Source organism: Pleurodeles waltl, chromosome 5 (assembly GCF_031143425.1).
Source record: "Pleurodeles waltl isolate 20211129_DDA chromosome 5, aPleWal1.hap1.20221129, whole genome shotgun sequence".
Classification (NCBI taxonomy): Eukaryota; Metazoa; Chordata; class Amphibia; order Caudata; family Salamandridae; genus Pleurodeles; species Pleurodeles waltl.
In genome coordinates, this window is record NC_090444.1 from 1,707,487,094 (window position 1) to 1,707,631,272 (window position 144,179).

A 144,179-nucleotide genomic window follows, 5' to 3' on the forward strand; every position below is an offset into this window, starting at 1 on the left:
CCTACCTTGCACCTCATTGTCGCAATGAGACGCAAGGTGGGTTGGCCCTTCCTGAAAATGATGCTAACTCAATTATTTTGACGCTAGACAGGTCTAGCGTCAAAATATAAATATGGAGTTAGGTTAGCACTGCTTTAGCTTCATAATAAATAATGCTAAGGTGACACTAACTTTCCATAAATGTGGGCCTGTATATGCAGACAGTTGGTGAGGCCAATGCTGGAATTGGGCAGAGCCAGCAGGGGGAGTGGGTGGTTTCAGTTAGAGAAGTGGGTGTACCAGTGGAGAATTGGGACACATTTTGGCCACATGCACTCTATTAGTCCTTTAGTTGACCGGTGGCTAACAACAACAGACTACCAGGAAACTGTTGATTGACCATGAGAGGCACCTCTAGTAGTCAATCAGCAGTTTGCCACATGTTCACACTATGTCTTGCAATGCAGACAGTCCACGAAATGACCCGCTTTGTCTTGGGTAGAATAAGGATAACCTAGTGGGAGCTGAATGTCAAACTCTCACCTCCCCCAAAATTAATGAGGACAATGTTATTAAACAGGCCAAAAAGAAAGGTGTAAACGCGATACAGAGCAAAAAATCATATCAAATAAAAGCCTTCGACTAACAGCAGATAAAACAAGTTATAGGAAGTTATGAGGCAATCCCTCTAAATCAGCCAGAAAAGAAATGGAGAACATTTTGAAAAGTTAGTTCCCTATAATTGACCAGCTAGTAGCATCTTTTTTTTACTGCGTACCCAAGATATATAGAAACAGGTTTCCATCACCTAGGAGACCAATTGTATTTGGAATAGGGTCTCTCTTAAAAACAATGGCCCAAATCTTTAATTATTTCATTTAACCCATGCTAAGAAACATGCCCTCTTACCTAAAAGATACTAAAGGTACAGTTAATCTCATTAAAGATTTCACGTTTAAGTCTACAGACTAAATTTCTGTGCCCATAGATGAGAAGGATTTACATATGAGTATCTCTGGCAGCTCTGAGAACAGCCCAGAGTACTACAGCTCATCACAGCCATGCTTACACCCATTATGAATACCTCCACCTCATCCGTGACCTTCCCAGGTGTTTGGAAACAGGCAAATGTCCTCCCATTTCTGAAGACATTCTCCACTGACCCATGTACACTTGCCAACCACAGAACAATCTTTATCCCACAATTCCTGACCAAAGTCTTAGAGAAAATCATCAACAGGTGTCTCACTGAATACCACAAGCAGCACTTACTCCTCAACACCACTCAGTCTGATTTTAGATCCAACTACAACACAGAAACTGCCCTCATCATTGACACAGATGACATCTGCATGACTCTGGATGGCGGTGACATGTCCGCCCTCATTCTCATGGACCTTTTCCCAGTGTTTGGCATGGCCTCCCACCCCATCCTCATCCAATTCCTAGATGACATTGGAATTCAAGCACATACATGCCCTTGGATCTGCTTCTTCCTGTCTGAAAGGGCCCTGTCAGTCAGCCTAGCACCACACAACTCAGATGCTTGCATCTTCATATGCGCAGTTCATGATCCATCTAACCAGCATAATTTGCTCTCACAACAATAACGTTCCCTCCAATGCCGACCACACCCAACTAATTTTCTCTCTCATTGACAAGACACTCAGTACCCGGATCAAGTTCAATACCTGCATGACTGAAATCACATACTGGATGAAATCCAACTGTATGAAACTGAACACCAACAAGATCAAAATTCTGATCTTTGGTAAGAGCAATTCACTGTGGTCAACAGAGCTAGGACCGACACCTACACCTGCATCCCACAGCAAGGACCTTAGGATCCTCAACAGAAAACTTGACATGTCCTCCCAAGTCAATGCTGTCAGTGTCTCATACTTCCATACTCTGAATTTTGTCATTGATGCAGTCCATATACTATTGCTAACCTATATCTTAAAAAGCACCTCTAGAATGAAAACGTTTATTTTGCCAGGTCAAAATGGCAGTTTGAAACTGCGCAGACAGGTTGCCATGGTGGGTCTGAGACAGGTTTAAAGTATTACTTAAGTGGGTGGCACAATCAGTGTTGCAGACCCTCTACTAGCATTTAATTTCCCAGTCCCGGACACAGATAGTGACACTTTACTAGGGACTTAGAGGTAAATTGAATATGCCAATTGGGTACAAGCCAATGTTACCATGTTTTAAGCAGCAAGTGTAGTGCCGAGTGAGTTATGAATGACGGAACCATCTTGGCTCCTGAAGGGCATGTAGAACTGTGACATAAGTGTTGGAACATGGTGAAGTGAAAACAGATTTAGAATGTTGTGTTCGCGGTTACACACAAACCAATAAAGATGTGTAACATACAGCTCTGTATGTGGCATAGGAATTGGTGGGTACCCCGACTGGGGAAGACACTACAACTGCCAAGGAGATAGGGGATTAGTAACCCGAAGATCGACAGTGCTCTCCCTGACAGTTTGCTGTGGTCCAAGCAAACTACTTGTGCATGTCACGTGTGCCTCCATTGAAGTGCAGAATCAACATTTGGCTATGTGGAGTCAAAATGCAGCTGCTGAGGCATATGAAGCTAAAGAATGCGTCACTGAGACGTCTAGGCATTATCGACCAAGAACCTGCCTTCCTACAAGGTCATAAAGAGAGGAGCCGTGCTTCTACGGAACATAAAGCTATACAGCATACAGAGTGATAATGCTAAAGGTGGTACAACGAGGTTTTGAAAGAGCAGTAAATAGTGACAGCAAATTGCAGGATAAAGTTGCGATCAGAAGTACTGCAAGGCAGTGATCAATCAGGTGTCAGACAGTACAAAGCGACGCCTAAAAGCAAAGCGATTCAAATGCAAGAAACGATCATCTTTCCAGAACCGATTAAAGAGAGTCCTGGCACCACATAATTGGAAAGTGGCCCAAAGAGAAGCGAACAGGGTTGTGCTTATGGAGCTGTCCATACATGAAGAGGTGATCGGAAAAATCAAAGGCTGTTCTTCCAATGGAGACCAAGAAAGAGGCCATGTTTCCTGCAGTTATGAAGGATGACCCAGAGGCCAGCACCTCAAAAGGCCTCAAAGATGGTGTGCATGAATAAGTTCATCATGGCACCTAGCGGAGTCGGAGAGAAATCCACCTTCAGGATCACCCAATCCTGCAAACAGTTATAATGTTGCCACCTTCCTGAAACCACCATTCGGTACTGCCAAACAGCAGAATATTGGCAATAGATGGACTGCATGGATAGAGACATTTGATGATCTCAAGAATCTTGCTGGTGAACGTGTAAACGAAGTCAGGAAGAAAATGCTGAGAGCTGATGAAATTAGATGCTGTTAAATTATTGACGCCTTGAATCTCAAGTTCAATCCAATACTGAACGTGGGTACGAAAGGTACATTTTCAGTTGAGAACAACAAAGAGTTTGTGAAACCACAGACAAATTTGTACTGCAAGTTTCATGAATTTAATGATGAGGAAGCAATACGTCTTTGAGGTACTGATGGATGTGTGTCATATTCATTCAGATGATGAAAGCTGAGAGAAACAGTCTGGAGAAAGTTCTCATGGCTGCTAGAGCTGAAGAGCATGCTGATTGATAAGCTGCTAACATGAAGGACGAAGGTGCTCAAACTGAGTCAGTCATAAACATAAAAAGTAAGCATAAACATATGGCTGGAAGACACATAGTGATGTCTCCATGGAAAAAGAAGTTGTGTTTCAGGTGTGGATTGTTGTTTCCACACAAAAGTAAATGTCCCACCATTGGACAGCTTTGCAAAGGCTGTCGGAAGAAGAAGCATTTTGTAACGGTTGTCAAGGCAAAGGATAAAGTAAGTGCTTCACAGCGAGAAGCCAAAATGGCCAACCAAATATTCCAGAAGCGACATTTGACGCATGCCCACAAGGCCAAGCAAAAACACCAACTAAGACAAATCAACACCAAACAAAGTCAATAGTGATCTAAATCATCATCTAAAATTTCTTCAGTATCTATATCGAGTGAAAACAGTTGACATAAAAAAGCAGCAAGGTCATTCAAACATCGCCCGAAAATTACACTGAAAGTAAATGGTTGTTCATTACCTTTCATTATCGACAGTGGTGCATCAATAAACATTATGCATGAGAGAAATATAATGAACTATTTCCATTACAGCAACTGAAGACATGGAAAACCATACATATGTGCTGCACTACCACCATTGAAAAGTTAAGGTCTACTCATAGCGACAGTGACAAAAGTGTAAGCACCCATTCATGTGCTTCAAGGTACTGCGTCAACTGCCTTTTTATTCAGTTTCAGCCCAGCTCAATACTTAAACATGATATCATTGAGTGTTCTACTGGTCCAAAGCCAAGGATTTCTCCCTTGGTGGTAGTACTTAAGAAGGACAGTGAAGGAGCTGTATGCATTTGTGTGGATATGCGTCAAGCGAACAAGGCAATTTAAAGAGAATGACAACCAGGTCCGTACATTGCTGACATAACACAATTGAATGGTGCGAAATTCTTCTCTCGTCTTGATTTAAATAAAAGATATCATCAGTCGGAACTCGTGGAGAACTGCAGGTATGTAACAACCTTTTCGACACATGTTGGTCTATTTTCATATTAAAAACTAAGCTTCAGTGTGTCATCAGACTCAGAGATTTTTCAAGATGTCATTTGATGTGTAATACAGTCTGTCATTTAACTATAGTGTTGACATAGTAGTCTTCAGAGCTACACCGAAGGAGCATGAAAATGCTTTCAAGAAAGTGTGTAGTTGATGCAATTTTAACTTTAAATATTAAGAAATGTGAATTCAATAAAATAAAGCTAAAATTATTTGGCAATATCTTTTCTGATGGGGGTATGACACCTGATCCTGCTAAAGTGCAAATGCTGTCAACTACAAGTCCCTCTCAAGAGGTTTTTATGTTACGTTCATTCCTTCGCGTGGGTAGTTACTCTTGCAATTGCATACAAGACTTTGCCCCTGTGAGTGCTTCATTGGGAGAAAAAGAATGTTTCATTTCATTGGTCACAAGAATGCACAAGAGCTTTAAGAGGATCAAACAAGCTATTGAGATTACTACTGAAATGGCATATTGTGATCCAAAGGTCCATACAGAAGCTATTGTTGATCCTAGCCCAGCCAGGTTAGGCACAATCCTTGCACAGAACAGTGAAGACACAAATGCTCAAAGACATATTGGGGCACATGCAAGCAAAGGTTTGTCCCAAACTGAACGTGCTCATTCACAAGCTGAAAAAGAAAGGTTAGCAGTGGTGTGGGCTTGTGAGCATTTACACTTTTTTTTATATCGAAAGCCCTTTACGCTTGTGACAGATCATCCAGCATTGTTGAGCATCTTTGGCAATTCAAACGCAAAGATGCCTCCTTGCATTGAACATTGGGGTCTACGATTACAAGATTACAACTGCACAATTGTGCGTCATTCAGGGAAAGACCAAAACTTTGCCGACTAGTTCCCCAAAGTGCCTATACAGTGTCAGGGTAACCCTTACAAAACAACTGAAGCCTACATAAATGTCATTGTGAAATCAAACAAACCATCTGCCATATTGTTGGAGCAAATTATCTCTGCCATGGGTCAAGATAGTGACATATTGAAACTGAAAGACATTATCACACATCAGTCTTGGAACTAGATACTCAATCTCTTGCCAGTGACAGTGAACACCAGAAGTCCAAGAATCTTAAAGATGAACTGTCTGTGACTTAAGAAGGCAACATCCTGAGAGGTTTGAGAATTGTTCTTCCAGAGAGCCTGCACAACAGATAATTGAAGTGGTCCATGGAGCACATTGTAGAATAGTTGCTAGAAAGCAAGCTCTTCGAGACCGAGTCTGGTTTCCTTATCTCCATGAAAGAAAGGAAAGAGAATTGAAGAACTGTCATTTATGCAACTGTCTGTCATTGAAAACCACTCAACACCACTTAAACAGGTCAGAGTTGCCAAAGCATTGCTCTTGGCTTTTTCGGATTTCTTGACAATTAACATCACCCAAGGGTGATTGTTAATGAATAATCCTGTTTTCCATTTATAGAAGATCTCTCATCTATCCCTCAAGAGATAGTCATTGAGATATTAGACAGCATCTTGCAACATAGTGTATTCCTTCATTCTTAAAATCTGACAATAGCCCATCTTTCAACAGTCAAGAATTCAAAGACTTTCTCAATCATCTCAGTGTGAAGCATTAGAAAAATCACACCTCTTTGGCCACAGGCTAAAGGTATTATTGAACGTTACATGAGTACATTAAAGAAAGCTGTTAAACTTGTACCCTTCGAGTTTACAGTTCAACTCGTCATTCAACCACATGTGAAAACCCTGCAACTTTGATATTCAGGAGAGCAATGGTGGCCAAGTTGCCTCAATGGACCAGCACAAGATCAAGTACTGAGGAAGAAACATGTACTTAAGACTCAGATTGTAAAAAAAAAAAAAATATGAAGGCCTCTGCAGACAATCAACAATGCACAAAATACATTGTTGTTATGAGAGGCTATTGAGTTATTGTTTGCCAACTGAGATAACACAGGTCTGATTCTTAATTTGATCCTAAGTCATTCCATGACAAAACAAGCAAAGGACACATGGTGACTGTCAAAGATCCTGGAAAATCCATCATGCGAGATTCCTCTAATTTCAAGCATGTCAGGAACTGTTTCAATGTAGAGAATGGTTTGGAAAGAACAATTGAAAAACCTCACACTGCTGTTGCATCTGCACCGCCAACGTAGATCATAGACACTGCTATTGCCGGTTCCCAGTTTCTGAAACCTGGTTGAGACAAGCAATCATAGCACCACAAAGGCTCATTGAAGAGCTATGATTGCATAGAAATTTGTAAAAAAAAACTTAATTTTTTATTTAACAGAGGCGGAGATGTAGTGTTGTGTGAGTTCTGTATGATGGAAGCCTCTTGGCTCCTGAAGGACTCCGTAGAACTGTGATGTGTGTGGTGACATAGTGAAGTGAATGTAGGTTATAATGTTGTTTTTGGCTACATACAAACAAATGAAGATGCATAACATACAGCTCACTGTGTGGTGTAGTTATTGGCGGGTACCCCGGTTGGGGAAGAAATTACCAGGAGCACAAGCACTTTAGTACTGGTTAACAGTGGTGAAGTGTGCAGAGTCCTAAAACCAGCAAAAACGAAGTCAACAAACAGGAGGTCTGAAGGCAAAAAGTTAGTGAGTAAGCCACACCAAGGATGCCATGTCTAACGGCCAAATTTTAAGTTCATATAAATAAATAAAATAAAATGTACACTTTGAACGGGGTTTGCCAAAGAAAGAGAAAGGAACTATTGTCAGGGAGAGGCCATCAATGTGCACATGATTCAAGTGAAGGGAGACAAAAAGTAAAGTGGGTTAACCCATTGCCCCATAATTTATGCTGAGAAGGGTGGGAGCAACATATGAATAACAAATAAAAAGATCAATGGATAAAGCCAGCTGACCAAAAGCACCTCTTTGCATGTATAATATGTGTGAATTAATGGAAGGGCAACAGTCTGACGAGACAGCTAAAAGTGTGTTACGGACCAGATAACTACATAGCCAGATAGTAACTCTAAAGAGGATAATTCAGAAGAAAACAAACTCAACAAACAACTAAGAAGGATAGTGTTAGACTTTTCATCCTTGGCATGGTCTCCCTTAACTTTTTGCCTCTGTTTCCCAGGTTGTTGATGTGTGCTGGACTCTGATTTTGCTGTTTTTGTTACTCTGGGCACTTTACCACTGCTAACCAGTGCTAAAGTGCAAGTGCTCCTTTACAAAATGTGTATGTAATTGGCTTTTCCATGGTTGGCAGATTTGATTTATTAGTAAATCCCTAGTACAGTGCACTTGAGGTGCACAGGGCCTGTAAATCAAATGCTACTAGTGGGCCTGCAGCACTGGTTGTGCCACCCACATAAGTAGCTCTGTAATCATGTCTCAGACCTGTCACTGCAGTGTCTGTGTGTGCAGTTTTAACTGTAAATTCGACTTGGCAAGTGTACCCACTTGCCAGGCCTAAACCTCCCCTTTTCTTACATGTAAGGCACCCCTGAGGTAGGCCCTAGGTAGCCCCAAAGGCAGGGTGCAGTGCATGGTCAAGGCAGGACATATAGGGGGTCATTCTGACCCTGGCGGTAAATACCGCCAGGGCGGAGGTTGGCGGTAGCACCGCCAACAGGCTGGCGGTGCTCCGCCGGGCATTCTGACCGCGGCGGTACAGCCCCGGGCATTCTGACCGCGGCGGTACAGCCGCGGCCAGAAGCGGAAAGCCGGCGGTGTACCGCCGACTTTCCACTGCCCAGGGGAATCCGCCATGGCGGCGCATCTTGCTGCGCCGCCATGGGGATTCTGACACCCCATACCGCCATCCTGTTCCTGGCGGTTCGCCCGCCAGGAACAGGATGGCGGTATGGGGTGTCGAGGGGCCCCCGTAAGAGGGCCCCACAAAGATTTTCACTGTCTGCTGTGCAGACAGTGTAAATCGCGACGGGTGCCACTGCACCCGTCGCACCCCTTCAACTCCGCCGGCTCAATTCTGAGCCGGCTTCCTTGTTGACGGGGCTTTCCCGCTGGGCCGGCCGACGGTCTTCTGGCGGTCGCCCGCCGGCCCCGCGGGAAAGCCAGAATGACCGCCGCGGTCTTTCGGCGGGAACCGCTTGGCGGGCGGCGACCGCCGACCGCCGCGGTCAGAATCACCCCCATAGTAATGTGTTTTATATGTCCTGACAGTGAAATACTGCTAAATTTGTTATTCACTGTTGCAAGGCCTGTCCCTCTTATAGGTTAACATGGGGGTTACCTTTAAATATGATTAAAGTGTAGATTCCCTTTGGGAGCAGATGGCCATCTGGAGTTTGGGGTCTCTTAGCTCACAATTTAAAAATACATCTTTTAGTAAAGTTGATTTTGAGATTGTGTGTTTGAAAATACCACTTTCAGAAAGTAAGCATTCTCTTGCTTATACCATTTCTGTGACTCTGCTTGTTTGTGGATTCCCTGTCTGGGTCAGTTTGACAGCTGGGCTGGTTGCACCTCACACTAGACAGTGACACAAAGGGAGCTGGGATGTAGCCTGCATTTCCCGATGTGCCATCTGTGCTAGCGGGGAGGGGAGGAGTGGTCACTCACACATGAAAGGGCTGTGCCTGCCCTCACACAATGCAGTCTCCAACCCCCTGGCGAGTGTCTGGGGCCTGGGGTGGCAAAGGCAGGATTTCACATTCAAAAGAGACTTTGCTTTGAAGTAGGCCTACTTCAAAGGAGAAATTGGGTATAAGAAGGGCACCCAAAACCACAGACTTTAAAACACTTCTGGAAACCAAGAGGAACCTCTGCCTGGAGAAGAGCTGAGGAAGAAGAGCTACCCTGCCTGTGACTGTGCTTTGTGGAGCTATCCTGCAGTTGCTGCTTCTGCCAGAGTAAGAGGGCAAAGACTGGACTTTGTGTGCCTTCCATCTTGTGAAGATCACCAAGGGCTTGATTTAGAGCTTGCCTCCTGTTGTTTGAAGTCTCAGGGACAGCAAAGACTTCTCTCTGCCAGCACCTGGAGTCTCTAGAGACACTCCTACTCTGCCAAGTGGTGCCCATCTATTTCCTGGGACCCTGAAAGGAGAAGATGGCAGCCGAAGCGGAAGAAATCCACGGACAGAACGCCGTGCTGGGAAAAGATCGACACAACTCCGATCTGCGGCTATAAAATCAATGCGCCGCCGGCTTTGCATCTGAAAATCGACACTCGCCTGTAATGCTACCAGAAGCTCAACGCACGGAGCTGGGGAAACGATGCTCAGTATTGCTGGTGGAGGCTGGTGAGATCGCAATCCGTGCTGCGTTGTTTTCGGATCATTGTGCGGCTGGATTTCCGACGCAAGTACCGCTGGGCATGTAAAAACAACACAAGGACTGCTCGGACCAAAGAGTGCTGACCGGATCGACACATTGCTCTCCTGCGGAGAGAAGAACCAACGCGCCCAGACCCAATGAAAGGAGCAACGATGCAAGGTCTCGCTCGTGAGTGAAATCGATGCATCGCAAGCCCTTTTTGACGCACACTCGCCCGTGCGGGGTTATTTTTGATGCACCCAAGGTACATTTTCACACTAACAGTGTTAGTGCGTGTTTAAAACTACATGAAGACTCTTTTTGCTTTTTAATTGATAACTTGACTTGTGTATTGTGGATTTTTGTTGTTTTAGTCTTGTTTTGTTTGGATAAATAATCTCTATTTTTCTAAACCTGTGTTGTGTCATTTTGTAGTGATTTCATTGAATTATTGTGTGTGTTGGTACAAATACTTTACACCTAGCACTCTGAAGTTAAGGCTACTGCTCATGCCAAGCTACCAAGGGGGTAAGCAGGGGTTAGCTGAGGGTGATTCTCTTTTATCCTGACTAGAGTGAGGTCGTTGCTTGGACAGGGGGTTACCTGACTGACAACCAAATACCCCATTTCTAACAGATAGAATAGACATTTATAGACATAGGACATTAACACAGTAAATTGAATAAAGTCTATAAAAAAGTTTAATGGAACACAGTAATAGCTATTTAAATATAAGGAGAAGAAGAATTCAGATACAATGGCATATGTATTGACTTGGTATGTTTAAAGTAGCAGCATTCAAATATATAGTCAAACATTAGAAATTATTAAGAATCGATGAGAAATTGAAACAAATATTTGATGTTTACATGTAGGAAATTGCGTAATTTATGGAATAAATGACCAAACCCAAGTAGAGGCACACAAGAAAACGTTCGAATAAACAACAGTTGCAACAATCATGAAAAGAACGATTCCATGTTTACTGTGTATCAACTATAGCTTTGTCCCAAAGGGTCACATTGTATATCATCTATACACAGGAAACAAAATTCAAATCAAATTGTATTTATAGTAGAAATGTGATTGAAGGATTTGTACATTCTTGTCGAACACGGAATAGACGTATTATGAACCAGAAAACAGAATAATTATGCAATGCAGACTGTAAATTATTTCTGTAGTTGTTTATGCTTGAATTGGTGAAATTAACGTTTGTGTCTGGAGTAAATTAAGGTGTGTATATTTGTTTTCTGTTCAGGATATGTAATGGAACAGTCAGTCACTTTTATGTAGAAGAGTTTTGTAATCTCGAAATGCATTGTTTTAGCATTATATGACACAAATAAAAGATAAACCATGAGAAATTTGAATTGATGATGAAGTAAACAATTCGATTGAAATATAGAATTGTGGAAGAAAGTAGCAAGGGATGCAGGATGCCTTTTGAAATTGGTGCATCAAGCACACTAAATTGGGCATTCCATTACGGTAAATTTTCATGCCATTGCTATATACTTCACCATAAATTAGACCCGAGAAACGGAAGAGATAAACCAATGAAAACTGTAATTTTTTAAAACAATTATGAATAAGCACATACCTAAAACTTCAGTTACATGAACCAAAATAGAAAATGTATTCGCAGTACATGTTGGCACAAGAAGTAAGGCAGATGCGATCAGAATAAACAACTGTAGCAACCTATTACTCTAAGGTCCACAGCTGTTTATTTAAACTTTTCAAGCTTTGCAAAATGGGAGGCTTGCAAAGTATTAAAGGAGGGGGCAGTTTATTGGTCTTTCGAAATGGCGACAAAAACCTGTACAGCTGCAGCTTATGTCCTAATGTGGCACTGGGTGGACTGCTGGCATTCGACACCTGTCCTATGCTTTGAGTCTACCCGACGGCGCTATCTACCTGATGCCTGATGACAACAGCCCGCCCCAGCAACTTACCAGGAAGAGTATTCCCAACACAGGATGCTCTGGTCAATCGCGGGCGGGACTTCTGGTCTGAAGTAAATGTCATCTTGACTCTGGTGCACGGGCTCACCGTAGATGGCACCAGCAAATGTACTATTGTGATATTTTGAGATTTTGTCCAAAGAAAACATATTATGCCCATCCAACTAGGTATTGCAGGGTGCATTGATTTGTCTTGCACTCTGTCTAACATATTCCCACTCTAGAAATAGAACTTGTTTGAAAATATTATCAACTGCAGCATTTTCATTGAAAGCATCCGTGAGGCCCCTTCTTAAACACATGTTTTTTAAAACTGCATTCGAGAGAACGGGTTGCAAAGGACGGATATGCTGTTTCAGGAAACTCATTCAGTCACCTTGACTGCTTTAGGCAGCACCTGTTACCATGGAAACAATTCTTTTCACTTCAAGACTTCTTTTCTCTGAGCGCCCATCAAGCAGATGTAAGGTAACCTACCCCTGAGTTCTTACTTATACCTTCCTGGCGCAGCCCGGTAGAATATGCCAGTGAAGTTTGACATCGCCCTTGAACGCAGTCACACAAAAAAGATCACCAAAGACGCTCAGCATTTTAAAACATTTTTCTACTGCCCTGCACCTCAACGGACCTCATGCTAGGCTTTTATTCCCCCTTTCTCTTGCACGGTTACACTGTTTTTAACCTGATTGTTCCTATTGTACTGTGGATCATTCTGTGCCAACTAGCGAATGTTGTTTTTAAACATTAATACAAACCTTCTCCTGGACTTTACATTTTTAATCTTATCTCCTCCATTGTACTTACCATTTGTTTCCTGCGTCCCTCGGGACTATTTTCAGCCTTAAACCTTGAGCTCGTCCAGGTTATTGAAAGCAGAGGTACAATTTCCAGAAACTATTAGAACATGCACTGGCAAAGCCAATAGGTTTCTGCAATCCGAAAGTTATTGGCATTGTCAATGTCAATGTCTTGCATGCTTAACTGCAGCATGGCTGCTGTTCAGCATGGCAAAAACCATGCAACAGAGTGCTACGACCCATCCTGCACTGTATAACGCAATAACAATGTGATGGTATATTGTGTAGGTCATTCTGTTTTCAGACACTAGAGAGTCACGCCTCACTAAAACAAAGCTCAAATTGAAAAGTATAATGCCACTTCATGCACGTTGCGTTTTTTGTTTTTTTAAATCAGACCAATATTGTTAAAATAGCAATGATCCTTTTACTTTTGTTGGATGCAGTGAAATCAGGCTGTTATGTAAGAAAGAAGACAAAGAAAAAAAATGAGCAGTTCGAAATGAAGCCCGGGTGAGAGGAGACTGAGCTTGTAAAGCCATGAGCACTCGTGTGGAGCGCTCAAACTCAATGAAAAAGATAGCTCCTGTGACGGGAGCAGTGGCTGGACACAGTCACTTGATTTATGCTCTAGGGGACGTCTAAACGCAAGAGGAGGCGTGACGCACGCATGCCAAGGACAAATGGGGACAAAGGATAATAGACAACCATGGAGCAAGCAAATGGTAAGCCTATGGGCGGGCTGAAGCCCCCTGATTAAACACATCACATCTCTTCGAGACAGCACGTGCGCTGTCTAGCCGAGAATAAAAAACTGAGCTCATTAGGCACAACCCATCTGCAGTTAAAATGAGTTCCAGTTTTCTCGAAACGATTTGGATTTTAAAAAAGCCACATACTGCAGAAGTGCCATAATAGGCCGCATACAGATCAGCTGTACTGGAAATGTTATTAGTAATGTGTAGTAAGTGAGCACTTGAGAAATGTCTGTCTCAGGCCAGTAAAAGCTAATAGAGTTTCTAGAGCTTGTTAAAGTTCATAACATTACAAACCCTATCCTGGGTGGTTATTACTAGGCTGGTGGGAAATTGGTTGTTATACGAGCATAATTTGCAAAATCTTATGTGGAGCATATGATGCAAAATGCCAGTCTAAAATCTCATGTGTTTTATACTGTTGCTCAAAGACATTCTTTGCCCTCCTCTTTTAGATGTGAATTCTTCTTTTGCCTCGGTGGTCAATCCTAGACTTCCTGAAAGCCAATACAATTATTCCAAATACCAACCCATCACCTTTCTGTCTACAACTATCAAAAATGTAGAATCCCATGTCTCTCAACAACTATGTTCCTTCCTAGAAAGATGTAACCTGCTTTAAGACACATGCTGGCTTCATCCTCAATAGAAGGGAAGTAGAAATCACCAACTATAGCTGTGTTGCAACAGGTCACAAAGTACACCACGTGACAGTACTGACAGCTTCCTATTCTTACTCGAGCTTCGCAAACCAGGCATTGGCATGTTTTGCTCCTTCCAAAACATTACACTCCAAAAATTCACTTCTCCTCCATTAGACGGGGTTAGTAAGCACTATATAAATACAATTCCACAAGCTCTAATCTTTCTCCAGATTTATGCAATCTTCACATCTGCCTGATCATTTTTTTGTTATTCCCGCACTGATGTTACCATGATTTTATTCAACCTATCAGTCACAACAACAGCAAATTTTCACTACAACTTTGCGTGCTTAAGATCAAGGATTAGATGGATGGACACTTGTTCAAACTCAATACAAACTCTCTACAAACAAAATGGAAATTAATTTGCTTGATTATAACCCTGACGTTAGGAATTCCTCCCTCTGGGACTCTGAGTTGCTTATGCCCAAACCTTCTACTATGGTGAAAGGTCTTGGGTTGATTATTGTAACAGTGTTTGCCTTGAAATCAATGTTTCCATGCTGAATCATCTTCAAGTCATCCAAAAGTAAGCTGTTGCGAAGTCAGGGTACTCGCATGTGAGTGTTTTTAAACTTCGCAAACTTTACAAAGTGTGGCCAGAAACCCTTATTGCTCTTGTTCAGGAGGACAGGTAGCAGCAGATGGAGTGATGTCACTGACAGCCCTCTGTGCTTGGAGAAAGAGTTCCTATTACAGGATTATCTGATCAGTCGTGGGCATGGCATTCTATAGGAACTGTCTGTGACCTGTGGGGGGTTATTCGGGCTAAATTTTGTTTTGGGTGATGTCAGGCAACTTTGCTTCGTCAAGTCTTTGACTTTGACATTTGATGATATTGTCTAAAGAACACCTAAATTGTCATCACTATCCCACTGGTCAATGTGAGTGTATCACACTGTGTCGCACCCAGCTTGAGACCTCCCCGCGCTGAAAAGAGAACTTGCTTGAAAATATTATCAAATACAGCATTTTCATTGCAAGCACTCGAGACGTCCCTTCTTGAACACATTGTTGAAAACTACATTCAAGAGAACTGACTGCGAAACACGGATATGGTGGTCCAAGGACCTTAATTCCCGCATCTGCTGTAAGCAGTACCTGTTACCTTGGAAACGTTTTTCTTCACTTTTAGACTTTGTTATCGAGAACCAATCAAGCATTTTCAAGACAAACTAATCCTGCTTTTCATTACCGGCCTTCCTGTCACCTGCACAATGTAAAAGCCTTGTGAAACCTGCCGTGCCAATGATGCCAATCACACAAAAAATGCCACTAAAGACACTCTTTAAAATATTATTTCACTGCCATGCACCCTGACAGACCTTATGATAGACATGTGTTCTCACTTTCTCTTGCATGACTTCATTAAGGTTTATTCTGATTGCCCCATTGCACTCTGCATCATTTTGTGCTAAATAGCCTGTGTGTTTTTATATTTTGTATTTTATTCTCCTGATCTTACTTTGATTGCTTCTCAACTGTTGCCCATTGTACTTTCTGTTTCATGATTCCCCAGAACTATTTCCAAAGTTAAGCCTTGAGCTCGGGCAACCTATTGAAAGGAGAGCAAAGGGCTTCTTAAGGACGATTCAACTTGCATCCATTCTTGAATCTGAGCTCGCTGGATGAGGTCCTTCTGAAGTATGTTAAATTGATTCCCTGTGTCACCTAAATGATTTTGATCGGAAAAGTCTACATATTAGTGATGACCGGAATGTCTGTCTCTGACTAATAATACTCAGATAGTACTTCAGAACAAAGATGTCTTTAGGGGCTCATAACATTAGAAATTCACGCCTGTGTGGTAGTTAGGCTTGCGTAATTTGCACAATTGGGTTTTACAAATATTTCTGAAAATGTGTAGAAACTATTCCACCATAACATTTTGCTCATTTTTTACTACAGATTATTGGATCGAGTAGATAATGTGTGCAAGGTCGGGCTGGACTATATGGCTATCAGGCAAGGGCAGCTCCTCCGCCATGGCGGAGGAGCGTAGTCCCTCCGGCAGCAGCAGCTGCAAAACTTATACTGTAAAATGATAATAAACAACGTTTTATAATAAAAGAGGCCATGGGGCTGTGGGGGGGACAAGTGGGAGTGCACTGCTCTCCCCCGTCAGTGCACATGTATGTTTGGCAGGCTGTCTAGGGACTGCCAAACACACATGCGCACTGGGCTCTCTCCAACCCAGCAACGCAGGCACTGCATTGCTGGGTTGGAGACAGCAGGCAGAGACTTCCACGCCGGGAGCCGGATGGGAATGAGGAGTAGATGGGAGCAGCGAGGCGCAGCGCAAAAAGGTATGGCATTTTTTTATTATATATTTTTTCATTGTGTACCCCCAAGGCCCCCTGCCACGTCCCTTTTCCCTACGGCGAGCCGCCACTGCAATCAGACAGTTCCCAGTGGGCTGGTGTGACAGATCGGCGTGTGGGCTGTTTTAGCAGCCTAGGGCCAGTTTTATGGCCAGGTGAGCTGTTTTTTTTTGTTGATCTTCCTGATATCACCACTTGTTTGTAGCTATTTACTTCACTAGTGGAGGCCACTTTCATTTTGTTGCCAGGGCTTATTTTTTGTTCCAGCCCGACCCTGAATGTATATGTTGCTGGAGACAAGTTCGAACAGAAAGTGTATTGGGAAAGACATATCGACTCAAGCAGCTTTTGAACATGAGATATGCGTTCTTGTTCAATATTCATTCTTAAATATGGCAAACTGTAATTTTGCTAGCATTTTGCTTATGAAATAAAATAACAATCGTCTTCATGGAAGCATGAAGACATTATTACTAGTATGCACAAGAGAATATATAAGGGATAAAGTACCCCAGGCCATGAATTATAAGGATATTGCAAGTCACCAATAAGTTCCATAACCATATAGAGGAACAAGGCCAAAGGCCGAGTTCCTTTTTAAAGTTATGGAGCACAGAGGTGATTTGCAATATCTTTATCATGTATGCCAGGGGTCACTTTATCCCATATTATACATGAACACACCATCACATTTCCCACAAACCACTTGAAACATTGGTGTGTAGCTCTTTCATAAGAAAGAGTGAACATGGCTGCAAACATGAGGAATAAAAATAAAAGCTCCAGTGTAAAATTAAACACATCAATACCTGTTCTGTATTTTTGCAAACAGATAATAAGCATAGCTTAATACAAGTCATTGTTTAGTTAAAAGAAGCTTCAGTAGTTTGGGATGTGTAGAACCATGCAGAAAGGTTCTAGCTTTTTTCTATCTAAGGAGTGCAAAAAATAAATATGTTTTCCCTGCTTGTCTGCTTGTTGCAGGTAGAAAAATAGAGCATAAAATAGAAAAGCAATGTTTTGTTTTCCTTTCTTTAATTGCTGCTTTAGGTGTGCTACATCACCTAACCTGCTTTTCACCTCACTGCTGGCTCTTGTACTAGGCATAGTAACATCAAAATGTGACTGCAATAACTTATTATAGTCGAGTTCTGATGTCTTTTCTTTATAATCAGTGACTGAGTGTGTTACAAGTCACAGATCATAAAGAAATTAGAGACTGCTGTTTATATAGGGATTACAGATTCCCATGTATTTTAATAATTATTTTGACTTGTCAGGGTGCCAAAAAAGTGTCTTGAGAACAATAAAAGGCCCATTTAGAAGCTGGCAGAATCATAGTTAAAGGCATTTTTTTGAAAACTCAGAGGTTCGAAATGTGCTGTTTAGGAACCCCTTTTAATGTAGGTGCTGAGATTGGTGAATTTGAATCTGCATGAGCCTTGTAAAATCTAAGCAAATGATCTTGAAGAGAGTTGTTTATCGTCTACATTGGTGGTGGACTGCGCATTTTGACCTACAAACAATATTGCTCAAGTCTGTGTTTTAGTTTCCCTCTGAAGTCTCCTGGAATCAGCACTTAGATGGAAGCTGCATGCAACCCCTGACATCCGTATTCCTCTTACTGAAACATTCTGCGTTCATCACAACCCTGAGAAACATGTCATCATTCCAATTCCCTTCAGAATGCTTCTTTAAAATTCATTGAATGATTGTCCAGAAAGTAAGGAGAAACATCAGTCAAGCCAATTGTTATTGGAGGTATGATACAGTTTAACATTTTCAGCCTAACTTAAAGTTTGGGTAGTATTCAATCTGTGACTGTGGTGGCAGGAAAGACCTCTGTCACACTGGGTAAGAATTGTGTGTTGTATTATAACATGGCTGCCTCAGCAACAAGTCATTTTTCTCCATTGTAGCTTCTAACGCCAGGAAGAGAGTGGCATCTACAAACAAAATTCCTAGTACCTAATCCATTTTGCCACTTCTGGGATTTTTCTATTTGGGCTTGTGTATTACAAGTATTAGAGAGCAAACATTATTAATAAAATATGAGTAATTAAAATGATATAATTAATGTGTACTAAAAGGCCTAATTTAAAAAAATCACACACTAGAAATGTTTAAAATGCAGCTGACATTGTGCCCACCACCTTGAGGTCTATGTGAAATAAAAAATGACTGTTAAAATGTATTTTGATGAATTAAAACTACATGTACTGACAAAAGATGATTAGTATTAATATACTACAAAACTACTGTTTGAAAGTATTATGAAATTGTTTTATTGTTCATGTATTAGCATGAGTTAAAAGGCCTAAGTTTTAGTATTTTTCCACAAATGCAGTGTTGAAGCATTATGCTGATTTTACTGAAATACTATTGCAAACATTGTTTATTAGGCATCCCATTGAAAGCTCACAGGGGAAATCTACTTCTTTCTCTGTTCTGACTTACTTGTGATGAATGTTGAAAGTTTTAACAATGGGCCTTAGTTTCTGGTAGAAAATAATGTTAGTTAAACGTCATGTTCTTTGCTGTTTTCTACAATGTTATTATTCTGCAGAAACTGCTAACCAGAGAGGAGCGTCAACATGAGCCTATCTTGGAGAAGGAATGAATAAAGTTGCAAATAAAGAAGAAGCTTAATTCATTTGGTTCATCACTATCACACCTCATAGCTTTGTCCAATAGAAACTTAACTAGTGATTTTTAAGGGCTTTAATTAGGCAAAGTTTAGGTGATACAAGTTCAGTTCAGCTCAGAATTTTCTATCTATGCTCAGATGCAGTTAGTTACTTATGATTTAACACTTCAGATACCTTAGGCCCAAGATTACTGAACTGTTGCCCTTTCCATGTTCCTGATGTTATCTGCTGAAGACTTGCTGTTCCTGTGCTCTGCTGATGAAGACTCCGTTAGCTGCTGTTTCATTTAGGAGAGGTATAACCAACATGCATTTTGTTTTCCTTTGCAGGTTTTACCCTTAGAAATCCAACTGCATATTTTTGTCACATAAACATGTACTAAAAGTAATTCAATGGATACCCAGATTTTACCCCACTTCATATAATACATGTGGATTTTGACCTTTATTAGTTGTTAGCTATGCATTATTGACACTTTTGAATGCATGTACTACACATTCTTCTCCTACTGAGCTGCATTGATTTGTTCTGTGTCTTGCCTTCTCCACCTGCCTTTTGCAGCATTCTATGCCTTTAGATGAGCCAAGTGACTAAACGATGACCTAGAGGAGTACATTATGACAATGTAGTTCAGCACTGACCCTGAATAGCAATGTCCAGGTGCAGTATGAGCTCAGACAATGCTGCTAGTCACTGTAAGACCTTTGCTATGATAATGACTTCGTTAGGAGTGTTATAAACACCAAATTACATAAGCTGTCTGTTTCCGCTCAAAATGTATCACTTTGTCTTTGCCAACGTGATGCAAGATCTCAAGAAACTAGACAGCCTAAAATAAAGTAAGCTATTATTCTGTCTGCAGCAGGCCTTGGAATGTAACTTCATCACGTCACAAACAAGAAAGCAAACCTAACCTGTGTTCAGATATATTTCTATTCAGGAGAAAGATAAAAAATAAATACAAGGAAATGACGTATCATGTACACTAGAAAAAACAGCACTAATTACAACCTTTGTGACCCATCTTCAGAAGCCACTATCCTTCTTTTTGCAAATTGTGCCGTTACAAAAAAGCATTGGCAAAGTCAGTAGATCTCACCTCTATAATAGGATTGCTTTGTTGTTGAGTCATCCAAAAACACATAAATGCCCACACCCACCCACCCAACAGACACCCAGCACACACAAGCAATCCTCACAAACACATGCACCCAAGACATCCACCAAGACACCTCCTACAACCACTCCCTCTACCTCAACTCGCAAACCTTTTTGCCATGACCATTCCCGTATGTCAAAAAAGGTGTTCCTCTCCCCTCTTCCCTTCTCCTCTCCAACCCGTGGTACCCCCAAATGGCCTGTGTCCCTCTCTAAGTCCAACCCTTCCACCTCCAAGTCCTCCCCTGCTCCTCTACTAGTACCCATGCCCCCCCTCTGCCAAGAAGTTGACCCCTCCCAAGTGTCCCCATCCCTCCCTTAAAGCTGGCCCTAGGCCCTCTCCCAAGCCCAAGCCTAATGGTCCCCCTACCAAACCCATGCTGAAAACTCCCCACCTGCCCCCCAATCCATGAGGTGCCTGCTTGCCCTGTGGAGGTCATATAGCAGTCAGGAGTCATGTGGGGGCACACACAAGTGCCATTTGTGCATTTTGCACTTTGAAATTTGGACTGGCCTATGGCCTTTTGTTTTGTACCATTTTGTATATGGATACTTATTTCAATGTTAATAACATTTCTGGGCCAACCAGTTGTTGGTTCCATAGTCACTTATTTGTGCTGCCTTTCTTTCCACATGGCTGTTTCGTCTTGCCTGCTTTGGTTTGTGTGTGAGTGACATGTGTGTGTGTGTTGTTGTGATAGCTGTTGTGTCTGGGCAGCATGGGTGGGTGTAGACCTGGCATTTGTCCAGGTGTCATGACAGCATATTGTGTGAAGGGAACTCTTTGTGTTTGGTACTTGCATGTATGTTGATGTTTTGTGTATTGTTTGTGTTGACATGTATGATGGTGGTGTTGTGTGCCCTTGTGTGGTTGTAGTGTGTGTATGAGTGGTGATGGGTATATCAGAAGCGTTGTGTAGTATGTTAACGTGGAATGATGTCTGCTTCGTTGTATGGCTGTATGACTGTGTGTATTGGTTGTTAGGTATTGTAACGTTTTGTTGTATGTATGTTGTGTCAGGTAAAGGTGTGTATTGTTTGTGCTTGCCGAGGCCTTTATATTGTTGCAGTTGTTGTGTATTTGTGTGAATTGGTGGTGGTGTGTATTATTGTGTTCGACTGCGCCAGTGCTGTGTATCTGCGGGTTGGTGTGTGTATTGCACATGTGTGTTGGCCGTGATGTGTGTAGTATGTATGTGTATGTGGCACTGTGTGAATGTGCGTATCAGTGTGAGGTAACGTGTGTGTGTCATCCTTGCCACCCGTTCTGGATGTGTATGTTGTGTGTGTGCATGAGTACTTTGCCTTTTCCCTACAGTGCCAGGTAGGCGTGTGTACTTACGGTTGTTGTCATCGCAGTCGCTGGTTCTGGAGTTGTTGTGCGAGCTGGAGCAGTGGGAGGATGTACAGGTCCGGTTCCATGGCATCGCCGGAAGGGTATGTGTTCCATAAAGTGAGTGTCTCCTATTGTAGAGTTGGTTTCCGCCAGGGTATCTGTGTTGGTGCGGCTTCAGCGGAAATATTGGCGGTGTGCAGCCTCGTAATCTGTCCTGCTGGAACATGGTGTCTGCCGGCCTAAAGGTGGCTACTGACGTTCGTGGCGGCCTGGCCGCACTGATGGTGCCGGCGGTAGATTGGCTGTATTGTGTTGGGAATCTGCACAATGATTGACGTGTAAAGGATAGAGTCTAAATTAGTACTACTCCAGTCTCCCCACCCTGCAATCTTGAAAGTGTCAGCATTATTTGGTTTCTGGAGTATCCCAGGGGAGAGGCCTATATATCATCTAAAATATGTCCTGTGTTTGTGACATAGGGGGGTTCCTTAGTGTTTTTTTGTGTGGTTGTAAGTTTAGCTTATGGTATAAACATTATTTTATAAAATGTTTACTGCAAACATCAGATCATGTACAAACAGTTATTTCTTTATGATTATCAGCAATGCACCTGTCATTAGATCATCCCTTATGGATCACAAACATTTGTTTCAAAGCAAAGCGATTGCTAGAAAGAAAGGATGTTGCCCATACAAGGCAACAAGGGAAGCCCCATCCCCCAATTCTTCTTCCTTCTTTTTTTGTGTTACATAACCATATGGAGGGAAATCACAGGATTTCCCATGGGAGTAGACCCTTGGAAGTTGTACTTGTCTAGTTAAATCTAGGCATGGTCACTAGAGAAGGCGACACCCACCTGAAAGCCCTCACCTTGTGTACTTGAAAAAAGAGCTTACAGCATCCCCAAACATGGGAAAACCTCTCACCTCTCAAACTATAAAACGTGAGCTTCCCATTGTTTTTATGAATGTGTTGCCACCAGCCAAAAAAAATTGTCTAATCACAGAGGCCTATTATAATTGACTGAACGTTGCCAATAGGAACTGACAAAGCAGACTGCTGTTTCTGTATATTTCAGCATTTCTTGTTGGCTGGTGACAATCCTTCCCATTTGCCCGTGGGAGACCATTCACAAATGCCCTGTCACTGTCGACCCTTCTTAGACCAAAAGTCTAACTTTACTATGGTCTAAACTTAGACTTTTGGACTAAATTTAAACTTTTGGTCTAAATTAACCTTTGTGAATCTGGCCCTGTATTCTTAATCATTCGTTGTAAGTGGATGCAGATCAGTATAATGAGCAAATTTAAAAAGACAATCACTTCTGTTTACTGCAGAATGTAAAATAACAATTACTCTCTCTTAGCGGCCACCACAATACATTCTGGTAGGTAGGAGCTTCAAATTTTAAAGGATGGACAGACACTGGCTGACAGTGGACTGTTGCCCAATTCTCAACACTTGGAAATATGTACTGGAGAGTCCCTCTTGCAAGCTGAACATCATTTTGGAGAAAGACTTGCATGGACATTATTGTTACTGGTGCTTCTAGAAGATAGCGCAGAGAGGCTTCCGTTTCTTGCTGCCAAAAAAACAACTCTGCAAACCTAACTCATACTAGTTGATAGGTTTATATTTCTGGTGACGGTAACTCACTTTCCCAAACTCTGAGCCCCTATCAATCTGCTTTGCATGCATTGATAAATTGCAGTTATATTGTCGATTGCCACTGTGTTTGTTACCTTGTTTCCAATACAAAGGAATCATACATAGTAAATTACAAGCAGTGATTGTTTGTGAATCTGCACAAAGAGGCTCAGTTTTGGGAGGTAGGGAATTGTTACTCGCAGTTCCACAGGATTATGATCATAATTGGTTATCAACTGTGAACAATTTATGCTGGCATAGATTGGTTGAATCATTGCTATTATCTTGTGGTTCTCACTTTTAGGATTGTTCTGGTGTTCACATTCGTTTAGTAGTAGAAAACATGGTATTGTGTTTATAAATGTCAGGGATGGTTTAATTCCCATTTTGTGCAATATAGGGCTTTGGGCAATTTTTCTACCTTATTCATATTGATACTGTAAATATATTTATAGTTTTCCTTATTAAAGAGGAATTTGCCAAACCGACAACTCTGATTTGACCCTCACATCTTTATTGTAACTGTGATAATTGTACTTTACACCGACTAACTCTACAACAACTGAATTGTGCTAGAGCTTGACTACTTGTCTCTGTCTAACGGAAAATGCAGTCTTGAGAGGCCTACTTTCTATCACATACTGAATATCTGGTATCCTGATTAGGCACCTATTACGATTTGACCATAATCAGGAGCAGTGATACCAGGGGTGGAATCTCTGATTCTGACTCATAAGGAGCATCATATTTCACTCATTCAGAGTGGAGAATAACTGCACAGACCCAGAGATAATAGGGGGTAGATTTACTAAGGACTTATGTTGCCCTTGCGTGTCAAAAGTTATCACAAGTCAACACAAGTCTTTTAGTGGGTTTTACTAAGCAATACAAAGCCACCTTGCTTGGCTCTACGTGATTTAGTAAATCTAAAGTAACACAAGGCAGTTTCTATAACAGCCTTGTGTTATCTAATGGCAGGGAAGCATTCTGCGGGTAGAGTATGGACATTCCCATGCATCCACCCATGGATTGTGGCGCATTCTCTGATATACGTGTAAACCTGGAAATGTGTCAAAATGGTGCGCCTCCCTGACTAAGGCATAAAGAGGAGAAAAATTGTATTTCTCTTTGGTACTTTGTCTTTCTATGTGTGCTGCATTCTGCATCACACATAGAAAAGAGAAAAAGCCTTTAACGATTGTTTTTGTGCAGGAAGTAGACCCTTCTTGTGCAAAAACTGCCCTGCCTGTAACGTCGACACCCTTGCACCAGCTGCAATGCACCATACCTTTGTAAATATGATGCATTTCCGGTGTTTTGCTTTCATACAATGCAGCAACAGCAAGTTGCCCTGCTGCGCTGTGTTGCGTGAAATGTTAGTAAATCTGCCCCTAGGTCCATTAGCAAGAAATCAGGGTTACCTCTCCAGCCAACTCATATTGAGGGCCTTAGAGGGTAAAACTAGCACTTGCACCTTTGACAGTGCTTGATTGTTCCTCAGACTGTACAATCTGGGGAAAAGCCTGGCCACCTGCTCTTCACAGTGAACAGTACTGCTGCACTTTTCACCAAAAACTCTGGGGCAGATTTACTTACATTTAAGGCAGTGCAGCAAGGCATATTAGCACCACAGGAATATTTATTGATGCCCATATCTTGAGAACTCAAACTTACATTTTTAAGATTGTGTTTGTGTTTATTTCATATTGGTGAGTACACACAAAGTTGGAAATACAGCAGAGGTAGTAAAGCTTGGTGCTTTTATACCTCCCATAAGGAGATATTGGCACATGTTATCTATGTCTGCCCAGCTTTCATTTTGAAAGAAGGAAATTGCTCATGCCTTTAGTTTGTGAACTAAGCATACATTCTTGCCAGCTTGCGAATCACATTGCTTTCAAGGAACTGACTGTAGGCTAACATATTTATTAGTTACATTTAAGGATAAAGATTTAGAGCAATCCCTAAACAGCAGGACAGCCATCAAAATTATTGTGCCAGACTATTGACTCCAGCCATTTTGATATTGTAAAGATGCGGGCAAAGACTCTCCATATGAATTTGAGTCCTCCAGAGTATATGTTTATTTAACCACACAGTTAGTACAAAGAAACAAACATGAATCCCTTGCCAACCTCTGACCCTTCACTCCGTCCAGCTCCAACTGCCCTCTTTGAATGTGGAATTCACTACACAACATATCCACCTCCATTATAAATGGAAGGCAAGAGAATGAAAGGAATTCTCTGAAACAGGATACAAGCAAAATTCCAGGTTACGCATAAGCACATTTAAAAAAACACTTTGCATGAAACTACAACAATGTGTACATACAGATAACCTGTACATACTTTAGGAAAAAAAAACATCATTCATGGACTACAAACTATATACACACACTAGTTTAATTGATCATCTATTGTTTGGATATCATTTTAAAAAAAAGATGTAGTATAAAGAAAACAGACACTACACAATGCAATCACGTAAATACCCTGGTGGCTTACGAGTCCTCATACCTATTCTTTTTGTTTGAGCATTCTTTGCACTCACATCCATACTCAGAACAACCTCTGTCGCTTGTCCATGTTCAGATTGTGACTGAACACTCTCCTGTCCATCAATCCTTCTATTATCCAATAGGTCCTCATCACTCATGAGTTAAAATTTACTGTTCCCATCTGGATTCAACCCTTCGGAGTCCACCTTTCTTTCCCCCTCTCCATTGCCTATACCAAACAAAGCTACTCTCCTCTTGTTCCACCGGTCCCCATTTTCCAAAACAACATGAAACTCGCGTACATCTTTAGCTACATACGGTCCCCGGAATTTCATAAAACCACCTCCTGTACATCCTGTTCTTATTTTCACCAGATCTTGCCTCTTAATATCCTTCCCCCAAACCAACCGTGATGTTCCTACACTCCTGTTGATCATACCCCCTTCTTCCAACAGTGACGACATCCATGTTGGCTTAACTTTTGTGCGTGCTCTCCTACCTCTCATTTTCTCAAAAGGTATCTTCCCCGTAACACTCTGTGCAGTAGTGTGATAAGCCCACACTAGATCATTTACCATTGTACGAATATTTTTGCCACCCCTTACTGCCATATGAATGACTCCCTTTACCATCCGATTACACCTTTCCACCATGCCATTAGCCTGTGGATTGTACAATGCGGTACAGGAATGGTGTATCCCTGACTGTTTAAGAAATTCTTCCATTTCATGGGACACAACCTGTGTCCCATTGTCCGTAATTAGTTTCACTGGGCAACCCTCCCCGTGAAATATTTCCTGAATTATCCTAATAGTTGCTCTAGTGGTGATCTCCTTCATGAATTTCACCATCAACCACTTTGAATGAACATCAATCATTACTAAACCATACCTCAAATCCCATGGAACACCGTTTAAAGGTCCAATGAAATCCATGCATAAAGTATGCCACACTACACCAGGATCAGGTATAGATCCCATTATGCTCTGTTTGCCCACTTTCAATCTCTTCTCACTCTCCACGCAATCAACACACCTTTCAACCCAAGTATTAACATCATTATCAACCCCTGGCCACCAACAATTTTCCTTCACTCTTTATTTCATTAGGGTTTGCCCTAAATGGCCCTCATGAGCCAATCTAAGAAAGCTTGTATCTTACACCCTCCGGAGGGACAAATTTATCACCCCTCACCACAATGCCCTTTGTTACAAGAGACAACTCCTCCAGAACCTTCACAAATGGTCAAACCTAAACACTCAACGCCCTCTTTCTCCTTTATCCACCCAAAATGATTTTGATGATGCCCTTCATCACCTCATCTTTTTCCATTCCTTCACACCACTCCTCACGCAATACCACTCCTTGAGCACATTCTGGAATATCTTCAAAACTCGCCACCGCTCCCTCATTTTCATACTCCTGTACACATTGTTCATCTACCTCCTGCCAATTCAAAGGCAAACAAGATAAACTATCTGCCTGAATATTACGCCATCCAGGGATGTACTCAATGTTCAACTGATGTTCCTGTAACCTTGAGGCTAATCTGGCCAGACATGGTGACACCTTGTTAGCTCCCCCTAGTGACAGTACCCTCAACAATGGTTTATGATCAGTACGAAGTGTTATTTTACGTCCCCAAATATAAGTTCTGAAATACTCAATACCCCACGAGGCAGCCAATTTCTCTTTCTCAATGACAGAGTAATTCCGCTCTGATTTAGTCAACGATCATGAGGAAAATGCCACAGTCACTTCTCCTTTATCAGAATTTTGTGAAAGGACAGCTCCTAAACCAATTGCACTCACATCCACTGTTACACTGGTTTTTGCTTCAACATTGAATGGTACCAACACTTTGGCCTCACACATTTCTTTTTTTATGTTCTGAAAGGCAATTTCTTGTTCATCTTCCCATTGAAACTTTTGCCCTTTGCGTAAAAGTTTCCTTATTGTTTCAGTCTTATCAGTAAAGTTCTTTATGAATTTGGAGTAATACTCAATGAGTTCCAAAAATGATCTTAGTTGCTCTTTGTCCTGGGGGGATGGAACTTTTGCAATGACTTCTAAAAGATTCCTCTTAGGTTTGACTCCTTGTTCTGAAAGAGTGCACCTCAAATACTCAATTTCGTTAACTAGAAATTTACACTTTTCTTTCTTCAACGTAAGACCTGCTCTTTTAACTCTTTCCAAAGCACACTACAGTACTTGGTTGTGTTTTTCCAAAGTGTCCCCAAAAATTGGGATGTCATCCTGAAAATAAATCACGTTATCAACCCCTTCAAACACATCACTCATCATTCTTTGAAATACACCTGCAGCAGAGGCCAAACCAAATGGCATCCTAGTGAACTGAAATACCCCATCCATTGTGATAAATGCCATCAATTCTTTATTTTCTTCGTGTAACCTGATTTGGTGATACACACTTCTAAGAATTAACTTGGAAATATACTTTCCACCCCTCAGCAGTAAAATTAATTCATTAATGTTAGGTAAAGGGTAATTATCCACCACTATATTTTGGTTGAGTGACCTGAGGTCAACACAGAACCTTAAAGAACCATCGGACTTGCTTGTGATAACTACTGGAGAAATCCAACTCGATGTCTCAATCCGTTTTATGATGCCCTCTTGTACCATATCAGAAATCATTTTTTTTACTTTTTTTCTTGCCTTAATAGGAAGCTTCCTCAACTTATGTTGCACCGGGACTGCATTCTTCCTAACCACAATCTTTTGAGTATATCCTTTAAGTTCTCCTAACTTATTAGTGAAAACTTCTTTGTTATCCTCTAAGATGTCATTGAGGGTGTTGTCTTGTAGCATCATGACCCTATCATCTGCCCTGTGATCCAACCTGTTGTGCAAATCAAATTGGTGGTGCCAACCCAAAATTGGCGGACCATTAGTGTCCACATTAACCTTCCCCTCAATTTGTCTCTCACCAAACTTTATTTTAGCCAACATGAAGCCAATTATATCTATTTCTTCACCCTGATACCCACCAGGATTAATATCTTTTGGTAAAAGACGTACTTTAGGCCATTCTTTGACAAACATGTTTTGGGGCACAATTGTATATAAGGAACCAGAGTCAATCATCAGTTGGACACTTCTCCCACGCACCATGAAATTTGCCGTTGGCCTGGGCGGTCTAGGTACATTGCTCTTCCCATGACCCATGTTCTCTATGGACATGACCCTATCCACTTCTTCACCCACCTCTATACAATCTTCATGTATGACACCTTCCCCTAGACTTTCCACTGGTCCTGCACATGCGTGCAAAATGCCCCTTTTTCCGCATTTCATGCATTTTTTACCCAAAGCAAAAGACGATTTTGAGTCTGTAATAAAAACTTGCTCCCACATTTTACCATAGGTTTTGTTCACATTGCTATAAACATTCTTAGTACTATTCTTGGACACACACACACCTCTTGTGCTTGCTAAAATGTCATTGCTTTCTCTTGTAATACAATTCATATTCGTATCAGAACTGTCAGTGAACACTCTCTCCTTCTTTTCCATTTCACACATACAGTCCTCAGACTGTTCAACAATTTTTGCTATTTCAATGGCATCCCTCAAAGATGGATTCTTAGCTGCCCATAATCTCTCCTGCATTTTTTTGCTACCACACTGAACTATTAATAGATCACGTATTAACTCATCTGTCATCACACCAAATTTGCACTTAGTGGACAACTCTTTCAACTTTGTAACAAATTTGTATAAAATGTATGTCTTGCCATGACAAAGTTTGACTTCTCTTGAAAATCTTTTTTCCAGTCTTTTCTTTGTCTCCCTACACGTTCACTTCCGGTTGACCATCCTGCCCCAGAATTGGAGGTAAGTACTTAAATATGCACTGACCCTCCTGACCCAGCGTGCTTAAAAGAATAACTTTCTTCCTCGGTGGTCTCAAATCCTGACCATCCAGTGCCACCAAATAATTTTCAAAAATGTAAATCCATTCATACCAAGGAATAGTTGGATTCCCTGGTTGAGCAAGGAACGGGGAGATGGCACTATACCTTACATAGTGGTGGCCATGAGTAAATTCTCCTCACGGTGTATAAACAGACTTCAGACTCCAAAAAGGAACTGTGCACCAAAAATTTGTCATAAAAATAGTCAGTGAATGGTATAGTGGGCAGTATAGATTGAACTTGTTTTATTATTAATATATATAAAAAAAAATTAAAACACATAGTCTTCAAAGAAAAACAAATATGGAAGGATTTCCTGTCTCCTAGACAACCACCACATTACTACGCGTTTGTTTCCAAAGAAAACGACAACACAATCTGTATTTTCTACCCCCAAGATGGCCGCCACTTCATTTGATGTATTTTCCATAGGCGGTGGGGGTTGTTTTGATGTGCTGTGATGCAGACTAGTGTACACGAAGTGCCGTCCGTTGCGCGTGTATGCATAATAGCTAAAGCAGGGATAGTTGAGGCCAGCGCGCTCTAATGACACGCTTGAAAGAAAAACATCTGATTTCAACCAAGAAGTGATCCATAAAAATATCAACAGTCACCTGAAACTTGAAAGTTATCCTTCTATAGGAATCGTGGGTTCGTCTCTCCGACGTCTTCATACTCCAATGAGGTGGAGGTGAAGGTAGGCGCTTGTCGCCAATGTAAAGATGCGGGCAAAGACTCTCCAGACAAATGTGAGTCCTCCAGAGTTTATGTTTATTTAACCACACAGTTAGTATGAAGAAACAAACATGAATCCCTCGCCAACCTCCGACCCTTCACTCCGTCCAGCTCCAACCGCCCTCTTCAAATCCAGAATTTGCTGACAATTCCACTACACAACAGTTATGAGTCTGATGTTAATTCAAAATTAATACTCATTAATTGGGATTTGAAATGTACCAATTTAACCATAGTTTAAATTGCTTATTAAAGATTAACTTTTGGTATCCCTGGCACCAATGGCATTGCATCATCATCAAATAAGAATACTGTTTATTGGACTGCATATTGGTTTTATTACTATAGTTTCAGGTTTTAAGGTCTTAGAGAGCACTAGCAGTCGGAATTGATCGTTTTTATGAGACATTTTATGACTTTCATCATGATTGTACAATTAGTTTTATCGCTGATTTGGAATGGTTTTAATGAACTAACTAAGTGATGAAATACTTTTGAGGCATTCAAAGGACAACCCATCCACCGACACCAGACACTAGACAGGGAAAACTCTTGTCTCCCAACACAGATCTTTGCATGTGTATAGTTCTTAAGTAAGGTTGATGGTGTTGACTGCCCTTGTTTTGCTTTTACCCATAGCCCCTAGATTAATTGGGGGCTATCCTCTCAGCACTTCAGCACCTAGGGTTTTGTAGCCTACAAATCTCAATTGGGTGCTAGGTGCAAAGAGTTCAGGAACTCACTGCTGTGCTTCCTTGGTAAATTCAACCTGCAAGCTGACACCTCGACCATAAAGAGTATTTGTTTTTGCCTTTTAGTCAACACTGATACTATTCTGCTCATTCGACTGTTCACTCACTCCAAGGCAAACACCCTGGATATTATTTAAATCATCATGATAAACATCATCTGCCGCCAACCACAACACTTAACCACAATCTCATTGGCGTTTACCTGCTCCACACATCTCCCACCTGACAATGTAAACCAGAATCATCTATGATGCATAAAATACCATTCTATGAAAACATGTTGTCCCCAACAATGATATTTGAGCCCAGAACATACATCAAAACCTAAATTATAATCTTTATATAACGGACAATGTCAATTTCCATTCACACTATTCTCTGTGAAGGCACTATAGTATAGTCACGGGATTGGTAACTGCATATACACCATCACATGCCATAAGCGATAACACAATCACTTTCACACTTGAATGAGAACTGAAATTCAAAGCAAGCAAGAATGTCTGCTGAGACACAATCAACAAAGGGCAAGAGCATACTGACATCACTTTCCAGCTCAAAGGAGAAATCAAATTCAATGCAAGTAAGAATGTCTTCAAAGGCAAAATCAACAAAGTACAAGACCATACTCACAAGGCAAATCCACCATATGTTACTGTGGTAAAACATCCGGCAGTGCACCTAAATAGCTCACCTTCAACACCCTTTTTGCTGCTGATCTGGTAAAGCTCTTCCAGTCCCTGAAAGCCACATACAAGCATTATTTCCTCCAATCCAAGAAATAGAAAGAAATGTCTGCTAAAGCTCTGGTGTTTTTACTCAAAACCATTAATGTGCCCCTAGCCCAAATTACCTTCATGGATATCCACAAGATAACGTTTATAGTTTTTAGAAAGTGCTCAGAATACTAGTTGTTGTCTGAGAGCATGTGGGGGTGGGTTAAGAGGAAGGCGATAGCTTCATTATATAGATAATGCCATAAATCAACTGGGCATCAGGCAAAGTCAAATAATGTATTTCAAGATAGAAATGTCTTAGCGGGCAGGAATATACAATTCCAGTCCAGTCCAATCTTTGGCGCCTGACTGGCAATTTTGTGAAAAACATTATGCAGGATTCAAGTGATTAATTACAGAATCCAAGGAATAATGAGAAATATGCATGTTTTCAAAAGATTTGTGCTTTTATACCTCATCTGACCTTTGGGATGTATTTTACCAATCCCAGTGGCCTTTTGAAGTTATTCGATAGGGAAGAGCCATGTACGTGAGGAGTTCCACCTCATTTTAGGTTGGGAGTCTGAGTGACCAGTAATCTAGCTGAGAATTATCAGAGGTCCCTGGGTAGATGGTAGGGTTTAAGGACACCAGTCAGGTAATCATGTGCATGGCCATGAATAGACTTTTGTACAATGACATCGAATTTTATTGAGAGCTCCTATTATGATCTAAAATCTGGATAAGGTGATCTGTGTGCCTTAGTCTAGCTTCTTGATTATGAAATATATGGGCATTTTACTAATATTTTATGCAACAAAGAGAAGATCGAAAGTCCCCATCTGCACAGGATGTGACATCATTGGATGTGCCATCATCCATCTCGAAAGAAAGGGACATCACTGTTTTTTCTCATAACCCACGTATACAGGAAGATATATCATTGGGCTTCCCATCATCCATCTGCACAGGAAGTGATATAACTGGTTTCCTGCCCAGGGTACCCTGCACTCCTCTCTCCTTACTTATTGGTGGCTGCAGCGAGGACATGAAGCGGTGCACCAAAGCGAAGCCCGTCTGCACCCAGACCACACCCAATGTCAGGAACCCTGACTCTCTCCCAGTCCACTGCTACCCTGCTGTCCTTCTCAAGCTCTTAATCCCATCCACCACTCATTGCACTGCTTCCACAATGCTTCCACAATGCCCCACATAACCAACATAGAAGATGCATTCACATGAGCCTCCTGAAAATTCTCATGCACTCTCCCACACCATAAACCAACTACTCCTGCACCAACAGCTCTCAGCACCACACTCGTTCACACTCAAATAAACCAGCACTGCACTCAAGCTAACACAGACCAAACACCACCCAAACAATATGCCAAACTTGCAAGCATGCTCCTCAACACCAGCTTGTTCACCAAACCCACCGCAGAGATATGGGACATATTACACGATCACACGCCGGACCTGAATTTTCTCACGGAATCATGGTTAAACCCCACCTCAGCATCAGACAGTGCTACAGTCATCCTCAATGACTACAAGATCACCAGGCAAGTATTCAAAGATACCATCAGCTGCACCACCTACATGGACACCTATACCAACTCCATGGAACACCTCACATTCAAGATACACATCACAGAGAAGCATTGTATACAGACCACTAGAACCTGCATCAATTTCACCAGTGACATCACAGACTTAGTTGCACCCCTCATCATGCAGCGAGGACATGCATGGGTGCCCTTAACTTTCACCTAGAATACCACACCGTCCCATACTCTATGGCCCTTCTAGAAAACCTCAAGAATGTTGGCCTCAAACAGAATTTCACCAAACCCACACACTCCGCCAGACACCTATTGGACCTGATTTTCTCCTCAATCTGCAACATCCCTGTTAGCAAACCATCAACTTTGACATGGACAGACCACCCCCTTGTCAGTTTCAGCACACCCATCCCACACTACCACATACCTATCAGCACCAGAACTGCCCCCTGCAGAAGAAGAGTGGGCTTCTGCCCTCTCCGAGTACTGGCCCGAGAACACTAGCAACTTGCCGAAACCATTAAGAATCTCAACAGCTGGATCACTGCATGCACCAACACCTGGCTTCCCTCAAACACAACCTAACATCAAGAGTCTTATCACTGACCAGCTGGTACACAGAGGAACTCAGGCCACCAAAATGTCACTACAAGCAAATGCAGCAGAAATGGAGAAAAAGTCAAAGCACCGCAGATAAAGACATCATCAAATCAGCCCTAAGATTACCACCAGCAAATAAGGAACACCAAGCGCACAGCTCTTGCAGATCATATCACCCAACATTTACTGCAATAAGGAAATCGTCACCATCTATATAGATTTCACCACAGCTCCTGTTGCCTCCAGCAATATTCCCCCCTCATAAAACCTTTGCAACAAGATTTCAGAATTTTTATGTAATAAAATCACCTCCAAATACAGCAACTTCGATCCTCAACCGGACCCGTCATTGTGGCAACTCAACTTTCCATCATGACTGATGAATAAACCTGAACTTGTGGCACGCCATCACCACCCCCAAAATCTGTGTTACTGTGAAGACCGTCCGCTGAGGCTTCATCCGGGCCTTGCCCCCACCACGCCTTCCAAAAGGATTCCTATGGTTCAGAGAAGCACTAACAACCATCCTCAGTTCCTCCATCGAGTCAGCCATATTATCGGACACCTGGAACTATGCCAACACCATGTCCCCACTCAAGAAACTGTTCACTGACCCACCACGCTTTCCAACCACAGACCCATTTCCCACCTACCTTACCCGGCAAAGGTATTAGAGAAATGAATCAACTGATGCCTCACTGAACACCTCAGCAACCACTAGCTCCTCAAAACCACACTGTCTAGATTCAGGCCCAACCACAGCACAGAAACAGCATTCATCACCACCACAAATTACATCCCCATGGCCCTTGACTGAGGAGACATGGCAACCCTCATTTTCCTAGACCTCTCTGCAGCATTTGAAACAGCCTCACATTCCATTCTCATCAGACATCTGCACAGGATGGCATCCAAGGAAACGCACTTCACTGGATCTGCTGCTTCTTAATGGATAGACCACAAGCTGTCAGGCTGGCACCTTACTCCTGCCAATCACTACCTGCATGCCCAAAGTCGCTAACTGTCTCAAGATCAACACCGACAAGATGGGTGTAGTGATCTTCAGCAAGAATACATCACCAAGGTACTCTAACATGTGGCTGGCAGAATGTGGATAGACACCCAAACCCAGAATTCATGCCAGAAACCTTGGGATATTCATTAACAGTAAACTGGACATGACCTTACAAGTCAACACCGTCACTACTAGCTGATGCTGAGGAAAATCTTCAAATGGCTCCCAAGCAACACCTGAAAAACTGTCACCCATGCCCTAGTCACCAGCAATTTGGACTATGGGAACTCCCTGTACACCAGGATCATCAAGTAACTAACTAGAATAGCTAAAAACATCTAGAACTTGGCAGCCTGATTCATCCTCAGCCTCACACACAAAATTCATAGCACACTGCAGCTCAAGGATCTCCACTGGTGACCGATACACAAATGTGTTAAATTCAAACTACTCACACACACACATTCAAAGCACTACAGAACCTGAACAGTTGCATATCCTGCCACTAACCTCCCAGACACCTCAGCTTCATAGGACTTCCACTCACGCATATCCCACACATACACAGAATCAGATCAGGTGGATGGGAATTATCTTACATCGCTCTTAAAACATGGAATGGCCTACCACACCACATCCAGGCACATTTTCTCTTCTTGAATTCCACAAAAAGCTGAAAACCTGGCTTTTCAATTAACCACCTTACCATTGGCAGGGGTAGTCACACATACCTGCTCAGTGCCATTATACCCTTGACTGATAGTGCTCTTTGCAGATATACATAACAAAGTAATGGTCCTGCTTTATGAGAGAGAAAGAAAGAGCAGGACAGAGCTGTATGGCAAAGATATGATACTTCTGCTCTCTTCTTTAGCACTGGCACACTTGTCAGGTTGCCTTGTGCACCACAGTGTGTGTATGATGCAAGCATAGGTTTTGTACTGTTAGGGTGCCTTCCAGTACAAACTACTATGCTAAGATATACTTTAAAACTGTCTCCAATGTGTGTTTGTGCAGAACAGTGCACCACACGTACAAAGCTTCAAGGAAGCGCAAAACGTTTTAGAAGATAAGGTTTTTTGTGAAAAAAAAACAAGAATTGTAGTGTTGGAACTCCTATTCACCTGTGGGGTTCCCCTTGTCTCTAAGTAATGTAAAGTATTGCTTTGTGCTACTTTGTGTTACTTTTAGGCAATATTCCAGTGGAAAATACTGCACTAGAAAATATCAACATTTTGTGGCAATTTTTGTCCCTTTTGGAGACTTTGCAAAAGAACAGTGCTGATAAATCTGGCCCCTTGGATTTTCCATGTAATATTCTTTGGATTTTATTTATCAAGTTTATTTATCAAATTCACATTTTCTGCATAGTTTATTTGCATTTATGGGCAGGTGTGAGTAGCGTATTTTGACTCTTAGCACTATGAGGCTGCTATGCACCACAAAATGCACTTATCCCTAAACATGTAAATAATTGTTTAACCACAAATGGCATCCCTGACTTGTAAGTAAGACCACAGTACAGTGGTATCGAAATTGCACAAGTGGTATTAAATGCAGACATCACATGAAAGCTGCAGTGCTGACTTACACCACCCACATGAGTAACTCTAAAACATGATGCTAGTGCTACCCTTGCAATACAGATTAGCTGCAGGCCAAGCTGCAGCAATCACAAAATAAACCTTTTTGATGTTTTTAAAAACATAAGCAAAGTTCTCTGCAAAAAGTGTCTACGGGTGCACAAGACCAAACTGCATGATATAATAACAGGATTTCAAAGGTTCATTTGTTTAATAGGGTTGATCAAACTTTCTATTTCGAGGGGCTTGTTTTATGTATATAAACTCACATTCCAATAACTTTAATCAGAGGACTAAGGAAGCTAGCTTTTTGACAAATATGCCTCAATGACAACTTCTATAAACCTAGCTCCTGGCAGTCTCCAAACTGGCTACACCAGGCCCCCACCCGGACAATCTCTAAAATTATGTTTCCTCATCCAGAGAAAAATTGTGAAAGGCACCTATCAGGATGATGGGGAAATTAATTACTTTAGCATCCATCTCCAATTATCTTAGGAATGTCAGGGGACAGCAGAGAACAATTATACCAGAGAAGGATTTAGAATTCTAAGATAGTTACTAAGTCCAAACAAGGAGAAAGGGAATGAGCAAGGAAGCACAGTGACACTAGTGATGACAGGATTTCAGCAGCTATAGTTTTCAAGTTTGTCCTGCTCTGGTCTTCTGGTGGCCAAGGGAACCCAGTGGTAAAGTGACCACATCTGCTCCATATTTCAATTTAGTCCTGTTACGTGTTTTTGGTGTCAAAACTGAAGGTGTAAGTAGGACGCCAAATTTTTACTCGGTTGGAGGATTTAACTTCCACCCAAATCAATAATTAGCTAATTAGGCACCTCTGATCTATCAAACTGCACTAACTGTGCAAAGTCCAGATTCAGCATGAGCATTATGAGCTTCCACATTTGACTGGACATACAGCTAAGAGTTAATTGAAGTCAGTAAAGTATAAAAGCCAAATTTGTAGTTTTCGTGGACAAATTCTGAAAAGATAAACAAGTCTCTAACATTATATGGGTGGTGTGTAAGATATACTTCTCCAAATGCAAGATGGCTTTGTTGACTTCTCTGAATAACTGGTTGCAAGATCTCCAGCTTCTAAATGTAAATTTCTAGCTGCAGGAACTGTATATCACGATTGCCTAGCAAGAGTGTTATGGTCCACTAGTAACTTACATTCGAAGTGTTCAAGATAGCTGTCATCATATGCAAGTATTTTAAGAGCCAAGTGCCTCTATTGGATAAACAGTCCGTCTCAGCTTAAAACAGATGGTGGTGTCAACACTCTGCACACCTCTTTCTCCTGTTCTAGGTTTAAAAATGTCCATGTTTAGATTAATCAGAGTAGGTCTTACATGGGACCGGGATGCAAATGTAAATGTAACCCATGCTAATCCTGACAGTTATTATCCCTGAAAGGTTGGCATATCTGCAGCTGGGCTTGTTGTTTATCTGGATGGAAATTATTAAACAATTTAAACAGATGAGAACCATGAAGATTAGAAGCCTGTTCTAATAGTCACTTCTCAGGGCCAAAACCGTTCTAGTCCACTAGATATTGTAAGTGTCTTATAACAATCTGTGCATTCAGAACCTTATGTTCATCATATTCTGTTTCAGCATTACCTGAGTTTGTGCAGGATGTGTCTTCACAGAACATGGTTTTACTAAGGACACATGAAACAGGATGACTTTTTATGAACTAGGGCAAGAAAAATGTACAGTTACAGGATTTCCAATATGTACAATGATAAATAGACAAATACAATCCATTCAGCTTCAAATGTATGTTTTTAGTGGGTAACCAGATGTTTTCTCCTACTGTGCATTTAGGCGCTGGAATTCTCTTTCTGTCCGCATATAGGTTACAGCTAGACGTGCACGTCTTTAATGAGTGTTGTGGTGGTTTATCAATTTCTTGGTGTTTGTTTACATGTCCCAGAAATGAGGGCACTGATGTAGAAGAGGCCAATTCTAGAGGTAATATTCTAGGTTGATGACCATGTATGCAATAGAATGGTGACGTCGCTGTAGGTGAATGCTCAGTGTTGTTATGTTAATTCTGGTAACCACACAATCTTCATCTTGCAACAACGCCTCATACCCCAAATACTGTACAACGCCTTCTTGGTATGATGATTGGTAGACAGACTTATTCCATATCTAGATTTTTAATCAGTGCTGACCAGTGTATTAAGTAAACTGTGACCCTCTGTTGGTGATAAAGACCTGTTGTATTCCATAAAAATGAATGTGTGGTGCAAAGCTCTGTACTAATACCCCATACAAGGGCAACCTAGCTAATCCAATGAAATGGCTCATCTTTGTGAACTGATCAACAGCTAATAGCATTATACTACAATTCCGGATGTTGATTTAATCAGTATGCATATTAAAAGTGTCTTTATTAAAACATATAAATTAAATGTATTGCTTTAATTCATTTGTATTACCTAAGTGAGGCCTGTTAGTCATTGTATTTCATGACTGTGAAGGAAATGCTGATTCATTTTCAAAACATGAGCTTAATTTCACACTTAGTTCCCATGAGAAGACTAGCTATGAAAATGGATCCCTATTGTTTAGGCATAGATAGAAGTGTAACAGTGTTGTTGAGTTGGGAACATCCTGAGCAATGGACTAACACCTATACAAATGTTTCAATCCTGTGTGGAGTTACATGGATGGTTGAGGTTCCCATAACAGACCTGTGAAGAGATGTCAAAGTTGCAACCTGGAGTCATGTGAACGATTACTATTGCATGATGCCTCATCAAAGTGATATGGGCTGTTTTTCAAAGCAAATCATATTGTTTATGAACTTTTATATATCATTGACGAGCTGGTCAGTTTTTTCCAGATGCCCTTCGAACCAAACATTTTGCTGGTGAATAATCCTGAATGCTGAACCCCTTGGAGAGGTATCTTCCTCTCTGCTTTGCCCCTTTGAGATGCCCCACTAGGATTTAGAGATTTTCTCCCTAACACTTGCATAAGACTCGTGATCGAGCTTTCGACATGCTGACACTTTCCCTTTTTACCAATCTGTTGCCCACCTTAGCTAGTATCCTGTTGCCCGAGAGTATGTATATCCAAATTATTTTTGCCCTTTTTGTTCTTTTTGTTTGTTAGCCACATTTGTTTCTCCCCACACATGTTAATCTTTAATTTGGCTATGGTAGGATTTTCCCTTTGCAAAGATGAAATTATAATTTTGATGAAATGAAACTGATTGATGCTTGCTAACCCGGAGCAATGGTATTTGCCATACCACAACTAATGTTGCTAATGTTCTGTACTTTTTCTCATTGAAAGCCTAGTTTTATTAATGTTTGTCTACCTAAATCTATTTCGTCGCCTTGGGCAACCTTTGGTGATTCTGTATCTATAGTTTTGTCTTGAGAGTTGTTTACATGATTTTCAGCTTGAGTCTGTAATAAATTCCTTAAGTCTATTCCTTTTTCTTTTTTTTTTTTAAGATGTTTTTTATTGAGTCAAATACAAGAACATTAACTTAACATTGCCAAGACAGAGATATGCATTTGTGAATATATATTCATAAGGAATATTGTACTTGTAAATGCATATTAAACATGTAAATGAATTGGGCATATCCAGCAATATAGTATCAAAGACTCCAAGTTTGAATAAAGAAAGAAGAAAGAGAGAGGGAGAGGGAGAAGAGCTATAGGGATACAAAACAGAATCAACTGATAGCCAAGTGGAGAGAGAGGCAATAGACATTAGTTACAGCGAATGTAAGATGAAATAAGTGTATATAAGAAGAAAAACAGGAAATATATTGAATTTTTTTTAAAGGAGGAGAAAAATCAATTTCCTTTGCAGTGCGTGATAGTTACTTAATGGCAACCATAGCTGATGACATTTGAAGAAAGTTCCTGTTGAATCAAGCTTGTAGCTGTCAAGTCTATGATGATAACACACAGAATTCCACCACTGTCTGAGAGTAATGTTCTCCGAAGATTTCCAGTTGGAAGTAATAATAGAGATTGCAATAGAAAGCAAAAGGTCCACCAATTTTCCAAGAGGCCTGAATGAACTCCAGATATCATGTATGCCACCCAAAAACAGTAATTCATATGACATTGGTAAGGAGATCTGAGCTATTGCTGAAAAGTGAGACCATATTGAGGACCAAAAAGTAGATAGGGATGGACAGGAAAAAAACATGTGAAAGTCAGTACCCTGCTGAGTGTGTCAGCGCCAACAATTGTCATTTTGTGCAAGTTTGAGTTTGTAAAGGCGTACAGGAGTGTAAAAAAGTCTATTATAAAAAAAATATAGGGTCTGTGTGAGGCTTGCAGTGCGTGCAGTGGAATGTATCTTATGCCATATTCTATCTCATAAAAATGTTGGCCAAACAACACCAAGATCTGATTCCTACAATGTCTCAATAGGTGATTTGAGTCTAGGTGAAACAGATGTTCTTAAAAGTTTATAAATTTCAGCTGCCCTAGGATAATTAGAAGTTACAATCGGGTGTGGAGATGATGCAAGAGAAGAATGAATATGATGTATACGTTTATTGAGGGCCTCTTGGACTAGAGTAGAAAGAATGACATATTGGGATTTCATGCGAATAGGGAGATTATAAATTGCTGAGAGAGTAGTAAAAGGGATGATAGAGTCTTTATGATGTAATTGGGAAATTAGAAGAATACCTTTAGTCATCCAAGCCTTCCAACACAAGGTTTTACCTTGTTTCCTAAGCAAACTATTGTGCAAAATAGGACTGTTATAGAATTGATTAATGGGGGTAAGATGCGAAATAAAAAAAGGTTTCAGTAAGTTGACTGAATGGGAGATAGTGCTGGGCAACCAGAATTTTAGGGGGTTAGACATAAATATAATGTGCTTATGGAAAAAGGGAGAAATAAATGTTTCTTCCAAAGAGAACCATAGCTTTTGAGGGGCATCTTTGAGTGTAGATAAATAGGGATGTATTTGCTTAATGCCAAAAGATTTGTGATAAGTTATAAAGTCAGGAAAATTAACTCCACCTTGTACTTTAGGAAGTTTTAATTTTGGGAGAGAGATTCAGGATTATTTACCATTCCACAGGAACTTGGATAGAATTTTATCAATTGAACTAAAAAATAGTTTAGGTATCTTAATAGGAAGCATCATAAGGAAGAAGTTAATGTTAGGGAGAAGCATCATCTTAATGGTATCCAAGTGGTCCCACCACGTGAGATATAACGGAGACCATTTCTGTGTGAGATCTACAAGCTTTGCAGATTAGGGGCCAGATGTAGGAAGCACTTTGCGAGTCGCAAACGGCAAAATTTGCCGTTTGCGACTCGCAAATGCGTGTTTCCTATGCAGAAATGCATTTTGCGAGTCGTTACCGACTCGCAAAATGCATTTCCGAATCGCAAATAGGAAGGGGTGTTCCCTTCCTATTTGCGATTCGCAATGGTATGCAATTCCATTTGTGACCGCTTATGCGGTCGCAAATGGAGTCGCAGTTACCATCCACTTGAAGTGGATGGTAACCCATTCGCAAACGGGAAGGGGTCCCCATGGGACCCCTTCCCCTTTGTGAATGGACCCCAAAATATTTTTTCAGGGCAGGGAGTGGTCCAAGGGACCACTCCCTGCCCTGAAAAAACCGAAACAAAAGGTTTCGGATTTTTTGAAATGCAGCTCGTTTTCCCTTAGGGAAAACGGGCTACATTTAAAAAAAAAAAAAAACTGCTTTATTGAAAAGCAGGTCGCTAACATGGAGGCCTGCTGACTACAGCAGGCCTCCATGTTAGCGAGTGCCTATACTCGCTATGGGGCCGCAATTTGCGACCCACCTCATGAATATTCATGAGGTGGGTCATTGCGACCCCATAGCGAGTTGCAGTCGGTGTCTGAGACACCGTACTGCATAGCAATTTGCGAGTTGCAAATTGCGAGTCGGAAGGACTCGCAATTTGCAACTCGCAAATTGCTTCCTTCCTGTATCTGGCCCAAGATTTCTAAATTAGTCCTTAATGTATCCTTGAGAGTAGTGCAGTACCATACCCCCAGGCACTTAATCTTAGAAGAATTCCAAGATAATTCTGCTTCAAGGAATACAGATCCAGTGCAATGAGCTTTAAGTGGTAAGACCACTGTTTTGTCTATATTAAGTTTATAGCCAGATATATCAGAACATAAGTTGAGCTCATGCAGGAATGCAGGAAGAGAAGTGCAGGGTGAGACATAAACTAAAGATTATCATCAGCATATGCCATATATTTGATGTGTGCATTATTAATTTGAAACCCCGTACATTTTTCAGACGTTTTTAATTGGTATAGAAAAGGTTTGAGAGCCTAAATAAATAGTAAAGGAGATAATGAGCATCCCTGACGAGTACCCCTTTTAAGAGGGCAAAAAGGAGATCGGATACCATTTGTTATAACCGAGGAACATGGTGAGGAATAAAGAATGGGTATAAAATGTCGGAATTGAGGGCCATATTTATACTCCGTTTGCGCCGGATTAGCGTCGTTTTTTTTAACGCTAATTCGACGCAAAACGAACTCCATATTTATACTCTGGCGTTAGACGCGTCTAGTGCCAAAGTCCATGGAGTTTGCGTCATTTTTTAGCGTTGACACCTACTTTGCGTTAATGATATGCAAGGTAGGCGTTCCCGTCTAAAAAAGTGACTCCGAGGCATGTGCGCCGTATTTACACGCCCGGGCAAAAATCACGCCCGGGAGTGGGCGGGTCAAAAAAAATGAGGTCCAGCCGCTTTTGCGTTGTTTTTTAGAGCCTGGTCAGGGCAGGCGTTAAGGGACCTGTGGGCTCGGAAGGAGCCCAGAGGTGCCCTCCCATGCCCCCAGGGACACCCCCTGTCACCCTTGCCCACCCCAGGAGGACGCCTAAGGATGGAGGGACTCATCCCAGGGAACATAAGGTAAGTTCAGGTAAGTAATTTTTTTTTTTTTTGGGTGGCATAGGGGGGCCTGATTTGTGCCCCCCTACATGCCACTATGCCCAATGACCATGCCCAGGGGACAGAAGTCCCCTGGGAATGGCCATTGGGCAAGGGGGCATGACTCCTGTCTTTGCTAAGACAGGAGTCATTTCAATGGGGGTTGGGAGTCTAAAAAAATGGCGCAAATCGGGTTGAGGCGATAATTTTGCCTCAGCCTGACTTGCCCCATTTTTTGGCACCCAAGCTCCATATTCCCCTACGCCGGCGCTGCCTGGTCGACGTCATTTTTTTTAACGCACACCAGGCAGCTCCGCCGGCTAATGCCGGCTAACGTCATTGAATAAATACGGCGCCCGCATGGCGCTTCAGAATGGCGTTAGATTTTTTGTCGCACAACTGCGTTGGCGCAGTTGTGCGTCGAAAAGTATAAATATGGCCCTTAGTACCTAGTCCATGCCATTCCAATGCTTTCGACAAGGAACCCCAGTAGACCCTATCGAAGGCCTTTTCCACATCCAATGATAAAGCTGCCAGAGGAATCTTAAGTTTAGATGCCTTGTTAATAATATTTTAAAAAGTACTGGAATTATCTGCTACATTTCTATTAGGGATAAAACCAGATTGATGAGAATCAATAAGGTCAGGTATATATGGGAGTAAACAGAGAGCTAAAACTTTGGCATAGAGTTTGCAATCAGTATTAATTGAAGATATGGGTCTATAATTTTTACAGTCAGTCGCATCCCTATCTTTTTTGGGAATAAGACAAATCATGGCCTCCGTAAATGAGCCAGAAGCAGAACCTGACATTATAAAGTGATTAAGTAATTGAAAGAGTTTGGAGAAAAGAGACTTAGCAAACTGAATAAAGAATTCTACTGTGAAGCCATCTGGGCCTGGAGCCTTACCCTTGGGGAGAGATTGTAAAGCTGTACATAGTTTGGTAAGTTGTAGGGGTTGGTCTAACGATGAGAGGTCAATCTGCAATGGGTCTCTTGGTTTGAGATTAGAGAAATATTGGTTGAGGGATTCAACTTTTGGTATGTGTTCTGGAGTGTACAGGTCCTTATAGTAAGAAGTGAAACACAATGCTATATCTTTATCTCTAAAGTGTTTAACACCATTGTTATCTGTGATAGATTTAATAGTTGTTTTTTCTTTTCTTTGTTTCAAATATCAAGCTAGAAGAGAACCAGCTTTATTGTTACCACCATAATATCTGGCATTTATTTTCAGGAGGGTGCCGCATGCTTGTTCAGTGGTATATTGGTTAAACTCCATTTTAGCTGAGACTAGTGCTTCAAGATGTGATTTACTAGTTTTGTGAGTGTAGTATTGATGTCCTAGGGACTTTATATTTTCATGGATGGAAGTTGATTTTTGTTGAGCAGACTTTTTTTCTGAGTGAGTATAACTTATTATGAAACCCCTAGAGGCTGCTTTGAATGCATCCCACACAAAATGAAATGATAGTTGATCACTATCGTTTATGTGAAAGTATTCTTCTATAAACTTACTGTAGGAAGCAATAAAAGCAGCATCTGAAAGTAAAGAGTTCTTAAACCTCCATGAAGATGTTTTAGAACCATTAAGAAAAAGATCAAGGTCAGTAATCACAGGTGCGTGATCTGAGATCAAAATAGCACTGATTTCAGAGTTGACCATATGTTGCAATAAACCTTTACTCAGAAAGATATAATCAAGCCTAGAATGGGAATGGTGGGTAGGAGAATAAAAAGAGTATTCCAAGAGGTCTGGATTGCATACTCTCCAGGAATCAGAGAGAGAATGCTGTAAAAGAAAGTTTTTAAAAGCTTTGTGGGAAGCATGTGGAATGAAACGTGATGTGGAACGTCTGTCCAAAAATGGATCTATTAGTAAATTGTTTGAGGAATGTTCAGAGACAATATGTGAAAGATTCGTCCAAAAATTTGGATTTGGATGTGTGGGGCTGTATATATTTAGGATAGTAAGAGAAATATTGTCAATTGTAAATGTAACAAGTACCCAGCAACCTTCTGTATCTTGATGCTGAGAAATTATGGTTGGTTTGAGAGATTTATGACAGAGTATAATTACCCCATTTTTGTTTGTGATGGAAGGGGAGTAGAAAATGTCCCCCGCCCATTGTTTTTTAAGCTTAATTGCCTCAGAGTTGTTGAGGTGAGTCTCTTGCAACAAAGCAATGTGGCATTTCAAACAAGCTAGATGAGATAAGACACGCTGGCGTTTAATGGGATGTTTAAGCCCCTTAACATTCCAAGTAACAGTTCTAAGTTGCATAACAAGAAGTATTAATAAACAACTGCTGTAACAAGGAAAAACTAGGCATATCAATTTTGCAAAAGCAAAGAAATGGGAAAGAAACAAGATAGTAAAGATAAAGAAAAGGAGGAAGATGACCTCCAGAAGTTGTATATACATGGATGTGGCAATACAGGGATTAAAGTCCACGAAAGCCAAAGAAAGCAGGATAGAAAGTGAATACCCCGAAAGGTAGAGGGACAGCGGAGAACCTGAAAAGACAGGCAAGAGTGGCTTCAGCACAAGAAAAGTGATATTAGATATTAAAACATATGAAGGCGAGTTTTATGGAAGAAAAAAACCCATACACGCGAAAAATGTACCATTCAGGAGACCAAATAACGTAATAACTACAGTAAAGGACTGTGACATGAAAAACAATAAAAATCAAAGCTTACCAGTGGAACATGTAGGGGAACAATTTGGATGGTGAGAAAGGGATACGGTTGGGAAAGGAACATGAGGATTGCACAAAGAACACTATCTAAAAAAAAAATATATATATATATAGGAAAATAAGAAATGCAGAGAAGGAAAACCGTGGATATAAATATTAAACATAACCATTACTATTAAACTGTCCAAAAAAAAAAAAAAAAGACATTAAAGACAAATTAAATTATGTCTTCAAGTAATTGCAGATGCTCCTAGTTCCATTGCTTCTGTTTTGTGTTGGTTAATAAAAGTTTGTCGTGCTGAAGGTTCCTCAAACGAGTAAGATTTGTCCTTGAATGTAATTTTGAAAAGGCATGGGTGAAGAAGACCATATCAAATATTCAAGGATTTGAGTTGTGGACGTAAGTCCAAAAACTGTTTGCGACGTGCAGCTGTAGCAGGAGAGAAGTCTTGCGTGAAAAACACTTTATGACCTGACCATAGCAAAGAGTCAATTTTTTTGGCTTCTGAGAGTATTTGCATCAAGTCAGTAAATTGGAGGAAGAGAATAATAATTCCACTAGGATGTGCATGGGGGCCAGTGGAAGTCTGTGGACCTAAACGATGTGCCCTTTGGATAGAGAGGGGAGAGGTAGGAGGCAAGCGAAGAATTGAAGGTATTGCTGTTGGAAGGAATGCAGTCATGTTAGAGCCTTCCGAACCTTCTGGAATCCTAAAAAGGAGAAGATTATTTCTCCTATTTCTGTTTTCTAAGTTTTCAATAAGCCTTTTAAGTTGAACTATGTCCTTATAGATCTGAGGATTGACAGTGTTACAATCTTCAAGGTTACTGACTCTGTTCCAGAGTACAAATTTGTTGTTCGTGTTGGGACCATTGCTCCTCAATACGTTTCAAGGAGCCATTAGTGTCTATCATAAAGGGCTTTAGTGCACGCAATTCCTCCATGACATCATCTAGAGCAAGATGTGTTGGTGATTTTGAGGGAGAATCAAGGTCTTTTTTTGGGCGCTTGACGGAGGAGGTGTTAGATGTTTTTTCGGAATTTGCACAGCAACATGAGATGAAGAGGCGCTATCCTTTAAAAAGACTTCGGCACTATCCATTGTTAAAGCTGATGGTAAAGAAGATTTAGTTATATGTGTGCGTACCACTCAAAGAGGATTATTAGACTTGGAGAAAGATGATGACTGGCAACTCTGAGAATTATGTGGTCTCCCCATAAAAGCCAGCAGCAATTTGGTAATAGGAAGCCAGCAATGTGAGGTGTTGATGAAATTATATTACGGTGAGAAGCAGCAAAATATATAAATAGAAAATCCTAAATTATTCTCTCATAACAGGCATGACAGAACGCCACAAGAGCAAAGCACTTTACTGCACATAGTCAAACAGTTGGTGACTAGTTTTAAGGGAACCTTCTGAAAAGGAAAAAATCCCCTCTGTCAAAGGAAAGCATTTACCATGTTATGAAGAGCTATTTGAAAGAGCTCCTTGACAAGAGCTGCCAGTGAATACTGAAAGTTGAAAACCTCAGCTAAATGTGTTTGAAGAGAGAGGGCAAAAGTTCAGCTGGCTGTCAGAAGGTAATAAATATTCCATTGCAGAGGAAGCTAGATTTGTAGAATCACATCCAGGCAAGCAGTTAAAAGTCAAATAGAAACATCTCTGTGAAAGTTTAGGTTTGTGCAGAGGCTTATGGAGTGAAACCAAATGATGCAGATAAATAATTACCTCAGGCCCTCACATGAAGTCTCTGAAATGACTTCAAAACTCGATGTATCTGTAAGATAAAGGCATATTTATGCAGCAGCAGATCTCCGGTGCTCAAAAATACTGAAGAAATTATTCATTTTGATGTGAAAACATCTCCTACTTTCCAGGAAGTGCTGAAGCCTCACGGAGCTCTAAAGAGCAGCGGCCATCTTGCGTGACCTCCCCTTAACTCTATTCCTGACTGGTGTTTTCCTTATATGGCCAAATGGGTCATACAGTTTAATTGAATTGGCTTGTATTGAAATTGAGCTGTATGGTTCCAGCCAGTCCTGCATGAGGGTCCAAAGGTTTGTCAGCCTTGATGAGCATTGATTTCTGCGAAGGATGAAAATGCTCCAGCCGATCTGATAGAGGTATGGTTTGTCATACAAAGGGGGAGAACCATTCAAGTATAGAGTTAGGGAGAGCGGTTAAATTCCTATGTGATTGCCCAGTGGAAAGAATTCCCCACCCCGAATTGTGTCTCATGGTTCATTCTGAAGGCTGATAAGGTTCCTACATCGTGCCCACAAGTGACAAATGTGTGAGTATTAATAGGGTTTTGCGCTTACATTGCTTTTGGCCTGACGTTTGTGGTGAAATGTGATGTTGTGGAGTGTTTTGCGTAGCCATAATCATTTGATTGTGGCATTCTTTGCTAAAAAATGTCAGCGGTTGTTGTTGATGGGTCCGTAGTGGCCTAAGATCCCTGAATAAAGCACAAATGTTGGTTAATTTATTGTCTGCAGTGAGGTACTTGTCATGCGATGTCGTTGACAGTGCCAATAGTTTTTCTTTGAGTGAATGTGAGTTGTGATTGGTATTAAGTGAATCCTGAGTGCACATGGAGGATGTGTATCTGTGAGAACTGCTGGTCAAGTTTCACTTGTTGTGTAATTGTAAAGGCTACAGTTGGAAAATGTATTTCTTTATAGCTGTAGTGAGCAGACAGGTTGTTGGTTTTTGCTTGTAATATTTTGCAATAGAGGTGTGTGTGAGCGATTGTGTGAGAGACAATTGAGAAGTGACTGCAGCTGCTGAAATAAATTAGTTTGACATCATTTGGTGCTCTGCTGGTATAGGTTGGTTGGTGTGAAGCTGCGCTGGTACTGGTGGACAGTGCCTCATTGCTATTGGTAGTAAACATCATGAGAAAGGGATTGTGGGATTAAAATTACTTTCTGATTTGATCAAAAGGTGTTGTGATTAATTGAATATGATTAAAAATGAGGTTCTTTCAAGCTTTGACGACTGCTTTAAGAGGAGATGTGTTTATTCCAGTCAGAGAGGGTATAGAAGCCTCACCCGAAGGAACACCAGTTATTGTGTGCCATCTGTAAAAGGATTTCATACAACTTTGTGGCTTGAAAAGTGGAGCAAAATTACTGAAAAAGAAAGTGCCTTACTATTTCCTGTCCTGGAACCTTTAATCTGAGAATTTTAGACAATTTGAGGTGCATACTATGAAATTAAACTGCCTCCAAGACCACACAGTTTAAAGCCCGTAGCAATTGGGAACTCATAGCAAGAGAGAAAATGGGAAATAAATATGAGAACAGAATGCAGAAAGCAATTAAGACACTTGCAGAGGCTAGATGGGATGCAGAGCAGAAACATGTGGAGATGAGACTTACTTGAGGGAGTCAGTATGCATCCAGGTATTTGAAACAAAGAAGGTGAAAGCACAAAACATAAGACTAGGAAAAAGATTGAAAGGCAGAAAAGACAACAGAACTTGAGGATAAAAAGAGAGTGACATATGAGTGATTCAGATGACGAATTCATAACCTGCAAATCCAGTGATGCAGATTCCTGATGCAAATCAACCAGTTGAAAGTGCTAATACATTTCAGCCTGTATCAAGTCCAGATGTGCACCAGGTTGTGCCAATTCCTAATTTGAATCAGACAGTGCAGACACCCTGTGTGAATACTCCTGTGCAAAATTGTATCCCAAATTAAACTGAGCCAATGTTTAGTCCAGTTCAGTCAATGCTGAATGTTACCCCACTTCAAACAGGACAGAGTTTCAGTACTGTCCTGACAGGGCAGAGTGTAGGAATGACAAATTCTCAGACCCAGAAAAATCATAAGGGTCCAGATGCACTAACAGTTCCTGTGACCATAGGTCCCATTGTCCCTTCATATGCTCAGTTACGTCTGGAAGCAATGGCCACTTAATAAATGTTCCGACAGTTCCCGATACACCAGCTACTTCAGATGGGATATCACCAATTGGTGTGCAGAGATCAGTGTACTCTAATAATTCAGAGATGGAGAAGTCCGCTTCTCTTATCAGACTGTTAACCCCTACATGGATTGAAGATCCAAATGCAATGACAAGTCATACAGGATTTCCTCCTGTTGTGAGGTTTCCTCAGGGAGCCCGACCACCTTTTATACCCAGACCTGATCAGATTCAAAATGCACATTCTCTTAGATTTCATTTCACAATTTTTCAGGCCTCTCTAACAGGGGAATGCCCCCTTGCATACATTATGCCTGTCACGTGTAAAAAGCCACTTCAGCGCCTCCTTAGCATAAAATATTATGCTACGGTGGCACTTAGGTGGAGCTACAGCCTCTTAAGTCAGGCCCACAGTGTCCCCGAAGATATTGATTGGCAGAAAATTGACAGGACAGCTTGGAAAACAAAGGAGTCGATTCATGCATATTACAAACGATTGCTGCAAGCTTTCAAACAATATAGTGGCACAGAAACAATAGAAACTAAAGATAGCTAAAGATATGGGTCATTGTGTGTTCAGGTTGTGCAAGGATTGCAGCCTGACATTAGTGAGATGATTCAGCAGCACCTGATTTGTTGGCAAAACAAACCAATAGAAGAGGTTCTCTGGAATGCAAAATACTGCAGTGATGAATTGGAATTGAAACAGTAAAACGTTGATAGGTAATGGTGATGCAATTGAAGGCTGCACAGAAAGTTAGTTAGAGCCTGGTGAACACTGGTGCAATGCAAGGTGTGCCACAGCAAGTAACAAATGTTGTTCAGTCCAGAGGTAAAGGATGTGCTATTTATGTAGATCAAAGTGGAGGTACTGATAATGTTCAGGCTTTAAAGAGAACTAATCAGTGTCATGCTTTTGGAAATTTTGACTCTGGTATCAGGAATGTCTCTTTAATAATGTAAATACCCAAGTGCAGAATACTGGAGTTGCACATGCAAAAGGCAATAATCACATTCAAATTTAGAGAGTTCAAAGACCCCGAGTAGAGAATACAAATGTGTCCCCAAGAAAGCAGATGCAGGTACCACAAGCCCGATGGCTCAACAACAAATGCTTGCTCTCCAACAGAATAAGAACCTGATCACAAATGCAAATGTGAATCATTTAGCATCATAGTTTCCACTGATGGACCTGAGTGAGAAAGAATTTGCAAAAAATCTGCAAGATGCTTAGATGATGAGAATTGTATGTTAGCTGCATCCTTAGAAGTAGGTCAACGTGGTCCCTATGTATATGCCGATGTTATGGGACATGATGTATCATTCTTGGTTGACATTGGAGCTACACCTTCCACTGTGAGAACATCAGAAGTGCCAAAAAGAATTCAGGTTGTAGGAGTCACAAATAAGCAGTGAACTGATACTGTAATGGAACATGTCCCTGTAAAAGTAGGTTCATTTGAAGAAGAGGACCAATTTATTGTTCGCAATTCAAGTCCTGTAAGGTTACTTGGACACAACCTACTATGTGAGCTAAATTGGTTGCACATCCCAAGGAATTGAAATCCATCAAATGAAGATATGCCCTCTAAAACTGTAAAGCAGTACCTGAGTCACATTGTACACAATGCTGACATGTAATGATTTCCCTGAAGACTTTAAAGACACAGGGGATCATTAGGACCCTGGCGGTCTTAAGACCGCCGCCAATGTGGCATTACGACAGCCACATTACGACCATGGCGGTTGCACCACAGTCAGTATGCCAGCACCACCAGTTTTCCTCTAAAAGGAGGGGCTGCTGATGCTGGTGGTCCTAATCTGGGGATTACAAGTCCCTTCTCCACCGGTGATTACATGGCGGTAGCCCCACCATGTAAAGGCTGGCAGAGACGGGGTGCAGGAGGCCCCAGGGGGGGCCTGCACTGCCCATGCAGTTGGCATGGGCAGTGAAGTGGGCCTCCCTGGCCAGCCCTGTGCGATGTTTACTGTCTGCTTTGCAGGCAGTGAACAACACGACAGGTGCTGGTGCACCACAAGCACAACAGCATTGAAACCAGCTCTGTTATGAACCGGAGACAATGCTGTTGGGCGTTTCACTCTGGGCCAGTTGGCGGAAACATCCTTTCCACCTGCTGACCCAGTGGGAAACTCTTAGGGCCATATTTATACTTTTCGACGCACAACTGCGCCAACGCAGTTGTGCGTCAAAAAAGTTAACGCCGGCTAACGCCATTCTGAAGCACCATGCGGGCGCCGTATTTATTCAATGACGTTAGCCGGCGTTAGCCGGCGGAGCTGCCTGGTGTGCGTGAAAAAAAATTACTTACACCAGGCAGCGCCGGCGTAGGGGAAAATGGAGCTTGGGCGTTCAAAAATGGGGCAAGTCAGGCTGAGACAAAATTTTCGCCTCAACCCGATTTGCGCCATTTTTTTAGACTCCCAACCCCCATTGAAATGACTCCTGTCTTAGCAAAGACAGGAGTCATGCCCCCTAGCCCAATGGCCATGCCCAGGGGACTTATGTCCCCTGGGCATGGTCATTGGGCATAGTGGCATGTAGGGGGGCACAAATCAGGCCCCCCATGCCACTAAAAAAAAAAAAATACTTACTAGCACTTACCTTAATGTCCCAGGGGTGGGTCCCTCCATCCTTGGGCGTCCTCCTGGGGTGGGCAAGGGTGGCAGGGGGTGTCCCTGGGAGCATGGGAGAGCACCTCTGGGCTCCTTCCGAGCCCACAGGTCCCTTAACGCCTGCCCTGACCAGGCACTAAAAAACGACGCAAAAGCGGCTGGACGTCATTTTTTTTGACCCGCCCACTCCCGGGTGTCATTTTTGCCCAGGAGTATAAATACGGCGCACATGCCTCGGAGTCATTTTTTAGACGGGAACGCCTACCTTGCATATCATTAACGCAAGGAAGTTGTCCACGCTAAAAAATGACGCAAACTCCATTAACTTTGGCGCTAGATGCGTCCAACGCCAAAGTATAAATATGGAGTTCGTTTTGCGTCGAATTTGCGTCACAAAAAACGATGCAAATCCGGCGCAAACAGAGTATAAATATGGCCCTTAATGGGGCCCACGGGAAGGCGCCGAAATTACGGCAACCTGATCAACAGGGCCTCGGCGTCGTAATGACCCCAACGGTGACACCTGAGGTTTGGAATTTTTCAGGAAAAGACATAGGACTCATTAAAGGAGGTGAATCTAATAAAATAACAGTGAAACCAAATACAGTGTACCCCAAAACACCCGCGTATAATAAAACACACAAGACAATTGCTGTATTTACACTCCTAATTAATACTTTAATCGAACAAGCTATCCTGAAAGAAATTTTGGGAAGCCCATGTAACTCTCCCATACTAGGATTGAGGAAGCCCAGTGGAAAGTAATGCATAATTCAAGACCTAAGAAAAGTAAACAAGATTGTTCTTCCATGTTGTCCGGTTGTATTGAATCCTATAGCAATTTTATTTCAAATTCCCTGTGAAGCAGAATGGTTTACTGTAATTGATCTTTGCAAGGCTTTCTTCTCCATTCCCTTTCATGAGGAAAGCCAAGTTCTCTTCATGTTCAAATTTTGTAGTCTTGTTTTGGCATGGTGCCGAACTCCTCAAGGATATACTGAGTCAATATCCCTTTCCTACCAGGTCTTGAAAAAGAATCTGGAGTCCCTTAAAATGCCCTATCACTCAGTCTTAGTCCAATACATAGACAACCTCCTTGTTCCATCAAACACCTGTTAAGCATGAAGGAGAGATCCCATTGCTTTCTTGAATCATTTAGGAGAAAATGCCCATAAGGTTTCCTCAGCAAAATTACAGTATTGCAAGAAAGAAGTCCTATATTTGCATCACCACATTGAGAAAAGTATACGAAAGGTGTCACAAGAAAGAATCTCAGCAGTCATGCAAATGAATCCCCCTGTCACACAGAAAGAAATCTGAATGTTACTGGGAATGGTTGGCTACTGTCTCTAGTGCATTCAAAAATGTTGCCCTTTTGGCTAAGCCTTTACAGAGGCTCACACACAAGGATCTAAGTAATCAGGTACCATTGGATGACAACTGCATGTGACCCTTCACAAAGCTGAGAGATAGCCTATGCCAAGCCCTAGCTCTAGGAATGCCTGATAATAACAAATGTTTTTCTTTTTTTTGCTGTGAGAGGGATAGATGTGCTCTTTCAGATTTGACACAGCTGCATAGAAATACAAACAGAACCTGTGGCTTATTCTAATGCCACATTAGATCCTGTGGTGTCAGCACTGCCTGGATGTTTAAAAGCCATCGCTGCAATAAGTGTCAGCATGGAACAGTGCGAAGGCATTGTTATGTGTCATCCCCTGAACATTTTTACTCTCCTCTCAGTGGAAATTTTGTTAACGCGTACAAAGACCCAATACTAAACAAGTGCACGTGTAAGCAAGTTATACCTGCCTTGTCAAATGGTAATCTCAAATGTTGTACAATCGTGAATCCTGCGACATCGTTGCCAAATCCTGTTGACAACATTTATTACCACAAGGATAAGGTTGAGTATGACTGTCTCGATGTGACTGAATAGTGCACCAACCAAAATTTTACATTCAAGTTGTCCCCTTAAATGAAAATGATTATGTCACATATGTTTATGGCTGCTGCTTAAGAGTTAAAGATGGTACCCTGAGAGCTGGTTATGCTGTTTGCACTGTCTCAGGTGTGATAGAAGCCTCCTGGCTTCAAGGAGTCTTAACTGCTTAAAGTGACCATTTTCAGTGATAGTATGGGATTGGTGTCGTTCATGATTTCGAACAGTTGTGGTCCCAGAGAGGGTTAGACCTCCTCCTGACCCCCCCACTTCAAGTGGTGATAAAATATACAATTTGTTGAATGCATTACAGTTGCCTGCAAAAATTGCTGTTGTGGAGTTTGCAGCACGTAAAAAATCTACTGACTATGTAACCTTAGGCAATACATACGCTGCTGAAGTGGCAAGAAATTGCACCCTTAGTTGTACCTCCTTTAATGGGGCATGGAGCAATGAGACAAGTGATGAGACAAATCAAAGTTTCCTGTTAACTGCTATTGGTACTTGAGAAGACGTTAAGAGATTGCAGGAAGAAATGACAGAGGAAGAACAACAGAGTTGGGTCAGAGCAGGATGTGTCAAAGGAAATGAGGATGATGTTTGGTTTCCAGTGATAGAAGAGCAGTGTTGCCAAATAGGTTGTTTTCTCCTATAGCTTCACATTATCATGGAAAAGAACATATCAGTAGAAATGTAATGATCAGAACATTCAGAGAGACATGGTTTAAGTATGTGAACCCACCACTTTCAAATGGCCAGATGCATTGCCTCTTGAATTGGTGAGTATGCGTAGTACACTCAAATGGAAGACTGGGTTGTCCCCTCACAAGATTATCATGGGGAAGGCTTTGAAATTGCCAGCAATGCCTCAAAATGTGTTTGTGAACATTATAAATGACTTGGTGCTGGATTATTGCAAAGAACTGGCTAATGTGGTTTGTTTTTTGCCTCATTAGTTTGGAGAAGCCACAGCACAGCTGCCGCTGGAGCTTTGCCATGACCTATGTCCAGGCGACTGGGTCATGATCAAGAAGCATGTGAGAAAAATCATGCTTGGAACCACATTGGAAAGGCCCTCCCTAGGTGGTTTTAGTAACCACTACATCTGTGAAGTGTGCTGTTCTCCCAAATTGGGTACGTGTGAGCCACACTCACAAAGTTCCAGGTCCCCTTTATGGTACAACATCTGTGGATTACAGTGAGTGAGAGGGATCAGGGTAACCAAGTTCAGTATGATGCGGTTCTGAGCAAGTCAACAACAGTGGATGGTACAGAAGGGTCAAGACAGCATCAGTAGATTCATGCTAGCTCGGATGCTGATGAAGAGACAGTTGTGCAAGATAAAAGAGCTGTACCAGGAGACAATTGGCCTAAAAAGCACTCAGTGCCAGATGTACAGGTGCCTCTGACTATAGCTGAGGAGACTGAAAATTGACAGTGATACTGAGGGTCGAGCAAATAGAAGATCAAAGAGAAAATACCAAGTCGATGACACTTAGCAATGAATGGACATATTTTGTTGCCAACAACTGGGAGAAGGAATTTGCAACTTTGTGCTTTAACAATTTGAATCCAGTTCAACATTCTTGAGTTTGAAATTGTGGAGGAGCTGAACTTTGAAACCTCATTGCTGCTTGATGAATAAAGACATTATGTTGTGAAAGGGAGTATTAGTGATTACGAGCTGTGCCTTTATTAGAGACATTTGAAGTTTTAGCAGAATCATTTTTGAACATTTGCAAGTAGAAAACACTCTTGATGAACTTCTACAATATCAAGGAATTTTGCAATTAATTTGCATTTTTAAAGGGACTATTTTTTTTAATTGCTTTGCTCGCAAATGAATAGGACTTAAAAGAGACAGTGATACATTAAAGCCACTTTGCATTTTTGATTTCTGACTTTTGGTCTAAAATTAAAGAACTCATTGCGTCAAATTGCAATAGAGGTAATAAATAGAAATACATATGCATAGGTTTAGTGGTAGTGACAGTAAACATGATTATATTAATGTTCATTGGATTGAGTTTGCCCATAGAAAGTGTCTCAGAGAAATTTACATCCACAGATGCCCTGAACTTAGCAAATTCCAGTACAAACCAGGATCCCCCGTAGAAACATTAGAAATATTTACACATAGATGGTTCTAGAGGTGATTTGTCAGCAAACATGTATTACAAGCTCCATTATCAGTACGTAGACACCATGGAAGCTAGAGATTGTTATGTGTGCATACAGTTGCCTTCCTCAGTGAGTGAAGGAATCATATATCATCGTTTACCCCTAACCTATGGAATTTCCTATAGTCTGTTATTGACACTGCTGTAGCAACAGGAGCATTATCAAAACTTCTATTCAAGTTATGACCTAGTGTTTTCAATTGTTCCCATCATAAAGCATTTTTTGGAACATTGCCATGATGAAAAACATTGACACAGTGGGAGGTTTCCTTGAGCCTACATTGACATTTGGAACAGTTTATACTCATAAGAACAATTTAACCTGCATTCTTAGCCCAGTTGTGAAGGAGTTCATTGGACAAGTTGAGGAGAGAATATCTATGAAATCCAAAATAGAGCAGGTAATAGTTTTACAACATTGGGAAAAGGAACAATACATTCAGTGGTTGGAAATCAGGATTCCTGGCCTTAGATTGGCAACATGTAGGGAAATTATGTGCATATAGACATAGATCAAAGACTGACGCTCTATTTCTAGTAACTAGTGCGTGTAGACATGTGTTCTTTAAGAGTGGTTGGACCTTCATGCTAAATGGACAGGGTCCAGCAATACAGGTGTTTATTTCATATGCTAGAAAAATGCCTATTACAACCTGCTGAAAGGCTGGAATGGTGCATGCTACCTGAAGTAGTTTTTCCAAAGATATATTGTGTGGACCATTGTAATGATCTGGTCTGGGATGAGAAATCAAACTCCAAAGTCAGAAGAGAAGCTAGTGCTTTAGATATTGTGGGAGATATTTTTGGTCCATAATTTCATCAGTAGGTGTTATCTTGAATGTTATCAGAATATCAGAAAGCTGTCAATAATAATAGATAACTTATCTACAGATACTGCAGGTGCCATGTTTTAATGGACATGGAAATGGTTGCAATGAGATCAATGGTTTTGCAAAATTGCTTTGGGTTAGACATAGTCCACGCAAAAGAAGGCAGAGTTTGCAAAATGTTACATGTGCAATAATGCTGCATTTACATACCTGACAATAATAAATAGATAAGAAAATACATTGCAAATATGACTACCCTGAAAAAAGCTAACAGTGACAGGTGCTTGGATAGGAATAGGCAGTGGTTTTTCAGCCATTGAAAGATGGTCAGGAAACTTAGAGAGAGGAATTGTGAGAAACATTTTGAGATCCCTATTGATAATATCTTTTTTTGACCTAGTTGCCGTTGGTCTGAACAAGTTGATCAAAAGGCTGAAGGAAAAGAGTGCAAAGAATAAATAGAGAAAGGAGGAGATTGAGATGGAGACTAGGAGAGGTATATGTTACTGTAATCTTAAGTGGTTGGAGAACTACAGAAGGCCTCATCTGAATAAGCCTCTGAAAATTTGGGCTGCCTCATTAAAATGAGAGTTGGAGTATGTTGTGATGGCTTGATTTGCCATCAAAGGCGGGCCCGATGTAATTGATAATTATTTACTGTCTCTCATGTCACAGAAGTCATCAATACGTGACAATAAACCCATTATGTTAACCATCGTACTAATAGTTTGAATGTAGGAAGATGCCCTGAGAATCAATGTTAACTGTTTATTTGTTTAAACTAGTGTTAGAAACCCTGGTGGTATCCTTCATAAATCAAACGTTTGCAAGATTGAATTGATATTATGTTACAATTTAGACCTTACATTACCAGAATGTATTGAAATGATATTGAGTTTCTAATGATTAATGATTTAAATGTGTGTGCGAATACAGAGAAATGCAGCTCTGCATTACATTATTTGAAATGCATTAATGAGTCTTTTCGTTTGAAGTGAATGTAATATACATATTAAAGAGGCATTATTAATGTTGATTTCATAAGTATGCATGTTAAAAAAATTAGTTTATTAAAACATAGTAATTAAATATATTGCTTTAATTCATTTGGATTACCTAAGTGAGGCCTGTTAGTCATTGTATTTCATGACAGTGCAGGAAATGCTGATTCATTTTCACAATGTGGGCTTTCTTTCAGACTTTGTTCCAATGAGAAGACTAGCTTTGGTAATAGACCCCAATTGTTAGACATAGAGAGAAGTATAACAATGTCCTTTTTGTCTTTTGCCTGTGTGTGCTCCGCCCCCATACGTTAATCCTGAATTTGGCTAATGCAGTGTTTTCCCTTTGCTCAGCTGAAATTATCACTGATGATTTGAAACTGACTGATGTTGCTAAACCTGAGCAACGTGTGATTTCTATATAACAAGTAATTTTGTGAATGTTTTGTACTTTTCTTTTTGAATGCATAGTTTTATTAATGTTAATCTCCCTGAATCTATTTTGTCCCCTTGGGCAACCCTTGCTGATTTTGTATCTTTATAATTTGTCGTGAGAAATGTCTACATGACTTTGATCTTAAGTAAATCCCTTAGCTAATTCCCAACTGGAGTTTTCCTTGCATGGCGGCCAAATGGGTCATGCAGTTTAATTTAATTGGTTTGTATTGAAATTGAATCCCTGTAGCAGCGTCTAAAGGTCTGTCGACCTTGAAGAGCATTGATTCCTGCGAAGAATGAAAATGCTCCAGCAAGAGAAACTGGCAATTGTTTCAAAAGTCCTATAGGCAGTGCTTTGCAGGAGCCCACCACAGCTTGCAGGACCCATTGCCCCTGCCAGCGCTACCAATGTAATTACTAACACAAGAGCCTTCACTCTTCACTCCTCCTGTAGCTCAGAGCTCAGTGTCACTAGGACTTCAGAAGGAGGGACTGGTGAATACTGCTAAGCTCTTGAATCTCCCTGGCTTGGCTAAGCTATGAAAATCAGTTTACCTGAGCTGGGGAGAACCAGGGGCTTATTTCATAGCTCTTGCTGTGAATGTTCAACTTTAAACAGCCATGGCCTTGTGCTTGGCTTTTAATGGTTGAACATTCACAGAGAGAGCTGTAAAGCAAAGGCTTCAAAGTTATAGGGACATTTCAAACCCCTCGATATCCAAAGCCTTTGTTTTCTCAATTAGTACATTCTGCTCTCATGTTCTAAAAGCTTTACAGCCCACCATAGCTAGGCTACCGATCATTAAAGGCCCACGCCCTTGTTAAAGGCCCTCTCCTTTAGCTCAAGCCTTTGACGCTGGAGCAAGCTTAATTGCCAGAATAGTTCGCTACTACAGGCTATAAAGCTCTATTAGAACACTGAAATGTTGGGAGTTCAACTGAATACAATTAAGTGGCTTAGGGATAATAATAGCTGACGTAAGCCTTCTGCGCCAGCATTCCAATGTTTGCATTTTGTTTCTCCCTTTTTAATTTAGAAAACTCTACCCTGAGTGGGTGGCATGTTCTAGTAGCTTTGCAGCCTTTCTGCCTTAGGCTATACCAGTTGTTAAAGGCCCTCGCCCTTGTTATAACCCTTAGCCAGCTACTCTTACCTATAACTCAGATTCAGGGCCTCTAACAACCGGTAATGCCCTCTGTAGCAGGCTATAAGACTATATTAGTGCTATAGAGTGAACATTTGGCATCCTACTGGTAGTATCAAAAGGTATTCATTACCTGTTGAACTTTCACTTTTAGATTTATTTCACAAAAAAGGCATCTGTCTTCCCATTATTTGCACCAGGTTAATATTTTACCACAAAGTCGTAATCGTACAAGAACAGTGTCCACGAAAGTTAGCTGAGGTTTAATGACTTGGATGACTTCAAAAGCTTTTCTGTGATGTGTTTAGACTTCCACTTTATTTCTAACTCCCAAAAACAATGCCTCAACTCCAGATCTCTTAACTGTCAGACTTTTAGGTGTGTGATGGTAAATGTTAACTTTGTTGGGGAAAACATCTGGGTTCAAGAGCATTTAATGTACATATCCAGCTACAAGATTTTTCTGAGTTATGACACAATTATTCTTACAATAAACGGAAGTTCCACATTTGGATGCCGCAGTACAAGGGAACTTGAAAAAACATTTCTTCAAAAAAAATAAAAGACTTGATCAGCTTCTTTGGAGAGTACTAAGGTGATTTCTTTATGGAACTGTTTAGTAATGGGTCTTATGAATTAAAAAATATGGTAAATGAACCTTCTACAAAGATTAGCAAAGCCTACAATGCTTTACACAGCTGTTGCTGATGTGTGTTTCGACCACTAAATTATTGCAGAAAGTTTTTTTCTCATCCGGTTGAACACCCTGAAGACTGCTTATATACCCCACAAATTCTCTAGAATTCATATGAAATATACGCTTATCACTTTTAGCAAATGGAGGATGCTCTCTTAACTGCTATAGCACTGGATTCCACATGATTTACATGTATCTCCAATTATCAGAGCAAATCAACATGTTATCTGAGATAACTATAGAAAATACATTCAACAGCCCTATCAGGACTTCATCAATAAAATATTGAAAAACTTCTGGAGCATTATAGAGTCCAAAGGGCAAGAATTGATATTCAATTAAAACAATTACGCAGAATGCAGACATCTACTCATCGCCTACTTGCACTGTAAGTAATTAGCTCCTCTGAAAAATTGGGTTGCTGGTTTCCTGGGGAGTTAGCCAAGGTAAAGCAACAGCCACAATACCTTGCAGGGTAAACCACAAAAAGTCTATAATTTAACCAGTGTGTAACCCTGGGTAGCCTGGCACAAAAAGCAGTCAGGCTAAACTTAGAAGCAATTTGTTAAGTATTTATGCAGTACACAAACAGCACCACAGGGAAAATACAACATATTAAAAATCCAAAAGTCCTCAGTTTTAGAAAATGGACATCTAGGCACCTTTAGCACCACAACCAAGGGCCCAGGTGTGGATTGAGACCACGTGGGGGTTCAGGACTCACTGAGGCTGGGTCCAGGTGCAAGTTCAAGATGGTGGAAGCCTGTTATGCCCCTATGGCTCTGAGCAGGAGGTCAGCAAAACTAGCCCTTGGAGTCACTTCTGGAAGTCCTGTTTGCAGATACAGGTGCAGTGCTCCACAGCAGGGCTGGTCTTTGAAGGTTCAAGGCAGGCTGCAGGTAGCAAAACAGTCCTTTCAGGTGTAGCAGCAGTCTGTAAGAATGCACAGCAGGTCCAGCAGCATGCAGTCCTCTGAGAGGCCTTCCGCAGGTCCAGTAGTGAACCTGTAGTAGTGAGGAATAGGTCTGAGAGCCCTATTTTTATACCCTGGTGCCCTGCTCTTTGAAGCTGATAGAAGTTTCCAGAAGTGTTTTTTGAAGTACCAAATGTTTCCTGTCTCCCCTGCCGTGGCTCATAGCTGGCTGCACTGACAATACAGGGTTGTTAAACCTATTGTGTGGTAGCAGAGCACAGCATATTTGGGTGCAAGTGGGGCTGTGCTTAGCTCCGCCCCATCAAGCCAGTTTATGGGCCATTCAGGCTCACTATTGTGTGACTGTCTCAAGGGAATTCACAAAGTCCTAACTGTCATTTACACCCAGGCTTGTGCCCTAAGACAGGCTGCAGGCACAGAGAGCTAAGGGCAGAAAAAAGCCAACTTTCTAAAAGTGGCATTTTCAAAGTTATAATGATATATATAATAATCCAACTTTACTATTAAAGAGGTTGTATCATTACAAGTTCACAGGTACCAAACATGATATAGCTAACTCATCTGGTTTAGGAATTCCAGCTTATTAAATGTAATAAGAATTCCCCAATGTTATCCTATGGGAAGGGTAGATCTCACAGTAGTGAAAAACAAAGTTGGGAGTTTTGCACTACTAGGACATGCAAAACTTAAAAGTGCATGTCCTGCCTCTTAATTACACAGCACCCTGCCCTATGGGCAACCTAGGGCCTATCTTATAGGTGACATATGTAATCGAAAGGGAGTTTAAGTAATGGAAAGGGGTTTTAAATGCCAAGTTGACATGGCAGTGGGACACTGCCTTCAGGCAGCAATGGCAGGCCTGGGATATGTGTTAAAGTGCTATTTAAGTCAGTGGCACAATTAGTACTGCAGATCCACTTGTAGCATTTACTTTATAGGCCCTGGCTGTATGGTATACCACTCTACAAGGGACTTACATGTAAATTAAATATGCCAGTCAGCTGTATTCCAACTAAATCATGTTTTAGGGAGAGAGCACAAGCACTTTACCACTTATTAATGGTGGTAAAGTGCAGAAAGTCCTAAGGCCAATAAGCAAAAATCCAGTAAAAAGTAGGAGGAACTCAAAAGGTTTTCGTGTGATCCTGTAGAGAGGGCCATTTCTAACAGCTCTTCTGAGGACAAGCTTGATAAAAATACTCACATTTTCAATCTGGTCTAAATGGACAGATATGAAAGGTTATGGGTACCTAGTTTTACTGCTACTCTGTTAAATTCTCTATAATTGATACATGTTCTTAGTTCACCTCTCTTGGACACAAAAATGTGGACGAAGAAGGTAGTGACTGTGATGACTAATGGATCTGTTAGACAAATTGTCCTCCAGATATTGGTTGATATGTTCTTTTTTAGATTTTGTGAGTGCATATACTCAACTACAGGTTACAGCTGCTCAATATTCTAAATCAATCTTGGAATTATAGTTTCCTTGTGGCGGTAACATGGTTGCTTTCTTCATGACGAAGCATATCATAGTAACTTTTTTTTACCAATTGAAATTCCTGTTAATCCCTTTAAAGGATGACTTTGGGTCAAACAACTGTCTGTTACAAAATGGGTAATACAATAATCAGACTTGATTTGTTATGCCCTTTCTGTTTAATTATTGTTACGGTTATGCAGCGCAATTCAAGGCCTACCTAAAATCACTTTCAACCTATATGCATCAATCAAATCAAAATACATTTTTTCGCAATAGATTTCTAAACACACTAGAGAAATCATACAAAACAAAAAGGCCCTGAAGACTACAATGACCCATTTACTGTTTTGGCTTCTTTACAAAATTTCTTCTTAATCACTAGTAATTGTAAAGACTTATTACATTGAATGTTCATATATTTCTCCAAAGCCCCTGAATCTAAAAAATTCCTTAAACAATATTTTCTGTTCATTTGGCAGAGTGATTTTCATAGGAACTTGCACGTAAGCAAATGAAGACTGCATGGTGTTGAAAACCCAATTTGAAATGGACTTTGTTGTGTCAAATGTTCAACTGACTGATTGTGATGTTACCACTGTTTGATTTTTAGGAACCTTAGGTGTGCTTCAAAAGTCTTTTACAAGGTGTCTAGATGTACCACAATGCATGCACACAATTTGCATTAGTTGCCTTTCCTTTTCTTCTCCTGAGAGAGGAGCCTTAATACTACCTAACTGCAAGGCAAATGGGACTTGAGAAGTTCCATTTACCCCCATGAACACTTTAGGACCAGTCTTATTTTTCTAGGAATGGTGGTCAGTGTGGGAAAGTACCCTCTTTTTGGCATGTTACCCCCAATTTCTGCCTGATGTCAGTGTGTTTTGACTGTGTCCCCGGGATCCTGCTAGTCAGGACCCCAGTGCTTATGATTTGTGGCCTGCTTGCCAGTATGTTTCACTGTTTTTGAAAGTATGCTTGACTGTGTCACCAGAGTCCTGCTAATCATGACCCCTGTGCTCATACTCTCTCTTTTTCTAAAATGATCATTACATACTGTTTGCCACCCATAGGGAGCCCATGCAAAGGCTTCTACAGGATTGCCATTGCAGCCTGTGTGAAATGGTCCATACACCATTTCACAGCCATTTGGCAGTCTTGTAGAAGTCTTTGCATGGGCTCAATATGGGTTGAAAAATAAATGCTGCAGCCCATAGGGATCCCCTGGAACCTCAATGCCCTGGGTACCTAGGCACCATATACTAGGGACTTATAAGAGGGCTCCAGTATGGTAAGCCATGTATCAACCTAAGACCCAGTAGAGTTTCTGCTTGATGCTTTTATGACAGAAGGGATAATCAGCATCTTAATTACAGATAATGGAATGCAATTCACTTCAGACACAATGAAAGAGTTTTTACCAAAATGTCTAACCAGCACTTTAAGACAGCTCTTTATTGTTTTAGGGATAACTGATTGGTGGAGAGAGTTAACAGGATGATTAAAGAATGCTTATAGCAAAAGAAATATCCTAACACACTGCTCCTAATGCACTCACAGGTATATTTCCATTCCTATCCCCTAGGATAGACTACCAGGGATTAAGCTAAATCCAAATTGGCTGCATGGTGGTGAGCCCAAATGGGTATATAGAGAGGATACTTGTGAGAGAGTTATCTGTCACCAAGAGAAATACAAGAATTGTTGTGATAGGCAACATGATACAAACAATAGGCAGTGGGAAGTGGGTCTCTGGGTAGCGGTCAAACTTCCCAAGTCACGTCAAAGAAGTAGTAACAAATTTTCCAAACAATTAAGAATAATATGGGTAAAGAGAAATGTGGTGACATTGGAAGATGATAATGTATAGAGTATTGACAGACTATTTAAGAGTGATTCAACCATGTTAAACAAGATTCCTAACAAGCATAGAGACACACCACCTACTCTAGTGCTGGGAGGCTCTTCTCATCCTGCAATCATCATCATGGAACACGGACTGCATTTTTATTAATTTGTGGGATGGAGATGTGTTGTAATTGGGTATCATTTATGGATATATTGTTTTCAAATTGGATTTCCATTTTATTGTGACCAGTGTAAACTGTTTATTGTATTGCTCTTCCTCAACCCCCAGTTCTGTCCTACCCCTTTCCCTGACTCATTGAAATGTTCCTAAGAATGTCGTATTGGCAGTTACAGTTGATAGCTGAGTTATGAGGTATCTTGGGGAGTCTGATACTAAGGAGACAATAAAGTCGACAGCTCTTCCTCATAATTACTTCAAAGTTATTATTTCAAGATTCAAATCATTCTTAATCTGACTGTCTGTGACTTCTTTGTTATTTCTTGGCATTTTTTTTATGACTTCTTTCACACCATCACCCGCAAGATTGTTGAGATTTTTGATAATCTTCCTGTTATCAGCCTGTTCAAGTACATCTATGAAATATTCACGTTTCTATCTATGCAGTCTATCTATCACCAATATTGTGCTTTTTGACAGTGTTGAATGGTGATGGTGGTTTCAGAAAAGCAGCAGCTTTGTAGACCAATGTGGAACTTATGTCCTCATTATAAGTTTGTCAGTCTGACTGCCATACTGCAGCGGTGGCGGCCGCCAAAAGACCACTATGTTGGCGGTCATACAGACTTCGTATTACGAGCTACACAGCCAGGCCCACCAAAAGACAGCCAAAATCCTGACCGCCAGGCCTCTGGAGGGCAGGAAAGAGACGGTCCGATCCCCACTCCTCCAGTCCGTCAACCAACCACCAAACCTATTACAAGTTGAAAATCGCCATGGCGGTCTTGCCAGGGCTATCTTCCAATGGTGGTGTGAACCGCGGTGGTCCCCTCAGTAATACACACCACCACATTGGATAGATTTGAAATACAGCTGACACACATGCACACTCAATTCTCCTATCAACCACACTGTAAAGCACACCCTATCACACACCACAATCCATTGCATCTCCCATGCCAAACACTGAAGCCATAGCAACATCAGGGCAAACCAAACCATAGATTAGGCACCCCACCATCTCTCACAAAGCACATAGAGAGGATGGCCTGGACCACTTCTGACTACCACCCATGTTGCAGGATCCATGCAGCTCAGCCGGATAGGGGATGCACGCAGCCAGTCGTCATTGCTGTTGGTGCCTGCAGATGCAGGAAAGTGACTCCTTCACTCCATGGGGGATTCCTTCTTCTTTCCTGTGCAAACAGGAGATGGGCTGTCCTCGGAGGTTGCATGTCCGGGGAAATGTTGCAGAAGCTGGAAGGAGCAGTGGAAACAATGTTGCAGGCGAAGTCTTCATCTTTGTTGCAGATTGTCAGCTCCTGGAGAGTCCAGATGCAGGTTCTTTGGTCAGAGGTCAAAGTAAGCGATGCAGTGGAATCTTGCTGGAATCTTGCAAGCCGAATCTGAAGAACCACCCAAAGGAGAGACCCTAAATAGCTCTGAAAGGGGGATTGGTCACCTAGCTGGGTGACCACCTATCAGAATGGGACTCTGAGCTGGCTGGCCTGGCCACTCAGGTGCTCCCAGAGTTCCCAGCCAACCTTGGATCCAAGATGGCAAAACCCAGGAACCCTCTGGAGGAGCTCTGGGCACCACCCTGGGGTGGTGATGAACAGGGGAGTGGTCACTTCCCTTTCCATTGTCCAGTTTTGCACCAGAGCAGAACTGATGTAGACTGGGTTATGCACGTAGGGCATCAAATGTGCCCTTCGAAGCATAGCAGTGGGCTGGGGAGTCTACCCCTCCCAAATCCAGTAACACCTATTTCCAAAGGGAGAGGGTATAACACCCCTCTCCCAAAGGAAATCCTTTGTTCTGCCACCCTGGGCTCAAGCTGCTCAAGTAACAGGAGGGCAGAAACCTGCCTGTGAGGTAGCAGCAGCTGGGGCTGCCTGGAAAACCTCAGAAGGCTGTGGGAGCAATGCTGGGGGTCCTCTAAAGAGCCCCCAGAGTGCATGGGATCATACAACTAATACTTGGAAACTATTGGGTATGATTCCAACATGTTTGATACCAAACATGCCTAGGTTCGGAGATACCATTATGTAGCTGGACATAGGTAGTGACTTACGTCCCGTCTCTGTGTAAAATGGCATCCCCGCACTCACAAAGTCCAGTAATGTGGGTCTGGAGTTTGTGGGGGCACCTCTGCTAGTGCAGGGGTGCCCTCACACACAGGTACCTGCACCTTGCCCTCTGGGCGGAGAGGACTTTCCATAGGGGTGACTTATAGTGACCTGGTGCAGTAACCTATAGCAAAAACGGGTGCATGCACCCAGTTCACGCAGACTGCAATGGCAGGCCTGCAGAACCCTTTGCATGGGCTCCCTTTGGGTGGCAGAATAACTGCTGCAGCCCATAGGGATCCGCTTGAACCCCAATGCCCTGGGTACCTAGGCACCATATACAAGGGGCTTACATGGGGGCACCAGTATGCCAATTGTGGGAAGAAATACAGAGGGGGTCATTATGACCCTGGCGGAAGGCGGAGAAGCGGCAGTAAGACCGGCAACAGGCTGGCGGTCTTTTTTTTTGGATTCTGACCATGGCGGTTACTGCCATGGTCATCCGCCGCTTCTCCGTTCCGCCCGCCTGTGCGGAGACAACCGCTGGGCTGGAGACCTGGGTCTCCAGCCCGGCGGCCGTCACTATACCGCCGTCGGGATTTGGAACCGGCTGACCTCCATGGATTTGAAACCGCCATGAAACCCATGGTGGTGAACACTATCAGTGCCAGGGAATTCCTTCCCTGACACTGATAGGTGTCTACCCCACCCTCCATCCCTCCCCTACCCCCCCCCACCACCCCTGCCACCCCCAAAGGTGGCAGGACCCCCCCTCCCCACCCCAACCCCCCAACATAACATCACTCATGCACACATGACATGCACGCAGGCACCACCAACACACATACACGCACACACACCGACATACATGCCAACATCCACACACACAGTCAGACACGCACACCCACATTCAAACATACACGCACACATCCATACAGACATACCCACAGACATACACGCACTCATTTCCAAACACACAACACCCCCGCAAGCATACACGCATTCACACACCCCCTCTACATACACACACGTACAACCCCATGCACGCACACAACACACAACACCCCCCATCCCCTCCCCTCACGGACGATCGACTTACCTGGTCTGACGATCCTCCGGGAGGGGACGGAAGCCATGGGGGCTGCTCTGCCGACACCACACCGTCAACAGAACACCGCCACGGCGAATCACAGTTCGTGATTCGCTGGGCGGTGTTCTGTTGGCGTGTCGGTGGAACAACCTCCACTTCCCCGCCTCCCGCCAGTATGGCTGTTGGCGGCTCTCCGTCCGTAAAAGGACGGAGAGCTGCCAACGGTCATAATAGGCCGAGCGGCAAACCGCCACCACTGGCGGTCTTCCGCACTGCGGTCCCTCAGCGGTCTTGGAAAAAGACCACCGAGGTCAAAATGACCCCCAGAGTTTTGGAAGAGAGTGCATAATTACTGGGGTCCTGGTTAGCAGGAGCCCAGTGAACACAGTCAAACACACTGACATCAGGCAGAAAAAGGGGTAACCATGCCTAGAAAGAGGGTACTTTCCTACATATACATGTTAATAATGTAGATAGGTGTATACTTACAGTTGGTGTGTCCACATCGGCAAAGATTTTGTTTTCTTTCAGCGAGCAGGAGCAGCAGCATGATGTTTAGGAATGCCTCCATGGTGGCTTCAGATGTGTATTGCTGTGTGCAGGTGAGTGTCTCCCTTTAAATTGCTCGTTTCCGCCTGCTGAAACATGGTTTTGCCGGTCTGTTTGTGCCTCCAGTAGGCCGCGGCGGTCTGTGATGCCTGGCAGTGGCAGCGGGCCGCTGGTTGACTTCTGTTACCTCAACAGGCAAACTCATAATACGGCAGTCCACTCTGCCAGACTGTTGGCAGTTAGACCTCCACTGCCAACATGGTGGTCACGGGACTCATAATCAGCCCCTTACTGACATTAGGATTGGAGCTCTCTCTGGCACCTTTCACTGGAAATCAGGATCAGTTCCATTCATGCCCTGGCCATGCAATGGGCTGGCTTCTGGGTCATGCTTGATGGGCTCCATCGGCAGAATGGCCTTCTGCCAATTCTCTGGCCACTATAGATATGGGCTGCTTCTCTAGCACAACCCCATGCACTTCTTTTGGGACCCCTGTCAAATGGGATATGAGTGTTCTGCTTATCAGACTTGACAATTTTTCTGTTTTTTTTTTAACTTAAATTTGATTGTCTTATACCTGGTTGATCTCTGCCTTGCTGCTCTGTTTGGTGTCTGATAATTGTCTTTAACTGAGCTTTGAAAACCTGGTTGAATCCACCTTCAGCACTAACACTTAGTATACTGTATAACTTTATTATGTGTGGCAGCGCAGTACCTTTTTGTCAGATCTGGTTCTTGACCAACATTGCATAGACTTTTCTGTGAAGCTCTCATTCCATTCACACACTTCACAGCGGTTGGAGTTGCCATTTGACTCCACATACGCCCACGTCAACTCTTGGACACTTAGACAAAGGTACATGTAGCATGGACAAGCAGTTTGCCCTGACCAAGGCAAACTGTTCAGGAGATCTCTTTGGGGTATTTATCCCCTATCTCATCGCCATTTGTAGCATCTTCCCCAGCCTGTACCCGCTGAAAAACTAGCCCACACGTGGAGCTGTAAATCACACGTCTATATTTCTCTGCATGTACCTGTGAACTCTCCACATTTTAAACTTTCATTACATCCTATCCTTGCAATTATGTCACACTGGTAGGGAGTCCTCAGGGAACCAGAAATGTTCCATTTTAAATCATTCAAGACACATATATAACCACACATAGCAATGGCTTTGATAGCTTGGCTTCTCTTAAGCTCCTATATACGTTTAGTCAGGTACTGAGCTGTGTTGCCTTGTAAATCCCTGACTGTAACCAAGGTGGAAGTGAGGAGAGCCCCCACAATGTGGAGAGGGATTCTGTGAGTCCCTTTGTTAGAAGCTTCGTAAGCATCACTGAGGAGTTTTTAGTTTCTGCCTGGAGGTTTGAACTATGTTGATTAGTATAGCTACTACACAGAAAAAGAAGGATGTGCCACAGAATGCTACTTTGGATTGTAGGGTTGTCATCACTGTCACTAGGAAACCAAAAGAATATCTTTGAAATGCTTATTGTTAACAAAGTTGAGGAACTTTGACCTAGATCATTTGAAGATGTAGGAATAATCCAGGCACATCTGAGTTATATTAACATTTCCTTCTCCATGATCTCTTCTCTTGTGAAGAAGGAGGCCTACATTTTATTAAGTAGAAATGTCCAACATTTACTACTTCTCAACAAATATTTTAGGCCACATTGGTATTCGCTCACTTCTTCCCACCTCATCTACAGCTTCCATTGTCTACTGATAACCACAGCCTGAACTACAGTAAACCCTTCCCCAACCTTCTCTTTAACAGCGCACTGGGCTCTTCACTATAAACATGAAAGCTTTATCTGGGTTAATTTTTTATAGTTTATGAAGTCTAGGTATCCCTCTTACAGTACAATAAATCAACCTCCCTTAACCTTAAAACACACACCACTCACACCATAACCTCTTCTTCCACATAATACTTTAAACCAAGCAATATTTAAAACAAACCCTCTCAGAAAGTACCAAAAACACAGATCCAATTTTATTCAGTGAACTCAGAAGCCTCCTTCTCATCTTCAGATGCTCCAACTTCTAGAAAAAACCTAAATATTTTGTTGTCACTTGACATGTGCAAGAGTGCTCTGTAGCCCTACGTAGGTACCCGCAAACTCTATCATAATAACACCACCCCAAGTCACATCATGGACAATAAAATAACCTTTTTCCCTGTAACTAACTACCTCCTACCACGTTCCTCTAAACTGGACAAACCACATTCCTAGCTAATTCTCGGATTAACATCCACACTATTTGCATTGCTCTACATGAACTTCTTCACTATTCTCCAAAACACATAGCTGAGCTACTTCACAATGCAGTAATAGTTTTGAATTGATGCAGTTTCAAATTCTGGTACTCCTACGGTCCTAAGACCGAGGACCTTAAGTTATTACATCAGATAATAGGCTTCCATTTTGCAGCATAATACAGTACAGGATCCAAAAATCTCTTAAGTCAGATATCCCAAAAGACCATATTTAATGGCACTATCTGGATCCCTCTATTGTTCTTCTCCTCATATATAGTGCTCCCCTTAATCTTGTGAAGACACGTACCTGAATCTTTAAAAAAAAGCTGATATTATACAGACATTTTTAGTTAATAACTAAGGGCCTCATTATGAGTCTGGCAGTCCAAGGACCACCAAACTTGCGGTAACGGTCGGACTGCCATACTCCAGGCAGTCCGACTGCCACATTACGACCCTGGCAGTTGGACTGCCAGGGGGCCTCCATGTCCACCAGGAACATGGTTCCCGATGGGCTGACAGTGGTCGGACTCATAGTCAGCCAAGGCGGCACTGGACTCAGCACTGCTGTACAGATAACATCTCCAGTTTCTGCCAGCTTTTCCATGGTGGGGACCCCACAGTGGAAAGGCTGGCAGAAACACAGTGCAGCTGGCTATGGGGGGGCTGCACTGCTAATGCAGATGACATGGGCAGTGTAGGGACGCCGCGCCTAGCACCCTTGGAATGCGCACTGTCCACTGCAAGCATTCTGAGGGGGCTGGTGGGTTATGATATTGGCCTCGGCTCCCTTAAGGAGGACCAATACCATAGCACTGTTCTCACCGGTCAACCCAGTGGGAACATCGTAATACAATGTTCCTGCCGGTTAGCCTGGTGGAAACATTGTAATACGATGGGGGGACACTGCCAGCATGATGGTGGCATCCTCCCTGTGGCTTTGGCGGTCCCGTGGTAGTCGTAATGAGGCCCTAAGGCCGTCCTTAATCTATAACTCTAGTTGTACATCATCACTTACTGCTAATCAATAACTCTCTTGATATACATCCTCTCCACATGTTGCCATTTAATAAATTTAAATGTTTTTACATGATCTCTTGCCATCAGGCATGCCCTCTCTCACTCTTTCTCTCTTGCCTCAGGTGTGCCTTTAAAAATAAATAAACATAAATGCATTATTTTAGTGATTCTCATCATTTATATAGGTATTTTATGGGCTCTTGGCGCTAGTGCTGTTGAGCCCCAGGAACTCTAGTCTATGCTGTAAAAAATGTAAATACGTCTTATGAGAAATAAGTTGGGTAATTTGTAGAAGCTAAATCATTCCAATAATTAAATTTCTCTTGATTGTAGATGTGCAAGAAATTAATCCCAGGTTGCTTCCAAAAATATTTTGTGGCAGTGCGGCCTTTTCACTAAAGAATGGACACTCAGTTCTGTGGGAAGGTGCACACCCTGAATATCGACCCTAAAGATACCGATAGGACACAATATCGAGGACAAAATATTTTTACAAAATTAACTGATGAGAAAATCTAGATTTTCTTTACCTAACTCTAAATATATGTAACTACACTGTATAAATCTCCTAAAGGTGTGTAGATGTGGAGCTAGGAATAGTCAATCTATGCTTCCCCATATAAACTTACCTTTTGATAGTTTGTCTCTGGGTATTCCCGCCTCAATATTTTTGTAGTACAGTATTCTCAGTGTTGATATTCAGTAGTACAATCCTTTGGAAGGAGTATCTTTCATGTTTGGACAAAGTATTGAGTTTTAAATATTGAAATACAGAAATATCAGACAAAAATATTGTGATATAAAAGTACCACAACACAGCAATATCGTTGATAAGAATATTGATTTTTAGGTACGTAATATTGTTTTCAGGAATATCTGTGTTGTTAATTTCATTTTCAATTATATAGTTGTAAAAAACATCATTTTTCAATTATCTTTCTTTGTTTTGGTTCATATATTAATTGTATATGTTAAATATTGTTTGCATAACTGTTGACAATATTTAAATATTATATAGTATAGTGTAGGAACTTAAATGATAAATTAGTAACATTTTAATTCATAATAAATTGTTACATTTTCAACCATCATGTAAGTTGTTTAATAGTTTTTTATTTTTAGATATATAATTTTCCTGTTAAGAGTTTTTTATTTCTGGTCAACTAATATGGTTAATAAAATATATTATGTGTTTGAAGTGAAGTACTTTCTCGACTGTTGCACAGACTGAGGTAGGAATAGTAAATATTACCCCTTGGAGTGCAACACTTTCCCTACTGTTGCACTAGAGTAGGAATAGTAAAGTTAACCCCGTCAAAGTCCAGCACTTTTGCTACTGTTGGATAGACTGGAGAGGAAATAGTTAATTTAACTATTAATTAGTAAAGTTAACACCTTCAAATTAAAAAACTTTCCCTTCTGTTGCATAGACTGGAGTTGGAATAGTAAATTGAATCCATCTGAAGTCCGACACTTTCCCTACTGTTGCATAGACTGGAGTAGTAATAGTAAATGTAACCCCATCCAAAGTCGAACGCTTTCCCTACTGTTGCACAGACCCTGTCGGAATCCAACAATTTCCTTACTGTTGCATAGACTGGAGTGAGAATAGCAAATTTTAACCCCTTCAAATTTCAAAGCTTTCTCTACTGTTTCATAGACTTGAGTGGGAATAGCAAATTTAACCCCCCGAAGTTCAACGTTTTCCCTACTGTCGTAGAGATTGGAGTGGGAATAGTACATTTCAACCCTCTGAAGTCTGATGCTTTCCCTACTGTTGTATAGACTGGAGAGTAAATAGTTATTTAACCCCTTCAAATTCAAACGCTTTCCCTATTGTTGTATTGACTGGAGTTGGATTAGTAAATGTAATTCTTGTGAAGTCCAATGCATTGCCTACTGTTGCATAGACTGGAGTTAGAATAATAAATTTAATAGACTGGAGTGGTAATAGTAAATTTAACCCCTCCGAAGTCCCACACTTTCCCTATTGTTACACCGACACCTCTGGAGTCTAACACTTTCCCTACTGTTGCACAGACTGGAGTGGGAATAGTAAGTTTAGCCCCTCCAAAGTCCAGCGCTTTTCCTACTGTTGCATGGACTGGAATGGGAATAGTAAATGTAATTCTTCTGAAGTCCAATGCAGTGCCTACTTTTGCAAAGACTGGAGTTAGAATATTAAATTTAATCCGTCCCAAGTCCAACACTTTCCCTATTGTTGTACAGGCACCTCAGGAGTTCAACACTTTTCCTACTGTTGCACAGACTGGAGTGGCCCCTGCAAAGTCCAACGCTTTTCCTACTATTGCATAGACTGCAGTGGGAATAGTAAATTTTAGCCCCTTTGAATTCCACTGCTTTGTCTTCTGTTGCATAGACTAGAGTGGGAATAGTAAAGTTAACCCTGCTGAAGTCCAACGCTTTCCTTACTGTTGCAGAGACTGGAGTGGGAATAGTAAATGCAACTGCACTGAACACCAACGCTTTCACTACTGTTGCAGACAATGGAGGTGAAATAGTACATTTTCCCACTTCCTACTGTTGCGCAGACTGGAGTTGGAATAGTACATTTTACCCCTCTGGAGTCCAAAGCTTTCCTCACTGTAAAGCAATCTAGTGTGGGAATAGTACATTTCACCTCACCAAAATCCACGCTTTTCCTACTGTTGCATAGATTAGAGGGATAGTAAAGCTTACCCCTCCGAATTCCAATGCTTTGCCTGCTGTTGTATAAACTGGAGTGCGAATAACACAATATAATGCCTTTGAAGACCAGCGTTTTCCCTACTTTTTTTACAGACTGGAGTCTGAAAAATACTAAAATATAGTAAATTTTACTCTTCGACAATCCAACACCTTCCCTACTGTTGCGCAGACAGGAGTGGGAATTGTGCATCTTGTGTTTGGTAAATTATTTCAATGTTTTGTTCTTGTGTTTTCATATTTGTTATGTTTTATCTAAATATATATCTATATATAAATATATATTTATAAATTAATGCTTTTCATAGTAGTAAAGTAAAAAGATAATTCTAAACATTTAATATAAATCAAAAAATATATATATATGTATTAATGGTGTTGGGGTGTGTGGCTAACCTGGCCAAGATGGCGGACAGGTGACATCGCAGCTCCGTCTGGGCCTAGCATTAATCCTCACTAAATCTATCCCAATAGGCCTGGAGACGGGAATCGTGGAACAGGCTGCCACCATGACACTGGGTGGTGCCGCCCGGGACTGTCTGCTGGCCTCGTGGGGCACGCCACATGGAAAGCGTGAGGAGGGGGAGCCGGCGGCCTTGGTCGGGAGGAAACCTGCCTAGGGATAGTGCCCTGTCCTGGATCGCGGCACACGTGAGGAGGAGCTGGCGCAGCGGTCGGGCCGCGGGAGTGTGGGACCGGAGGGTGCAGCGGGCGACGATCGGTGCCCTTTGAGCTGAGAGGGGCACCACGAAGGTGCTGCAGCCCCTACCCCTTTGCTTATTGCTTTCCTTCCGGAGCAGAGCCGATGAGGAACAGAGGGCGCTGGTGGAGTCCTGGACCAGCCGCATGACCCAATAAAGGGGAGTGGAGCAGACGGCAATCAGAGGAGGACTGACGAAGACGCTTCTGAGGTAGTGCTTATCCTGGACGTCCTATCACACGCAGGGAGTGGCCTGCGGGGACAAGCTAGTGGAGTGTTCCTGGAGTGAGTGGGAATCTGCTGACCCCCTGGAGGGGCGTCCGGACCGGGCACAGGCTAGTCAGGTAAGATGATTGTGGATAAACCCTGGCTGGCTATGGTCTGATCCCGCGTACCCGCCCGCAGGCCCATAAAAAACAGCGGGGTGCTGATCAAAGTGGGGAGTACCTCTGGCTGTAGCTCTGGACTTTTGGGGCGGCGTGGAGCCAGACCGCGTGAACCTTTGGTGCACCGCCCCCGCAAATCGTATGACCTCCAGAAGCCGGAGTAAGGGCAAGGTGCAAGCCCGCAAACACATGGGTGAACTAAATCAAGGGATCATGGAAGGTCCCGTACAGCCCCTAGTGCAGGCCACCCTGGACAAGATTTTAGGGGAAATAGAACACACCAAGATGACACTTCAACACGACATTGGCCAAGTGGCAGAGGAGGTGGTCCTGTTGAGGGTGGACCACCAAAAGCTAGCTGATCCAGGAGACAGAGACTGCGCTCGCAGAACTTTCGTCAAGGCAGGGGGAACTCCCAGCCACGGTGCTGCAGTTGACATACCGGGTCCAACGCCTGGAGCGTAGAGTGGAGGAGGCGGAGGGCCAAAGCTGCATGAACAATGTGAGGATTGTTGGTCTCTTGGAAGGTGTAGAGGGCACAGACATGGTGTCCTTTTTGGAGGGGTGGCTGGGTTTAGATATGGTCCCGGAGCAACTTACCCCTTTCTTCACGTTGGAGCGAGCACACTGGGTGCCATCGAGACCCTTGGCCTCGGGGAGACCACCACAGGTGGTTGTGGCTAAACTACTGCACTATAAGGACAGATATGTGCTGTTGCAGAGGGCCAGAGAGGCTGGGCCCTTGAGGGTGGCAAACGGAGTGGCGACTTTATTCCCGGACTTCACTGTAGACATGCAGAATAAGCAGGCTTCCTTCATGGCGGTGAAGAGGGCGCTCTGAGAGGAGGGGATTCAGAACTCCCTTCTGTTTCCGGCCAGATTGAGGGTGATATCTGAGGACCAGACCACCTTTTTCCAGTCCCTGGATGAATCTTGGGAATGGTTGGAGGCACGTGGGACCGGAGGGGCCCACAGCACCAAAACGGACTGCGTGGGACGCCGGGGCCACAGAGGTCCAAGAAGACAGCAAAGCAGGCATCGTATGCACACAGAACTGACCCTGGCCCAGAAGGAATCTGCAAAGAAAGCAGCCTTGGAGGCTGTGGCATCCATGTGGGGAGTGAATTTTTTGGCGGAGGCTAGCGAGGGGGACACGGACCGTGCCTCTGTTTCCTCAGTGGCGGATTCCCGACACTCTGATGAAGCTCCTAGGGTGACCCCTCAAACCGTGGATGAACAAGTTTGAAACAGTCTTTGTTGTACTGGCCCTGAGGTGAGGATGGTGACTTGAGAATGAGGCCCTGATGGCCATGGTCCCCCCCTATCGGTTTCTCGGCCATCGAGTGGAGAATGGCGAGAACGCTGACTGACTTGTTGTTTTGGTTGTACTCTTGCACTGTTAATTGGGCGACCTACGGTTGGCGAGGTGTCCTGGGGATGGGGAGTTGGGATCTGCAGTTATGTGTTTTGGTTATGCGCAAGGGGTTGAGATTCACCTGTTCGATATTGACATTGACAATTGGGGAGGTGGGGTTAGGGGCTGGGGATGGGGATGGAAGTTATGGGAAGGGTGGGTGATCCACCTTGATGTAGCCACGATGAAATGGCAGACTATAATTTTCTAACTTGGAACATACAGGGGATGGGGTCGCTGATCAAGGCACAGAGTCTTGTCATACTTGAATAGCAGTATATATGCCCCTAACCAAGACTAGATCCCTTTTATGCAGCGCCTCTCGAGCCACCTCACCAGACAGAAGGGGGGAGAACTAATGATTGGCGGGGACTTTAACGGTGTCCTAGACACCGAGTTGGACCATTCCCTTCCTCCACTAGCAGGTCCACTATCGCATAAGACAGCTAAAGGATTGCGGGACTGGATGCAATGTTGGGGCCTAGAAGATGTGTGGTGGAATCAACACCCGGGGGACAGAGAGTACTCCTACTACTTGGGCCTGCATCAGGTACATACCAGAATAGACAGGGTGGTGTGCACTGCAAACATAGCCCACGGAATCACACACTCCGAATACCTAGGGCGCACCCACTCTGACCACAATCCACTGCTTCTCACTTGGAGATGCGTGGAGACCAGACTGCCTATACCAATGTGGAGGCTGGGACCAGCTGCACTAGAAGACCCAGCCTACACGGAGGAGCTTTGCTCTTGCCTCACGGACCACATTAACATTAACAAAGTGTCCACTACATCTAGACATGTAGAATGGGAAACGCTTAAGATTGCAGCTAGAGGGCATTGTATGGGGCAGACAGTGGGGATAAAACGGACGCTGGAGCGAGAACTTACCCGTTTAGAAAAGATTATCCATGACGAGGAAAGAGATGGGGGTACAGACCTGACAGCACGACACAGACTTGTTAAGGCGAAGAAATCTCACGCTCAGACTGAGGAACAGTTACGTTGCCATAGCCTGCAGAGGTACTTGCCATCTATACACGCAGAGGAGGGTAGGATGGGCAAGATGTTAGTGTGGTTAGTGAGACCCAGAGGGGAGGGTGTACCAATAATGAGTGTATGTGACATGGGAGGGGAGCGTGTGTTTAGGCTGGCTGACATAAATGACGTCTTTAGGAATTACTACACCTTACTTTACAGGCAGCCAGACGCGGCTATACCAGAGTCGTTGGGCAACTACTTACATTTGCTACCACTAAGAACCTCAGCGGTTGAGGACAGGGACCCATTAGGTGGGCCAGTAACATTAGAGGAAGTCAAACATGCAATTTTGCAGTTGTCTGCGGGTAAGACGCCATGCACAGACGGACTCCCTATGGAGGTTTATGAGAAATATTCGAACATTCTGGCACCCCTACTGGTTGAGTTGTATGCGGTGGCACTCCAGCAGGGTATGTTTCCTGAGTCAATGAGGGAGGCATTGGTGGTCCCCCTGCCCAAGTCCGAGTCCGGGGAGGCATCAGTAACTGATTTACGGCTGCTCTCAATGCTGAACTGCGACTTTAAGATACTGAGCAAAATCCTGGCCAACTGGCTAGTCCAGCATATATCCAGCCTAATACATGACGACCAAAATGGGTTCTTTCCAGCACATAATACTTCCCTTAACCTTAGGTGACAGTTCAAGCTTCTGCACATGCGGCAGGCTGAGAGGCTGCCAGGGGCCGCGCTCTTGTCGATAGACTTTGAGGAGGCCTTTGACTCGATATGTTGGGACTACCTGAGAGCAGTGATGCTTCGGATGGGACTGGGTGAGGGCTGGGTGTGATGGGTTGACCTGTTGTATAGTAAGGCAATGGCAAGGGTGAGGACAGGCTGGATGGTGTCGGCAGCTTACCCCATATTTAGAGGCACTGGGCAGGGCTGTCCACTGTCCCCATTATTGTTTGCACTTGCCATTGAACTGCTGGCGGCCCAGTTCCATCTGGAGGGTAAGGGTGTGTTGTGGGGCCTAACTGAGCATAATATTTCACTCTATGCGGACGACATACTAATTTATTTGAGGGATGGTGCAACTGGGCTGCCTTAGGCATCAGCGATGTTGGAAGACTTTGGCGACTACTCTGGCCTTAGACTGAACAGAGACAAGACATATGTCTTCCCATGGACGGCGGGTGAAAAGCAACCTCCCACCTGCCCTGTGGACATTGTGTGGGCTCCCCACTTGGGTATCCAGGTCTTCCATGACTTGAAGGACCTCCGTGAGGCTAACCTTGGTAAGGCGCTCCATTCTCTGCAGGCTTCTATGGGGTTCTGACGATCCCTTAAATTGTTTACGATGGCTAGGGTATCTCTGTCCAAAATGATCATGGTGCCCCACCTCCTATACTACTTCACCAACCTTCCAGTGATTATCCCTTCGAGCTGGTTCAGGGAGCTGAACACACTGCTCCAGGAGCTCATTTGGGATGGAGGGCGCAGACAAACTGCTCTGTCCATTCTCTGCCACCCGGTGACTGCGGGTGGATTAGGGGTCCCAGATTTTGAACTTTATTATCTGTTGTGCCAACTGCAATGGATCTCCAGGTGGTGCGCAGAGGAGGGAAGCTTGGATCGGGTCACAGCTGGCAGTGAGACGAGAGGAGATTTAATAATAGCACAAATGCTTGGTCACCGGGTACCTCCTCAGACGAGGAACATCTTGATGACTGTGGCACTCTCCTGTTGGAGAAAATGTATGCGACGAATGGGAGTAAAGGTACCCTACTCCCCGGCGATACCACTGACGGTGATGTCATGTTGCACCACAGATCGGCCACTACTGGGGGCCCGGATAAATGTCTGGAGTGGAGCGGGGGTAAAGCCCCTGGGTGACTTCTTCCACGATGGAGTGCTGCAAACCTTTGTTAATATGACAGAGGAAAGTGGAGTGCTGAGTGTGCAATTCCTACTATATCAAACCCTGGCAGACCAAATACGGGAATGCTAGTGTACAGTAAATGTGGAGCCAGACACACACGGGATTCTACATCTCCTGCTGACCTTGGGGGGAGACACCACCTCATCACCAAACTTTATAGAGCTCAGAGTGAGGACCCTCTGGGTTCTCTGCAGCCTCTTAGAGTGAAGTGGGAAGGAACGTTGGGTAGAGACTTTACAGAAGCGGAGTGGCGGAGAGTATTAGCTTATCCTCGAATGGTCTCACGGAACACCAGCCTTAAGTATATACAGTACAATTACATTCATAAAACGTACGTTACGCCACATAGGATACGACTTATATATGGGGGGCGACCCTAGGGCATGCCCCAAATGTGGTGCACTGGATGCAGACTTGGACCACATGGTATGGCATTGCCCTGAGATACAGCGGTGCTGGAGTGTGGTGCTGGAGGAACTGGGAAGAACGTTAGATGTAGAAATGGAATTGGTCCCCTCTTTCTGCCTGCTGGGATTGTGCTCTAGGCCAGCTTCTAAGAAGGTTGGTAGTAGGTTCCTAGACCTGGCTTTGGGACTTTTTAAGCATCGTATTGCCATGCATTGGAAGTCGCCTCAGAGCTCTTCATTAGGGGATTGAAGATGTGATGTTGACAGTGTGGGCACGGGCTGAGTTCTAGGTTCTGAGACGTGAGGAAACACGGGGGATTCGTCAGCATCCTATTGACCCATTTTGGGTGGAGATTCTGGATGCATGGGAAGAGCAGATAGGAGAAAATGGGGCTGGCCCGTTGGCTCAGGGAGGGGGTGCAGACATGTTACATACAACTAACGACATATACGTCGACCAGCATAGTACTGCAATACCAGAGATGAGAAGGGACTAACCACAGAACAGAGGATAAGTGAGAACATGGCAGGGAAGTAGTTGGGAGCCCCCTGAACCTTTCACATACTACACCGAGTTATTAACCGAAGGGGTGGATTGCCCGGCCTCCTGGGGTGGCCTAGTGGGAAGGGAAGATAGTGAAGTGCTGTACGCACTTGAGCTAGTATGACAATGTTGCCCTGTTCTCTGATCCTCCCACCAGTGTTAACTCACCCTATTAGTGCACAGTTACACTTAAAGTTAGTTCAGGTTTGATGACATGTCGAGTCTTTGATCACAGAATGTGAGTTCCTGGAAACTGACAGGGAAGAGTATTATTTAGGGCACGAGAAGGAATAAATGACACATGGTGCTTATGCAGCTGTTAGGCCCGAATATTTGCCTTGTATATGCATTGTATTTACTTGTATATGGTTGCTGCAATTAAATTATGCTCTGTGTCTCGAAGAGTGCATACTACTGTGATATTATGTATTGAGGAAGCATAAAAGCAAAATGTCAATAAAAACTGTTTTAAAAAAAGATATGTATTAATGGTGTTACATTATTAATATACACATGTGTATGCATATATATATATATATATATATATATATATATACATATATATATATATATTCAATCAAAAGGCAGCTGTAATCCTTTCGCCCAACGTGGCAGGCAGGGACGGGGTAGCAATTCCCTATAAATTCCACAAAAATTCCTCTTACTCCACACGTCAATTATCCACTGGTTTGAGAAAAGAAGTCCCAGTCACAATATTGATTGTTGCAGTGAGTATTTAATGACACACACACCACTCTATGCATTTCGGAAAATCAATTTCCTTGTTCACAAGTGACAAACGCTTCGTCAATTACTGTTTATATTTCAGTGCCTACAAATCACCTAACAAAACAAAACAAAAAACTGACCATATACACATATACTATAGTTAGCAGGGATAATCGGCGGACATTTTTAACTTGCTAAAACATACAGAGTAATTAATTTCCGATAACACTAAATGATCTTTACTGTGTACAGTTGTTAGTAAATCAATTATTCGATTATTAATAGCAAACACATCCTCATTCTAAGACAATGGACAACCCTACTATCTTTCCAATATCAGTTTTCAAAACATGGCAGCCATCATTAAATGGCTATTCCTCGTCTATAAAACTTGATGGGCTGAATGCTCAGTTTAAATGTTCACATTATAATAATCTCCACAGTAATTACAAAAATTGTTTCAGAAATTGTTTCAAGAATGTATATACACCAACTCATTGAGCTAATCATTTGTATTTGTCCTGAATATCAAAAGCTCATTTTAGCATATTTCTGAGTTCATTCAGCTCCCAACCACCTCTTAAAAAGGATACAATAGCTCTTTTGCTCTACTTATGGTCCCGTAACTATCAAGAATCCTCTGAAGCAGTTCACAGCCCCATAGTCATGCAACTCTGGATCTTAAGGCATATTACCGATTTGGTATGACTGAACCTTCCCTGGCCCAAGCGGACTGAGTATTAGATCTTCCTGCTTCCAACTAAAAGTCCATTAATACTTCACCCTTACTATGACTGGAAAAAAGAACACAAGACAAAATATAGTAAATTACCTAAATACAACATTAAAAATGTTTAAAACACACTAAAGATACTAAAGATTGGAGCCGCAGACAGAATAAAACTTAAAATCACACTTATACTTAAATCCAGATCAAAAATCTAAACCCAGTACTCTACACTATCTTCTGTTGGAACCAACTTATTCTCCCACACGTACTGACATTTCTTCGTCTCTAGTCGTCTAAGTAACAATGCTCTATTACCACCTCTTTCGCTACTTGCAATTCTGTCTAGGACCACAAATCTCAATAAATTAACATTCTGTGAGTGAAATTCCTTAAAGTTTCTAGGAACTGGATACGTTTTGTCCTGGTACACAATCGCTCAAGCATGTTCCAATACCCGTTTTTTAGCTGTGTGTATAGTGCTTCCAATGTAGTACTTGTCACATGGACACATTAATGCATAGACACAATAATCTGAAAGACAAGTTAGATGTTTCTTAATACTATAAGGGTTCACAATAGTAGGAAATTTGACCGTTTTCACATTCACACTGTGTCTGCAGGCCTTACATTTCCCGCAGACATAGAAACCTTGAACTGAATTGACCACCTGCACTTGTGGAACTAAACTCTTGCTCAAAGAGCCATTCAATTAGACACTTCTCCTGAAAGTAAATAAGGGATAGTCACCTAACTTTTTATGAGATGTGTCATCAGTTTTCAAGACTGGCCAAAATTTCTTAAAAACCTTCTTTAGTTAACTGACACCCTCAAAGTATGTTGTAATAAACCTAATGGTCTGTTCCGTCTCCTGCTTTTTATTTGACATAAGTAACAAATCACTAATCTTAATCTGAGAGGCTTTCTCAATTGCCATATCAATCGTAGATTTCTTAAAACCTCTCTGCAGGAATCTCGTCATTACTTTTACCTCATCTAAAAAAGTCTCCTCTGAACTACAGTTCTGCCTGGCCCGTAGAAACTCACAGTAAGGGATGCTCTGTATTAAGTTTTTAGGATGACTGCTGCTAGCATGCAGCAAGGTATTTCCCGCTGTTTCTTTTTGATGTAGGGTACTCGACACTTTATCCCCATCCCTACGAACTACAACATTAAAAAATTCTATAGATTCAGAGTCCATCCTACATGTGAAATTCAAAGAGTTATCATTCAAGCCGTTAGAAAAAACATATGCTGAATCCATATTCCCTTTACAGATGCAGAAAATGTCATCTATGTATCTCACCCAAAGGGCTACATGTGACTTAAACAGATCAGTGTTTCCAAATATATGTTCTTCCAATCAACCTAGAAAAAGTCCTGCATAGCTGGGAGCGAAGCAAATATCCATCGCTGTCCCTTGAGTTTGCCTATATATCTCTTCATTAAAGATGAAAAAAATATTAGTAAGGCAAACCGAGATCATATACAACAACATCTCCGTATGTAACAAGTAAGACAAAGATCTAGCCCTTAAAAAATGTCTGATACCCCGGAGACCCAGATCATGAGGGATGCAGGTGTACAGGCTGTTAACATCTAAACACATAAATAGAAAATCTTTTCCCCAATGAATATCGTTAATCAATCATAAGAAATCAGTGGTATCTCTAATATATGAAGGGAGTGTTTCAACAAAAGGTTGTAAAAATGAATCAACATACTTAGAAGTATTCTCCAATAGACTTTCCTTCCAGGAAACTATAGGTCTTACCAGTGGGTTACTAGGGTCCTCATGTAATTTTTGAAGAAGATATAATGCTGGTAATTTAGGGAATTCTTTCTTTAGAAACTGATGCTCATCCCATTCTAATAAATCCCTGTCTTTCCATTCCTCCAAACTTTCCATATATTTGTTGTTAGCTTCTTTAACCTTCTCACTATTAGTTTTCTCATAACTTGTACCATCAGATAACTGTCGTTGACCTTCCTCTCAGTACATTTGAATCGGTAAGATAACCACATTTCCGCCTTTATCTGATTTCTTAATAACTATTCTGCTATTGTTCTGTAAAGAATGGATCGCCTCTCTCTGTCTCTGTTCTAAATTATTCCATTTAGTTATATCCTTATATCTCGGTTTTTTCATTTCACTAATAACCCCTCTTTCAAATACATTAATAGCATCATTAACTATTGGGGGAAGAAAGCCAGATTTAGGCCCTCATTTTGGACTTGGCGGTCTGGGCCGCCATGCCGGCAGTGGTGGGAAATCCCGCCATCCGGCATGGCAGCCCAGACCGGCACATAATGATGACAGAGAGGGCCACCATAGGCGGCCCTCCTCCACTGCCAGGCTGCCTTCGATAGGCAGCCTGGCGGTAGACGGCATCATTATCTGACAGGGCAGCGCTGCTGCCCCTTGGATAATGATCCCATTTCCACCAGCCTTTCCCACAGTGCAGGGCCCTTGTGCAGTGCCCCATCGTGCAGGTCACTGCCCGATTTACGGGCAGGGATCTGCGCGACGGGTACAGCTGCACCCGTCGCACAGAGGCATTGACAGCGGCTCCATGTGGAGCCACCAGCAAAGTCCCAGCCAGGCATTCCACTGGGCCGGCGGGCAGAAACAATGTTTCTGTCCGCCGGTTCAGCACAATGTTCATAATATGGCCGGCGGGGTTTCAGGGGGGCTGGCGGTTCCAGTGGGACTGGCAGTCACTGTAAAGACCGCCTGCATGGACACGGCGGTGTAAACCACTGTGTTCATAATGACCCCCTTAGTTTTTAATCCACTAGCACAACTCAAGTCAATGTCAATATCAATGTCCATTAAATTCAGAAAAGGATCAGACTCCGGGGTTACATCACTATCCAACTCACACAATTTGTGTAACAACTCAATGTCGCTAATCAACAATTTAGATGGTTGTGATGTGGTAATATTAGATTTCAATCTCGGTTTAGTGGCAAACCACTTCAATAATTTTAATTTTCTAACTAAATGAAACAAATCAATTCTACTCTGAGTATAATTGAAATAAGATGTCGGACAAAAAGATGACCCCAGCGAAAGTACCTGAACTTCCGCTTCAGTGAGCTCAATGTCCAGGAGATTCACTCCTGTCAATCTATCACTCATTCTGCCATCAACTGAAACTCCCAAAGGGCTTTTTGCTTTCTCTTTTATTCTTCTTTTGTTTCCTCTGTACGTATTTCTTCCTCCAAGACCTCCGTGTCTTCCTATTACGAATTTGGCCGTCTTCCTGTCCTGTGTCAGAAGGGCGAATTCCTTTAAAATGTTGGTTTTTACGTCCCTGCTTCTGATTGATCCCTAGAGGAACCCCCCTGTGATCCTGGTTGATTAATTCTTATCTGATCAGATTTTTTGCTGAACGTCTTAATCTGTCCCTTTTCATAATCCAACTGGTCTATTACAAATTTATGTTGTTTTTTCATTTTCAACTCCTCTTCCGCTTTTGCCAGTCTACTTTCGATTTTAATACTCTCTTTGTCATATTCCTCTTTAGAAAACAATTCCTTCAATTGTATATATATATATATATATATATATATATATATATATATATATATATAAAACAATCTCCGAAATGCTCAAGATGAACTCATGTGGCCCAAGAGGGGTGGTGCAAGAACCGGCACGAGCAAGCCAGTAATTAGTAATCCAAAAGAACAAAATAAATTCTACTTACACACTCAGGATTCAAGGAAAGAGAAAGTCATATTTAATCAAAGCACAACGCGTTTTGGCTGACACAGCAGCCTTGGTCACGTGATATTCACCACCAATCCACCATTACTAAATACTATCCATTCATAAACATAGAAATGAGACATGAGAAAACAGATAACAGATAGCTAGAAAAGGAGACCATCAAATCACAACCCCATTAAATATACATAAATACCATAGTAACTAGTAAAATCTGTGCCACTGTAAAAAACTATCATACTGTAAAAGTTATATAAATAATGGGGTACATTATCACAATTAAAGCAGAGCAAGGAAAAATTATAGCTAAGTAGTGTTAGTAATCCACCGGACTGTATTATCCTAATGGAATATTCTCAATTTCAAGCCCAAAAGTGAACTAAGACCACTTGATGTAAAGAATTTCTTTAAAATAGTAAATCCAAATTCCTAACCTTAGTAACTTAAGTATTCACCCCCTCGATTTATACATTTCTGTTACAGTTAATATTAATGGGACAGACCATCTATATCAATATGTATAAGAGAATTAATTTTCTTATCTGTAAATCTGCACTGAAAACACCCAATAACGTGTACTATAGAGAAAGTGATGGCAAGTAGAAGTCAGCATTTTTTCCATCTGACCCATTAAATCTGAAAAAATATATAAATAAATAAATTTAATCAATTGACCACATATCTACAAATCTAATCAACTTCTAAACAACACAGTATCATAAAAAAATATTGTTACACATACTAAAATCTACTATTTACATGATCTATTCATTTAAAATAATTTCAAATTCATTGGTAACCACTATTAAATACCCTATCAGGCATGCTCCTTAATTATCATATAAATGGGTATTCAATTCTTCCCCAACGTTCAATCCTTTAGGTGTCTTAGTCTCCAAATCTAAAATATATTTTGACTCTTTTTTCCTCAATATTAATTCTCTATTACACCCTCTATAAAATGGAGGAACATGTTCAATGCCAAAATAAGATAGCTGAGTCCAATCCGAATTGTGTTTTTCTTTAAAGTGCCTTGCTACCGGATAATGCTCATCAAATGAAGTTATTGCCAGAATCCGTTTTGTCAAACTATGTTTGGTACTACCGACATACCATCTTTGACAAGGACATTCCAAAATGTAGATCACAAATGGAGTGACTGAATTGATTAATTTGCCTGGCTTTACCAGGTTTACATAGTGCATATTGTTTTCGCATAACACTATTACGGCATGCCTTGCAATGCCCACATGGAAAGAAACCTTGTAAACTATGTTGCCTGAGTTGTGGAATAGTAGTAATGTCATTAGATCTTAACATATCCTGTAAGCTACGTCCTCTTCTGTACATAATCTGAGGTCTATTTTGTATTGAACTCCCAATAACGCGGTCACTTTTTAGTATATTCCAATTCTTTGCAATTATGTTATTAATCTGTCTCGTATCATCGTTGTATGTCATAATAAGTCTGGTCCCATCATTGTCATCTATCTTTTGTTTAGTGGTATTATTAAATAGGGTGTCAGTTCTTTTTATCCCCTTGATTTTATCAGTTGCTTTTTTGATAACCCACTCGGGGTATCCTTCATCAGTACTGCTGACTCTCTTGGCTCTTAACAACTCTCCATAGGGGATACTCCATTTTCAATTTTCTGGATGGCCACTAGAAGCATGTAATAAACTATTACCTGCTGTACATTTGCAAAAACGTTCGGTATTAATCATATGCTCATCAATCTTTATAAGGGTGTCCAGAAATTCAATTGAAGATCTACTCGTTTTGTAAGTCAAACCTAGATTCAAATCATTATTATTCAATTTACAAACAAAATGGGTAGCATCTTCTTCAGATCCGTTCCAAATAATAAAAAGGTGATCAATATATCTTAACCATAAAATTGCCTGACTGGTTTCTGGATATTTTTCTTCTTCTTTAAAAATGTTCTTTTCCCACCAGCCTAAAAAAAGGCAGGCAAAACTGGGAGCAAAGCAAGTGCCCATCGCAGTCCCTAGAATCTGCTGGTACAGGACCCCATTGAACAAAAATAAATTGTTCATCAAGCAGTACCTTATCATATCTATTATCATATCAGTAAGTGCCAGATATTTCAACGATCTTGCATCTAAAAAGTATCTACAAGCTGCAATACCTTTATCATGATCGATAATAGTGTACAGGGAATTGACATCCAAAGTTAGTAATAAGAAATCATCTTCCCATACAATTCCTTCAAACTTACCCAGGAAGTCCTTGGTGTCACAGACATAAGAGGGTAAATTAACAACAAACTCTCTCAAAAAGTAATCAACGTACTTGGAAACATTCTCCAATGCACTTCCACACGATGATACTATTGGTCTTCCTGGAGGATTGAGCCTATCTTTATGAATCTTGGAAAGAATATACAACACCGGTAATTTAGGAAAATCTTTTTTCAGAAAACAATATTCTTCCCATATCAATAAACCCTTATCTTTCCATTCCATAAGTAGCTGCCAAACCCCCACAACACTATTGGTATATACTTCTTTGATGATAACGTTGTAGAACTGTGTATTGCTAAGTTGACACATAACTTCCTCAATGTACTTTTGTTTATCCATGAGCACTATATTCCCACCCTTATCTGCAGGGCAGACAATTGTATCTCTATCACTGGCCAAAGTTATAATCACATTTCTCTGAGATAGAGTTACATTTTGATTACATCTAGGTTTGAACCATGTTTTATGACTAAATTGTGTCAAATCTTTTACCACCACATCGTAGAACGTATCAATGTTATCATGATTCATAATAGGATTTTTTTTTGATTTAGACTTAAAACCAGTTGCAACAGACAAATCATACATAATATTCAATTAATCAAGAATTTGATAAACATTCTTAGTTATAGCGGAATCTACTTCATTTTTCTCCAATTCATACAATGTTATTAAAAAATCCACATCACTAATATTAAGCACATCATGGTAACCATCCCCTTGGGAACCTCCATCCCCCACATCAGAGGAATTCTTTTGTTTAAACCATTTTCTCAATTTGAGTTTTCTGATAAACTTAAAGAAGTCAATCCTTGTCTCAGCATAATTAAAACGTTCTGTGGGGCAGAATGAGAGACCTAAACATAATGTTGGTTTTACTAGTCACTATAGTATTTATGTATATTTAATGGGGGTTGTGATTTGATGGTCTCCATTTCTAGCTATCTGTTACTGTTTTCTCTTGTCTCATTTCTATGTTTATGAATGAATAGTATTTAGTAATGGTGGATTGGTGGTGAATATCACATGACCAAGGTTGCTATGTCAGCCAAAACACGTTGTGCTTTGATTAAATATGACTTTCGCTTTCCTTGAATCCTGAGTGTGCAAGTAGAATTTATTTTGTTCTTTTGGATATATATATATATATATATATATATATATATATATATATATATATATATAATGGCCTGTTGAAGGCTAAGGCCAAAATGCGCCGCCATTTTTACAATCACTGAGCACTTTATGAGTAAATAATTGAAGAAATAATATTTTGAACTCCATTTCTGGTGCTGTAGCCTCATTTCTCTCTTTTCTGCTTGGGACCTTCAATTAGTTTCGGAAAGAAGAGAGGCTCCTGGAGGGGAGAAAAAGATGATAAAAAATAATATATATATAACTGTGATCAAGTTCGAGAGGTTGAAACGCGTTGGTGATGTCTTTTTATACTTCTTTGGATATAAGCAATAAAACTCTCCTGGAGTGCAATTGTCTGACAATTGTTGGTTTTGGAGATATATATATATATATATATATATATATATATATTATATATATATAGATATATTTACTGAAAAAAACAAAGGTTACAGAGATGTTATAGTTAGGCTCACATTTTAAACGTGCAACAGCATAGAAATTCACCTATTATGATAGTTAGAGTTATCTCAAATACCATTAAATCGTGCCCTAAGGTAACCATAACTCTCACCTCCGCCATGCACAGTTTTTTAATCAAACATTTCACTACAAATATTATATTGACATTATCAATGATGTTATCAAAGATGTCACGAATGCCGTAATTTGTGAGGTAATTAGCAGTGCAAGACGAGAGCACGAGTTTGACAGCTCTCGCTTGCTGGAACAGGTGTGTTTGCTGTGACTTGGGGGGAGCTGGCAAAGCTCCCACCAAGTCACAGCAAACAGCTATGTCCTAAGGGTGTGCACCCCGGGACATAGCAGGACCCGGCCCTGGGGACCACCTCCCCAATCTATAGCTCCTCGAGGTGGGCTGTGCGACTCCCCTTGAACTTAACTGTGTGCCCCCCACCTTTCCTAGTCTATTTCACCCTGCCTGGTGGTGGTCCCTGGGGCTGTGGGGGGGCTGGGTGGCCCCCATGCATTTACTTAGATGATATCCCCAGAAACGTGGTGGTTCCCAGAGCTATGCGGGAGCCAGGCAGCCCCCTGTATTTACTTAGATGATATCCCTGGGGGGTGGTGGTTCCTGGTGATGCGGGACTGTGGGTAGGGCCACGCAGCCGTCCCCCACATTCTTAATCTATTTTGTCCCAGGGAGGTGGTGGTCCCTGGAGCTGCGGTGGGGCTGGACACCCCCTGCATTTACTTAGATAATAGCCTCAAGGAGGTGGCAGTCCCCGGGGCTGCGGTGGGGCAGGCAGCCCCCACATTCAAAATGTCAATGCCCCCGGGATGTGGCCCACCCAGGTGCTTAATTTAATCAAGCGCAGGACCCTGTGCTTCTTTTTTTTTATTTTAAGTTTTTTGAAGATCTGCGGATCCGCCATGACTCCCGCTGTCATGGAAGCACCTTTATCACTATTAGGCACTGTAGTCTCTGCAGTACCAATGTATTATTTGCTGTGGGTGTCATTGCTATGACTGCCTTCTCTGCCACATTCTCATATCTATCTAATGTGTTTTTTATCAACATAAGTTCCAGTAGACCCAGGAAGATGTGAATGGCAAAATAAAGACCAGGCTAAAGGAATACAGAATGTTAGATGGAGATTCAAAATGGCTAAATTTTTCAATTCCTGCCAAACTTGCCACAGAGAATTCCTGCAATGATGAGTTAAACCCCTCAGAATGGAGAATAACTGTGGAAACCCAGTTTCACAAGGCAGAATTTGAAATGGAATCCCCAATTCCAGGGGGTTTCACACACATTTAACACCTGCTCTCAGCCAGTGTGCGATCTGTGTGAGAACATTGATGTCAAGGGACAAAGAGGGTGAGAAGGGTGAGTGAGAGTGGAATAGGGGGAATTTTGCCTGCTTGGAGGGTGTGGGCATTTCATGCTCCCTCCTCTCAGAATATAGGTACACAGGGACCAGGTAATCAGCCTGAGCTGAATTACAGCTGTTTTCTGAAAGCAAATTTACAGGCTAGAGTTTCCAGCCAGAAAACAGGCTAACCGATAGTGGTGGATCAGTATACCACAGGGGAAATCGATTTCCCACAACTTGTAATCGGACCCCTGGTGGCAGTTTCGATTACATCTTTAAGAATAAGAGAAGTGGGACTGTATGGAATTATCTTCTTTCAAAAAGAGGATGGCAGTGTTTTGCTAAAAAGAACCCTGTCACTTACACGGTGATGTGGAAAGTCCTAATTTATGGCATGGTCTATGCCACAGTTCTGGACTGATGACTTAAATAGCTGAAGAGCAGCAGTGTGCTACTGCATTTGACAGTTGTTAGACCTGGCATCCTTGGCGTTGTCACCCTCTCTTTTTGCCTCTGCTTCCTTTATATTGACTGTGTGCTGGACTTTATTTTTGCTGGTGGGCACTTCACCACTGCCGACCAGTGCTAAAGTGCAAGTGCTCTCTGTGTAAACTGTATGTGTAATTGGCTTTTCCATGATTGGCATATTTGATTTACTAGTAAGTCCATTGTAAAGTACACAAGAGGTGCCCAGGGCCTGTAAATCAAATGCTAGTAGGCCTGCATCACTGATTGAGCCACCCACATGAGTAGCCCTGTAAACAAAGCTCAGACATGCCACTGCAGTGTCTGTGTGTGCAGTTTTAAACTGTCAATTCGACCTGGCAGGTGTACCCACTTGCCAGGCCCAAAACATCCCTTTTTGTACATGTAAGGCACCCCTAAGGTAGGTCCTAGGTAGCCCCACGAGCAGGGTGCAGTATATGTTAAAGGTGGGACATGTACTGATGTGTTTTCCATGTCCTGAGTGAAATAGTGCCAAATTCGATTCTTACTGTTACAAGGCCTATCTCTCTCATAGAGTGGCATGGGTGCTGCCTTTAAATGTCTTTTAAGTGCAGTTTACCTTTAAGAGGAGTTAGAGATATTGAGTTGGGGGGCTCTGAACTCACAATCTAAAAATACATCTTTTGGTAAAGTTAGTTTTTGGATTTGCAGTTTGAAAATGGCACTTTTAGAAAGTGGGCATTTTCTTGCTTAACCATTCTGTGCCTCTGGCTGCTTATGTATTCCCTGTCTGGGTCAGACTGACAGTCGGGCTGTTTGTGAATCTCCATTAGAGAGTGACACAAAAGAAGCTGGGGTGTAGCCTGCAGATCCTGATGAGTCTCCTGGGCTAGAGTGGGGATGGAGGAGCACACACACCTGAAAGTGCTGTGCCTGCCCTCACACAATGCTGTCTCTAACCCCCTGGTGTGTGTCTGGGGCCAGGCTTGGGTAAGGCATGATCTTGTGAACAACAGAGACTTTGTTTGAAGTTTGCGTACTTCAAATGCAGAAAGGGGTAGAAGTGTGGACCCAAAACCCCAGATTTTTAGATTACTTCTGGACTCAAGAGGAATCTCTGCCAAGGAGAAGAGTTGAAGAGCTGGAGGAGGAGTACTGCCCCTAGGCCTGTGACTTTAATTTGCTGAGTTGTCTTGCATTTGCAGGTTCTGCCTGAAAGTGGAAAGTGTCTCTAAGGGCTTGGACTGAGCTTTCCTCCTGTTTTTAAGTCTCAGGGCTATCAGAGACTTCCTCTACCAGCACCTGGATTCTCTGCTGAGACTCCTACCCTGCCAAGTGGTGCCAACTCCTGTACCTGGGCCCCTGAATGGTGAAGCTGGTGGAGCCAAGGCAGAAATCCATGCACAGGAGCCATGCAGGTACAAATTTGATGCAACACAGCTGTAAAAACAACACACCACCTGAATCGCACCTGAGTAATCGACGCACCACCGGCATCACAGCTGGGAAATCGATGCATCACGGCTAGAGAACTGATGCAACACCTGCTTGCGGCTGCTGACCTCGACGCAACCCCCACACAGTGCGGTTCCTCATCACTGTGCGGCTGCATTTTGAACGCATCATCGCTGGGCATCAAAATCAACGTGAACCCTCCCGGATCCAAGGTGCCCATCTGGAAATCAATGCACCGCTCTCTTGCAGGAGAGAAAAACAGTGCATTGACGACACCACTGGAGAAGAAACGATGCACAGCCTCACTTGCGAGTAAGGAACCGACGTATTGCTGACCTTTCCGACGCACGCTCGCCTGTGCAGCTTTATTTTTTAAGCAAACCAGGTACTTTGTGTAACATCAACACATCCATTGTTTTCTATGGAGTAAGACTCTTTTTAAATTAAAAATTCATAACTTTACTTGTGTATGTTGGATTTTTGTCGTTTTGGTCTTGTTTGATTTAGATAAATGTTGGCTATTTATCTAAACCAGTGTTGTGTCCAATGGGAAGTGGTTTCCCTGTATTACTGTGTGTTTTGGTACAAATACTTTACACATTGCCTCTGAGACAAGCCTGACTGCTTGTGACAAGTTACCAAGGGGGTGAGCAGTGGATATACTAGGTGTGTATCTCCCTTACCCTGACTAGAGTGAGGGTCCCTGCTTGGACAGTGTGCATACAGACTGCCAAACAGAGACCCCATTTCTAATAACAGTGGTACATTGCTGTGTACCACTGGAACTTTAAAAGTATGTGCTGCTTTGGACTGGAAATGTAGGAATGGTTGCTGTCTCTATAGATCTTACAGAGCACGAGAAAGCACAATAGCAATGCAAATTATAATAATAACATAACAAAAATATGAGAGAACACAATACAACACAAAACAATCAAAACAGAACATAATACAGTAACCACAGCAAAATACAGCACAATGCAACACAAAAACACAAAACAAGAACACCCCACCCCAACAACACAGCAATACAATCTAAAACACAACACAGTAATGCTACAGAAAAACAATACACCACAAATTCACAACAAGGCAATTTGTTTAGTTGAGTGACTGTTCATTTTTGACAGCACTTTACTTGTTCAGTTGAAAGGACAACTTATTGTGTAATCCCTATGAAACTAATTATGTTTTTGTTCCTGTTAACTTCATACTGCAGAATGAAAACTGTGTTACAAAATAATTGTGTGCCTGGATGCAGGACAGAGTTATTTTGCACCTTCAAGTATGTTTACATGTTGTTGGTGTGAAGGCCATCCACCTCCATGTGCATTTAAACTTTTAAACATTTAGGGTCTCATTTACAAGAGGCTTGTGCTGCAGTTGCATCACTTTTTTGATGCACAGGCAGAGCAGTTTGCAGGGCCATATTAACAAGGCCACACAAAGCCACCTTGCACGCCTTTTCATGACCATGTAAATATGGCCTCCTTTCTCACATTACTCTGCATGAAATGGGTGTTCCATGGGTGTTGCTGTGGGTGTTGGATGTTCTCATGCAACATCCATATAGTCTGATGCATTCCCAGATTTGCATGGTTTCGTATACCTGGACATGCGTCAGTTTCCTACACCAACCTGTGGGTGCCGTAAAGCTGCTGCAACAGGAAGAAATAGCATTATTTCTCCCTGTTTTTCTTCTTTCTATGTGTGCTGCATTGTGCAGCACACATAGGAGGAGAAAAACGCCTCTGGTGATTGTTTTTGTGATGGAAAGTATCCCTCCCTGCATAAAAACAATCATCCCCACAAAGCAGGGATACTTGCACCATGGGGCAAGGGGGGCTACATTGGTGCATGGAAGAAATATGTGCACAAGTGCAGGGGACAAGGGCAGGAATGTGCCATATCTTGTAGATACTCCACATTCCTGCCCTTTTGTTTTGATGCAAGGCAGAGCAGCAAAAAGGCTTGTGACACTACCCTGCCCCAAAACTTAGTAAATGAGGCCCTTAGGACACATTGTTGACTTTAATGTTTGCCTGCACTGATTAAGTTTCCTGCTCATACTGTAACATTCACTTTTTTGTGCTTACTTGATACATGTTTTTATCTGTGTGTGATAAAGATTGTTGCACCCTCTCCTCGTGTGGAAATTAAAATATAAGCATAGCAGTATAGCACAGAACTCCTCACACATCTTTCTGTAAGTGACACTACTCCTACTGCATTATTATTGGATTTCCCATATCTTTATCGCTCTTCCTTTCTCCTTTCTATAGTCTCTATCATATTCTCTCTACCTTATTCACTCTCTCAGGCTATCCCCTCTCTCACTTATACTCAATCTATTTTTAGCTGTCCTGCTGTCTTTTGCCTTTTATCTCTCTCCCGCACCTTTATCATCCAGTTTCATCTCTCTCCTACAATATCCTACACTTCTCTATCTCCCATCTCATTTTAATCCACTTGTCCTATGTACTCGCTGCCTTCTTTCTCTTTTACATCCATTTTTGTTTTTCTTCTTTCTTTCATCTCCTTCCTCCTCTATTCCTTGTTTCTGCTCCTTCGCATTCCTGGAGCGCTGAGGTCCCGGACAATTTCTACTCTATAGTTCCAGAATCAACAACAACCAGTGCTCGGGTGAGACACCATCACCAACCTCACCTACTGAGAATGACTGAATCTTTTACTTGGAGAAGAATGTAGTAGTCAGAATAATTCAATCACCAATCAATTACATTATACCATAAACAATTCTAGACACCACAACAATTTAACATTAAATAAACTCCAAACTGAGTAAAGTTTCAAAACTTTATTACAATCACCAAATCAATGTAGGTAAATGGTGCACAAAATTTTATTATAGACATACATGAAAACCATTGGCTGACCGAAACGTCTGAAAAGATTCAACCTACTGACCATTAATACTGTTAGACACTCCAAAAGAATAATATAGATTAGCAACAATAAAGTATGTGCATCATAAATATTATTATTCAAAGCAGATGATGGGGACATCAATAAATCATCAAAATAAAAATTATTATTCAATTTCAGATTTAAGATTTCAGAACTGGGCCATTTCTCACCAGGACTGTGTCTTGCATGTGCGGGGTCAGGCTAACACATGTGGGCAAAAGCAAAAATAAAAGAAAGGCAAAATAATTTAGAAAAAACATCTAACTTTGGCAACTTACTAAAGAAATATGCTGGTGTAAGTCACTAACTAAAGAAACAAGAAACCGCATTTAGTTATACCACTGTTCATGGGACACGCAAACAGTATCAGTTCATCCGGCATGACAATCACTTTCTTTTGGCATCAGTTGACAGCAGCATCAGGACAATGCAGAACATGAGCTGCATAGAGGACAGGTCAGCAGTTCGGAATTAGTTGGCGGTATTAGTACTGAACCACATAACAGAATAGGGCAGTTAAGACTATGAAGAGGAAATTCATCAGGAAAATCACAGAAGAGAATGTGACAGCATACATAAGACAGACGTGAACAGCTTTCTGGACAGTTTTGAGACAAGCATAGGACTACGGGAAGACTGACTCTGGACAGACTGACTTCAATTCTAAAGTACTGCACTAATTAAACTATACACAGTCCATTTGATTGGTCCTTCAGTTGGGCATACTTCTAAAATCAGATATAGCATCCAATCACTGCAGATGGCACAACCAAATTCTGATACTTTCAAGAATCTTCTCAGCAAAAGTGGGTTGTCATCGGGTGTCTTTACGTGTTTACTAATTTGTTACTTGAGATCTTTTCTCACGGCACACAATAAACTAAACCTATTAATTTCACATGAGAACTGCAAATTTCCTGTCCTGTTTGACAGCTAGCACAAATGATGTTAAAATATTGCGCCTACAATTAAATAGGACATTCAACATTCACATTAACAGCCTACAGAAAGAATTCAGATCAGAGGGGAAAGAATAAACAAGTGATTTTCCATTACTGCAGCAAAATGAATCTCTTTGCGGGCCTAGTCAGGCCAAGAAAGCCTTACTACACATCAATACTCCTAAAACATTAATAGACCTATTGTACGCCTTACAGTTCATATATGAAAAGCAAATTATTTAATTGCAAACATTGTTCATAACGGTTAAAACATTTTTAAACATGTATTTATTTTTCTGCACACACATAATTGATATCAATGAAACTCATATATTCTAATATAAGTATGATTAATTCATATTCATTTGAGCACTTTCAACACTTTCAACACTTTCAATAATATTTTTTAATTTTAATATTAATTCACATTAGTACTTTTTTAAATTTTAATTTGTTATAAATTCAAAACTCTCATGTTAAAACGTGGTGCACAATACGAATGGTGGCCATATGGCTTCATCATAATTCGAATGTGCACATTTTACAACTCATGTTATTTTCTCTGTTAGGCTTTTAAATGCAGGTTAGTTTGTCACCATATGCTAACTTCTATGCCACTAATTAATTAATAAAGCTTGATCTCCTTTCTGTCCCCTTTGCTTGGTAATATAACTCCTTTCTCATCATCTTCACTCTTTCCATCACTTTTTTGTCTACGTTCCACATTTAACATTCTCCTTCTTCCTTTCCACTCAACTCCAGACCTCGCCCTTCATATCTGCTTCTTCCTTCCCATTTTACTTTCCATTATTTTTGTCCTTCTTACATTTTGCCCTTTTTTCTTCTATCCATTTTCATTCTGTCACAGTTCTTACCTTTCTCTTTTTCTCTTACGCCCCTTCTTTCACTCTGTTTTCTGCCTGACATAATTGGAAAATAAATTTAAAAACGAACACTTTCTACATGTTTGTGCTATGTGGAATTTCTAATAAAGTGTCCTCCTTATAAAATACAGAAAACACTTTCCTTCTTTAATATTAAATTATTAAACTACTTTTATTAAGCAAGTCAATAAAATGTAAAAGAAAGCACAATGCCAGAGCTGGACCAGCTGCCATTAAAAATGCTTGTTTTTTTCTGGATGTGCTGGTGATTTAGTGCTTCTGCCTATGGGTTGCTTAAGACAAGCTGCATTCCAGAGGTAAAGAATGAGTCTGATCTGCTGCTCTCCAAACACTGTCTCTAGGCAGAGTAACAAACTGTTTCCAAACTGCTTACCGTGCACAAACATATGTTGGGCTGCCCCTCGCCAGCTCCCTTCACCTATAGAGATTACACTGTCACTGGTACATGGTGCAGTACAAGTCACCTGTAATACCTTGTTACAATTGACTTGTTTTGTCATTTTCTTATCCTTTTCTGACATAAGAACGTGCATGTAATAGGAATATGAACAACATGATTTTATAAGCCTGTGAATGTCTCTTACACATTATAAACCACAATTTCAAACTATATAATGTTAAAGACAGTAACCTGTGCTTCTGTCAGTTTTCTGTCAGTCTAGCTTAAAGACTGATGACAGAGCGAGAGGCACACATTTCTCATAGGACCCTCATTATTCCAGCCTTTGATTCCTAGAATTTGAAAAACACATATGTAACGACGATAACCTCAGCTGTATTGGAATTTTCTCACTAAGCTTGCATTGTATCATGTTTCACGAGGTAATTTCGCTTCCCGTATTCAAATTTTCCAGGTCAGAACATGGGAGTGTTAGCAGGAGTCTGATGTCTCACTCAGATTTTGCCAACATTTTGATTTACATCCACAGTTCAAAGCTTGCAACACAAACACTAAACTTAATATAATTTTCAAAGTAGAAGGAGGCAGCTAAGAAGTCATATTTTGAATGAAAACAGACTTATCACACAGGCTTTTGGTCAAGATAAGCTAAGAATTATGAAAGGATGTGTTACACAATTTTTCTTTTATGTTAAAAAAAACGACGGAATGTCTTAAATAAATGCGCACATCTTAGACTGACACATATATAAATTAAAGCAGTAATGAAGAGAATATTGTGTGCTCCTTGAAAATCAGAGCCAGAATATCGAGGAAGGCAAATATCCAGGACAAAATATCAAATTCAAAATATTGAAATGTAAGTATAGATTTTCTATGCCTAACATTACATATATGTATCTTGTTTTATACACACACAAAAAACACACACTCTTGATGTAGAGCTAGAAATAGAAATAGCAAATCTATACTTCCTCTATATGCACTTACCTTTTAGTCTTCGATATTGAGCAACATGTGCACGTAGTCTTTGTCAACTTAAGAAGCAGCCAAAGTGGTTGGTGTTTGTCTGAACATTCTCTCCCAAAAGTCTTTTTGTGTGGACAACAACTTTGGAAGTGACATTGTGAGCAATTGGAAAACTGTGCAAACAGCAGCATTAATCTGGCTCACTTTAACGGTCACAGAAGTTTGAAACTTCGCCCTTGTGTGATATTTTTTTTTGAAGGTGAAATAGAGACTAATGAAATAAACACATTGCTTTGGAGATTCTATGCCAGGAAGCAGCCGTCAAGAACCAACAGCATGAAGTAGTAATTTAAGCTCTTGCTCCATGAGTCACAAGAAACAATTCATTATCAGTAACCATTCACGTTGCAGCACTTTATGACGTCTGCCCACTCCATCACTTTCTCTTTTTCCTCTCCTTGCTGCTTCTCAGCTAGATAAGTACTTCTTCTTGGGGCTATACGTCTTGGGGTGTGTAGGGCATTTCACTTTTAATGTGTGGTACCTTTTGTTGCATAGTTTGCATAGTTTGAGTACTTGTTAATTATCTCTTCCTTTGAAGTGATTTATGCATTTCATCGGTTTTTCCTTTCATCTTAACTTTTTAGTGAGTATGTAAACTAAGAGAGGCAAAACTATAACTGAGAAGGGTGGGGCGCCGGTGGCACAGGACCTATGGCAAACCAATAAAATCTGTAAATCATAAAATTCGAAAGGGAAATGTTTAAAATAATGCACGACCTATTGGTTATTGAAAAGGTCATTCAAAGCATGAGGTCTACTCAAGAACGGTGCAAAGAGCCTCATTCATTCTTTCTAGATAAAATGAATACCATTCATTCTTTCTAGATAAAATTAATACCATCAAGGAGACGATTGAGAAGAGCTCAGTTGTGACAATTGACTATATTGACGACCACTATAACCAGTCCTATCCAACTACATTTAAACCTCTGGATGTAGAATAATTTGGGAAACTGAGGAATAAAAATAAATCAGGATCACCGGACGCAATGTAATGTATTACTCCTGTCATTCCTGAACCACAACTCAAAGTGTTTTTGTCTTTGTCCCCAACCTTGTCATGAGACTTACCATCCTTCTTCTTGCCATCCTTGTCACCTCCTGAATGAGCTTTTCTGCTCACTCTTGTTCTGACCCATTTGTCTGCCTTCTTTCCCAATTCTTGGGGAGAGGTCAGATCCGAGTCTGCCAAGTACTGATGCAACAAGTCAGACAAACAATTATTCAAAATATGCTCTCTCAAAATTAGATTATACAGGCTTTCATAGTCAGTCACCTTACTGTCATGTAACCATTCCTCCAAGGCCTTCACTGAACAGTCTATAAAGTCTGTCCAGTCTTCAGAGGACTCTTTTCTGGTATCTCTGAACTTTATCCTGTATTGTTCAGTGGTAAAGCCAAATCCATCTAAGAGTGCATCCTTGAAAACTTTGTAATTGTTGGCATCACTCTCCCTGACAGTAAGGAGTCTGTACCTACCTTTGCCAGTGAAAGATAGCAACAATATAGCAGCCTTTGAGGTACCAACTGTACCATACAGGCCCTCTCAAGTGCAGAAAACCACTTGTTTATGTCATCCCCCTCCTTGTAAGGGGGGACAATCTTATGCAGTTTTCCTGAATCTGTTTCTCTAACAGGATGACTATTAAGATTGCTGTTGTTTCTGCCACCATGGGGAACTGACCACAACTTCTGTCTTTCTCTCTCTACATCTAAGGATTCCCTATCTAAGACCAAGTGCTGCTGTCTTAGCTTCAATCTGGCCTCTTCCAACCTCAGCTTTCTGAGTTCCCTGTCTAGGGTGTTATCCTCGGGGGAGGTTTGGGAATTCTCTGATACAGAGGTAATGTGAAAATGTGCAGAAGTGGACCTTTCTCTAACTACCTGAACCCTAGTGACCTGGCCTTTTGGAGTGAAAGGTGCCCTACTGTTGTGTGACCCCCTCCCACTACCACCTTCAATAGGTGGCCTGATAAGTGAAAGGTCTTTGGAAGTAACCTCCCCAGAGTCCTCAGGACCCTCACCTGAATCTGTCAGGGTACCCCCCTCCTCTACCTCCTCATCCTGGGTTTGACCAGTCTGACTCTGGTCACTTTCAAGGAGAAGGCTAAGGAGGAGATCCATAGTAGGGTTCTTACCAATCCCCAAACGTATTTCTATACAGAGACCCCTCATACTTTTAAAGTTTAGATTATCATAAGTTGTCTTCTGAACTTTGGGAGTGGCCTCTACCAGAGACATGGTAAAAAGAAAGAGGTTAGGGGTAAGAGAAAAAGTTTAGAAAACTTTTAAAGAAAAGAGATAAACTTTTTCAAAACTTTTCAGAAACTTTCTAGAAAGTTTTTAGAGGGAAGGTAAGACTGTTAAGTTTACTTGTGTATATTTCTAAGTATTTAGAATATGGTTTTCTTAAGAAAAGCACCAATGACAAAGTGGTAAAGCAGATACAAGTACTTATCCCACCGCTGCACCACCAATGTAGGAGGTTGGTCTGGCTTATAGTGGGTACCAATGATACTTCCACCTTGTGCCAGGTCCAGTTATCCCTTATTGGTAGAGTGTAGTAGTGCTCCAGTAGCTTAGGCTAATAGAGTTAGCTATAGCAGAGCAGCCAAGGCTGAACTAGGAGACATGCAAAGCTCCTGCAATACCACTTATATCATATAGATACCATATCATAAGAAAGACAATACTCAGAGTTACTAAAAATAAAGGTACTTTATTTTAGTGACAATGTACCAAAAATATCGCAGAGGATATACTCCCTTAGGAGGTAAATAACATACACAAAATATACACAACAAACCAAATCAGGTAAGTAAAACAGTAAGAAAGTAGTGCAAACATTGTAGAACACAATAGGATGCAATAGGCCTAGGGGCAACACAGACCATATATTAAGAAAGTGGAATGCGAACCACAAATGGATCCCTAGGCTAGTATAGTGTATAGGGTCACTGGGAGTGTAAGAAAACACTAAGGGTGTAAAGGAGACCCCATCCCAAGACCCTGGAAAGTAGAAGTCAAGTACTTCTATTTCCCCTGAAACACACTAAAGTTGTGATAAAGGATTTTGCAAGGACCACAACAGACTGCAAAGCACTGAAGATGGATTCCTGGACCTGAAGACCGGTAAAGGAAGAGGACCAAGTCCAAGAGTCGCTAAAGTGTCTGGGGGGACAGGAGCCCACTAAACCCCGGATAAAGGTGCAAAATGGCTGCCTCTGGTTGGAAGAAGCTGCAGGTTTTGCAACAACAAAAGGAGGTGGAGTTGAAGTTTGGTGCCTGCTGGAGAAGGGGGAAGATTCCGTCGACCCACGGGAGATTTCTTCGTGGCTTCCAGTGCAGGGTGAAAGTAGGCAGCCCCCAGAGCATGCACCATCAGGAAACAGTCAAGAAAGCCAGCAGGATTAGGCACTACAATGTCGCTGGTAGTCTTCTGGCTACTTTGTTGTAGTTTTGCAGGCGTCCTAGAGCAGTCAGCGGTCGATCCTTGGCAGAACTCAAAGATAGAAGTGCAGAGGAGTCCTGCTGGATTCTTGCAAGCCGTAATCTAAGGAAAAGGCCACAGGAGAGACCCCAAATAGCCCTCAGAGGAGGATTGGCCACCTAGTCAGGTAAGCACCTATCAGGAGGGGTCTCTGATGTCACCTGCTGGCACTGGCCACTCAGAGGCCTCCAGAGTGCCCTCACACCTCTGGAAACAAGATAACAGAGGTCTAGGACACACTGGAGGAGCTCTTGGCACCTCCCCTGGGGTGGTGATGGACAGGGGAGTGGTCACTCCCCTTTCCTTTGTCCAGTTTCGCGCTAGAGCAGGAACTGGGGGTTCCCTAAACCCATGTAGACTGGGTCATGCAAGGAGGGAACTATCTGTGCCCTTCAAAGCATTTCCAGAGTCTGGGAGAGGCTACCCCTCCCCAGCCTTTAACACCTATTTCCAAAGATAGAGGGTGTAACACCCTGCTCTCAGAGCAAATGCTTTGTTCTGCCTTCCTGGGATTGGGCTGCCCAGACCCCAGGCGGGCATAGCCCTGTCTGTGGGGTGGCAGCAGCAGTAGCTGCAGAGAAAACCCCAGAGAGCTGGTTTGGCAGTAATGAGGGTCCATTGTGGAGCCCCCAGGATGCATGGAATTGGCTCCCCAATACCAGATTTGAAATGGGGGGACAATTCCATGATCTTAGACATGTTACATGGCCATATTCAGACTTACCATTGTGAGGCTACATATAGGTATTGACCTATATGCAGTGCACATGTGTAATGGTGTGCCCGCACCCACAAAGTCCGGGGAAATGGCCCTGAACTCTGTGGGGGCACCTTTGCTAGTGCAAGAGTGCCCTCACACTTAGTAACTTTGCACCTAACCTTCAGCAAGTGAAGGTTAGACATATATAGGCGACTTATAAGTTACTTAAGTGCAGTGGAAATGGCTGTGAAATAACATGTGCGTTGTTTCACTCAGTCTGCAATGGCAGTCCTGTGTAAAGGTTTGTCTGAGCTCCCTATGGGTGACATAAGAAATGCTGCAGTCCACAGGGATCTCCTGGAGCACCAATACCCTGGGTATCTAGGTACCATATACTAGGGAATTATAAGGGTGTTCCAGTATGCCAATTGAAATTGCTAAAAGTGGTCACTAGCCTATAGTGACACATTTAAAGGCAGAGAGAGCATGAGCACTGAGGTTCTGATTAGCAGAGCCTCAGTGACACAGTTAGGAACTACACAGGTACATAAACTCTGAGCACTGGGGTACTGGCTCAACATAATGACATACTTGTAAAATTGGGGGTAACATGTCAAGAAAGATGGTACTTTCCTACACATGGTATTTAAAGTTTTGACATGTGCTGGTAGTGAAGAACATACAACGTTGTTTTTCACTGTGGCAAGGCTGAACAGCTCATAGAAAAACACTTGGCTACACTAAAACAATTTATAGTGCTTAATATTGGGGAGCTGCTAGAAAGTTGATTCAAGGACTAGTTTTATTAGCAATTTTAAATTCAACTTAATGGTAAAGTGGATTGTATATTACTATTTGGAAAATATTCTTTTAGAAAGCTGTTATGGTTCTGCTTGAAGCTAAAAGGCTTTACCTCAGTCCTTAGTGTCACCTTGATGGCTCCCCTGGAGTGATATATGCAGTACTTCCATTGTGCATTGCCTGGGGGCAATGCCCAGCCTCTTCCAGAGCTGCAGAGTATGCCTAGCCTGTCACTGGCAGAAAAAGCTCACACCTAGGTCCTTAACCTCTTTGTTCTTCTAGGCAGACTGGCACCAAATCCAGGGGTAGAGGAACGGGCTAGAACTGGTTTAGGGGGTGGACACGCCCCCTCCTACTAGCTGTCACCCAGCATAAAAGTGGACCCCACAGACCTCTCTTCAGAACACTCATGAACCAGTGAAGATCAGAAGAAGGACTGCCCTGCTGCCTGAGGACTCGACCTAATTGTCTTGAACTCAGAACTTCTGAAATTATTCTGAGGGTCAGTCGGCTGAACTCCTGTTTGACTTACAGAGTCACAACAAGCTTCTAGAAGCCCTTTCTCTACAACTGCCTAGCTGACCTGTACCAATTTGACCTGCCCTGCACACTGCTGCTGCCTTTTGTTGCCCTGGCCCAAACTGAAAGATCTCAGACTTAAAAACTTGTTATCAATATCTGCCTAAAGAACTGTCAGAGACCGGAACTGCTTTCAAAGCCACAGCTATCAACGTTGAACCACCAGATGATCGCAACTTGCTGGTTTGCCTCACTGAAGGAGATCTGACTTCTAAAAAAGTTTCTACGTTTGAATTTAAAGTGCTTCATCTGAACTGTCATTGAGCAGCAACCAGTCAACCTCGAGGCATTCTTGGATGCAAACTTCAGACTTACTCTGCCTAAAGCTTTCCCACCATTGTTGACAACTGCACTGAGACCCTGCACCTCAGTAACCTGCCGTCATCAAGCCCAGCTTCAGATCCAGCTTGCAGCTTGTCCTGCAGACAACTCGTTAATGACCACTTATTTTCCCAAAACGTTTAGAAGTCAGAAGATAAGTCTTCAAACGGGATGAACCTGGTGCCTGTATCTAACTTGTGCTCCATTGCAGTCAGCTTTAGCTTTTGACTTTAACACGGTTTAGAGAGACCACATAACTTCAGTTGGCACATTGTGCTTTATGGGGCTAGCTTAATTTGACCTTTAAAGATTCTGGTTCTGGTGTGTGTTTTTTTATCATTTTACTGTCATTTTGATTATTACAATTTACTCTATTGTTCTAAACCAGTTTGAGATTTTTCTTGTGTTGTATTTTTACTTTATTACTGTTTGAGTGCTCCTTAAATACTTTACACATTGCCTTTAAGTGACGCGTGACTGCTTTGTAGCAATCTATCAAAGGGTTAAGCCCAGGCTTAAATATTTTGTGGCACATCCCTGATAAGGATTAGGGTTAATATCTGAGGCGGTTTCTCACACCCTCAACTAATACTCCAATTTCTTTACAACTGGTATTTCCAAAAAGAGAGGATACACTTTCCAGAGGGTATGCTCTGCCACAGTTATTGGATAGTCAGACTAGATATATGGGACACGTACCTTACAGTCTCAATCCGACACCCCACAGACACGTCCATCAATTATCATGAAAGGTATAGATTTTTGACTTTATGGCATTGCCTTTTGGACTCTCTTCAGCGCCCTGATACTTCTTCAAGTTTCTGAAGCCAGTCGTTGCAGTCTTGAGATCCCAGGATATACAACTTCATAATATTCCTAAACAATATCATCTTGGTGAAAAAATGTCCTCAGACGCTTTGGGACATCTGAGGATCACGTTGCACCTCCTCCAATGTCTGGCATTTGTCATCAACAGGGACAAGTCAGAACTGATACAAGCCAGATCAATGACAATCCTGGGGGTTTTGGCGGATTGTGAATGAGACCCTCAAACTTACTCAAAAGATCACATCAATCAGGTAAAAGCTGAAGAAGTCACTTAAATGGAGTTAATTTAATTAAGACAGCTTGCCACACTAGTGGGCCCATTGGCTTCATCAAACCATAGAACTGTTTCATGGCTGCTTCATTAAAGACTGAACACCATGCACTTGGAAGGGGGGCCACATACACATAGCGAAATTTAGCTATAAGAGGAATTAGTGGTCAGTGATCCAGTGGTGGTTGGATCGCAGGGAGGCATGGAATGGAAGCCATCTTTTAAACTATGCATTTTTGCTAGGAAGCTTGGAGCAGATACATCACAAACAGAGATCAGTGGTCAGAAAAGTAGTTAAACCTTTGACCGAGGGCAAAGTTACTTGCTCGGTACTTTAAAGTCCTAAGCTCCAGAAGGCCTGGCTAAAGGCTGTTGGCACTTTAGTCTAAAAAACAAAATTACAGTCACTGTGAAATATATGCAGGGGAAGCGGACTAGTGTTGCAGAGAGGGATTCCAGGATCCTCAGAGACTCCAGTGCCTGGCACTTTCATCCAGGAGCTTTCCACACATCGATGGACAGATGTGGTCTGTGTGGGTAGATCTTTTCACACCGAGGATGAACAAACAATTTCCATGCTGTACAGTGGACACAAAGCCAGTGGTGGCAGAGGCTTTTCTGCCACTCTCTGGAATGGCACCCAATTATGCCTTTCACGATGAGCAAAAGAGTCATAGCTCAGATTGATTGATTAATTGCCCACCTTATAAAGTGCGAAGCTACCCCAATGGGTCTCCTGGCACACGCCAAAGAGTACGATATTCAGAGAACTTTTCCAAAGATTGAAGCCAACGGGAACAACCACGTTTTCATCAACTTCCTGAATTCCACTAAGAAATGACAGTTTCTCAAGTGTAACAGAAGAGAGTCCATAATGTGGGTCCCAGAGTCCGTAACACATGCCTACCTTGCCGAGACCTCATAACTCTAGAAACAACTGCAAAGTCCTGACCACTTGATCTAAAGCTCCTTTGTAGCGTGTAATAAGTAAGATCCACATTCAGGTAGGAGGGGGCACTGTTGTGGAGGCATTTAAACAAGAAACAGTGCTTTGAAATGTACCCGTTTTTCCACAGGCAGCCAATGAAGTGAAGTTAGTAAGGTGGCAGAACCAACACGTTGTGCTGGGTGGAGCAGAAGACGCTCCGCACCATTCTGTACTACTTGGAGCTGTTTTAGTTAGATTTTATTGACTCCAAGGAAAATAATGTTTTTCCTAGTCGAGCCATGACATGACTAATGCCTGGATAACGGTGCACTGGGCTGCAAAAGAAATGGAATAAAGGATTTCTCGTAGCCATTTTAGGATGCCAAAGCACGTGACAGCCACCATCGTTATCTGTTTTTCTTGGACAGCTCCTGATCAAGCCACACTAAGCTCTTTACTGATGTGGCAGGAAGTGGAGTAGCCCCCAAGGATGTCGGCCACAGATGTGGGCTCCTTAATGAAGGGGATTTACAGACCAGCAAATGGTCTGTCGTGTTGCCAATGCAGCTTCCGAGAATTAGCAGACATCCACTTTGCCATCTGTTGAAGACAGAGGGGAAGTGCAGCTATGTTTAATTGGTTTTCAGACATCAAGGAGACCCCAATTTGGGTGACATCTGCATAAGAAAATAGAGTCAGACCAAAACTCTCAACAATAGTAGCCAATGGTCTCACATGCAGATTGAAGAGTAACAGGCTCAAAATAGAGCCTGAGGAACTCCAGACGTAAGATCTTGTGGCTTTGATCTAAATTAGTCAGAATGAACCAGATAAGAACGAGTTTTCAAAAAGGATTCTATCCATGTGAGGGCTTTGCCTCATATACCCAAGCAGTCTCTGGGTGCAATGTATAATGATTAAGCGTGTCAAAGGCTGCACTTAAGTCTAAAAGTAAGAGTTCAGCTGCCCCTCTTCATCTAAATGATGTTTTAGGAATTCTGTAACCCGATGCAGAGCTGATTCAGTGCTATAGCCTACTCTGAAGCCTGACTGAGAGAGGTGACATAAATCATTTAACTCTATAAGATGTGTCAAATGAAGATTCACATGTTTTTCTAACAATTTGGAGAAGATAGATAGAAGTGATATAGGCCTAGTATTGGACCAAACCCGTGGGTCGGCGTTAGGCTTTTTTAACAGTGGGGTAACTAAAGCTACTTTCCAACCACTAGGAACTTTCCCACTGGCTTACAACAAGTTTAGTGACTGGACAATTGGCTCTAAATTTTGTTGTGAGAGCTTACTTAAGACATCAGCAGAGCAGGGATCCATAGGAGAACCTGATTTCAAGGCTGATAATGCCAGGTGAACAAACAATACATCAATAGGCTCAAACTGGGTAATTAAAGGGCTAGTGCCAGCAGTGTCTCTAAAATACTAAGGGGGTCATTACGACCTCGCCAGTCTTTTAGCAAGACCACCGAGGGATCGCCGTGCGGAAGACCGCTCGGCGTATTATGACTGTTGGCTGCTCTCCGTCGTTATTCCGACGGAGAGCCGCCAACAGCCATACTTGCGGGTGGCGGGGAAGTGGAGGTTGTCCACCTCCACCGCCACGCCAACAGAACACCGGCCAGCGAATCACGTCCTGTGATTCGCCGTGGAGGTGTTCTGTTGGTGTGGAGGTGTCGGCAGAGCTGCCCCCATGGGTCCCGTCCCCTCCCGGAGGATCGACGGAACAGGTAAGTCGATCGTCCGTTAGGGGAGGGGGTGGTGGGGTTGTGTGTTGTGTGCGTGCATGGGGGTGTGCATGTGTGTATGTAGAGGGGGTGTGTGAGTGTGTGTATGCTTGCGGGAGTGTTGTGTGTATGGGAATAAGTGTGTGTAAGGCTGTGGGTATGTCTGTATGGATATGTGCGTGTATGTTTGAATGTGGGTGTGACTGCCTGACTGTGTGTGTGGCTGTGGGCATGTATGTCGGGTGTGTGCGTGTGGTGCCTGCATGCGTGTCGGGTGTGTGTGAGTAATGTTATGTTGGGGGTCAGGGTGGGGAGGGGGGCCCTGCCACCTTTGGGGGTGGCAGGGGTGGTGGGGGTGTAGGAGAGGGAGTCGGGGTGGGGGAGGGGGGTGAGGGAGACCCCTATCAGTGCCAGGGAAGGAATTCCCTGGCACTGATAGTGCTTACCGCCATGGATTTCATGGCGGTTCAAACCGCTGGAAATCCACGGCGGTAAGCTGGGTCCAAATACCGCCGGTGGTATACTGACGGCCGCGGGGCTGGAGACCCAGGTCTCCAGCCCAGCGGTCGTTTCCGCCCTGGCGGGCGGGACAGAGAACCGGCGGATGACCATGGCAGTAACCGCCATGGTCATAATTCACCAAGGTAAGACCGCCAGCCTGTTGACGGTCTTACCGCCGGTTCTCCGCCATCCGCCAGGGTTGTAATGACCCCCTAAGTCTTACTGTTGGATGGAAAGGAGTCTCTGATGGCCTCGACTTTGTTAACAAAGACGTCTGCTAACTCCTCGCATTGTAATTGTGAGAGAGAAATGTTAGGGATTCGCTTTGACGAGTCCGCTAAGGAGTTCACCACCTTATAGAGGGTCTTAGGACAATTTTTGGTGTCAGTGATTTTCTCGATAAAATGTGCGGATTTTGCTTGTCTACAAATACTCTGATAACTTCTTAATGTGTTTTCGTAAATTAGTTTATCATCTTGATTATATGTCTTACACCACTGTTTCTCTAACTTTTTGCAATTTTTCTTCTTAAGACAAAAGGAGTCCGTGAACCAGGAGACCGTGTAGAGCTCTAGGATGGTCCTTATGTCACTGGGAGCCAGCTTATCTGATGAAGCCCTAAGCCAGTTTTGTTCCTAATGATCCTTTTGCGAGGCTCACATTCCCCCTAAGATTATTAGAGGGGTTCCCACCAGGGTCCCCCATATTCATTGGTAAAGGAGAAGGTGGCCAATCCATAGTGGTACAGACAAAAGAGCAATGGTTACAACTCCTTCTCCATACCTGGAGTTTTAATGAGTTCAGACAGCCTTTCTTCACATATGACCGTTACCCAAGCACGGTGGAAGAAGTGTACGTTAAAATATCTATGCTCATAGATGCAGCCTCCCCGGCCCCTGGTCCCGTTCGGGTGCAGATGGGCGTAGAAGGGCTTGCCTGAGGCGCGCCTTCAGCATGCCAGTGGCACTGCCAGAGAGCGGCCGCCATTAAATGGGCAAGCAGAGGGCAGGAAACCATGATGGGAGGCAAGAGCACTAACCGCTGTTTCAGTTCCTGTTATAGTTGAAATTCTAATTCCTTCCAAAGTAAAAATTCCCCCAATTTCTTAAAAAATCGCCAATTTCTTTTAAAATAGGTACATTCAGATTTTTAAATACCACTGTAAAATGGGGACAATTTCCCCCAATCACTTGTTCAAAAATGATATAAAAGGTCTGCCCAATAAGAAAAAGCCCCTAAACCCACTTCTCCCAGCACACAATTAAAAAGGGAAGAAGGCAATAATATGCACTTGGTTTTGGAACTTTCTTGGGATTTTGCAACCTTCCTTCCCCATTGTCTGAACATTCTGATGCGTTGTCAGTAGTTGGCTCCAACCAAGTTGGCATGGAGTGTTTCAGCAAATAAATCACAGAACTTAATACTCCAGGATTTGAAATTCTTCAAACAATCGTTGGTGGAGTCCAGGCTGAAGAGGTAGTGTTTGGCTTGGAGATGATTGATGATAGTCCCTTGGTGTTTGGAACAAGAGCTTTATCCCATTGTGACAGATGTGGTCTACATTCTAAATTTCTCGCCAGAGTTGGCATACAGGACAATCATTGCATTGCGCTCTGCAATCTTACCAGGCCTTTTTCCTTTCAAAGGAGTGAGGTAGGAGGACATCTGTTTGAATGCCGTTTACTTAGAGATATCAGGTGAGTGATCCTTTTCAAACTGAGTTATTCCAAGGTTTGGGGCTTTAATCAGGTCCTCAATTTCCTCAGCTCCTTGCCAGACAATCATAACCTACCTAGTAAAGAATATTCTGCCAGATTGGCTATGCTGCTTTGCCTGATATTTTGCATGATGGTATCTGACAGCCAATTGTTGGACCTAACTGGTTAATTTTTTTATGATTCAATGAGTCACCTTAATGGTGGCCAAAAGAATTAAGGGCCTGATTTAGATATTGGCAGGCAAGTTACTCTGTCACAATGGTGACAGATATCCTGTCCGCAGAAATCTAAATTCTAATATACCCTTTGGGATTTAGTTTTTGGAGGACAAGATATCCGTCACCGTTGTGATGGAGTAACTTGTCTACCAACATCTAAATCAGGCCCTAATCTACCATCACTTACCCAGCCTCTCTGGACACACAGATGCTCTGTGTTGTTAAAAGTCTCATGGCTTATGAAGAACTAACCGCAGACATCATACTTTCTGGGGTCTAGCAACTTGTCAGAAATCCTTTTGAAAAACTTTCATCACCCAGAATAGTGAGGTGGCTAAAGTTAATTATGGCTGAGGCAGGTTTAGATGCATCCATGTTTGGAAGCCACTCAACAGGAGGGGCCAGGGCTTCAAAGACCTTTACAATGTAGAGGCGGGCGCTAGGAGGATATCACAAATGCTGCTGACTGATCAACAGATTCATCCTTAAGAAGTTCTGTTTCAAACCAATGATGACAGATGCTTTATTGGTAGTAAGTAAGCTTTGAACGTCCATAATAGTCACCTGCAGTCATTACAGAATATACAATATCCTCACTATCGTGAAGGAAAGTTTAAGTTCTCTTAAAGACACAGAAGTGAGGATTATCCCACTCTAGTAATGAGGACTACTGTCCCACTTGACAAGGTGGAGGAGATTCCGATGTACAGATTTGTAAAAGTGTATCAGTTTATGTAAAAAATAATGCAAATGTTTAAAAATACCTTATATTACAATTTAGGTTACAGAAGTAATGTTGTACATTTGTATTGTATTACATATCTATATGAAAGTTATAGCTGCTTACCCAAATAGGATTAGGAGACATTTCTAAATTTTGTAATCTGTTTTGTTGGGGATCCAAGTGAAAACAGCAGTAAGGACATTGGATGACAAATGCAATCTGATGGCCATTAACAAAGAGGAAGTGCTAATTCTCCTGTGGGCTGATGCCTTGGCATAGCTGCATATCGACTAGGCCTGGGTGAAATGTTGATTACGCCAGAGAAATTACAGAAATTGCACATGCCAGTTTGAATAATTATGAGTAATTCGGGGCAAAGGTCCCATCACAGGAGAGCCAGTGGCTGTTGGCTACTGCTGCTTGTGTCCTGTAGCATTTAGTGCTGTGTTCCTAGCAAAAAATGCATCCGTGAGTCAGTTTTGGATGCACTTAAAAAATAGCGCTAAATGTATATTTAGGTGGTCTTTATGAACATGGCGGTAACTACCGCCAACAAGGTGGCAACCTGGACTGCCAAATAATGAAGCACATGAGAAACAAGTAGCGGTCCATCTACACACTGCCATTATTGTAGTGCCGTCGAGGATGGAGGAGGCCGCTCAGAGGACGGAAGAAAGGAACTACCTGTCCATCAAATAATGAAGCACAGGACCGCAGTCAGTTCCGAGGCGGGAGCCACCCCCAGGCAAAGCATGGTGGAAATGGAAAAAATGAAAGGAAACACTCACCTTAGGCACACAAAACATACCGACACAGACATGGAGAGAAAGTTGGAAATAATGCCAGTGCTACTCCTTGCCATATACCTCCATGACCGTAACCACCGACGAAGACGACAGCGGTAAGTACTGCAACCTAGTACACATGGGAAGAAAGGGCACAGTTACACAACCACCTCACCTACTCTGCAACGCACCTCCAACCCCTCCCACCGTCCCAAGCCATACATACCATAACAAGATGTACTTACCAGACACCAGGCAACAAAGACCTGCACCAAAGTACATACATGTGCACACCACACCCCCCACAGTGAAACGCTGAACAACATCACCATATTGTGCCAACAGCACTACTGGGCAATGAAATTTTATTTGAAGCGAAAAACTGTATTGCCCAAATAATGCCATTTGCCAGTCCATTTGAAAATCCCAGAAGGGGCAAAATAGGCCGGACTTGACTCCCGCATGTGCACAGGGTACTCCACCTGAAGGGGGCATCTATGGGGCAGCCAGGAACCTCAGGGAACAGGGGCTGGGGGTGGTGTGGGTGGGGTCGTACGTCTGGAAGGCGGGGCTTGGGCTTAGGTTTGGGAGGTGGAGGGGGTTTCGGCTTGCCCTTGGAAAGTGGGGGAGTGGGCTTGGACCGGGGGGTGGCAAGGGGACCTGGGGCAACACAGGGCTTCTTCCTCCCTGGGCAGGGGTACAGGAATGGGAAGGGCAGACTGGGGTGGACTTGGACGTGGAAGGAGTGGACTGGGCACGTTTAGCGACGAGATGGGTGGGCCAGTGGGTTCAAACAGGTCAACATGGGAGAGGAAAAGGTTCTTAGGGGCAGTTGGGAGAAATTTGGAGGAAGGTCCGGGAGTGGAGGTGGAGGTGGAGGGATTGCTTGTACCAGGTGTAGGTGTGCCAGACATGGATGCAGTTGCCTGTAAAGTATGCTGATGTGTGGTGGATGTGTGTTGTGTGGATGTCTGCAAATGTTTGAGTGTTTTGGGAGGAGGGGGGTGGACACAGTGGGACAAGACAGGCTGCCAGTGTACATGGATGTTGTCTGGGTGTCTGCAGGTCTCAGGAGTGTGCTGAAAGTGTCTGACAATGTAGTTGTGGTGAGTGAAGGTGTGGTGTCTGTGGTGCATGTCTGGATGTCAGATGTTGTGTTGACTGCATGAATGGGGCAGCAGCAGTGACTGAGGATGCAGTGCGGTGCGTATGGGTGTGCCTGGTGACGTGACAGACAGGGTGGCGGGGGAGGTTGACATACTAGGGAAGTGGATGTTGCTGTCTCTGGTTTGGTATGTTGGGTGTGTGAATCCTTGTGGTGGGAAGTGTTGTGCTTGTGTTTCTCTGTGTGCTTCTTGTGTGTTGATCTGTGTGCCTGGCTGTCTGGACGTGTGCTTGGGATGGGTGAAGGGAGTGGGGTACTGGAAGGGGTAGAGGTGGTGGGAGGAAGGGGAACGGAAAGACCAGGGACTCTGGCTGCCGTCAAAGAGGAGGCCAGACCCTGAAAAGATTTCTGTAGGCCAGGCATGGCACCGTGAATGCTTTCCAGGTATGCATTGCATTGCTGCATCTGGGATGCTAGCCTCTGGTTGGCATTTATGATGGTTCCCTGCCCTACAGAGATGGTTCTCAGGAGGTCAATAGCCTCCTCTGTGAGGGCAGCAGGGCTGATTTGGGCAGGGGAGGAGGTGCCTGGGGCAAAGGAGATGACCACCCTCCTGGGTGAGCAGGCACAGGCAACTGGGTGGGGAGCAACTGGGAGGCCAGAGGTGGCATGGGGGTGGCAGAAGATGACATAGAATGGGTGGGCCCAGTAGGGTCCGCCACCACCAGGAAGCTGCTATCGGAGGAGGTATCAGAGTCACTACCGCAAGTGGTAGTTGCCTCCCCGTGGTACTCTCCTCGCCCTCTAACCCACTGGTCCCCTTGGAGTCCGCCGATTCTGCCTCCTTGGAACCGTGGGCCACTGCATCCCCACTCGCCGGTGCCACTGCTCCCTCGCCAGCTGATGCTGATGTACACAAAGGACACAAGAGCACAGGGGTGGAGAGACAAAACATGGGAGAACTCTGTAAATACCTGCAATGAATATACATCCCTGGCTCACACACACTCCCATCCAGGTCACACACCTACATGCAGCACCTACAACAATAGTCATGACTGTACCCCTGACTAGTAGCCACTACCCCAGAATACACCCCATTACCCACAGGAAATACAGACCGGATAAACTGTGTGGAGTACACACTTGGGAGACCATGCCCAGCCAATGCACTCACTAGTCAATGAGCCCACAAACCATCCAAGATTACAGAAAGGGAGCCCCACATGGGCCTATTGGCACTGCCCAAACATGCCCTCACACCATCCCCGGGTCTTTGAAGGGGCAGGACTGCAAGAATACACCTTTCCGAGTGCCTGGCACTAGATAGCATACATACCACAGCACCCAAACAAATCCATCAAAGTGTATTACAACAGTGTTGATACTCACCCCCTTGTGGCTGCTGTGCTGCCTTCAAGCGCCCATCCAAATCCGGATAGGCCAGCGCCAAATTGTGGGCCATTATGGGGGTCAGGGTCCAACGGGCACCCCTTTCTCGTTGGGAGGCCTTCCCCAGCTGGGCCTCACTAGTCTTCCTGGCCCAGTGCCTCAGGTCCTCCCACCGCTTCCTGCAGTGGGTGCTCCGCCGGTTGTAACTCTCCAGGGTCCTCACTTCCTTGGTGATGGCTTGCCACAGTCCCCTCTTCTGCTTGGCGCTAACCTGCATGGGACACACAGAGCAGAAAAACAGACATCAGTATGTGTTCACCTAATACAGATGACATGTCGTTCCCTATGGAACGGAGATTTTAGGAAGCCATTTTATCAACACATATAAGGTACATGCCAGACAGTCTACGGCTGGGCAGTCACAAATAGAACGCACATGCATACAGGCATCCACCTCAATCACACACATCGAAGGATGACAGCCGTCAACTCACCTGCTCCTCTGGACGCCCATACAACTTGGCGTACAGGGATAGGCCCCCGTCCACCAGCTTCTCCAGTTCCTCCGTGGCGAAGGCCGGGCCCTGTTCCCCTGTGACTCGTGCCATCTCAGAGACCATGTATAAACTATGAGGAGAATCCCTTTTACCCCACTGAATCAGGGACAAAAACACAAACTGAATACAAATATACAGTGGGGATAGATATGAAACAAAGTACCACAGTGAAAACATAAATTAATCACTGGAAAATTATTTCTTTATTCATAATTAAATCTATTAAATTATGCTTAGTGTCTCAGGGACCATAGTCAGGACACAGCAGCACATGTATTGGAGTACTGCCCTGCATGGGAATCAGGAGTCAAGTTGGAAAGGTCTGAAGACATGCCATACGATCCGCAGTGGTGTGCACTGTCACCGCCAGCGGCGATCATGATAGGCCCAGGTTCCCCATTGACAACCATGTAATCCAATGATCAGGTGCATGGCAGTGAACACCGCCTTCGGACATGACGACTGCCACCAGCAGAATGATGTCACTTCCACTCCCTCAGACCTGGATGGCAGGAGGCTGCCATCTTGCTACCACCACGTTATCATAGCCTGGCCAGGGGGCCCATTCAGGGCCTCCCAGTCTCCGACCTTAGTCACTTGCTGACATGAGTTTCTGTTCCTCACATGCACACATCTTTAGAAATACGTCCACACTGGTATGCCATTACAACAGAGTTGACTCTGCACACATTTGCCTGATGGTGTACTTAATACCTAGCATCTGTGTGTGTAACCTACGTGTCGCACATTAATTGATACAGCAACATCATGTGTTGCAGGTGTATGTGTGCCCTTCATATGTGTTCTTTACTCCCCCATAGGTACAGACCCATTTGGCGAGGGAGGGCTCCATCTGTGTACAGACCTCTGGTTGATTTGGAAACAATGGATGAACGTCACATCATTGTCACCTACAGACTCAATCGTGCTACAATCCATGACCTCTGTGCTTTACTGGATCCTATACTGAGACCGGCTAATCGGATCAGCATGCCATCCCTACTGAAGTGCAAGTGCTATCGGTACTCCTTTTTGTGGCTACATGCTCATTTCAGGTGACAGTGGGCATGGGTGCAGGAGTCTCACAGCCAATGTTTAGCCTCATCCTGTCAAAATTCCTGGATGAACTTGTCCAACACCTGCAGACATTTGTCCAGTTCCCCCAAAGGGCTGAGCTGCCTGCCATCAAGTCTGGATTTTTTGCCTTTGCTAACATCCCACATGTGATAGGTGCCATTGATGGAATCCACATAGCTCTCATATCCCACGGAGTGAAGGAACAGGTGTACAGTAATCGAAAGAACTTCCACATCTATGAATATACAATTGCATGTGCTGCTGACCAGTACATAACATATGGAAATGCCAGGTTCCCAGGCACAGTCCATGATTCCTTTGTCCTGAGAATCAGCAGTGTACCACACTTGATGCGACAACTACAAGGGGACAGAGGATGGCTCATAGGTTAGTGTGTATGACAATGGTTCTCTACATAGGTGACAGCCAGCCAATATGTATGTGCAGTCAGTTCATTATGGTCCTGTTTACGTCCACTATTACAGGGGATTCTGGCTACCCCAACTTGCAATGCTTCCTGACACTAGTGAGGAATCCCAGGACAGATGCAGAGAGGGCCATGGATGTACTAAGAGGGTGATTGAGTGCACTATAAGTCTCCTGAAGGCTAGGTTTTGTTGCCTCCATCTCTCTGGGGGATCCCTGTGCTATGTCCCTGACAAGGTGTGTAAGATAGTGGTGGCCTGCTGCATGCTGCATGCTGCACAACTTGGCTGTGAGGAAAGCTATCCCCCTTCTTGAAGAGGAGGGTGCTGTCCAACCAGCCCAGCAACCCCAGAGAGGGGATGAGCGTGATGGTGAGGAGGAAGAGGGGAAAGATCTTAACTCCAGGACCCAGCTGAACTGCCTATACTTCCAGTGTCCCTAAGGTATTGTTCAATGATGCCGTTGTCTTCACAGCATAGTTTCAGTCTGACTCATGTAATTGGTAATGTGGTGTCTATAGTCATTGGCACTGTTAACTGAGTAGTGAAGTGGCATATGCCAGGGAACCCAATATTGAGTACATTGTAACTTACTTCAGACACTACAGTGCATGGGATCCCTCCTGCAATGAAGGTATGATTATGAAATTGACTGGCTAATGCATACACACTCACAATTTGAACTCATAATGATGAGGGACATACGATTTCAGTGCATATGTGTTTTTATTAAGTGACACAAATTTGGTATATCGTTGTACAGTGATAGGGAGTGCATATCCATACTCTGGTGCATGTGTTCCAGTGGCATGTCTGGATCTGAGGGCACGTTTGTGTGACTGGAGCTGGGCTGCAGGGCTAGGGATGCTGGTCTCCTGTGTGTCCTCTGGCAGTGCCACCAGTACAGTAGCTGCTGCAGATGTTGATGGCAGGGCAGTGTCCTGGCAAGTGGTAGGGGCTTGCAGGTGGGTTGAGGTCTCAGGCTGGCTAGGATAGTGGTGCTGCAGCACCCCTGCAATGGTGGTCATGGTGGCATTGAGCTGTTTCCATTGCTCCATGGCCTCTTGGTGGTGTGCTATCCGCAGCCTTTGATTCTTCTCCAGGGTGGCCAGGATCTGGCCTATCCTGTCCTGGGTATGGTGGTATGCTCCCAGGACATCGGATATCAACTCCTGGGCTGCAGCATCCATCCTTTGGCTTCCCCCCTGGGCCACTGATGCCGTCCCACTGGCCCTTGCCCCCTGTGCCTGTGTCCCCTGCACAGGTCTGGCAGTCCCACTTGCACTAGAGCCTTTGTCATCCTGCCTGTTGGTGGGTGGAGACTCAGGCCTCTGTACATTTGGGCCACCAGTCTGTGCACAGGAGACACTTGTGTGGGGTCATTTGGCCAGCGCTGATGTTGGTGGCTGGGTGGTAGGGCTGTCAGTGTTATCCTGGGTGGGGCTGCTAGAGGGTGACAGTCCAGGACTGTGTGACCGGACAGGGAATTCCTCACTTTCCATACATCTCTCTCCAGTCTCCTGAGTGGGGCCTCTGTCTCCGTCTGAGGCACTGGCACGCCTTGGCCTTTCCGTCAGGGTGGCATGGGTGGTGGTGCCTGTGGGGGGGAATGAACATGTATGTATCATGTACTATATTGGAAATTGATGCACAGCTCTGCCCTAGTTTGTGCTTTCTTTCCCCTGTCGTGGCATGCAGGGTCCTTTTGTGTACTTATCTTTGCATTTTGTTTGGGGGGTGGAGGTGCACTGTGGGTGCTGTTGTGCCACTGTGATTCATTGCAGGGGTAGGTGACTGTGCACAGGGATGGGGGCCTGTTTGTGGGATTGTGGGCATGTAGGGTCACTGGATGTGGGTGTTGTGGCTTGTGTGGGGATGGGGTCCTTGTGGTAGTGAGAGGGGTGGGGTGCTGCATGCATTATAGGTGGGGTGACTGTTAAGGTATTGTAGTTGACTTACCTGAGTCCAGTCCCCCTGTGAGCCCAGTGAGACCCTTCTGGTGCGGGATTGCCAGTACCTTCTCCTCCCAGTTGGTGGAGTTGGGGGTGTAGGTGGGGGACCACCACCAGTGTTTTGTAAGGCATTGTTGTACCTGAATGCCATTGAACTCACCTCCCCACGAAGGTCGTGCAATCTCTTCCGGATGTCTTCTCTTGTGCATGGATGGTTTCCCACTGCGTTGACCTTGTTGACAATCGTCTGCCATAGCTCCATCTTCCTGGCGATGGGTGTGTGCTGCACCTGTGCCCCAAATAGCTGTGGCCTGACCTCGAGTATTTCATCCACCATAGTCCTTAGCTCCCTATCTGTGAAGCGGGGGTGCTTAGGGGGTGCCATGGTGTGTGTTGTGGGTGTATTGGTGAGGGTGCTGTCGTGTGGTTATGTGTGTGATCTACAAGGGCGTTTGGGGTTTGTGTGTGTTTTGGTGGTGTATTTGTGTGTGTAAATTTTGATATGTTGTGTTCAGTTTATGCATGTTGTGTTGTCAGTCTCAGCCGTGCTATTGGCGATGCAAAGGATTGTGGGGTGTGTATGTGAGTGTTTTATGGTGTTGTGGATGTGTGTCAGGTGTGTGGGTTCCAATGTTGCCAATGTGTGCATTTGTTGTTGTTGGGTCCCATCGTTGGCCGTGGCTGTCCATACCGCCAATGGATGTTCGGCATCCACTTTCCGCCGCGCTGATTTGTGCATCATTATTTGGTGGGCGGAGGATTTGTCTGCATGGCGGTGGCAGGGTGGGGTGTACTGCCTTTCTGCCATCGTAGGCCCTGGCGGTTGGTGGAGGTTGCAGGATTTTTAGAGGTTTGTCTTTTTGCCACTGGCGGTCTTCTGTTCACCATCGCCAAGGCGGTCGGCGGTGTTTGCTGCCAAGTTCATAATGAGGGCCTTAATCTTTTAAACTTTACATTTTGCAAACTGAAATAATTGTAACGATTAGCAGAAAATCTTTTCTATTGCTACTTTTGCTACCCACCACTGCTTGACTATAGTGTTGTATGATTCTCCATCACCATAATGTGGTAGGACATGGGAAGCGGAGATTCCCAAAACAGAGCAATTGGGCAACAGCTTTCTACACACTGGGACTCTAGCCTAAGTGCAGCTGTTGTACCGGGTCCTTTATGTAGGGTCATCCCAGCCTTTTTCCTTCCTTGCTAAACTTGTTTTGGTTGGCTCTCAGGACTCTGTGCACTATACTCCTGCTAGTAAAGTACTTGGGCAAATTGACCTACTCTGATTGGTACCTTTATTTACTTATAACTCCACAGTACATGGTACTTCATGTTCCCAGGGTCTGTAAATTAAATGTTATGAGTAGGCTGCAGCACTCATTGTGTCACACACTAAAGTAGCTGGCAAAACATGACCCAGGCCTGCCATTGCAGCCTGTAGGACAGTTCTAAACTGCCATTTGGACCTGGGGAAAAACACTTTTTGCCCGGCCTAATCTTTCATTATTAATACTTAGAAGTCACCTCTAAATTAGGCCCAAAAGACTTATCATGCAGCGTGCATGGTATTTAAAGAGTAGGGAATGTGCATTTAGGTTTTGAAAAGACCTGACAGTAAAAACTCCTAATGTCTTTATTTACTGTAGCAAGGATGTCTCTCCCATAGACTAACACTATGTTACTTTAGTACACTTAATAAGTGATAGCTTCAGTTTGGGAACAGGCAGAGAAATCTAATCATCCAAGTGCCTCTTACTCTTGCTTTGCCGCAGCAGCCTTATCTTAAAAGGCAGAATCTGGCAAACATGCACCGTCCATTTACCATAAGTGTACTGTGGGTGAGTCACAGCTTATGAGGCTGCCCACAGTAAAAACTCTGAAACCAGGCGATCAAAAAGTGAAATGTCCGGGTGGATTAGATGAGCAGAACCCATCTTCCTACAATGTTGATAAAAATTATTAAAATGAGAGTGTACAGTATAACTTATGTTTCTTGCACTCATAGGATATCATGCCTCCAGCAAACATCCCACATGTAAGGACTTCTCCTGAAATGTTTCAAGTAGATTGCACAATAGCTTCTGAAAGAGGTTTGTTATGAATAGATATGATACAAATTATAGACAATGTGACTGACATTCAATTGATAAAGGTTATCCAAGCTTTGCAGAAAAAAAGAGTAAACTAGACAGTCTCCTTTATTCCCTTCCACCCAACAAGTATTATTATTGGAATTGATATTTATGCAGGGTTTTCTAAACCTCTTGTAAGGCAATGATGCCTATATTGTATATGCAATCAGGGCAACATTACATTTGCTGACATAGCTATTCTGTTATGTGCAGCAGTTCTATTTCTACAAAATATATAACACAGCCTTGCCTAAATATATGCAAGGGCACACTAATACATTACAGTATGAATTTGTTAGGCTTAAAGCCTGGAAAACAAAACAATTGTTTGAATGGTACATCTAATAAAGGTGTGCAATGCATGCTTACCAGGTTTTTAATGTAAAGGTCTATTTTGGCATTGTTCACATGAATAAGACAGAAACTGTAAACTTTCTGTTTCTCTGGTCTGCCTGATATGATTATAGCTATGACGCTATCTCATCTTGTGCAGAGTTAACTTTGCTACCTTCCGTACACTTCTACAAGAAGGCATTGATTGAGCACAGAAGTAGGGACGTATAGACTGAGCAGGAGCTCCCTCTCAGCCTTTACGTGAGGAATCGGATGCTAAGGTACAAAGAGATACCAAAAAAGGAGGGGCTAGACTCATGGTTTGGTTGCTGAGGGAATATACTGAAATATCGATTTCAGACCAAGCAGCAACATAAGGTATACGCGGAAACACACCTGATTTGGCATACTCAAAGTTAGTTAGACAATACAGCGGGGCCAGTATATGGCCGACGATGCTGATACATATTATGTAGTTTTTAGAGTAACAGAGTAGTGATGTGTGAAACATATTCAAATGTTTCCTAGGCTTTACTCTGACTTTAGTTATGACTGTTGAGATTGTGATATTAACTATTATAACTCTGTTAAAACTTAGAGGACTCCAGACCTGCCAGCTCACATGGTGCCACCGTGTGACTCAAGATATTGGCTCCCCTCACACGGTCACACGGTGAGGAGCCAACATCACGTGGTGGCAGGGTAAATGAGCTGAAAACCACTGTTCACATAGTTTTCTGAGGATTTTAATTGCAGATGTCCATTAATGGGCATAGGACATCAGTAGCAGACCCAGTAAGCTTTCGTTAAATTGTTTTAGGAGACGGGGTTTGGGGTCAGGGTGGGGAGAAAGGTTCCACTTAGGTGCTTCTCAGCGTGAGTCCATGCCCCCTCATCACACTGTGAGATTTTTGGTGAAGTTGGCAGGTCTGGGACTTGTGTCTAAGAAATAACAAATCATTATGAAATACTTGTGTGTTAAATGTCTCCCGGAACCACAGTGTTGATTTATCAATAAACCACTGCTGATAGAATTTCCTTTGATAGGTTTGTCTGGCTTCTAACATTTTATGTCCAGTAGAGCATGAGTCTTTAAAAAGAAGAGTAAGAGACAACTGTCTGTTCTCCATTTCTCTGAAAAGGATTGCTTACATATTATTTCCCTTTGGGGCTAGTGAAATGTATTAGGTATGCGCCCCAAGTGAAGAGATCTTAACCATTCCTCAGATCTAAAACCATCCTTAATCAGAATATTTGGCAACAAATACCACCCCAAATAACGACTATGTGATGCAAGGGTGCTGTGTTTGGAGGTAATTCAGAAATTCACATAAGAATGCAATTAGAATTTGGACTAATGCTCCATAGTTGGTTGAAAGTAGACCTCTAAAGGTACCTAAAGAAATAGAATCAACATGCGACCGGAACACTACCTCCAAAGTCAAAACTAGGGGAGTGCGATATTGTACATTTTCTAATCAGGATAATTCATGAAATTCCATGGAAAGTTTGTGCGACTACACCAAATCAAAGCCAAAATATAATTTGCCAGTTTTTTATGTGCATTTTTGAGGAAGCACTCCTCTTGAGCGAAAAAGTCTTGTGACATACTGGTGGGCGACTGGTTTGAGCAGAACATGTCACTGATACATCTCAATAATTTGTTTACATGCAGTATAAGCTTGCTTAAAAATATACAAAACTGCATTATGTGAACAATTCTAGACATTTTTCAAATTTCCTGTAATGAGGAATGTATACATTTCACAGTTTTTACTAGTGTAATTAAAATTTCTCCTACGCCTACTTACAACCATACACGCTCTCAATAGAGGAGAATGAGAGTGACTAGACACCATGATATGTAGTTTCACAACGATCCATTAACACATGTGACTGTAAATACCCACAAAAGAAAGCATTCTAAGGGTATCTTTGCCTTTAATTCTAGTTGCATGGGTCAAGTTCAACACATCCAAGAGAGGTGCTTGATGATACAGGCTTCAACTGTTTAATAAGATTTGTAAAGCCAATAGGTCTGGCTCAGAAATGTAAGTGCCTCTTTGTGTCACTGATTAGCAAAGACACTCATTAGGTCATGATGCATGTACTCGTCACTCATCTTTAAACTCATGCATTCATTCATCTATCTGCTGAATCATTTTTGCATTTGTCCTCTGACACAGTTGCAATGAAACACACACATATTAAACAACATATGCACAATAAATTAAAAGAACACAAATACAAAACAGTAAAACCTGCTGTTGTCTAAACATGCTTGCAAGAACATAACTAAACTTAGCAGAGGGTGTCAGCCTTGCAGAGTTATTGTAAATAGTCTAAAGTCTACCAGTGTTTTAAAGTATCAGCAGAGCCACTGCATTTAGAACCGCTGTGTTGGCCATACTTGAATGGTAAAACAATGATACACTGTAGACAACTGCACTCCATCATGCTCTCCTTATTTAGAAGAAGTTGCCACATGGGATGCAGTGCACTGCAGATGCAAGCAAGTGACCTATTAGCACTGACTGGACAGCTGTATTATCGTCATAAGAAATGTTGAAGCAAAAACAGGACAAGCAAAGAATGGGGAACTATGACAGGAGAAAACTTAAAAATGGAGGATTGGCCAACCAGCCCGACAATGAAGCACACTCATTTTCAGGTGAATATACACGTCGGCAGGAAATACCATCATTCACAGTGCAAAAGAGCTCATCACTGATGTGGATCGAACGATTATCTCATACGGTATACTGTCAGGGATTGGAAGCAGAGTGTAAATGATGCTCAGGCAGACCAATTGCAGAAGAGAGCTGACCCAAAGGCCCATGGAGATATATATATATATATATACATATATATATATATATTATCTAGTGATTGTCGTCACTAGGTAGTTATAGTTAGGACCATGCTTCCATAGAAAAAAGGGTTTTTTGACTTGCCTCTTTGGCACTGATTCATGAATCGTCAAAAAATGCCATTAAAAAAAGTACCCCAGTGATTTTGTGGCACATGGAAAGTTTAGTTGATCAGTCAAGTGGTGACCGAGAAAAAAGGGGGTAAAAAAAGTTTCAATTCCCATCTTAATTCCCATAGGACCTTTAGACACAACTACAGCCCGAACTACTGGACGGAATGACACCAAATTTGGCAAAATGCAAGTTTTCAGTATGCAGATTGTGCTTTCACATATTGGTGTAAATCCATTCAGTAGTTTTTCAGATATAAAAGGGAAAACAAATTTGTATATCTTTGGCAACTACAACAAGATTAAGAGCTCCTGCATGGCAAATGCAGAGCTCTGATTGGCTACCAACACTTCAAACCAGGAAGTGTTGGCAACCACCTTGGGACTCGGCTTCCCACCATAAAAATATAAAAAAGGAAAAGGGGCTGGAGTAGGGACACCTTCACCCCTCAGCTCTGGTGGTGGGGTCCCAGAGGGACCTGCCCAGGGCTAAAAGGCATTTTTTTCTACATTTTTTGCTGCAAATTCGTGAAGATTGTGGCAAAATTAAAAAAAGCAAGCACAGGCTCCCATGCTTGTTTCTGTGAGCCCCATAGGTGGGCTGGGTCCCAGGGACATTTACATGTCAATGTGGGGGGCCCTCCAGTAACCTCACAGCCCTGGGGACCACCACCTCCCCAGGGCTTTAAAACAATGAAACATGGGGGCCGCCAAGCCGCTCTACAGCCCTGAGGACCACCACCTCCCCGGGGCTTCAAACAAATGTAATGGGGGGGCACTGGACCCCCCACAGCCCGGGGTACCACCAACTTCCTGGGACATTCCTGTAACTATGAGCGGTGGTGCGGGCCCCCTCACAGCCTTGAACCACAACCTTTCTGGAGAATTCCTGTAAATATGAATGGGTGGGCTGAGGCAAATGCTATAATAGAAAAGGGGGTTGGTTTCAGACCCCCACAGCCTCAGGGACCACTACCTCTGCAGGTCTAATTTAGTTCAAAGAGGGCTGCTTGGCCCTCCTCAAGGAGCCACTGGCCCAGGGGACCACCACACCCCAGGGTCTGCTCCTGCTATGTCCCAGGGCACTCACACAGGTGTGAGACAGGAAAGATGTAACATAGGTAACATCCTCTATTGTTCACCTCCCTGAGTAGTCAGGAACAGGTACGTGCCACACAGAAGCTGACAATGCAGCATGACATGCCTATGCAACAGGACAAGACTGATATGTCCCCTAACAATTTCCGAAGCAGGCAAACTGAGGACTCTAATCCTTTGGTAGAACTATAAGGCTGTACCGCAATGGCACCAGTACTCCACACATGTCCTTAGCAGCAGTGCATTTCTACTACCCCTCATGGTAAGTAACCTATCTTTCAGGGTTGACAACCAAGATGGAATGCTGTAGTCCCCACACACATCTTGATGCATGCAAATACTGGCTACAGACTGGCTTCAATGATACATCTTCCATGTGCAGATGACATACAAATCACACATACCAGTACATCATTGAAAGTAGTGACGAATCATGTCAGTCCTGTTGTCATGTGTCTAATCCTCATCTGCCTCCCCCTCAGCAGAGAGTCACCGGCCCCAAACACTGCTCTAGCATCAATGTCCCCCTCCTCCAACAGTGGGTTGAGCCTTCTGAGGGCCAGATTATGGAGCATGCAACATGCAACAATGATCTTGCAGACTTTCCCTAGTCGGTACTGTAGGGCACCACCGGACACATGGAGGCAACACAATTTAGCTTTCAAGAGACCGAAAGTCTGCTCAATCACTCGCCTCGTCTGGCCATGTGCCTCATTGTACCTGTTCTCCCATCCTGTAGTTGGATGTCTTACAGGTGTCAGGAGCCAGGGAACGTTGGGGTATCCGGAGTCACCTGTGTGGAAAAGGGAACATGACCATAGGTAACAATGCTAGGCAGAGTGCTGACTGTGTTTGGAAGGGTACAAACGTCTGACATGGAGAGCAGTGAGTACACATACCTATGAGCCAGGTCCTTTCTCCCTACAGCTGTAACATCATTGCAGTGACACTGCTGTTCTTCAGGATGTAGGAATCATGTACTGATCCTGGGAATTTTGCATTTACATGTGTTATGTATTTGTCTGCAAGATGCACCACTTGTACATTGAGCGCATATGTACTCTTCCTATTTCTGTAGACCTGTTCATTGGTCCTCAGATGTACCAATGTGATGTGAGTCCCATCAATGGCCCCAATTGCATGTGGGACATTTGATATGTTGTAGAAGGCTACATTTTTACAGTGGGCAATGCAAGACGTTGTGGGAACCTAATGTACCTGTGCACATGCTTGAGTAGGGCAGCACATCCTGCAACACCTTACTGAACCGGGGCTGTGAAAACCCTGCAGCCAGTCCCACTGTAACCTGAAAAGAGCCACTCGCAAGAAAATGCAGGACTGACAACACTTGAACTGTTGGAGGAATGGCATGGGGATTTCTCAAACCTGGCAGGATGTCTGGCTTCAACTGGGTGACCAGTTCCCTGATGCACAAATGGTTCAGTCGATAGGTCATGATGATGTGGCACTCTTCCATTGTATCAAGATCTACGAGTGGCCGGTAAACTGGTGCATTTCTCATCACTCCATTGTGGCAATATCTGTGCGGGACACAAACAACAATCTGGGAACATCTCACAATGTAGGGCACCAAGTATGACATTCAACAGTCACAACGTTTTGTTCCTGCAAGTTGGCTGTCATGTTGTAGGAAGACACATTACTCCACACTTCATTCCTAACCAGACGATGGCACATAATCCCTGTGACAATGGACGTGTACAGGACATGTACACATACACCTTACATGTGTTCCCCTATACGGATCATACATACTGACAACTATAGTGACAAGTGTGGTGATGTCACCAGACACTCACTACATGTGTCAATATCCACAATGTGTGACCAAATGTATCTGTTTGTGATGACATGCAGGTAATTACGCAGTGTAAACCCAGGACAGTCATGTTACAGACTAATATGGCATCCGTCTGTCCAGCATGCATTGAACAGCTGGAAGTGACCTCGTTCCGCCGGCGGAAGTCATCATGGCGGAAGGCGGTCTGAACCGCTGTGCAACTCCTCATTGGTTAACATTGACGTCTATGGGAGACGGGACCAATGACGATCACTGCTGGTGGTGACGGTCATGACTGCTGCGGTCGAAACCGCCATTTGATATGGGCCAGCTCACTTGACTACTGGCATTCGGGCAAGACACACCTCCACTTCGTGTGCTGCTGTGCCCTGTATCTTGGAGCAACAATGGCACGCACTGCAGGGGATAGGGCCCGAGCCTTCACTACAGAGGAACTGAAGAAACTGGTGGAAGGGGTCTTACCACTGTATGGGCGGTTGTACAGTGCTCCAGGGCAACAGGTCGGTACAACATCCTTTGTCCCACATGTCGGGTGATATTTCACAATACATGTGTGTGCACATTGACATGTCATGACTGATCAGGTGTTTTGCAAGCACATGATATGTGTGGAATATTGGCAGTGTGTATTGTCCGTGTTTGTTGTGTGTCACCAAAGTTACAGCTGTATTGGAATTATTTACATCATGTCCCCCATTTTCGGAATGTTTCCCATGCAGGTCAGTGCCCACCAGAAAAAAAGGATTATGGCGAGCCATCACCAAGCAAGTGTGGACCCTGGGGGTCCATAGCCGGCAGAACACCCACTGCAGGAAGTGATGAGGACCTGAGGCCCTGGGCCTGGAACACCACAGAGGCCCAGTTGGGGCCGGCCTCCCAACCTGGAAGGGGTGCCTGTTGGACCCTGACCCCCCTAATTGCCCACATACTGGTGGTGGCCTACCCAGAGTTGGATGGACGCATGAAGGCAGCACAGCAGCCACAAGGAGGTAAGTGTTGACTGTTAGGGGACTTCTGCATGGTTGTGTACTGTATACTGTGATCCTCACTGGACTTGGAATTTAAGTGGTCTGATGAGATTTAGGGAATGTATATTCCTGGTTGTCACGCCAACCATGTAGGAGTGTAACACATTAGCTATGTTGAGCCATGCAGGAAAAGAAGTGGAGGTACAGTGACACACGTTCACCTGTACGTATGGGTTGCTCAAGTGTACTATCATGTCACTGGCTGCATCCTCCATCTCTGCGTGTGCTGTAGTAGTACAAGGTGGTCATATTGGCACTGTATTTGGGTAATGACAGGCATGTTATGTGGACATTGCAATTGCTTCACTTTCTATATCAATGGACCTCTATATCACATGTACTCCACACATTTTTGTCAGTTAATTCGTGTTCTAAGTCCCTCTGAGCTCAGATTTGTATCAGCCCGTAATGGATGACATGTGGTTGGGTATGTTCCTGGGCTGGATTGTTTGATAAGTCATTTAGCCAGTTGGTAGGCATGTAGTGGTCTTCATTCAGGTGTGTTTAGGGTGCAGGGTTGAGGTGATCGTTGATGAGTTTGGGTATCACTTGCATGACTCAATTGTAATTGATTGCAAAATGGTTTCTTGTTTACCCGGCAGGGGCTGAATTATGTATTGTTTGTATGTGAAGTGGATGTGTGGGTTATCACCATTTCCTCCCTTTCTGTTTCTCCCCCCCTCCTTCTCTCTCCACCTCTGTCTATGTGTGCATTAGCATCATCTGGCGAAGGAGGAAGGGCACCGATGAGTGGGGTTGCAGCAGCCCATGGGACCCAGAAGGCTGGCACCACTCGGGAGACTGGAGCAACCAACACCAATCTCCTCCGATGGTGGCTCCCTGGCGGTGGTTTCCCCATCTGGGACCACCCCATCATCATCCTTGTCCACCACCCCCCTTACCAGCAACGCCCTCCCTTTAGCACCCAGTTGCCTGTGCCCGCTCACCCAGGAGGCTGGCTGTCTCCTTCCCTCAAGGCACCTCTGCCCATGCCCCAGTCAGCCCTGAGGGCCATCTCTATGGGGAGGCAACCATCGTGAATGCCATCTAGGGACTGGCATCCCAAATGCAGCAGTCCAATGCGTTACTGGAAGGCATTCATGGTGCCTTGACTGGCCTACATAGTTTGTTTCAGGCTCTGGCCTCCTCTCTGATGGCAGTCAGTGTCCCTTCATCTTCCATCCCCCCTCCAGCTAACTTTTCCTAATCCACAACCCCTCTCCCTACACCCGTCCAAAGCATACCTACAGACCAGCATACACAGACTACAACAGACAAGGTGCGCAAAGACAGTCATTGGCATCACTAAAATGTACACAGGCATGCACACACATAACACAAATCTGCAGACACAACAACAGACACTTCCCCTCCATCTCCTCCCTTACAGTCACGTCTCCACTCACACCTGCCAGCAGTGCATCATCAAACACTGGTCCTGCTACCATTCCTGTCATTCACTCAATCACCACAACAGCAGACCCACAGACACACACCCCACACACCAAATCCGCACTCACCACAACTACCGTCTCTGCCACCTGCAGTACATCCACCTCACATGCACACACCACCGCAACATTCACTCACACATCTCCCATTTCCACTCCCTGCATCTCTACCCCTCCTCCCAACGAATGCGCACGCACCCACTCACCCACCCAACATTCACCTACCACACACGTGCACACATTGTACACTCCAGCATCCGCGTGCAGCACACCAACACATCAGACAAGCACTCCCTTTGCCTCCACTCCCAACCCTCAATCATGTGACCACCCCTGTGTACCTAAGAAAGTTTTCCTTGCTGCCCTTGACCTCTTGCCTACTCCTCTCCCACCCCATGTTTCCCGTGAATGCTGTGTCTCCCTGCCCCTCCCAGGCCCTTCCACCTCCCATTCCGCAGGTGCCCCCTCTAGTTTTTCCCCTGTTCCTCCACCCAGCAGGAAATCCATCCCTCACAGTGCCAAAGTCACCCTTCCCAAGCCCAAACTGAAACATGCCCCTTCCAAATCCAAGCCACCCCCACACCCATGAGGTGCCTGCCTGTCCCATTGATGCCCCTATGATGTGGAGGCCTATTTGCTGTCAGAAGTCAAGTTGGGGCCATGATTTGTGGACAATGTGTCCTGAATTTCTGGACATTGGACTTGACATTTGCACATATTGTACATAATTTATTTTTATAGTTTGTTGTTGAATACAACTGCCCACGCTGATGTGGTTGGCAAGTTGAGATGCTTGTCCTGGTTCCCTTCTTCATGGTGGTGTGACATCTGTGTGCAATGGTGTGTGAGGTCTGTGTATGAGTTGTGTCTGTGTTGTTGCATGCTCTGGGTAGATGGGTTGTGCCATGGTCATGTTATAATGTGTCTGACTGCTTGCTTGTGGTATTCTATGGGGTGTAGTGTATGTCCGTGTGTGTGGTGCTGCATGTGTGGATTTCCTTGATTGTTGGTTGTACGTGATGTGTCACCTGTGTCAGTGTTTGTATGTGTGTTATTAATTGTGTGTCATTGCTACATATATTTAATGGTGTGTGTGTATGTGTGGTGTTGCACAACGTGCCTGTCTGTGCCTGCGTTGAGGTGTTTATGGTCTAATTGTCATTGTGTGGTTATGGGGTGTGTTGGTGATGTTTGTGTGTGTTGTGCTGTATGTTTGGTACGTATCTCCTTGGCTTTGTGTGTGTATTGGGTACTTGACATTGATGAATATTGTGTGTGCCTGTGTGTGGCCTGCACTGTCTGTGCAAGGAATGTGTATTATGTGTGGTAAGTGTATCACTGCCATTTCCTCCTATCCATGCTAGGCATACTTACTGTTGTCGTCTCCATTGCTGTCGGTGGCCCTGAAGGTGTCCGGCGAGATACAACGCTGGAAAGATTAGCAGTTTGTTTGCCATGGCGGGCGCAGACACTTCTCTGTGCCTGGAGGTGGGTTTCTCCTTTTGTACTTTTTGTTTCCGCCAGGTTTTTCATAGCGGCCAGCCCACCCTGGATATCCTGGCGGTGTGGTGACTCGGAATATGGTGGGCGGGATATTGGCTTCGCCAGCATGAAGTTGGCTTTCACCTCCGGATGCTGCTTGTCTGGATTCCCTGCTTTACTCGTTATATGGCGGTCTGCACTGCAACCCTGGTGGTGGCCATAACACCGCCACCAGCGTGTTGGTCAGGTTACCGCCAAACTCAGTATGAGGGCATCAGTGTTTTAATTGCACTGAAAAGATACAATTAATATCAAGGATTATGGTTCACATTGTATTACTATGAAAACATAGGGTTAATCAATGGAGTTCAACTTTATGAACAACCAGCTTATCACTGTTACATCACAGCATAATTTTGAGCATTGCAAAGATAAGCTTCAACTTCATTTAAGCACCAAAGACAGAATGTTCTGCATCACCAGCAACAAGTTGAAATAATGCAAATGCCACTTTGAACTCAGCAATATTAGACTTATTCACAGTACATCGGATAGCTAAGAACAATAGTAATGCCACATTAAACTCAGTGATAATAAATGTATTCACAGTAAATAGTTCTCATAATTATTATTCAATAGAAACTCCTTTCTATTGCAAGCAACTGCAATAAGCATTATAGCATTACAAGCAGCAAACATCCCAATGACCTTAAAACCCAGAGATGTGCCCTTTTAGGTTCATCGCATCCTGGAACATTCGCTTATCAAGTTTAAAGTCAGCAAGTATCAAGTTTTAGCAGTAAATGTTTTTAAATTGCACTCAGTGCGTTACCACCTTTTTAAGGGTTGATTCCCTTGGTTTCTTCTTCTTCAAGAAGCGGCCTCCAAGATGCTGGACACAACAGAATGTGAAAATCAAAAGCGGAGGAGCAGAAATTCCTTCTCTGCAGCCGGTGACCTTTACAGCAAACAATTCACTCAGGCTGGGTGTGGTTTAAATACCTGCTGCATCCAGCCACACCCAGTCTGAGTCATAGGAAGCCATACCCAATCTGAGTCATAGAGATGCTGGAGGCTTGTGCAAGATGTGTTCCCAAACAAGCATTGGTCTCTAACAAGCATTAGTTCCAACAAGCATTTGTCTGTGCAAACAAACATTGGTCTCTGGAAACAAGCAGAGTTCCCTGCAAAGGCAAATTATCAAATCAGAAGTTTTTTACTGAGGCATATCTGGAATCATAGGCCTGACAAGGTCTTGCGGCCAACCCCCGTTGAACATGGCCTTTGGCCGTGTGCAGCACAGTGTTGAGTTGTTATAGGGGTTGCCTGCAGGGCCCGGCTGAAGGTCGTGTGCGGTGGTGGTTGGATTAACGTATAGTAATGAAAATTACTTTAGGTTAAAAAAAAGACCAATATTACACAGGACTGCCACTGCAGCCTGAGTGAAATAACGTCCATGTTATTTCATAGCCATTTTACACTGCACTTAAATAACTTATAAGTCACCTATATGTCTAACCCTCACTTGTGAAGGTTAGGTGCAAAGTTACTAAGTGTGAGGGCACCCTGGCACTAGCCAAGGTGCCCCCACATTGTTCAGGGCAATTTCCCCGGACTTTGTGAGCGTGGCGACACCATTACACGTGTGCACTACATATAGGTTAATACCTATATGTAGCTTCACAATGGTAACTCCGAATATGGTCATGTAACATGTCTAAGATCATGGAATTGTCCCCCATGCCAAATCTGGTATTGGACTGCCACTCCCATGCATCCCCGGCGCTCCAGCATGGAGCCCGGGTACTGCCAAATTAGCTCTCTGGGGTTTTCTCTGCAGCTACTGCTGCTGCCAACCCACAGGCAGGCTTCTGCCCTTCTGGGGTCTGGGCAGCCCAGTCCTAGGAAGGCAGAACAAAGGATTTCCTCTGGGATAGGGTGTCACACCTTCTCCCTTTGGAAATAGGTGTTAAGGGCTGGGGAGGAGTAGCCTTCCCAAGCCTCTAGAAATGCTTTGAAGGGCACAGATGGTGCCTTTCTTGCATAAGCCAGTCTACACCATTTCAGGGATCCCCCAGCCCCTGCTCTGGTGCGAAACTGGACAAAGGAAAGGGGAGTGACCACTCCCCTGTCCATCACCACCCCAGGGGTGGTGTCCAGAGCTCCTCCAGTGTGTCCCAGACCTCTGCCACCTTCAATGCAGAGGTGTGAGGGACCAGTGGAGGCCTCTGAGTGACCAGTGCCAGCAGGTGACATCAGAGACCCCTCCTGATAGGTGCTTACCTGGTTAGGTGGCCAATCCTCCTCTGAGGGCTATTTAGGGTCTCTCCTGTGGGTCTCTCTTCAGATAACGAATGCAAGAGCTCACCAGAGTTCCTCTGCATCTCTCTCTCTTCTGCCAAGGATCGACCGCTGATTGCTCCAGTAAGCCTGAAAAACCACGACAAAGTATCAAGACAACTACAAGCAACATTGTAGTGCCTAATCCTGACGGCTTTCTCGACTGTTTCCTGGTAGTGCATGTTCTGAGGGCTGCCTGCCTTCACCCTGCACTGGAAGCCAAGAAGAAATCTCCAGTGGGTCGAAGGAATCTTCCCCCTGCTAATGCAGGCATCAAACTTCTGCTTCACTGGTCCTCTGGGTCCCCTCTCATCTTGACGAGCGTGGTCCCTGGAACACAGGAGCTGGATCCAAGTGACCCCGACAGTCCAGTGGTCCTTCTGTCCAAATTTGGTGAAGGTAAGTCCTTGCCTCCCCACGCCAGTCAGTAATCCTGTGTACTGTGTGATCTGCAGCTGCTAGGGCTTCTGTGCACTTTTTCAAGGATTCCTTCATGCACAGCACAGCCCAGGTCCCCAGCACTCCATCCTGCATTGCTCAACTCGTTGAGATGACCACCGGCTTCGTGGGACCCTCTTTTGTTGTGTTGAGACAACCGCCATGCTCAGATTTCTTGAATGCCTGTTCAAGTGCTTCTGTGGGTGCTGCCTGCTTCTGCATAAGCTCTCTCTATTGCTGAGTGCCCCTTCTGTGTCCTCCTCCAAGGGGCGACCTCCTGGTCCTTCCTGGGCCCGGGCAGCACCCATTATCTTCAAGCATGACTCTTGCAGCTAGCAAGGCTTGTTTGCAGCCTTTCTGCATGGAAACAACTCTGCATCCTCCAACACGCCGTGGGACATCTTCTGACCAAAGGAGAAATTCCTGGCATCTTCTGTTGTTGCAGAATCTTTGGCTTCTTCCACCCAGAGACAGCCCTTTTGCACCTTCATCTGGGGTTTAGTGGGCTCCTGCACCCCCTGGACACTTGCGTGACTCTTGGACTTGGTCCCCTTTCTTTACAGGTCCTCAGGTCCAGGAATCTGTCTTCAATGCTTTGCAGTCAGTTGTTGTCTTTGCAGAATCCCCTATCTCGACTTTACTGTCTTTCTGGGGTAGTAGGGTAACTTTATTCCTACTTTTCAGGGTCTTGGGGTGGGGTATCTTGGACACTCTTAGGGGGTCATTCTGACCCTGGCGGTCTTGGACCGCCAGGGCAAGAATGACGGAAGCACCGCCAACAGGCTGGCGGTGCTTCATTCCCCATTCCGACTGCGGCGGTAAAGCCGCGGTCGCACCGCCGGGGCCGGCGGTGTCCTGCTGATTTTCCCCCGGCGGTGATAATCCACCAGGGCAGCGCTGCAAGGAGCTTTGCCCTGGGGATTATGACCCCCTTACCGCCAGCCTGTTTCTGGCGGTTTACACTGCCAGGAAGAGGCTGGCGGTAAGGGGTGTCGTGGGGCCCCTGGGGGCCCCTGCACTGCCCATCCCACTGGCATGGGCAGTGCAGGGGCCCCCTAACAGGGCCCCGGCCTGCTTTTCACTGTCTGCATGGCAGACAGTGAAAAGCGCGACGGGTGCAACTGCACCCGTCGCACGGCCGCAACACCGCCGGCTCCTGTGTTGCGGCCTCATTCCCGCTGGGCCGGCGGGCGCTAACATGGTTAGCACCCGCCGGCCCAGCAGGAATGTTGGAATGGGGGCTGCGTTATGGCGGCTGCTTGGCGGTTCCCGTCTGGTGGGCGGTGGTAGCCGCCCGCCAATGTTAGAATGACCCCCTTAGTGTTTTCTTACACTCCCTGCTACCATCTACACACTACACTAGGCCTGGGGTCCATTTGTGGTTCGCATTCCACTTTTGGAGTATATGGTTTGTGTTGCAACTTGGCCTATTGACTCGTATTGCATCCTATTGTATTCTACAGTGTTTGCACTAATTTTCTAACTGTTTACTTACCTGATTTTGGTTTGTGTGTATATTTTGTGTATTTTACTTACCTCCTAAGGGAGTATATCCTCTGAGATACTTTTGGCGTATTGTCACTAAAATAAAGTACATTTACTTTTAGTAACTCTGACTATTGTGTTTCTTATGATATAGTGCTACATGATATAAGTGGTATAGTAGGAGCTTTGCATGTCTCTTAGTTCAGCCTAAGCTGCTCTGCTATAGCTACCTCTATCAGTTTAAGCTGCTAGAACACTACTAATCTATTAATAAGGGATAACTGGACCTGGCACAAGGTGTAAGTACCACAAGGTACCCACTATAAGCCAGGCCAGCCTCCTACATGTGGGCCTCTCATCAATCTAAAAAAAAAAATGGTATATGCAAAAAACTTTTTTTTGTTCTAAAAAAAGTCAAACATTACCATGGTAGTCCCTGGCACTGCAAGTGATGATGTTATAGACATAAGTTTAGAAAAATGTAAAGGTCTTGGCTAACACAGACCTAAAAAAGTAAATAAGGCCCTCATTACAACCCTGGCGGTAAATCCTGCTTACCGCCGTGCTGAAGACCGCCAACATTCCGCTGCGGCAGGGGAATTCCGCTACAGGTATTACGACCGACAGCTCGGAATCCACCACAATACAGACACCCACACAAGTCCGCCACACCAAGGTCAGTGATAAACTGGCGATACCAAAACCGTCACCGTCACGCCAACAAGAATATGCCCACACTATCACGACCCACGAATCAACGCGGCGGTCTTTCAACTGCAGTAAACCATTGGCGGTACACACCGCCGCGCTCAAAATACACACACACTTACAAAACACAACCACATTGGACAATTCAAATTACACACACCTGATACACATACACACACCACTCCCACACACCCAATCCAATATAAAACACGCACCAACATTACCCACAAACCCTTACTACCAGAAATTTGAAAGCAGGCCAGAGAGAGACTACCAAAAACAACACGAGCATCCACAGACACACAACACCATCACTTACACAACATCCAAGCACCTCAAACAACACACACCAACACATCCCCTCCCACATCACAACAGACACCACCTCACACATCACCCACACCACATCATGGCACTTCAAAGACACCCCAGGTTCTCTGAGGAGGAGCTCAGGGTCATGGTGGAGGAAATCATCCGGGTAGAGCCACAGCTATTCGGATCACAGGTGCAGCAGACATCCATTGCAAGGAAGATGGAGATATGGCGAAGAATTGTCGACAGGGTAAACACAGTAGGACAGCATCCAAGAACACAGGATGACATCAGGAAGAGGTGGAACGACCTACAGAGGAAGGTACGTTCCACGGTCTCAAGACAGCAGATTGCTGTATAAAGGACTGGCGGTGGACCCCCACCTCCTCCCCCACAACTAACAAAATGGGAGGAGCAAGTCTTGGTGATCATGCATTCTGAGGGGCTTGCAGGAGTAGCAGGAGGACTGGACTCTCGTAACGCAAATATTTACTACCTTATCCCCCCCACCCCACCTGCATGCCATCACATACTCCCACCCTTACCCTCACACCCATCACCCCAACAACCCACAGATACCCCAACAACACAACCCACACATCCCAAAACCAAGCCATGCATGTAACACCAATGCATGGACCCCCATCACCCAAGCATGTCCAGTACAGAGACTCACTCATGCCCCAAAATCACCAATCACACAAGGTCCAAGCCAATAATGCAAGCACTGGAGTAGAGGGTTACTCACCCATTGCACACAATGGCACACACCGATACAATAACTATGCATTTACACCCCAATACGACCCCTACCCAACGTCACTGGACAGGAGGTGCCAGATATATCCAGTCCCCCCACAGAAGAGGCCCACAGTGATGACAGCAGCTCTGCACGCCTGGATCAAGATGACCAGCCCGGCCCATTTGGGACCTCAGGATAGTCTGTTCCCCTGCCACTGTCACAAGCCAACACAGACCCTCACCCCTCAGATATCACCAGCACAGCACCCAACCAGGGGGCCCATCCTTCTGGCACTCTCCAACATCATGGGAGCGTACCATCATTCCCAGGAGACCATGGCAACGGTACTGGCCAAGTGTCAGGAGACCCAGCGGCTGCAGGAGGAATACTACCTTGGGATCAGGGAGGACTTGAAGTCCATTAACACCACCCTGGTCACCACTGCAGGGGTGCTGGCAGACCTTCTCAACACCAGGAGGGACACAGTGGCACAACAAGGGGCCCCTGACACTAGCCTGGACGATGAACAGCCCTCCACCTCCGCTGGTGCAAGTGGACAGGAGACACCACCACAGGAACAACAGAACACCAGAACCCTACCCCCTGCAGATGAAGAATCACCCCACAAACGGTCCCAGAGATCCAGGAACAAGACAGAGAACATTGCCAAGACAACCACCAGGAAATGAGACCCCCCTGAATGTCACCCCTCTGTCCCACTATGTCACCCTGTCCATCCTTAAACTGCCATTGCTCCACTTCCTATGCCCCTTTGGACAATGCCCCTGTGAAACAAATAGACTGGACTCTGCCATGGACATTCCTCCACCATCACCCCAGCCCATTTTACAACCCACCTCCACTCATTTGCACAGGAATAAACACACTTCAATCACGAAACAATCTGGAATCAGTCTGTGCTTTCACAAATGTGTAATTGCAATAACTATGGAATATAGCAATGTCAATGTACTTGTTCACATACCAATGTAACACAGCTGTAGGCCAGGAGTGAACAGAGCAGAGGGCACAAAGTGGGACCCAGATCTGTGAAATAGAAAGTCAAAGTGACAAGTCAGGGTCCATACACTGAGTGAAAATGACAGACTTATGCTAGCTCAAACAACAGTATGAGATGTGGGAAGCAGTTACATCTTCTTACCTGTGTCTCACTGGAAGTATTGCATGATGATGTTGTTTCGGTTGTCGATATCCTCTTCTTCTGCCTCCTCTTCTTCACTGTCCACAGGCTCCACAGCTGCCACAAAAACACCATCTGGCCCATCCTCCTGCAGAAAAGGCACCTGCCATTGCAAAGCCAGGTTGTGCAGCATACAGCAGCCCACGATTATCTGGCACACCTTCTTCAGTGAGTAGTATAGGGAACCACCTGTCAGATGGACGCACCAGAATCTGGCCTTCAGGATGCCAAAGGTGCGTTCGATCACTCTCCTAGGTCGCCCATGTGCCTCATTGTAGCGTTCCTCTGCCCTTGTCCTGGGATTCCTCACTGGGGTCAGTAGCCATGACAGGTTGAGGTAATCAGAGTCACCTGCAAATGTCAATGGATATCTGTTAGACACACACTAACCCTTTCACCTATGTCAACTGTATTGGGACCTTGCCCTCACCTATTAGCTACACATAGCGCCTCTGGAGTAGCCCCATCACATAAGGGATGCTGCTATTTCTCAAAATGTAAGCGTCATGCACAAAGCCAGGATACTTGGCATTCACATGGGAGATGTACTGGTCTGCCAAACACACCATCTGCACATTCATCGAAAGGTAGCTCTTCCGGTTTCTATACACCTGTTCATTCCTGCGGGGGGGTACAAATGCCACATGTGTCCATCAATGGCACCAATGATGTTTGGGATAGGACCCAGGGCATAGAAGTCACCTTTCACTGTGGGCAAATCCTCCACCTGAGGGAAAATGATGTAGCTGCACATGTGTTTCAGAAGGGTAGACAACACTCTGGACAACACGTTAGAGAACATTGGCGGGGACATCCCTGATGCCATGGCCACTGTTGTTTGAAAAGACTCCCTGGCCAGGAAATGGAGTACAGACAGGACCTGCACTAGAGGGGGGATTCCTGTGGGATGGCGGATAGATGAAATCAAGTCTGGCTCCAACTGGGCACACAGTTCCTGGATTGTTGCACGATCAAGCCTGTATGTGACTAGGATGTGTCTCTTTTCCATTGACGACAGGTTCACCAGGGGTCTGTACACCGGAGGATGCCGCCATCTCATCACCTGCCCCAGCAGACGTGCCCTATGGAGGAGAACAGCAAGCAGAGAGTCATCCAACACTGAGGTATCACAATTTGTTATTTGCAGAAACGTTATTAATCCGCAATGTGCCGGTATCTGTCCATATTCCCGGCCCAGATAGGTTTGACACAGTTAACATTCATCCCATGTGCCCTCCTGAAATGGCGGATGCCTGACCTGTAAGGTGGGACCAGGGGATATGAGGTAACTGCACTGGCGTTGTACACCGTCGCAGTGCAATTCTGCATTGGTTCACATTGGGCCCTATGGGTCCCAGGAGCCAATTGTAATTTAATAGCGATTAGATTAAGCATTAGCAGAAGACATCTTGTATTTAGCAACTATTGTGAACATTTTGCGGAATCCATTTTGTATTCATGGTAGCCATTTTCTCTGCCACGTGCTCGCCATGTGCTCTGTCCTACCTTTGTGTTAAATACTCTTGAAAATCTGTCTAGTGACAAGTTATATTTAGCATCTCCCACTTTCGCACAGTAAGATCTGCAGCTGTTAGTAATCAGTAACAGACAATAATGTGTCAACTTGTCCTTGAAAACTGTTAGCCCCTCCTACCTGTCGACTGTGCATTTCCATATGACCTTATATGTATGTAAGTCTTGCTTCTATAACTGTACCACATACTTTTAGCCCCTGCATGGGTATAAAAGGACCATGCTCCCTTAGTTCAGTGTGCTACTTCAAACATTACCGAAGAGTGCTGTTTGAACTGTGGTACCACCTGTTCTGCTTTCCTTCTTATCTCGTAATCAGAGCTTACAGAACATATCAAGAATGCACTTCTGAGTTCAAAGAAGACCTTTATTGTTGTTAATTCTTCCCCACCCACAAGTTCGTAAGAGACGAATTAATAGATTTCAAGCACACGTTCAATGAAAACAAAATATATCACAGTTGCAATGTACACAGCAGGTTATATTTATAAGATATTGAATCCAAAGCAAAACAAATACTTCACCGTGTGAGAAACTATTTACAGATTCATCTTTCTGGGGTCTGCAAGTTGATGACTCCGGTCAACTGCGAGAAAGAGATTATCTACCCACACGGGAGACTGGCAACTGGCGCCAAGTTCCAGCCTGAAGTCAAGCAGATTCGAATCTAATTCTCTGAAGCCCGAGTCATCCGTTACAAAAGCGTGCCCCCTCCTCTCAGACCTGGGAAAACTACGCAAGCCTTTGAAGACTGGCCAGATCTCCTAGACTCCTCCTCTTCCCAAGCCTGAGCAGGAAGGAAAAACACCAAATGTACCCTCTCTTATCAGGTCTAGTCTGGTGTGAGAAGAAAACATCTTTGTTCATCTTGTGCAAAAGCACAGCTTGGAAAAATACAGCTTGGATTCTCAACTGCAATATCTAACTTCGCGTTAAAAGCAATAGGCAGCTAACCTAAATATCAAATGCAATATCTAATGTCATGTCAAAGCCAAGAGGCAGCTGAGCTGAATACAAAATGTAATGTCTAATATCATGTCAAAGCCAATAGGCAGCTGAACTGAATACAGCATGTCAAAGCCAATAGGCAGCTAAATTGAATACCGAAAGTAATGGCTAATGCCATGTCAAAGCCAATAGGCGGCTAAACTGAACAAAACATATAATGTGCTACTGGTGAACATTGAGCAACTAATATGCGCAGTGGTGAAACACAAAGTCATTGGTCAAACACAAATAATATCATCACATTCCACCCTTTGACCAATTAATTTTTGTTTCACATATCTCTTGTTTCAAACAAAACAAAAAAAACATCAGCACAAAAAACATTATCAGCAAATCAGATTTGAATGATAAAAGCAATCCCTGTAAAGCAATGGAAGTGGATTAACATATAGATCCCATAACCTTTCACATCAGATACATCTACACAGAAAAGACTGAAACTTTTATACTCTGAATGATATTATAGTGTCTCTAAAGTAGCAATTTGATGTAGCATGAGTTCTACTCGTGTAAAGGTGCACGGTCCACCTGAAAGGTTTGCAAGAATGTAAGCGAAAGTCAGAGTTCCACATGAAAAAACACAGACAGTTAACTGTTAAGGTTGCTTAGTTCCAGTGGAAGAATGCAATCAAACAAGTTGAACTTGAACTGAAGGCGCCATTTGTGCAAAATGGATCTATGGTGCTTGCACTTTACTCAGTCAGGTTCAGGTTGGGGGTTCAGTCCCACCCCCGACCCCACACGCACACACCCGAAGGGGGACCACACAGCACACTCAGGGACAGTGGCGAAACGTGGTAGGACCTGCAAAAGAAACAAGTATGACTTTTCTTGCAAATAACATTTGTCATTTAAAATGTACCCTTTCTCTTCCTTTCCCTGTTTTATAATCAGCAGAACGTTTTTGGGGACCTATGTTATAATTTCTGCAGGTTCTGGAGGGTCACTTGGGTCTTCAACCCACACCTTAGCACAGAGGTTTTTATCTGCTGCACCACAGCTTCCCTTTTCTTGCACTGTCAGAAGGGCTGGGGCAGACTCCTTCTTTACCAAACCTCCATTCACTGCACTTTTGACAATTTGGGCCATTCTGTCTCCAATTTGTATGAATGAATCGGATTATTTTCTAGTTATCAGCATAATTTTGATTTCTCCTTGGTAATTTGCAGCAATCATTTGCCCTAAAACCTGATAAATTTGCCATATCTGTCCTGGTAACTTTCCTCTCTCTGTGACTGCTTGTGGGACAGATTGCTCTTGTGCGTGCTGCACAGTTTTTATCAAATCTAGGGGAATGTGCATCTCTCTCATCTCTGCCCACCTGTAAGTGGCTTTTTCTCCCAGCTGTTCACATTTCTGTTGCACCCACTTAGCCATCCCCACTAAGTCAGAATTCTGGGTGTACACTTCTCTCTCTGAATTTTTCTCTTTAACATCTGAAAGGGAATTGAACCAGTTAGGTGCAAGCCATGTGGAAAACCAAACGGCTAAACCATTGGCAATGAACCAAGAATCAGTGTTGGAATGAGGGCCATAATGTGCTCCTGGTGAACATTGAGCAACTAATATGCGCAGTGGTGAAACACAAAGTCATTGGTCAAACACAAATAATATCATCACACCACCTCATGAGGTTTAATAAACTTTGGCGGTCACCGCCGAATGACTGCCCCGCGGTCAAAAGACCGCGGCGGCCATTCCAACTTTCCCGCTGGGCCGGCGGGCACCCTCCAAAAGAGCGCCCGCCGGCCCAGCGGGAAAGCCCCTGCAACAATGAAGCCGGCTCCGAATGGAGCCTGCGGAGTTGCAGGGGTGCGACGGGTGCAGTGGCACCCGTCGCGATTTTCACTGTCTGCCAAGCAGACAGTGAAAATCTTTGTGGGGCCCTGTTAGGGGGCCCC